The following is a 123751-nucleotide window of genomic DNA, read 5'->3' as shown; positions in this document are numbered from 1 at the left end:
GAGAGAGAGAGAGAGAGAGAGAGAGAGAGAGAGAGAGAGAGAGAGTGAGTTTAGAGGCCATAACTGGGTTTAACAGGTAGAGAAAATGACACAGAGAGAGAGAGAGAGAATTTGTGTGAGTAGCACAGAGGTAGTTAAACTGTCAGGTTAGTTAATGACCGTCAGGAAGTCTTTGTAGTCTAAATACTTACTTGCACGCAAGTTGATGAGAGAGCACAATCAGCATGCGTTCAGAGAATTCCTCCAATGATCACAATGTAGGTGACTTTTCATTACCCATTGACACAAACATAGTGAATCTCATGACAGTTATGTCCACCGGCTAAAAAGACAGTTTATTTTGCAATGGTGAACATTACAAAAAAAAAATTTTTTCGTACCGTTGGGTTACTCAAGAGATATTAAGAGAAACTGTACCTGTGCGTGTCACACACTAGTTTAGCTTGAGTTGGCTTCCATCTTTGGACTTTTTATAGAAATCAAAAACCCTCTGTAAGATACAATCATAGATTGGAACTGCAGTGTCATAATCCTTCTGCCGGGAGCTACCTATTTGATTTCATTTATATGGTTCCAGACATTTCTGAAGAAGGTTCAGGTTAGGACACGTACCACAAGAAAGTCATTTCACCTTGAGTTATCACTCTTCCAGAGAAGTAGAAGTTTTTGTCAGGCCAGGCATTGACACACATATGGTGCAAAAAACTGGTTTATGTCGGTGAAGGCTCTCACTCCCCCTTAAATGCGTTTCTGTGGTCAACTGGACTGTTTCAGTTTGCTCAACAAGTTGACTATAACACAACACTGAAGTTTTTTGGTTCATATACTGTACATACATGAGACTGGACACAGACAAAAGATATAAGAAGAGTCAGACTAACATCATATTGATGAAGTTAATGTATCTAATATAGAACCACCCATTAATGCATAAAACAGGCCATTAAATCATATTTAGTCGACCTGACGAAAACCAAGAGTTTTAAGGTGCTGTTTACACTACACTAGGTTTTGCATAAATAAAGCAGCATCATTTTAATATAATACCATATATAAAATGATAGGATTTTTCTTCATTTTTTTTTTAATCTAAGCTAATTGGTGGATTCAAAATCAACGATGAGAGGTAGCCAATGGACCTGAGCAAAAACAGGAGTTCAGACAGATGGAGCCAAGTGAAAGCTTGTATAATCAAAATATAAGAAGCCCTAAAATTGAACTCTGAGGGATCCCGTGTTTTTTTGGGAGCTGAGGTGAACAACACTTACCTGTTCAGGCTTAGAAAGTTCTTTCTCTTAAATAAGAGGTAAACAATGGACCATGAGGACCAACTTTACCTTCCAGGCATTTTAAAGGGAATTTCTAAGAATGCTGGATTTTTTTTCAGTAGAGATCAGTTTTGGACAAACTTGTCCTTCAAGGACTGTGTTTTTGTGGTTTAAAAAAAAAAAAAAAAAAGAGTTCTTTTTCAATGAATCTAACACCCGTGATTCCTGAAAATGTACACTGATACACCGTACATGTCTTGCTACCCTGGACAGAATCAAAGCATCAAACAAATATTATTTTGTGTCGCGGTAAATGCCTTCAATGAGACTCCACGAGGGTAATACAAACTACTGGATGTTTTTTTTACTTAACCTTATAAAATGTACCAAAAGCAAAAACTATTTAAAAAATAAGTCTATATATTGAAGAAATTCACTCAACTGTTGTTGGAGAGCTTCATCAAAACAACTATCTCAGCTCTTCCGTCACGATATAAAGACTTGATGGACCTGTCCTCAAACAATAGATGGCCATATATAGATTCACACTATTTTGCTTGCTTTAACCATTTGGTCTGGTTTATATTTGGGATTAAGAGAACAATTTCCTTCGTGCTATAAATTAAGTGATGGAACAGAAAGTAAAAAAGATTCCTAAGTTTTTCAAAGGATAACTTAAAGCAGTAAATCTACAAAAGTATGTTCCAGTGAGTACATACTGTGTGTACAGACATCGGAATAGTACTTCACAACAGGTTTACAGCCAGTTGTACACCAACAGCCAATAGAAACAATGTATGGGTCAATGCTAACAGATGCAGCTGGTGAAGAGGCATGTTAGCAGAGGTCACACCAACTAGATCACCCGAAATCTAAATAACTGGTCGTGCAACAACGTCATTACAACTTACAGGGCAATATAAACTGATGCCCAGTGCGAGTGAGAAGCTTACCTGCTGGATACACTTCAGACTGCAGTTCTGAGGAGTAATGACAGCGGCTGGGACATCCTCCTGACCCCGGCCTGGGTGACCAAGGACCAACAGGTGGTAAAACACTAGAGCTGCCTTCCACATGCTGCTACAGCCAACGTGACATTGTCCCACAGTGAAGTCTAGACCTCCGTCTTACACATCCACAGAAGACTGAAAGGCTACGAGCAGCTGATACGGCCCGGTGTGAACCAGTGGATGTTTAAGTATACTCGACAGTGACAGAGACAAGCAGGGAGGAGAAAGATGATGAGGGGAGTGGTGTCCTCAGGCTCTGGGTGGAGGTGTACCCAGCAAGCTTGCTGCGCGTGTTTTAACAGTTACATTGCCAGACTACTTCATTTGGTGCAATTTTGGCTTCCAAACACACTTTACTCACACAAACAAGAGCGAAGGAAACCACAGTCAATCAACATAAACACATAGTCAACGTGCATATCTATTATGTACTTAATTTAATGTAGAAGCAGCCAAATGTTAATGCCAAGTGAATCACAGGCCTACTCATTAGTCCAGTAACCAGGTTCATTTTATTCAACACAGATACAACATGTTTGTAAGCTATATGCACGTCAGTGTGAGGTTGTTTTCAAGTGAAACATGATGCGTGGCATTTTCATACAGACAGCTCCTTGAAAAGCTATGTAGAATCATGAATCATGGAATTATCAAATTGCGTTTAAGAATTGAAGAAATATGTTATTATGACAATAAAACAGAATGGAAAATAAAAAAGTTTGTATTGGAGATTTCCAGAGGAACTGTCTCACCGGATCTGAAAAACAAAACAAAACAAAGCCCAAAGTAAGAAATAATGCGAAGCATCTGCATCAAAAGACCAAGCCAATGGAAATTAGTCATTTTTGGTGATACATGATAAAAATAGTATGTGTTTGTCTATCAAAATAGTCTGTTCAACGATATAAATGTGAAAACAGTATTTTAGAACAGTCTGTATAACATCAGAGGAAATTTGTATGACAGTAGTAGAACAGTCTCTATTACGATTGTAAAAGTCTATTAAATTATAGGAACAGTCTGTATAAGATGAGTGGACCAGTCTGTATTCAATTATAGAAGCAGTCTGTATAACACTGGTGAAAAGTCTGTGTTAAATTCTAAAAAAAAGTTGGTTTAAAAAAACTAGAGAACGTCTGTCTTAAATTATGGAAAGTGTCTGGGAAAAACTAGTCAAACACTGTTAAACACAAATGAAACCGTCTGTATCACACAAGTGAATCAGTCTGTGGCAAATTATAGAAACACTCTGTATCAAATTTTACAAACTGTATAACATTCGTAAAAAACTCTGTTATATTCTAAAAAAAAAGCCTGCATAACACTCATGAAACATTCTGTACTGAATCATGGAGGCAATCTGCATGAAACTGGTGGAGGAGTCTTCATTCAATTATAGAACCAGTTTGTATAATACGAGTGGAACACTCTATATTACACTACTGAAACAGTGTGTATAATACTAGTGTAACAGCCTGTATTACACCAGTGTAACAGCCTGTATTACATTAGTGTAACAGCCTGTATAACACTAGTGTAACAGCCTGTATTACGCCAGTGTAACAGCCTGTATTACATTAGTGTAACAGCCTGTATTACATTAGTGTAACAGCCTGTATTACACCAGTGTAACAGCCTGTATTACATTAGTGTAACAGCCTGTATTACACCAGTGTAACAGCCTGTATTACACCAGTGTAACAGCCTGTATTACACCAGTGTTACAGCTTGTATTACATCAGTGTAACAGCCTGTATTACACCAGTGTAACAGCCTGTATTACACCAGTGTAACAGCCTGTATTACACCAGTGTAACAGCTTGTATTACATTAGTGTAACAGCCTGTATTATACTAGTGTAACAAACCATATTAAATCATAGACACAACCTGTATGATACCAGTGGACAGTCTGTATAACACTTGTGGAAACTATTAATTAATAGAAAAGTTCAGTGGTATGTTGTGTGAGAGAGCGTGTCCATGCAAGAAAAAGCTTGCAGGTGCTCCAGATTTGTCTTCACACAACAACTGTATGGCGAGAGTGACAACGTGCTGCATCCTGAGCTCATAACTGCATTTTCCCCCCGCCAATCATTACTCAACTGAGATATTTCTTGTAAAACTTCCAAGCTGTTTTCTACACTGAGGACCTGCATGAATGTCGGTAAGAAGTGGAAAATATGTCCTCGTGGCTGGAATCAGAAGTTATTGAAGTTTGTAAAACATCAGCCATAAGCAGCAGACGATCGGCCAACTTAATATTGTTAAATCATTAATGATCAACACACAGCTCTCCGGTAGCTGCAGCCTATTTGCTCAAACCATCATATGAGTTCCACAATTATTTTAACTTCTTGAATATGCAAATCAACTTAAAAAGTTATTCATTTTGTCAAATTTATTAAATAATTTAAATAGAATCTCTTGTAAAGCTTCACAAACACTGTCTATAAATGTAAAGTTTAATCCTCACATGAACCGATCCTTCACCTTTTTTCCCTATTCATTTGCTGAATGAGTTTGCTTTTTTTGTAGCAGGTTAAGCTAAAAATGTTGTTCTACACTTTATTATGTAAATTGGTTATATTGTTGTTGCTGTTTCTGAAACACGACCCAAGACCTGTTCTTTGTCTCATCCTTACAGGTGAGGTTACAATGAGGTCAGCATCATACGTCAGAGAAGTTGAATTCCAGAAAACCCAACAAAGCTCTTATTTTTTCAAGAGACCCCCGAGGGGAAATATGGTAATTTGCTTCGTGCAAAAGCTCCTCTCACCGTGTATTTGTCCCATTTCTTCTCAGGGTCATATGGCTCCCAGCGACTTGCGGGGAAGATGTGTTTGTTCTTCTCATACCAGCTTCTCAGCACCACTTTACCTGCGTGAGACTTCAGGCAAAAAGAGAATGGGGTTGTTTCTGATAGGACCATTAGATACAACACTTCCGTGAATGTGCCATGCCTTTGAGGAACACTTTCATGATCGTATCCTCTGAAAAGTCTGTTTGCACAGGAAAATGAAACAGAAATACGTGTGAAAAATGTACCGGATGGATGTGGATATTTGACAATCATGAACGACAATTAATAAACAGAACCACATGTTTTCTGATCTGAGAAGCAAATTTTGAAGCCTTTTCCAGAGTTTTCTGGTTTTATCTATTTTTCAATGGCTTTTCCAAGCTGGATAACTTCCATTTTGAAAATTCCATTCCTTCTTTTTCCAGGCTTTTTCACGAGTGTATGAACTGAACTTATTCACTCCAAGTGGGAAGAATTAAACAACATGCCATTTTATTTACGTGTTATCTAAACCACCACCTGATATGCAGGACCACATCACTGCCATTTAAGGGTTACACTTTGATAATTACACGCACCTCCCTGTTCTGACGGGGAGGAAATACAAGAACTTAGTTTCCTGTGCTTTAATTAACCACAAAGCCAATCATAAAAGTAGAAAAAAAAAAAACCACACCAAAGCGCGCTTCTCAGAAAAATAAAGTGGCTTCAACTGTGTGACATTTTTTGGATCAGTTCCTTAAATGAAACTTGATCAAGTGGTTGATGTTTGGGTATTTTCTGTCTGGCTTTTATGCAGTTAATTAAAAGTTGTCACGAAAGGAACATAATTGCTTAATAAAATGTAATTTGAGTACTGAATGGTATACGGACAAAGAAATGTGATCTAAGTAAAACGTTTCAGGGCCATTATTCATAATTTAAATGAAGCAGCTGCTTACACGATAAGGGTATGATTATTCCTGAGATCTGTATCAAACAAAGCCATTTTTAAATTTTTTTTTTTAAAGCGTAAAGCACCATTTGCATGCTGGGATATCTGGTATATAGTACGCTGACACACAGTGCCACACAAATCCAATAGGAAGAGTAAGTTCATACTAGGGCCCGACTGATTTATCGGCCGGCCGGCCAATTAAATCTGCCGATTATAGCTGATTTTTTTCAGAAATACAATGCAGGGAATAAGACATGGTTTCACTTTGAAAGGAGAGGGCTTGTGAATATTTTAATTTTGTTCTTCCTCTAATTTACATCTTTGTAGAAGTCTGAAAGGCTCAAAAGCAGCCATTTGTTCTATATGAAAAAATTATTTATATATATATATATATATATATATATATATATATATATATATAAATACATATATATATATAATATATATTTATTACCTAAATCATCACAATTTTAAAATTTAATTTAAAACAACGATTAATCGGTTATCGGAATTTTTTTCCTCCAATTATCTGCATCAGCTTCAAAAAATCCATATCGGTCGGGCCCTAGTTCATATCCTTTCGATACTTTGACCACGACCTTCAGGACCTCATAATGCTTGTAAAATGATCCGTGGATACTGAATCAACAGGATTATTATTTAAAACACATTTTGAGGCTGTTTGAGGGGCTCATTCCAAAGAAAAATATAGAATAAAGAAGCCTTCATTTCCTTGTTTAAAAATTTAGGTCTGAGCTCTGTTGTGATGTTGACAACGTGCCTTACCTCGTCTTTCTCTACAGTGGCGTCGTTCACCAGTCGAATGTCATCGTGGACGTCAAAGCTGAAAAGAGGACCTGTGGGGGGGAAACTAAGACGAATGAAAATGCAGGGAACTGCGGTCTCGTCAACTCAAAATCAACAATGTAAACTCTGAACACAAAAAGACAAAAAATTAGTAGTGGTAAATGAGCCTGCTGACAACAGTTGTGTTAACTTACCAGATTTGCCCCTCGCTTTGGTGACTATGAAGTCATAAAAACTGTGGTGCTGAATGACAAAGAGAAATGCACATAATACACGCCGTCATTGTTAGGAGCTCAAGGTCGGTGCTCAAGTCACGCTATTGTTGTGGTATCGAATGCTGACTAAATCAAACAAAGTGTGACACTAACAAAACTTCTCCGTGATTCATGGTTTGAACACTTCAGGGTTAAGTGAAGCAAATCAAAACAGAGAGAAGCGGTGTTTCAAGTGTGCTTTTTATAAACGTTTCTTACATGTGGGATGATCAGATCCTCTTTGATGTACATGAGCTGCTCCACACCAGCAGACCTGCACAGAGAACAACTTTAACTAGGTGTCAAGATCAATCCGGCTTCAGACGCTACAGTGGAAGAAATGACAATGTGGTTTGTGTTTTCATGTGCAGGCTTTGGATTGGAATATGTCTGACTTGTGTCAACTCACATCTGTTTTCTTATACGGGTTTTATCGAAAAACATGGGAATATGTGGAGAAAAGATTTTTAAAAAAGCAAAACAAAACCGAAGAATGCATTATTTAAAACAGATTCACTCACCAAATATCTCCCTCACTAGTTGGTTGAACCCATTTTTACTAAAAAAAAAACCAACCAAACACTTCTAACAAAGAAGTGTTTGGTTTTTGGTAACTCTTGAAAACAACTCACCTGTAATATACTGTATGTCAAGCAGAAACTGTCAGTTTTAATGTGATCAGAACCAGGAAGTAACTGCTGTCAACTGGCTTCACTGGCTTCAATACAAGGAACCATCCAAACAAATGAGGAAACAGTGAAATAAGTCCTTTGTGTGAATGTACAACAAGCAGAGATTCTGATGGAATCCATCATCGTAGCTCTCATTTTATTCTTGCTGAATGCCAGAAAGCCTCAATTTAGAGGTAAATTAGCGTTGGAGCGCTATGAGTGAATTGTTGAAAGGTGCAGCGGCTTGTTGACATGCTGCTAACACAACCCATATGGCTAGCTGGCTATCAGATCCGCAACTAGCGGTCAGCATTGAGAGCCTATAATGTGTAGAGATGAAATATTTTGGTGGGCAACGTGCAAGTCAGCATTGCCGTGGGTTTTAATGCCAGTTTCCTATTGATTTTTGCATAAAATAACATCTGAGTTAAATAAAGTTGAAGAGCTATGTTTTTTTAGTCTCATTTAGCCACTTGTCAGCAAACGCTATTTGTAAGACTTGTGAACGCTTTGAAATTCCTGGGTGTGCAAAATACTGATGTGTCTCTTCTCTAGCAGGACACTTTAAAATATCTTAATTATTTCAGGTATTTATCACAACAGTGGCCTGATGACTTTGGAGGTCACGAAGGGAGAACCTGGCTTAAAGTCGACCGAGTCTAAGTGTCACCTGAGCTCACTGAAGTCCTTCCTGAGGACTTCCAGGGCCCTCTGCAGGAAGTTCTGGATGGTATTGCCCTTTTTCATCTGCGGGGGAAATAAACACAACGACAAAGCCGTAAAGAGAGCATCCAATGTGGTGAATTTTGTATTCTCCATAGGATCCGTGCTTCACCTTAACAGTCTTACGATGTCCAGATCCATCCCAGTAGCTGAATGTAATCTCTATCTCCTCACCTAAGGACAACAATACAAACCATTTGTTTGGAATGACCCCCATGAAAAGATCAAAAAAGAGGAGGATTATCCTTCAAACGGACAGTTTTTTGCTAAATGTCAAGAATGGAAATGCTCCTCAATTAGTTTTTAAGAGGAAGTGTTTGTGTGTCTGTATGTGTGTGTGTGTGTGTGTGTACGCAAGTAATGCTGACACTCACTCTTAATCTTCTCCTGCTTGAGCTCCCACTCCTGCCTGAGCTCCTCTCTGAGACGATTCTCCTCCTCCTGTAGACAAGAAGCCCGCAGAGAATGTCAGAATGGAGAGAAACCTGCATTAGAAGTGGCTGATGCTAGCTAACGGTCCGATGTCTGGTGGGAATCTGGAGCTCCATGATGCACCGGAGAAGACAGAAGCGTATCTATCTGTTTATCTGGACCCTAAAAAAGATGGGCGATAAGTGTATTCCCAAAAAAGTTGCATGTTCCTTTAACAGGGTGAAAGATTGGCTGTAAAATTAAAGTGCTTCTTCTGTAAGCGCTATGGATGGGAATCCAGAACCAGTTCTTGTTGAGAATTGGTTCCCCGTGTTTCAATTCCTTGGAATCTTTAGCCAATTTTGCAAACGATTCCCTTATTGATGATGTCATCACACACGTTGCTTTGGAGAATGTTGGAGAAGCGGCACAAATGTTCGAAAGTTTGGTTACATTTCACGAGAAAGGATGGCAACAGGACAACTTGCAAAACTTGCAAAGTGGCTATTTCATCAAAGGGAGGAAATACGACCAATGTGCAGAAACATTTGCACATTCAGAATGCGACAACTTTGAATGAATGTGGCGTTTTCGGTCTGCTCCGGAGTGAATCTCAACCCAGCAGCAGCAGCACATCCCCTGTTGTTAATACTGCAGCGAACTAACCAACAGAATGAGAATCGACAAGAGAATCAATAAAGAACTGAATCGTTAAGCAGAATTGAAAATGGAATAGTAAAAATATTATCAACTCCCATCCCTAGTAAGTGCTAATACTGTTTGAATTGAGCAAATCTATAGTCGTGTGATACTGATGGCATTATTACTATTATTATTACTATCATTGTTTAAGGTGAAACCTCTAATCCTGGGGGGTCAAGGTGTTTGAGCTCACCTCTCGGTCTCGATCAGGAAGGAAACTTGTGTCCACATCTGGATTTTTTCCCAGTTTCTTTTTTTTAACAGGAGCATCTGTAAGACACAGCGACACATTTGCTTTAAGAACTTTATATCAGTTAGATTAAAAAAAATGATTCAAACAGAACCGCAACAATGAAATCATAAAAAGGTACACCAGGAAGTACACAGTACCACAAGAGAACGTTCAAAAAATGCACCACTCTACAAGACTTGATGATTAATTCATTGTAACTTCTGTAGTCGTTCTGGCTGGAACCAAATCAGGAGCGAGCAGATCAATATCAAGCATAGTGGCGCCCAACATTCCAAATATTCCCTCACAATCTTGCTCCTCTTCTTCATTTTCCTCTTCATCTTCTTCATCTTCGGGATTAAACGATAAACTGGCAATTTTCCTCTTCTGCTCCTCCTTTCTCTTCTTCTCTTTCTGCTTCTCGAGCTTGCTGCAAAGAGATAAAACACGAGGAGCAACATGAACGCGTGAATATGTTCTTACATTTATGTATCGATACTAAGGACCGAAATATTGATACATATCCTAGAAAAAGAGATAGCGATATACTGTACTTCTGAATTGATTTTTACTGAGTTTTTAAACAGATTTCAAATGATCTGTCAACAAACAGCACACATCGACTGTGTAGGTCACGTTCAAGCAGTTGCAGCTGTGTTATAAGCAACCAAACTGAATGAAGGCCCAGACACACAAGATTTTTGGGTTTTATTGTTGTTGACCTGCCAACATCAGACAGCTGTCTTGGCTCTGTTCTGAGCAGTGTGACGAGTCAGGCTGCCTGGATTCCATCCAGACTTGTCAGTCGTATTTCAATTTGATGATCAATTCTTTGGAAAAACAATCCATGTAACATGAGACTTGTCTCCCTTCGGCTTGGAGGCAATGCAGCTCAAACTTGTGTTTCCAGAGTCAAAATAAAGGCTGGGCAATCGCTGCAGCCTCACAGTCACAGCTCACAATGAGAGCAATCCTATCGTGCCCAATCATACGTACGGGGAAGTGATCTGATCTTTTTTTGTGGTCTTTCCCCATTCCTGCCTGTTACATTCTTGGAATATCTTCTATCAGCTTCACAAACTGTGAGCCTTTTGCAAATCAAGAGCTAATAACACTGTCAGTAAAGTCTGAGGTAGCGCCCAATGTCCACTGTCAGAAATTCCAGCGACTGATAAATACACACAAACAACCATTTTTTTGCTCTCTTCCACTAAATATGGTTCAAACCCTTGTGACAAAGATCCCTTTGTGTTTAAAAATAAACCGCTGTCCAAAATAACGATAGCGCATTAAAAATAATGATAACAATAATAATAATACATTTTCCTAGTATAGCATATAGTATAGTATAGCATAGTGTTTCCAAAAAAAAAAAAATTGCAGCTCAAAGATCATGATGACAGCAAAGTGAAAAATCACTACTGAAGCACAGCACATTCCACCGGACAAACGGTATAAAACATTTGTTGCCTGCACAAAAGTTAAAAAAAAACAAAAAACAAAAACCAAGTGAACATCAGCGAACGTCGGTTGATCTATTCAGTAAGGGCCTAGCTGATACGATTGGTCTGAGATAACTAATAATGGTCGGTTAGAAGTAGTCTGAGGCAATTTAAAGTAAAAATGGAAGAAGAGTCTCACAAAATACTACACTGCATCAATGTCTTCTGTTTTGAACCCGTTTTATAAACTATCATAAGACTGCGAGAACTCAACAGTCTAAATTCTCCCTTTACATGGCTAAATGTCTGTCTTAAGTTAGATTTAGTGGTGTAAATGTGCTACTACAACATCCTCCTCTCCTCTGGACCAGCTTCCCACAACATGTTGGAACCTGGCAGCAGGGATTTGCTCCCACTAAGCCACAAGAGTGCACACAAGTGACATCAGGGATTAATGGTGAAGAGGCCTGGCTCACAGCTGGCATTCCTGCCACATCTGGCACCGTCTGGGCTTAAGTCAGGGCTCTGTATAGTCATGTTGAAAGACAGAGGTGTCCAACATCATCATCATCTGCTGTGGAGGAGGACCTTTTACAACCCTAAAAATCTTATCTTTGCTGCCCCCTACTGCTTTAAATTGGTGGTTACAAATAAAACATGCCTCTAAAGTGCAGCCACCTGTGGAGTTATTGATTTATCCAAACTATAAAACCAGCTAATGACCATAGTCGTCCAGAAACTTTGAGGCATACAGAGCATCCATGCAGGAGGAGGAGTCCTCTTTTGAGACTTGTGAATGTTCATGAGTTTGTTTTTTGTGATTTAAAAAAGAAAAAAAGAAAAATCAAATTAAACAGGGGCTGGGTTACTTTTCTGAAGTCGAATTCACTCACATTTTGATTCATCCTGACGATTTGTGTGACGTGTAACACTGTGTCTCACATCCAGAGTTAGATATTGGCAAAGAGCTCACGATACGATACGTACAGTATCACGAATCAATTTTGTCACAATATAATACAATACGATAAATATTAGGGTCCTTTACATATTTACAGCAAAAAGTTAAGTGAAGCTGCCCAACTTGCCATATGCCACCTGCACAGATCAGTCACATATGTGCAAACCACACTGGCTGACAGAGTCAGGACAGACAGTTATGTGGCACCAACACTGAAAAACGGCATTGACAGCATTGAAAAAGCAGAAGAGAAGCCTCCACTCACAGCTGGAGCTCCTTGGACTGCTCCTTCTTGGCCAGCTGCTTCTCTCTCTCCTTCACCAGCGCCTCCTGCTTGGCCTTCATATCATTCAGGGTGACCAGACCTGATAATGACATTCAGAGACACCGAATATCTCCTCACATTACACGTTAAATTGTCTACAAAGAAAAAAAAACAACAACAAAAAAACACATGCATGTTGCATCTGCATCATCATCATTCCAGCCGTCTGTTCTGAGTCACATACAGAACTTTTAGGGTCCAGACATTAGCAACGGGCCTCCAGGAGGGATCCTTACCGACTGTGCTGGACTTCAGCTCTGCCTCCACAGCATCATAGTGAGCTGAAAATTTCTTATCGATGTTGGACTTGACCATGTTGTCCTGTGAGAAACCAGACAAACAGCACAGTAAGATGTGGTCAATTCTCAGGAGGGTTCTGAGTGATGTGGTGTTACTAGAAGTTTCTCTGTAGTTTTCACAAACAGGCGAACATTCTAATATTATTTCTTACATTTATATTTGATTTAACTTGATCTTGAATAACAATATTGCACTGTTATATTGTTTGTCCGGTTTGTCTTGGCATGTTTTTATTCAACTGAATGTATTACATTTGATTGAATTTAATGTATACAGTACCCAGGACGGAGAAGTGTCTCTGTTTCATTTTGCTCTTTCTATACTTAGCTACCTTTCTTATATCTCATTGTAAACAGTACAGATGACTTAGTGCCTCTACAATGCTCTTACATTATAAATATATTATATTTTCTTGCATATAGTACAGTGGACTAATTCATTATGTGTCAATGTATAAAGATCAGAGGACTGAAAAGGGCCACTGTTTAATCTTCCTCTTTCTCCACTTAAATGTATATTTTAATGTATATGGTGGAGAGAACTGAGAAGAAACTGTTTTACTGTACTCTTATTAAATGTATGAATTTATTAGTATATGGTTCAGAGGACTGATATGAGTCTGATTCTTCTTACTCGCACTTCATAAATGAGTTATATTTTATTGCACGTTACAGACGCATGACTTGTTATATTTCATTGTGTATGGGACAGAGAGGTGCCAGGTTTTCTGTTACACTGAGCAGGCTGACGGCACTAGAATTTCTCTGAGAATAAATGCAGATGTGCCTATATTTCTGAACTTTATCTGTAAATCCTAACAGTACAGGTTGATTACGTCCGTACACCCGAACTATCACCGTCACTCATTCGACCGAGACAAGGCGGTTACACTTGCTCTGCTTGTGTCGGCTGGCTAATTAACCAGCCGTACTTTAGGTTGACAAGTTCCAAACCTCTGCAATCTTCTGCTTGAGTTGTTCGAGTTGTTCTCTCTCTTTCTCTCGCTTCTTCATCAGCTGCATGGCTCGTCCAGCCTCGCTGGCAGCTCCCTTGTACTGCGCCATGTCGCCTCTCTTTCGCTTTTACTCGCTTACAACAGCTTTAGCACCTCAATTATCGAGAAGAAACGGTTATAGAAGGGGGAAAAAACAGCAGTTTTGACCCTCTGACAGGGGAGAGCTCACCGTTAGGGACACAACACAACAAGAAAAATGGCGACGGCGCACAGCATGCTGGGTAGAGTGGGAACGTCATGTTGCCTTCGGGTACTTCATGAAAGTTCGGGATCTCATATTTAGGCAAGCACTCTTAAAAAAAGTTGAAAGAAATTAATTTCTGAGAAGCTGAGCAGATATATCATTTAAGAAGGTGATAATAAGGATCATGAAACACTTCAAAGTTTTTGTGGTAACATTTAGATATATTCACAAAAGTAATATCTGATCGATAGGAGGCCATAGGTTTTGGGCTGCAATTATTGTTTAAAATATGTTTTACTTATTGATGCACTAAAACATATGCCTTTCATTCTTTTCTTTCTTTCTTTCTTTCTTTCTTTCTTTCTTTCTTTCTTTCTTCCTTTCTTTCTTTTTTTCTTTCTTCTTCTTCAACAAATAAATTCTACAGTGATGGGAAAAAAAATTGTTTTGTGGTCAATAAATGACGTATAGAGAAGTATATTTGCTTATATCATCATACAGATAGGTATTTAAGACATAATTTATCAGTTCATCACATAATAATAAGTTATCAATTCAATGTTAGGTTGATTTGATGAATGTTGTAAGAAAAAACGTGATTGAAAACTGTTTATTTTATTGAAATCTTTTTATTAATACACAAAAAAGAATTCTCAGACTTGCGTAAATGTAAAATATCAGAAACAGTTCATAACATGTTACAATAACAATAAATTTTTTTAGCTTTAAATGTAGAAAACATATCAACATTGCAGGTTGCAGAACCCTTCGCCCACTCACTCACTCACTCACTCACTCACTCAATAACTCAATCACTCATACGACATCTTTGTCTCTCATTTGATGCCATTCCTTCCTGGACAGTGAAATAGCAATCTGGCTGCAGCAGAGAGCAACAGACGTGCAGAAGGGAGAGATGAAACTATTCACTGCACACACACACGAGGAGCGCAGGCATGGAAGGAAGGTGCTGCTCAGCTGGATGCATGGTACCACAAACCTATAGATAGATAGAAAGAGAGAGAGAGAGAGAGAGATTTCAGTATGGAGCAGAAGCTTGTGCGTACAAGTTTGGTAGGTAGGTCACATGCCTGTTAACTTGGTAATGCCTTTTAGCATCACAAAAACCCTTGGGGCTATCTTACACATATTTGTGTCCTCTGGAATGTGACTGGTGATATAATTATATGATTAGTTTTTTCAGAACTGAGCAGAATGAGAATTTGATCATGTTACTGTTATCCATAAAAAAGTTAGTTGAATCCACATGCATTTATCCATGAAAAAAACTGTTATATTCTAAATTGTTTTTTTTTTTTAACAGTATAATTACTCCTCTGTCACGATGAAAGAAGCAGTTTTATCAATCATATTCGATAATTATAAAGTATTAGCTTACAGGAACAGAGCCAGAGATGACATCAGCTTCATTTGTCCATTCCTTTACCCTGCCAGGACCTGGCATATACGTTACCCATGATGCAATTCGACTCACTAATCAAAGCCATATTTCATACAAAATGTGTCATGTGCCTTTCAAGTACTCACAAATAGGTGGCTTGAGCTCATGAAGATGTTTTGCTTCCCTTTCCTCTTCTATGACACTCCAGAATGCAGAAAAAGCCAGCCATGTAGTTAGCTTTAAGCTAATAACTGAGAGCTAGCAACAGCGACAGCAACACAAACCTGCCCAAAACATCCATTTACAAACTCTCAAGTGCATATACAGCTTTATCCAGCTGTGACCTTACAGGGTTATATTTAGTTTGTTTTAGCTTAAATCAAAGTCTTTGTGGATAGCAGAATTTACAGCTGGATAGAGGATGGAGTTTAACGGCAGTTTTGTAGTCATTAGCTATCAGTCTCCATTAGCTTCAAGCAAAAAATACATGGCTACCCAGAAAGCAGTTGTATTTGGGCCACCTTTAGCACTGCTGCGTCTGATGTGGGCCAAATTTGGGCCAAACATTGTTATCTGGGTAGTGAGTTCTGTTTGAGTCATGAAGAAGTGGTGCAGTAGGGGGAAAAAAACCCTCCCTGTGAGCTCAATACAGCCGCGTGGTGGTGCAGTGGTTAGCACTGTCGCCTCACAGTAAGAAGGTTCAGGGTTCAAGTCCTAGCTCGGGCACAGGTGTAGAGTCTGCATGTTCTCCCCACAGTCCAAAGACATCAACAGGGGACTAGGCTGATTGATACTCTAAACTGACTGTAGGTGTGAGTGTGAATGGTTGTCTTTCTATATATGATGGACTATTGACCCATCCAGGGTGAACCCACCTCTCACCCAAAGGAAATAGGTTCCAGCTCCCTGTGACCCTCAATTAGGAAGAAAATGGATGGATGGAGCTCCATACATGGGGTGAATTATTGCTCAAATGGGTATTCCTGTCCACCTAACCACCACAATCATTAAGATTGGTATTTTGTTCAATGAGGTTTCCGATGAAAGGTGGCTAAAGCTCAATATCAGGTCTAGAATATCTTGCGACTGTGTTGTCAGTTGTGTTTCAAGCATCTTAATTTTGACATCAACCTGTTTTCTGTTGTCTGTTGAAAACACCTGTGTTATATGGAGTCTTTTAGACATTAAAGTGATGATTCGTGCCAGCTGGGTACGTCAGGCAGCTCTTCATACCAGACATGTAGACAGGCGAGAGTTGCCAGTAAAATGCCACAGAGGAGAGCCAAGGGCACAGCAAATAGCAAGGAGAGGCAGCGGTATGTCCAGACACGAGTCCTCTCAAAGCCAGTGACACTGTACAGCCACACTCGGTCTATGCTGCGAGGAGTGGTGGGCTCCGCCAACACGTCACTGACCTCCACCTACGGGCAGGAAGAGCCAATTTAGATAGAACACAGGACCCAAGAGGACAGACAGAACCAAAACATTTTAGAAAGCCAAAAGTGCCAAGCTGAAGCTCACGATGGAAATGAAGGTGAAAAGTCATTGCTGATCTGATCTCAACATTTTTACCAACCCTAATGGCGCTCACCAGAAACCAGAAGACTTCTAGTGAGCCCGGGAAAGTTTCAGGGGAACATAGAATAGTTTCTAGTGAGCACCAGATAGTTCTTAGTGAGGACCAGATAGTTTATGGTGAGCTTGAGGATGTTTCTATTGAGAAACTGGCAGTTTTTGGTGAGCACTGGATAGTTTGGAGTCAGCGTGAGAACGTTTCTGGTAAGCATAAAATAGTTCCTGTTCCAAACTGAATAGTTTCTAGTGAGTACCAACTAGTTTTTGGTGAGTACCTGATCATTCCAGAATCAGCTGTTCTTCCAACTGATACAATCTAGCACAAAGTCACCTGGAATGGGGTATAAGGGGTTCTCAAAGACTCATGAGTTAAAAAGACCACTACGACTATTTGTGGTCAATGTCGATTCAGAAGGAATGGGAAAAGGACCTTGAGGTGCTGGTTGATACCATAAGGGTCCCTGTTGACAGGCGGGGTAGGGGTCGGCGTGGGCGTTGGCGTTGGCGTAGGTGGGGCCAGGGTCGCGGGAGGGGTTGGAGGTTTGGGTGACGGAGTCGAGTCTTTCGATGCAAACTCAGGAGGAGGTGGAGGAGTGTTTATCTCTTCTTCTCCTCCATTTTCTTCATCACTATCATCGATAGGACACTCCACCAGGCTGTCATCGCTCACCATCATCATCCTCACTGCAGGTGTGAAGGGACGCATGTAGACCGCCAAATATCAGCTTAGTCTGATCTCGTCTGATCTCTCTGTCTTTCACGTGTGAACACACACACACACACACACACACACACACACACACACATCCTTGTACTTATATCTTTGTGAGTCTTTTCATTGATATAAAGCATTCCCTAGCCCCTGAAGATGTGAGGACTGGCTAAAATGTCCTCACTTTCCAAAAATGTTCTCACTCTGTTAGTTAATTACATATTCTAGTCCTCAATATGTAGCAAGTACAAGAACACACACACACACACACACACACACACACACACACACACACACACACACACACACACACACACACACACACTCTCTATACACTTCCGGGCCATTGCAGACATGTTGAATGTAACTGGCATTACCACCTGTTCTTTAGGCCTGAAAAAAGAAGCCACACCAAAATCTGTAAATAGCCACTGGTAATTTTAAAATGACACTTAACCATAAAAGCACTGAGTTACTCTGCTTCAAAACGTCTCTGATTTTCTCTTTGTGTGTGTTTTTTCTGAAATAAAAACATCATTTTAATCAGATATTTAATTGATCTGATTTGGAGATTTGATAAATGCAGTCTAGGGTGAAGTAGCACTGATTAGCCCTTTGGGTGCATCTGATTGATTGGTCATTTTTTCAATTCTATAAGCATTGCAAGCCTTGGCAGTTTACTGCTAATTTGGACTTTGAATCACTGTAATTGGGGAAAAAATGCATTTGGATGATTAATCGGCATAATTCTCAGCATCTTTCATTTACATTTGGTGCTCTGCATAGAAATGTGTTGCAATGGCACTTTGATCATGTCACACAAACGCCAGGTCAGGGTTGCCCTTATTTTCTGTCATGGTGTATTGACCAGGGATGGCTCAAGGAATGTTTTTCCAGCTCAGGTAATCGCATGAATTACTCAAGGGACGATTGATTCCTCTGAAATCTATTTCCAGAACACAGGGATTTACAATAATTGTCTAATTCAAGTTTACAATCGAAACTGTCACTTTGCCACTGCAACAATAAAACAAAAGTTAGTAAGGGAAACCTTCTTATTCGTAAGTTTTCGCCAGTCATTTCGTGTAAATATGCAACACAGACCACAAATGAGAAAGTGATGTCAGCTTAGCTACTGACAATGAGCTACCAACAAAAAACACTCGACTTTCTGTCAGAATTTTCCAGAATAAAGTTTTAAAAGCCAACTCATAATATAAGGAAGGAGGGGGGGCGCATTGCTGCTTTTATTTTGAAAGCAAAAATCACTCTTTTGGGAGAAATTTTTGGGCGATCAAATGATCCTGGCTCTTACTTTACAAAGACAAAAATATATAAGACCTAATTCCTGCATAACCCCTTGAATTTCTTCATAACGGCGAGTAATTGACTTGACTTCTCTGAAGAAGCCCGGGCCACCCCATCTGTGAATATAAATCTCTAGTGCCGCCTACTTTGGAGTTTTGAAAAAAAAAAAAGAAAAAAAAAACCCAGAGTAAAAGACTATTTAATCAACTTGCATGTGTAAGGTGTATATTAATATTAATGCACTTGAGAAATGATTAGAACAGATCCTCAAGACAGACAACAGCGAGAGGAGCGATAACTCATGCCTGACTTACCTCACTTAAAGTGGTATCCTAATCCTTTTTATCAGTGTAATTATCTAAGAGAGACGGGCCGGAGAAGCCCTGCAGAGTGTTAATCTAAAATGTCAACGAGATCAGGTCAACCGCTTAATCACAATGTCCCTCCAAGCTTATTTGGTACATGAGAACCCAGATAGAGACACACACACACACCCACACACATACACATACACACACACAAGAGGGGCAGAAGTGCTAATGTAGTACAGTTCCTCTTATTCCTGGTGTGTGTGTGGGGGGTTATTTTAGGAGGAGTGGAAGGGTCTAAAAGATCTCATTACAGCATGGGGGGTTTTGACGGACCAGCTGAGACAAAGAAACACACACTTGAGTTGAGAAGGGTTGATAACTTTTTTGAGACAGGCAGCTGAGAACTTGCATCAGATGTGTGTATATGAGCACTGGTGTGGGGTTGTGATGGTAGGAGGTGGGTTTTCCTTCGATAATAGTCACACCTTTTCTTGATAACAACGATACCTATGTTACTGTCCTGGGATGTATATGAACAGGGATCAATATACAGGAATAGGTTTATCTTTCTCCTCATCACTTCCTGTTTCTGTCCCCTCTCATTCTGTCTCCTCTGTTCCTTCTCCCCCTCCTTTTTCCCAATCTCTTCCCCCTGTGAGGGCGCACCCCAGCTGATTGATTGTACCACATTCAAGTGCGTTTTTCCTCCAAAATCCAGTTCTTTTAACAAATGAAATCACTCCATACCACAACTAGGCACAGTAAACGAGCAATATTTGACCAATCGAGCACATAAACTGTGAAGAAGCAAGAGCAAGTTGGTTCAACTGAATGCTCCAGCTGGTCATGTCCAGCATCACCATGACGTAAAGCACTGAAAACCGAGGTTTATGGTCATTTTCTTTTGTAGTTTAAAGTGTTTGCGGATTACTGAGCGTAAAGGGTGACTAAAAAAAGTGGAATGTATTGAAGGATGCCTTTGAGAGTTTGCAAAGTCACATTTTTGGTCAGTTTTTCTGTTGCTTTGTTCGTGGAGCTGGTTTTAGTTTAGGCCATCGTAGCCTATAAGCTTCAAGCTGTTGATACAGTCTGGCTCGTTCTACATTCTGGACTCACAAAGACGTAAAGCGGGAGGGGGAAAAAAAAAACATCTTTTTGAGCTCAAGACACCTATTTGTGAGTATTTGAAAGGCAAAATATACTTTATGGGTAAAGTATCGCTTTAAAGGCACAATACAATAAAGCCATTAAAAGCCAGATGCCAGAGGGGATTTGTCCAGTGTGTAAGGGATATAAACAGTCTGATTCAAATCCCTTTTAGTGATGACATAAAATATAACTCAACTCAACTTTTGGCTATTTTAATGAGCATGCTCTCATGATTGAATCCAGTTCAAAAGACTGCAGACTAACTAGGATAGAATTGCACTGTGAAAGTTTTCCATTGCTCTGCATACTTTAGAGACAACATGGGGATTGGATTATTTTACAAGTTTAAGAGCTGAGAGGCCAGGAGGGCAAGTTCCATGATCCCCTCTGTAGGTCCAACCCTGGTTTACAACTATTGAATGCACTTGGAATACACAGGCAACCTTGTTATCATTCATCACTTTATTGTATTCACACATCGTTGTTGTTGTTGTTGTTGTTTTTTTTAAACCACATATAGAATTTGACACAGTAAATTGAGTGACATCATCAAACAGTGATCCAGAATAACAGGGTGTTTTACTCATAGAAGCAAAATTTTAAAAAAGAAAACGGGGAAAAAAAAGACACAGTTCTACTTCTATGTTTCCAGTACTGAAATTACGACAGAAAGGAGATGCCATACATGTAAAAACATTCAAAGTAATTAACATTGTACGCCTCGCTGCATAAATCTTGAAAAACACATTTTAGCGGGACCTGTGGATAGTTCTTGATGTCGTCAAGGGGGATATGTATCTGGATGTATGAGATAAGGTTGTGGCTCAAAAACATCGCTGCTGCTTTCACAGTTTAAACCAGACGAAGGGGGTCTTCTCTGGCACAGGGGGCCGCTCTGGCTCTTGAGGCTCTGGCACCGTCTCCAAATGAACAGTAAGTAAACCAAAGCCCTGAGTGAAACTTCTTCCTTTTGAAGCCGAATCTGAACCGTCCTCCAACTCTCCAAAAGCCCTGAGTTCTGGCCTGTGCATCAGGCCATGTATCACATATGAAGGGGAATGTGTTGAGTGTGTGCTGCTAGAAAATACGGACCTTACTTTTTTTCCCGCTAACATTGTCCTGTATCACAATAATCACACACTATGCAGGTTTTTTTTTTTTCAAGTGAATTAAGTATGAAGAGTAAACAATGTGAAGGCACGCCTAGACACAGGCCCCAGATCAGTCTTATTGTTTAAAATAAACACTGCTAGAGGTGAGCTGATCTCAGACCTGCCACTAGGGGGCAGCTTAAGTCTTGTGTAGCTTTTGATGTAGGTTTAATGGCAAGACTTAAAAAAAAAAAGTCCATCCATTGACATCGCTGAAGATGTCACATCCCTGATTCTCCATAAATTTGCAAAAGCCTGAAGAACAAAAAAAGAGACTAGAACTTGGAAATAAAACAAAACATTGGAGAACAAACACCAGACATACTGTAATACTGCACAGAGACTAGTGGCACTATGAGATGGCAGAGATGTAAATATTATACGTATCATAAAAATAAATCAACATTTTCACCAAATGCAAGATCAGAAAAATCTTCATCCTCAAACAATAAATCAATCATTTCACTCATCCATTCCTCCTATGTTAGTCCACCGGTCTGAAAAGGGCTCGTCCTCTGATGCCGAACCCCACTTTTTTGGCAGCAGGGGCCGCCTGAGGGAGAGAGGAAGAGGAGGAAGAAGAGGGAGCAACAGGGGCAGCAGCGGTCGCTGTGGTGGGGGCGAGGGAGGACGGTTGCATGGGAGGCTGGCGAGACAGGAGCTCCCTGAAGACAGAGTTCATCTGTCGACTGATCATCTCCTAACAAAGTGAGAGGGTGAGAGTGAAAACAGAGATGACGAAGCATCAAAATTAACAGTGAATGCAAATTCTTCCATCTGATTGTTATTAATGATAAAGCCGTACTTCACTCATGAAAATGTATTTTGCATTTAAAGGATTCGCAACCTTCGTGAACTAACAGAGATGTTTTTCTTCCACTGCTGTTTCACTTTTCCGGAACGCAGAAAGTGCCAGCCACGTATATTTTGTCTGAAGGTGAAGCGTCATAGCAACAAACACAAATAACTGCAACATTGTCAAAAAACATAACTTTACAAACTTTCAAGCACATAGTCAAAACAAACCAGCGCCACCACTACAGAGACCAATCATCTGGTTTGACTGGCTGTGCCAGCTTAGCACTCAGGGCTAACATAAATCACTGCTAAACTCACAAACAGTTTTGCTGTGGTTAGCCATCAGTCGCCATTAGCTTCAATCTAAATACACCTTGCTAGTTCTTTCTACATTCTGGGGTCTGGAAAAGTGATACAGGAGGGTAAAATATCCTTGTGAGCTCAAGACAGCAATTTGTGAGTAAATAAAATGAAACATAAACATGAAACTTTTTAGGTGAAGCATGGCTTTAAGAATTCCTCGCCAAGAGTTGTTGCTGACAGCAAAGCAATACACGGGAACAGACTATTGCTGGGCTGACATGTTTTGGAATGCCACACTGACGCTGCGTCCGAATTGCCAAGTAGGTCGGATCGTAGGTCACAAGTCGGTCGTAGGCTGTCCGAAACCACAACTGGCGCGAGTAGCGACCTACTTCGCAACCTAAATTCCAGCCTAAACACGCCCACATTGTAGGTCGGTTCAGGTGCATCCTACGGAGCAACCTATGGCCCACAATGCACCGCGGACTTCTTCTTCGTCCCCTAAAAACTTGTGGACGCGCAAGCCAAGTTTGCACCACCAACAGTCTCCCATTCTTATGCAACACAAACGTTTATAGTCATTGTTGATGACTAAAGGTGCGTTCACACCAAACAGGACACGGTGTGTACACACCTTTACAGGTGCGTTAATGTGCTTCATAATAGAGAATGATTGAAAGGTGCGTTCAGAGTGGAGTGCAGAACGACAGTCAGGCCAGCAGGTGGGGCTTTCGTTGGTGCTGTCTACCTATTTGCAGTATCTGTGCTCTGCCAGCAGAGGTCGTGCTTCACCACCAATCTTCTAGGGTGTCCAAATGGTACCGTGTTTAGGTTGTAGAAGTAGGCTGTAGCGGTAGGTCGTAGCAGTAGGACGTAGGTTGCCACTTGGCAATTCGGACGCAGCCTGAGAAGCTGGCATTTCCTTGTGTCTCACGATAAAAGTGGAAACCTTGGCTTTTGGTAATATGTTGCCCTCTATTGGTCTGAGGTGGGAAATATTAAGCATAAGCTTGTTTGGATCAGCCAAAAATAGTGAAAAACACATCTTTATAATTATGAATGATGTGTTTGACTTGTTCTGCCTTGTTTCCTCCAATTAGTTTGAATTCTGGTGCACTATCCTTGTTGGTGTGGGCCTTCGGAACAGGTGCGAAACCAGAAATCACACTCAGGTATGGAGCTTATAAACAGGACTGAGATAGAGGTGATCTCAGCCCGTTTGTGGAGGAACTGTTTTCCCACTGCACATACCCATGAGCATGCAGGTTTTTCAAATCTGGATAAACCCTCCAGAAAGCTGATTGAGTCCTTTCTCATCGCATGTGGACGAGTCGTCTGTCTGATTTATTTTTTCCTTACAGAGTGTCACGTTCAATGTCACAAACGCGTAGGAAAACAGAGGAAACAAACAGTACTGTAGAAGGTAACATGGAGACAGTGTCTGTGTGTGTATGCGTGTGTGTTGATATTTCAAATATTCTGCTCGAGCCAGCTTTTCAGACCCAACGTAGACTGAACAATGTTTGAAGGCTGTTTTAACACAGAGGGGTTGAGTTTGTAGTTCAACTTTTTTTAAGAAAAGAGTCTGTGAGAGTCATAGGTATCCAGTGCCTACGACAGCGTTGACAAATTTGACTGAGTATTGATTGATTGCTTGATTCTAAATAAGTCGGCCTTGATATGACGTGCTAATCGCATCAACCACCAACCTTATCAATTGCTGCTCTTTCAGGCTGACCAAAGGGAGGTCTGTCTGTGGGTCTGAAGCCACCCTGTCTCACAGTATCCAAAGTGTGTCTTCGCTCCTGAGCCCTTAAAGAGAAGTAAAAGTCAACAAAATGAAGATGAACCAGCCAGCAAGGATTTCACTTCAAGTTTCACAAACTGTCATGGTACCACCACGTGAATTGATGTGGCAAATGTTTGCAAACGTGGCCTTACTTACACATCCATCAGATGCGGTGAAAGTGTTCAAATTTAAATAATCATTAATATGCGGTTGTTTTTCTATCAGCCTAATGAACGTCCGATATTTATTCTCTTCTAGCTCAACTATGTCTCCTGAAGGAAATTTTCTGTTTATTTGCTAAATGCTATATTATACTGTATGCGCTTTTTGGATGAAGTATCGCTTTAGTGTTTGTGCTAGTTGCTAACAGGTCATACAGAGGGCTCATAGAAGTTATAGTTGCATCTGAAAACAATGCAGATGGGAAGCGACTCAAAACAGTGACGTTTCAGACTTTCTAAACCAAAACAATAAACTGAAAGAGGCTTAAATTAAGATGAACTACAGAAACTACAACCAACCCTTTTCACACACACACACACACGATTTGTACCTGTACACTGTTTGCACAGAAATAGTGATCATGGCCAGTTTAATGAATTTTGATGTTGCGTTATCTATTATGTCCCTCCAGTTATACCGAATGTCATATCATGACAAGAGGCTATAAATCTCTCTGAAGGTGACTCAAAGGTGTTTCATACTATTTCCAACACATGGATGTGTCTCAGTCTTACACTGGCAGGTGGCGTGTGGCTGGAGAAGTTGGCGGCTTTCGACTGGGGCTCCCTTCACTTCCTCTTTGTCTCCCTGGCAATGAAGCACTGTCGCTATTCACCCGCATCCTGTCGAGACGTACCCAGAAACTTTAGGACTTTGTGTTCCGTGTAGTCACGTCTGTGTATTTTGCTGTCTATGTCCATTACCAGAATGTGAATGTGTTCATGTACTGCAGCGTGTAACTACCGAGTTGTGTTCTCCGTCTGTGAATCTTCTGCTGTCAGATTTCCAGTGCTGCCTCCTCCTCCTCCTCCTCCTTCTTCTCTTTTCCCTCGCTCTGACCTGAGGGAGGAGAAGATGGAGAGATATATTAAGCATTACATTTCACAACAGAAAGATGAACCAGTACACGTTTAAATAAGGGATTACAGATTACAGGGGCAGGAGCAGAGGCAAAGGGAAATTAAATGTGACTATTTTGTTTACATGAAATCTTTTTCAAAACCCTATCAAATAAGGCAAAAATAATAGGACACCTAAATTACGATGCAGTTACAATGCAATTAACCAACCGGCATTACACTGGTGACATTCATCATAGTGACAGCACCCGACTATAGGTGTTACTTTTCTTTGGTTCCCAATTTTTTTTGCCGTAAAGGTGCAAATTACTACCAACCCCCATTATTGCAGGAGGTTGAAGCATACAAAGATGCAGTATTTGGATTCTACATCCAAATCCATCAAAGGACAAATTGATCTCAACTCAAAATACTCTATATTTTATGTAACAATTGTGGCCAAAATGAGATATTTCTGATCTGTTTCCTACTTGATCTGATTAGCGCTCTGTCACCATTAGCTTCAAGCTAAAACTATGTCGCTGGCTCTTCCTGCATTGTGGAGTCACAAAAATGCGATGGGTTGGGGGGGGGGGGCATCTTTGCGAACTCAAGACACCTATTTGTGAGTACTTGAAAGGCATTTTAAAGGGTTAGCCAGGATAGTTATTGTAATGTAAACACTAGAAGCTCGGGGAAACGGCTAACATTTGTCTGTCCAAAGGTTAAAAGAAAATCTCCTCCCAGCCCTTCTTAAGATCCCTAATCAAAACATATTGAACGAGCTTCAGAGGAGTTGGTTGCTATCTTTTCAGCAGAGACGGTCCTGCTGCTTCTAGTCTCAGCTCTAACCCTGCTGCAGCAGACAGATATGAGGGCGATACAGATCTTTGCAGCTAACTTTCTTGTAATACATCCAATAAAAGCACAAATCGTGAGACTGTATTCTGTATTTGTTTTTTTTGGGGTTTTCCCCTTTCTTTGTCGGTGCTAGAGCTTTTTGGTGTATGTAAAATTCTGCATGGTTACAGAAAACACTGCTGGTGAAATGCTGCCTTTGTAAATATTTTATAACTGCCCCCCCCCCCCCTGAAAAAAAATCCTCTTCAATGCTAAATTGTAATCAATTTGAAATTTTCACTCACCCTTCCAGCACACTGATGTATTTATGAGGGATGAGACCTTTAACTCCACCCATTTCACCTCTCCACCAATCACAGGACGCCTTGCTGTGGAGGATGAGAAGCTCTCCCTGCTTAAATGACAGCTCTGCCGGAGATCTCGCCACGTAGTCAAACATTGCCACTGCCTCCCACTCTGTAAAGACACATCAGAGTAACAGAGTAGAATTCAATGAATCCAAAATTCTTATGTCGTGTCTGAGTGCGAGCCCTGTACTCACCGTCCTCGCTGGGCAGATGTTCAGTCTCTCCATCTCCCTCCTCTGTGATTGGTTCACTGCAAAAAAAACAAAACAAAGTAAATGAAGGCAGCTCCTCAACATATGGTCGTCTTTCACATCACAGACTGTCATCATGTGATGCTTCACTTTGCAAAGACAATTTAAATTAATACAGCTGCCAGTTCCTCAAATGAACTTTAAACTGCAATGTGTTCTACAGACAACAGGAGCCTAAATAACAACAACACTCATTAAATTGTCAAATAAATAGATGTTATGTCAGTTTTATGTAGATGTTGTCAGTTTTATTAAATTCCTCAAGAGTTGACTTGTGGATCTTGGAGGTTGCCATGGACACGGTTGATCGGCTTGGGGCTTGTGTTCAATTTTAGTAAGCAATCAGCTTAATAGTATTAAGCGGTCTCTGCACAAAGCATCGCAAGCTGCACAGAAATGTCTTTGGCATTGCATCAAATTCAGTTTCAAGAGGATAAGCCATGGGAAAAAAAAAAAAGGAAGCTGCTCCGCAAACTTGGAACCATCTCAGATTTGGTCTGAAATTCTGACATTACAAGCAAATCTCAGGAGCAAAGTGAAGCTGTTGCGAGTCATTCCTTCACTACAAGTCATCTGAGCACAGTTGTTAAGAAGAAAGACAAAGTGTTTTAATGTGAACAAAAGAAGAGTAGAGTATGGAGCCCTAAAAGGGACAGAATGTAGTAGAGCAGTGAAGTTCTTGACGTGGGAAAATAATGACACTACTCCCCCTTGTTCAAATATTCTTCATCGGCAAATCAAATTTTTACCCTTCCCCTGCTGAAAGTTGAGATAAGAAAATGATAATCACAAAATAAATGTGAATATTCAAGGGGACAAAATGTATCTATCTGACAAATTTACAATAGAGAATATTATCAAATTTGATACATCACATTAATAAATATACCTAAAGTATGATTCAAATTGTATTTTGTATGTGTGTGTGTATAATGTGTTGGTCTGGCTTCAAAATTTTAAAAAAGGATACAAAATTGAGTATGAGCTGGTAGCAGCAAGCTAATGGTAGCGTCGCTCTTACTCGTAACATCTACAACCTTGTTCGTGTGTATTAGAATTTTGCTAACTATGAATTATGGCAGTAAAACTTTAAGACTAACATAACTTTAAAAGAAAATAATGTAGGAATAAGTTTACATATGATTTACTAAGTAAAGGGGGTTATTTTAATAATTTGTTTGGCTTAGGAAGGTTTCTAACACTGTGGTAGCAGCAAGCTAATGCTAGTGCTAATTTAGCTCTTTTGTGAATAGCTCAGTGCATATAGTTTACATGTGACGCACTCAGCATGAGAGGGTGAGTTTGAATAGTTTGTTTTGCTCAGCAAGGTTAGTAACAGAGAGAAATGCAGTAAATGCAGTTCAGATTCTTTAAATGACTGAAGCTTCAATGCATCCTGCATTAGCTCCTTTAGTAAAGGAAACACTGGATCCAACTTTTGACTGTTCATTAAAACACGCAATTTAATTTTGCATTTTTTGTGTCTCTCACCAGTATTCCTGCTCAAGAGTCATGTGTTTCTCATAGACCGGGCCGGGCAATTCTGATTGGCCGGGGAAGATGATGTCATGTTGGAGGATCATGGTTTTGACAAGGTCGTTGACCTGTGGCTGCCTAGCAACGGCATCATCTGAGTCAATTCCCCTCAGTAGGCTCGGACCGAAGCAAACAGCAAGGTTGTAGGGCTGCATCATATTCTCATCGCTGTACTGAGACACACTGAGAACAGACAAAGTGAAATTATGATATTCTTTTATAACATGGATATGATATTCAATAAAAATGGCAGATAATTCAGTGATATGAATCCTACAGTAGCTTACTGATTGAGGAAGGCGAAAAGGTAACGCATCACAATGAGAAGAGGCCGCGGGAAGGTGGAGACAATTGCTTTAATCTGGGCAGCTTTCTCTGTCACCCCCTCAATTTCTGATCACAAGGGAAAAGAAAATGAACCAAGATGAAACCATCCAACCATCCATTTTCTACCGCTTATCCTGTTAAGGGTCGTGGGGGGGGGGCTGGAGCCTATCCCAGCAGCTTTCGGGGGAGAGGCGGGGTTCACCCTGGACAGGTCACCAGTCCATCACAGGGCCAACACATAGAGACAGACAACCATTCACACTCACAGTCACACCTACGGTCAATTTAGAGTATCAATCAGCCTCGTCCTCTCTTGATGTCTTTGGACTGTGGGAAGAAGCTGGAGTACCAGAGAGAACCCACACAGGAACAGGGAGAACATGGAGACTCACACAGAGAGACCCTGAGCTGGAGCCGGGGCTTCAACCCAGAACCTTCTGGCTGTGAGGCGACAGTGCTGACCACTGCATCAGATGAAACCTCACAAGATAAACATTAAAATGATATTTCAACCAAAAGGCTTTTTTTTTAACTTTTCAAGTACTTATAAATGTTTCTTGAGGTCAAAAATACTTCTTTTTCCTTTTTTTTTTTTTATATCTTAGCAGGCATGGTGGTGCAGTGGTTAGCACAGCAAGAAGTCCCGGCTCCAGCACAGGATCTTTCTGTGTGAGTCTCCATGTTCTCCCTGTTCCTGTGTGGGTACTCTCTGGTACTCCAGCTTCCTCCCACAGTCCAAAGACATCAAGAGGGGACGAGGCTGATTAATACTCTAAATTGACCGTAGGTGTGACTGTGAGTGTGAATGGTTGTCTGTCTCCGTGTGTTGGCCCTGTGATGGACTGGTGACCTGTCCAGGGTGAACCTCACCTCTCATCCACAGCTGCTGGGATAGGCTCCAGCCCCCCACAACCCTTAACAGGAGTAAGTGGAAGAAAATGGATGGATGGACATCTTTGCAATAGCAGAATGCGAAAATGTGTATTTAGCCTGAAGCTAATGGCGACTGACAGCTAACAGCTACAGCACCAGAACAACACTGTACGTCCACATTTGAGTCCACCTTCTAATATTTTTTTTAAGCTCAAATTCCTATTTAGATCAAGTTAGAAAACAGTCAGATTGACATTTTTGTGTGTGTACATTTTGTTGCTGTAGCATCCAGTCACCATTAGCTTCAAGCTAAACAGCAGCTGAGCATTTCTGAGTCACAAAGAAGTGATGCAGGAAGGAAATTGAGTCTTTGTTCGCTCAAGACAACTGTTTGTAAATATTTGAAAGACAAAAAATACTTTTTGGGTGAAGTATTGCTTTAACATAAACCCAAATTTGTGCAAAAGAATATTTCATAAATGAGACCCACAGAGTACAGTATACACCTCCACCAAGACGACTTTTTCCAAACCCAAAGTACATGATGTAATTTGATGCTCCGTGAAATGCATCTACCCCAAAATGTAATGGATTCTTCCATGATATACAGAACCTCCATCCTATATTCTACTGATGTAATGTCTCACAAAATCAGGCTGCTAACAAATGAAGTGTCTAATTTGATTTATTAGCCCTCTGGGGTACACATTTATAGGTATTTATGGGGAGTCACCAAGGCTCCTGATCTAAGAGAGCAGTGCAGATTATGAGTTTCAGTTTTAGAAAAAAGAAAAAAAAGAACAGTGTATATTGCAACTAGCATAAGGAATACACCGTGTACTGTTGTTGCACCACCTTGCAACAACAGTACAGTAAATATTTGAAGAGGAGGATCTTCTAAACAAGTGACTCTCCGGAGCATAAGGGAAGTGGTAATACAGCCAGCATGTGTACGACTGCAGCCGTGCTGGATCAAGCGGCTAAACACTAAACAAAATGTACATAAAAACTGAAGGCGGACTTGTAAACCCAAGTGAAACCGATGCACAAACAATATTTAAAAAACAGACGCACTCAAAACACCACGGAGGTTATATAACGGGGTCTTACGGACACACTCCAGCAGCTGTGAGTAGCTGTCGTATGGGAAGAGAGGAGGCTCAAGGCCCCTGAAGTAAAGCTTCAGCACACCAGCCACAGAGTCCAGATCACACTCACTGTCTGACAGAGGATCATCTCCTGTGGGAAAACAGATGTGTGAGGTTGAATGCTTATGTACAAGTCTGGGGTCCAAAAAAACCCCAACTCAAATATGAGTACACAGATATAAAAGTAGATATATAAAGACAGACAGAACTAAAATGCAATCTCTGAACCCATCAGCTACGTCTGACCACTTTGCCCCGAGAAACAAGGCCAGTATTTTGTGGGTTCCGGTGTAGCCAGCAGATAACCGGTCGAAGACTTCCTTGCTCTGTTTGCCGTTCATTGTTTACATTCTGTGTACAACTTGAAATGTTTGCATTGTTTTGTAACTCAATGGATGCGAGCGGGTTGTTTCAAAAATAGTCAGTTTACGCTTAGCTAACAGTTTAAAACCACTACAATGTTTTTGTTAAAACGTAAGACAGCCATTTTTCCGACCTTAAATTTTGGCCTATTTGCGCCGTCTCTGACTGTTTATGTGGATGCAACTGAGGCCCGCTCAAACGTGATCGGTCAAAGCTACTCAAACAGAAACCATTCCTAAACCATCCTGACATTTTCCCAGTTTCCTCTAGATTGTGTATTTAAATGGAGAATTGGTTTATGGGGATTAGTTTGAGGCTAATAGTGACTGAAGTCTAACAACAGCTACAGCAACAAAATAACAGTAAATGTGTCCAGAAATGTCTATTTACAAACCCCTGCAATGATTGAAGATGATGGATTATACCAGATAATGTACTTGATTTTGTAAACTGACATTTTTGGACAGTTTTGCTGTTGTTAGCCATTATTCGCAATTAGCTGCCAGCTAATATTTGTGGTTAGCCTTTGCAGTCACATGGGAAAAAAAGTCTTTGTGAGCTCAAGAGACCCATTTGACAGTATTCTAAAGGGAAAAAAGCTCTCTCTGGGTGAAGTATAGCTTTCAGATTATGTCCTTACACTCCATGATAATTTGGGCAGTTAATCTGATCAGATCAGGATGACTTCTGTCATTATTGAGATGAGTGAATTGGACCCAAATCACCATAGTTAACCTCTTGAGAGCCATCACGTGTTTTAGGTAAAAAGATGTTGAAATTACATATCCATATTTTGTAAAAAGGGACTATTCCAACACTTTGTTCTGGAAACTGGGCCATGTTAAAAACTTTGTCATAATTTGATTTACATAATCCACTTTGTTTATTTCAATCCTCACTGTAAGAGGAAAATATGATGCAAGCTCAGTGAGCCGGGCTCATCTACCGGAGACATCCCGGTCTATTCTAAGACGAGGTAAAGGCCTACCTCTCTCAAATGCATCTTTGATCAGGTTAACCTCCCTTTGTGACCCTGGGACTCTGAATATTCCCTCATGGTGGAGCCCTGAGAGAAAAAGAGAGATACACACTCATTTTTATTTTACTCATCATGGCTGATGTTCCACACACGACCGCATGCGCACAGATAATTACTTCCACCAAGTCATTCTGGCTGAAAGCTCTCTCAGCGTGGTTTATGGCTATATCATAAAAACTGTCTCACCGTGAAGGTTTATGAAACGGATGCAGCTTTCAACCACCACAGGAATCTGCTGGCCAGAGCTCTGGAGAACAAAGATGATTAGAAAATAAAGACACACTCTCAAACAGACGGGGGAAAGAATAATACAGAAGCCGAAAATGGAAGGAGAAAACATGCAAATCGAGGTAAAATTAGAGGAAAACAGAGCTACGGAATAACGGAATAACCTTCAGTCAGTAACACAGTGACATAATTCTTTGTTTGGCTCGATGCAATTTGCAGGTAAAACATCCATCAAGGTCTCAGCTTGAGCTGGAGCTGTCACAGCTCCTGAATGGACCGTAAATGATTCACAATTCTCTCGTCACTTCCTGCTTTATTTAGAAATTCTGGCCTCCTCTGTTACCTTGTATTAACTCCACTTTCTCTCTTTTTTTCATTGTCCTGCTGTTTTTTTAATTACATGCCACATACCATTATGTTCTTCATCTGTGTCTTGTTACTGATTAACCCTTCGTGTACTCATAGCCTAATTTTTGTAACCTTTCCAGTTGCTGAATTATTGGGCTTCTTTTTTTTATTCGTATTGGTTGCAATTGATTTCTCGTTTTTTCCTTTTGCCTTGTCAGATTTGTTAATCTGACACCTATTCCTGATACACGAATCAAATCCCTAGAGACCAAAAAACAGTTTCAAAAATGTTTCTTTTTGCATTTATTTATTGATAAAGAAAACTTTTTAAAAAAAATTTACTGTAATATTGGGTTTCTTCATGTAGATTTCATTAATTATCATTGGTCATGAACACAATAAAATAAATTGTGACTAAAATGTGAAAGTTTCCCAGGGGGTTACCTGTATTTTCCTTTTTTCTCGAAAACTTTCAACCAAATAGGAATATTTGAAGTCAAGTCTTGTCATCATAAGGTGAAAAACAAAGTGAAACTTAGACTCAAGAGAAAAAAATACTCATGATTTGACTAAATCCTCCTGGAGCCTGTCCTACAAGGAACAACAAACACAGATGGACACACTGATCCAACTGTAGAGTTGGTTGAGTGTTTGTCCGGGAGTGTGTAGCCACCTTAATAGAATATTTCAGGAAATATATTCCCTTTCTTGCCAAGGGTTAGAAAATCTACTGACTATTTCAGTTGGCGTTCTCTGCCTCATCTGCTTTTTATGTGCTGCCATTTTCAAAGTCCCCCTGGATATGTGAAACAACAACAAACTCCAAGCTAGCTAGCTAGTGACGACCCTCTGAAAACCAGAGGGATCGTAAATTTAGACAGACTGTTGGGGTATTTAAATAAATAGTAAATATATACAGTAATAGATATATAAGTGCTCTGCCACTAGATCCTGAGTTAAGCACCGCCCACTGCCGTTATGATTGGCTTAAAGAACTACAGTACAGAAGAATGATGACGGGTGACATGACACTAAGCAAAGACACATTAATTTGGCACTTAAGTTGTGTTTTATAGAGAGATATCCAATTGTCAATTTAAGCTACAGAAAGTGGACTTGGGGTCTAAATCCACCAAATCTTGGCTTTAAATCAAAATCAGGTTTACATTAAAATCCAGTGTTGGTCTGATGTCAATAACCAGCAATTATCAATTTCAAAAGATACTAGAATTTCATGTTGCCAGGATGTAAACATTATTTTGTTGAGAACAGCCACATAAAATCTAAGATATATGGATAAAATGATGGTATATAATAATATTAGAAGCCAAAATTAAAACAATATATCAATATCAGAAGATGTCAGTATTCTAGATCAACTTGTCATTTCCATCACATGCTGTTCTGACCCGGACCTCACCTGGCATAATATCCTACAGCCATTCAACCTATGGAACGTCCAGCTGAAATAACTTAGCTATCTATGCCACAGGCCAGACCAAAAGTATGCTAAGCTAAGCAAACTGTATACAGGTTGAGGTGTCATGTTTATTGTCCACACCATCTCATATGATTCCCTATTTCCGAATATCAAACGACTTGTTTACGTTTTTAATTTTTCAATATTAACAACTTTTGAGGGCGCTAAAGCTCCAGAACTCCCGGAGGTCATGAACTCAGCATGCTCATTGTAAAATAAGCTGCCACAGATGGGGTTTGGTACCTGTGTCCGAGACATTCTGCGTCTTCTTCTGCAGCGAGCCAAGCACAGTAGAGTAGAGACAGAGAATAGGAAGCGATAAGAAAAGAGGGAGTGAGAAATAAGGAGGATAAGGATTTAGAAGCAGTGGGGCGAAGCATACATAAGCACACACACACACGCACACGCACACGCACACACACACACACACTCGGTAGAGGAGTGGAGAGAGGAGCCAGCAAAGAGGCCAGCGCATTTTAATCCCTTTCACAAGAGAGGAAGAGATAAAAGGGGGAAATGGATTGAAAGGACAGAGAGCCATTAATAAGCCATAAGCATGACCATACACATGAAGGCAGAAGTAACTCTACGAGGCGGGGGCTGTAAGTGAGTGCATGCGCTGCAACTATCCTCCCAATTCTTCTGGCTCAATGTCGCTGGACTTTCCAAATAATTTCCCCTGGTGGGTTGAACAGCAGTGCGGAGTGGCGCAGCAAGCAAAGAAAGAGGATGTGGAAAACAGGGGTGTGCGTTTTCAAAAAACAACTTACGTGAGTTTAGAATTATTACCTGAATATAGGACAGAATGTCAGTGGTGAAGAGTGTGTGGCAGAATTGGGAAACAGGTCTGGACTTCCGAACTCGAACTGAGCGAGCACATTGCATTCTGGGAAATACATAAAATGCATGTGCTGTTGTGCATGTGGGTATTAACACTCAAGGTTCTTCAAAAATCAGCTTGCTATGTAATAGAAAATCGCTCTGATTGGCATCGTTCTCTTCTCTCCTCTCTCCATTTCTCTATGCCTCTTACAGTCATACTCCCTTATTGTCTGGCGTGTAGGCACTGTTTACCTAGAAGGGTCAGTGTTGACAGCCTCAGCTGAAAGAAAGACAGAAAACTTTTGTGAAACCGGACATCTTTTTCACAGATTTGAACTGAGGGCCTTCGAATAACACACAAGTACCTTTCTGTATGGCATCTTGTAGAAGGTCATGTTTGGCTTGAAGTTTAGAAGTCAGAGAACTGCTGGTTAGGAACTCCTTCACTTTCTAAAAGAAATAGACCAAAATTAATGTAGATTTTTATTCTGGGAAAAAGGTTTAAACAATACTCAAAGTCGTGCTAGTGGTTTCCTCTTGATCTAGTGTTTATGCTAAGCTAAGCTAGGCTAAGCGAAGCTAAACGAAGTGTATGAAAAATTTTATTCAACAAAAATGCGATCGTTTTTGTTTATTTAGCAGGGAAATATTGCCAATAACAATTTATCCGCCATATTACAACAGCAAAAGTACCTAGGCTGTGTGGGCTAATGGGCTGACGAGCCTCAGCAACACCTAATGCAATGTAATATCCAAAGAGTGATCATCCACAGCAGGAACTCACTGTAAAATAGTAGGTCTCTGTCTCCTGCTGATTGGCTCGACGCTTAGCGAGGGTAAGTTTTGGGGCGGTGCTTCCTCCAGGAGGCTCGTGCGATAGGCTGCTGGGCCCGTCAGAGGAGGGGTTAAAGTCGCTGTCACACATACTATCCAGCAGGGCCGTGAGTGTCGCTTTGAGCGTTTTACTGACCTGAAAAAGTGGAAGAATTGATTATCATCCATTAATTTTAGTTTAGGTAATCAACCACGGAACAACCAGGGCAGGATTCGTTAATTCATATAAACGGACAGACGGATGATCTAACCTCCTCAGTCTCTAGTGTAACGGCAGCTAGACGAGACTGAAGCTGCTGGAATCTGGTCTCCAGCTCGTACCTCACCTGGCTCTCCGCACTCACCTCACACACCTGAAATACAAATAAAAACCCAGCAAGGCGTAAGATATCACTGCAAGAGCCTGTCACGTTTGAAATGCTGTCAATGATAATAATGCTGAAGGTACTGGAACTTTTAGTCCAGAAGTTAGCATCGGCATGGATTCTCAACCAAAATGCCAATGGGATTCTTACACTGGATTTTGATGACTGCAGAAAAACAAAGGTCAGTGGGGTACATAAGTTTATGAGATTTAAACTTTTTAAAGCTTTTGGAATTTTTTGAAGCGTAAATACAATAACAAGGAACACACCAATGTTTTGGGAAATAAGCTTATTTCCCAAAGAGATATTGTTATGTTAGCGTCGGATACATATTTAGAACCACTTAAAAATTTTAGATAAGACAACAAAGACTGCTGCTACTAATTATGGCTGACTTTGTACAAGCGGATGAGGAGGATTATTTCTGGACAGACCAAGATCCTGATCCTGATCTATTTGAACCAGAATATAAACAAGAGGAACTGCAGGCTTTGGAGGCTGTGAGAGCAAAAAAGGACCGGAGGCTGAGGCAGTCAGAGTAGTCCTGGGTATCCATCCATCCATCCATCCATTTTCTACACCGCTTAACCGTTAAGGGTCATGGGGAGGTGGGGTAGAGGTTGGGGGGGAAGCGGGGTTCACCCTGGAATGATCGCCAATCCATCGCAGGGCCAACACATATAGACAGACGACAACCATTCACATTCACACCCACACCTACGGTCAATCGAGAGTCACTGATTAACCTAACTTGAACGTCTTTGGACTGTGGGAGGAAGCCGAAGTACCCAGAGAGAACCCATGCAGGCACAGGGAGAACATGCAGACTCCACACAGAAAAGCCCCAGGTTTGGGCCGGGCCTCAAACCCGGAACCTTGTGGGGGGACAGTGCTAAGCACTGCACCAATGTAACACCAATGTAACACCCAGATCTGGGTATGCATTTGATAAAATAACAGAATTAGTGAATCATTTGTCTGACTTTGAAAATGATGGATTGCCTCAAAATGTGAAGTGTTGCATTAAGCTTTATCTCTCTTCATACATCTCTTGCAAAAGTGCGGTAACTTCACCTGGTCTCCCTCATGCGGGTGGTAGTTGAATCGGAACGGAAGGCAGAAGGCGGAGTCATGCTGCTGCAACAATGCATCTCTGTCTCCACCCTGGTCCAGTGATGTCACAGCAGCCTCCAGCTGTTTCAACCCTGCTTCTTCTGTCTTCTGGATGCGCCACCTACTGGTCAGGAAGCACTTCATCACCCTCTCTACAGACAGATGGAAACCGAGGTCGCAGCACTGGAGAGAGGCAGAGAAAACTGGATAAGGTGGATCGACAGAGGGGGGGCAAAGACCAGGCAGCAGCAAAAACTAACAGGCGGTCTGCTATACACGCAAAACACACAATCGCGTGACAAAAACAGTCTGTTCTTACATCAATGAGAGTGCTGACATCCTGCAGGTAGTACTTGTTCATGGCTGCATTGGCTGCTGCTAGATTCAGCAGATAGTCATTGCGGGCCTTGGTACACTTCAGCTGGGTCTCCTGCACTCTACCATGCCGCTGCAAACACACACACACACGCACACACACACATGCACACACACATTTGAGTGTCAGGAGACAATAAAAAAAACATAGAGAATGTGTATTTAGACAAAGACTCTACAGACAGGAAATGGTGTGACTTCCTGCCACTCTCTTTGTTCTCTTTCTGATACACACGCAAACACACACCATGACACACATTCACCTTCTCCATTAATCTCTCCATCTTCTTGACAGAACTCCGCCTCTGTCCTCCTGATTGGCCAAGGCCCAGCTCAGCTGATTTGCCGGTGTGTCTCTCCTCCAACCGCTCAGCTTCCTTCAGTTTGCCCTCAGCGATCAGGCAGTCTGTGTGGTACTGATTATACGTCTTCAGAGCCTTCAAACGACACACATTCCACATCAGCACCATGACTTTCTGTGAACATTAGTTTTCATTTGTTACATTTATGACAACTGTACCACTTGCTCACCGTCTGCAGTTCAGTGGTGACTTTTAGCAACTCATCCTGCATCTGGATTCCAACTTCTTTGCTCTTGAATGTAAAAAGGAAGATCAGACAAAGTCATTGGACACATTTGCCTCTTTGTATGCCACCAAACAGGCATCAGCCACTGGCTGTGCTCTGGTTGTCCATCCGTACATCCTATTCTTGTTCATGCAAATCTAGCACAAACATCCTCTTAGCCTGTAAGATGATTTTGGTTGGTCAAAGGTCAAGGACACCTCACACGTATGCGATATCTGACCCATTTTTTTTCTTCGTTTAAGTGATATTCTGGGAAAAGCTCGAGGGAATTTCTTCAGATTTGGCTCAAATGTCCACTGGGACTGAATGAAGAACTATTTTGGAGATCAAAAGTTAACTCGCACTGATGCTGGAGAATTCCTTGCAAGGTGCCCACCTACTCGTCAGCAATTGAGGATTCTGATCAAGGTCACTTTGACACGGTCACTGAAGGATACAAGATTCAAACCAGCAACCCTTCTATTAGTACAAGTAGTCACTCTTCCTCCTAGCCATGTTGCCCCAGGTTTTCGCATATCTATTCACGAATATTTTTAGTCCTATTAATTAAAAAAAAAAATTTAGAAGCTTCACCAAGAGGCTGCAGTTTCAGGTACATGCTCAGGTCAAAGGTCAAGGTCCCTGTGACTTCTCCAAAGAAAGATTTTTTTCTGGAATTCATACACTAATTGCTGGAAAATATCACATAAATATCTAAGAGAATATAAAAATGAAGGAATGACATTTTCTATCCAGGTCAGCAGGCAGTATCGGATGAAGCAGAAGTTCAAACAGCCCTGTTGGCACTGCCCCTTACATCACCTCTTACAACGCTTATTCATATTTTGCTCACTTATTTTAACTACGAGAAGGTAAAAGGAAGGAGTCTGACGGCCAGTTATTCTGGCAAAATGAGTCTGCGTACTTTTTATTAAAATGAAAAGGATGACAGATGCCACTGCGGTAACCAAGTAGGAAAATAATCCATAAAACAGGCTTTATGAACAGACTTTCATTGTGTTCACTTTTGTGCCAGTGTATGAGGGGTTTTGTTTTTTTTGGCGAGTTTGTTCACATTTCAAGCCTGGCAACCAGAGCCGGTTGAGTGTGTGGTTCTACAAACATTAATCGGACACATTTTTCAAACACGGAAAAAATATAGAAATGAATAAATATACGTGCCCCTGGGCTGTTAAAAGCTTCAATAAAAACTTTTTAAGACAGAAAAGGTTGTAGACCACAACAGGAATATTTTGCCTTTCAAATACTCACAAATAGGTGTCTTGAGCTAACAAAGATGTTTTTTTTCATCTCCTGCATCACTTCTATGTGACTCCAGAATGCAGAAAGAACCAGCCACATATATTTAGCTTGAAGCTAATGGCGACCCATGGCCGCCAACTACAGAAAAAAACAGCAAAACTATTTGAAAATCATTGTCTTCTTTATCTAGATGTATGCTGAATGACCCACAAACACTATGATTCATGAACTAAAAACAAACTGTAACTCTTCTGGATGAGTGTGATGTGTGAATGAGATGGTTCAGTTAAAAGCTGCTGGTGGTGCTACAGTGATTAAGCTCCAAACCACACATGTTGTAATTAAAGCCAAAGTGTTTGTGGCTTACTGACCATACGGCTGAATAAAGAAGACATGGATTACACCAGATGATACAGGTTATGTGTCGTTTTGGAGATGTTAGCTGTCAGGCATTAGCTTCAAGCTAAATATATGTGACTGGCTCTTTCGAGTTGTTGAGTCACGAAGAAGTGATACCAGAAGGGAAAACGTTGTTCGGTCAAGACATTTCCACACACTGGAGGGAGATCTTTTACAGTAGGAACAACAGGACTGTTGTTTTTCCACCAACTTAAAAAATGTTGAATCTCTTCCAGCTTTTACCCACTTTCGCCAATGGCAGATAAAACTGGTGATCCGTCCTTCGACAAGGGGAAGAACAATATTTGAGAGCCACCAGGACTCCAGCCAGATGCGTCTGTGTAAGTCTTATATGTGTCTAGCGTGTCCTAACATGACCCCTCACCCACTCACCCGCTTGTGCAGGCGGTGTGTGTCCTCTGTACTGTGTGCCAGACGCTGTGTGAGTGTGTTACAGCAGGTGTCACCCAGCGCTGCATGCTCACGACTCTCCAGACGGGTCTGAGTCAGCAAAACAGACCAGACCTGACACACAGACTGACCCCACTGCTCCTTCCTGAAAAGGAGAGAAGGTGAGAGAGATGGGAGTCACTGTGCAACCACCAATATACATATATATATATATATATAATATATTGTGTGTAATGAGGAGCATCACGCTTACTTCTTAGTCTTGTGAGTGAACCTCTCTGTGAGTTTGTCCAGGGCACGTGCATATTCAGCTTCAATGTCACCTCTACGGCGAAGGAACTCAGAGAGATCTGAGAGCTGTTGCTGCTTCACCTCCACCTGAGAGTCTAAGATCTTGATCTGGTCAGTCAGCTGAGCCCGCAGGTCTGAGACCCAGAGGGAGAGAGAGAGAGTCAGAGAGAGAGACAGACAGAGCGAGAGAAGACAATTAAGACAAGTTTCTAAGCCTGGGTAGGGCACAAACACACACACACACACACACACACACACACACACACACACACACACACACACACACACACAACATGTGTGACAGCACATGAATGGTGATCACATGAGCCTGACCCTATAAATAGACACAGACTAACACGCACGCCCCAGATCATATGCTGATTTTGTTTGAAAGAGGTCATTTCAGTGAGATTTTAAAATACCATGTTTGGATTTTTCTTCATTTACAACTAAAATTCTTTGCCCAATAGGGGAACTACTCCTCTACCCTATTTCAAAATCTACCACTTAAAAAAGATAAATAAAATTCAATATGTTCTCATTGAGTAGGACATTTATGTCCGTCTGGCTTTTCCAGTGACTCTCAGCAGGATTATATCAAAACTATGATGCTGATTTTCACCAAATTAGGCAGAGGGGTGAAGAATGATTAACGAACAGCTCAATAAATTTTGGGGCAGATCCGTTTAACAGCAAGAGAAAGTTTGTTTTACGTTTGGCTTAACTGACTGGGTTAGAATTAGATGAGATCTTCATTTGCTATACTCGTGTATTCTTTATTTTATATTTCTTTCTTTTAATTTATTATTATCAGTGTTATCATTACACACTGTTTATTGACCTGTATGGACAGATATCATTGGAGGTTTCTTTCCCTCTTTATGTTGCCGTCAGTGACATGATGTGACGTGAGTGAGAAGCATGTGAAATGAAATGAGTCTTTATTTATACCTTTGAAAAGCATAAAATCAAAAAGAACGACAACTGAAAAGCAAAGTTAACCTGTATGAAAGGGAATTAGAAGTCTTAAATTATTCAACCCTACTCCTTCTCCACTACACCTTAACTGCTAATCATGATTAACTTCCATGCTGAATACTACTATATAACACTCAATTATTATTTCATGTACGTATACATACATATATAGCCATAAATACACAAATACGCGTGGCTTTTTGTATAGAAACCCTTGAAAAATTGATCACAAAAACACGAGCGGTCCCTAAAATAGGACACACCCCTGCTAAGGAAATATGATGTCATCAGTTCAAGATCTGTTTCTGGATCAATTCCGAAATGCAATCAATAATATCAGGCTTTGGACCCCAGACCCTTAAATCCTTCTCTGCAGATCTCAGATGCATCGAGTTTGATGTCACGAATGGTTGATGACATAAAGGAGTCACAGACAAACAAAGATTTCTTGCATTCGCAGTTGGAGTGTAGCCCCTCCCCCTGTGGTTTGAGGGGCGGGGCCGGGATCTATCCAACTCCTCAGATTTCATACTAAACATAGTTGCTGGCATTTAAAGAGTGTGAAATCTACTTTGCGGTGTTGATATAATACAGCTCGACAATGCCAAGTCAGTCTCTATGTCATGGTATGTCTAATCATGTGGGTTGATCCTAACGCTCCAAAATGACAGTTTTCTGCTTAATTACACTGTTCAAATACAAGAGTATTAGCAAAAAGGAAAAGTCTTTTATATGATAGACATTATGGGATGCTTGAATGCTAGGATATCATTTATTTAGAACAAGGGGAAGCCCTGAAAACATACAACAAAGACAGAACATGTTGGTCTGAAATAGTAAAAAAAAAAAAGAAGGTAATATTGCATTAAAGATCCCTGTCATCACAATTTATATCCATTTAATCACAATCCTGATTTGTTCAGTGATTAAAAGTTAATATTACTAATTTCTCTCCCCAAACAAACCCATTGTAGTAAAATTCCGTAGGTTCCTGCAGTGAATAATTTGGAGGGTGACTGATGGTATTTTGCAGTCATTTGACAAATAGCTATTTTATAAGCCTCGAAAACATCATTATATATTTTACATACACAAGATAAACCGCGGTTAAACAGATAGCAGCGCGTCCCAACGCTGGTTTGAAAAGGCTAATGAAGACATCATTCTAGTTTCACCTCTCTCAGGCTTTACCCGGCTCCCCCCTTCCCTTCTTCCCTCTTTTCCTCTGTCTCCGTGTGAGTACACAGCCCAGGGCTGACTGGATATGAGGAGACAGCATCACCAATACTGGCTATAAATACACCCTTGTAGTACAGTACAAAGCCAGCCAGCTATGGTATGCACCCTCCAAAACACAGCACAGCATGATACACACACACACACACACACACACACACACATACAAACATACCTTTCATCTGTGATTCGTACTCGGCCAGACTCCCCTTCTCCCTCCTCAGTTTTCCATGTGATGTCATCATCTTTGGCCTCCCCTGTGCCTCGTCTGTCACTGAGACTCTCCTTCCCGAACCCCGACTCTCCTCTTGGCCTCGTAGTCTCCTGTCCTCTAACCTTTTGACCTCACTGCCTGCTCAGCTTCTGCAGTCAATGACCTTTCGCCCCGACCCCTTGGCCTCGCTGATCTACAGCTGCACGCAACGCATCGGGTGTGGATCGACTGGGCTCAGTCAGGTCGATGTGTCCATGGATTTCCTGGTTCTCTGGCGGGAACGCTGATCCATAGGTGACACGGCCTGAGCAGCAGACAGAAAGATGAGAGGATCATGTTAAGTGGGGAGAGAGGGAGACGAGATGGAGAGATGAGCGAGGACAGCATGGAGCAGGAGAGGGAGATTTATCGCCCGCAGAATGAGAAAAGAGTTGGAAGATGAGGACAAATGAGGCCACGGCGACAAGACAGAAAGGGACAGTGACACCGTGGAAGAGAGACTTTAATAGGAGGGACAGTGTGATGGGGGCACAGCGCAGAATGGACAGTGAGAGGGCAGAGTGATGGGGAGGTGTCAGAGGAGGAGTGAAGCAAGTGGGGGGAGGGGAAAAAGTGATGAGTAACAGCAATAATGAAGGACATTCAATAGCTCAAGGGCAGAGGTCGGGGATGTCCGTGAGGGTAACACGCCCACTACACATATTTATCCACGAAAGTACACAGGATTCCTATAAGAAATTCACAGTTCACTTGGAACTGATCTGGGAACTGTTTTCTGATTATTTGTGGACACAGGACAACGTTACAATAAATGTACCGTTGTGTACGTGTTTGTGTAGTTACCATAAAATTCATTTTACAGCGCTGTACTGAAGGTCACAATCGTAATGACTAAAAAAAATGTCTTTTCAAGGGTTAAAATAAAAAAAATGCAATCATATTTTGATATTTTTGATCAGGACTGAAAAAAAAGCTGGTCTTTCTAAAGTCAGACTGCACACTGATATATCTCTACGGCGCTTCTTTCAATCCACTCTTTAATGTGTTTTGTGTATTTGATTCTTTTCCATGTTTTATTGCAATGGGGTATTCGTTTCCATCTCATGAAATGAATATCAATTTTCTCAATTTCTTAATATTCTTTTAACTTGTTTTTAATGTTCTCTATTTGTTGTCAAGCACTTTTAGCCGCAATGTTTGTATGAAAGTGCTATCCTAATAAAGTATATAAATATTTGTTAGGATCAAGAATCCAGTACTAGAATACCTGAAGATCGATGGATAGAACAGTCTGAGAGACTGGAACGTGAGCCCAGCGGGTTGACAATTTTTCCACTTTGCACATTTTAGTGTGTGTCACGGAAAAAGAAAAGCAGCGTAGGGAACTATTGTCGCCTCACTCAGGTGAAAGAAATCTCTATGTGTTTATCCTTTGCTTTTCTCGACAACCACGGTGGCTCTGGAGGTAGAAGGACAGGGATTCAAAGGTTGCTGGTTCCATCACCAGCTATTCCAGAGGTTTACCTTGAGCAAGACACTGAACTCCCAGTGACTCCTGATACCTACACCAACACTTTTTGAATTGTTGGAAAAACAATATATAAATGCAGTTCGATCCAACTTGTTTGGATGAGCCGCTCATTTATTATAAACGTTCTGTTATTTTACTGAAAAGTATAACAGAGATTCAGATTCGGCGCTGATGAAAGTGAATTGAAATCAAGTTGTCTAGTGTTTTGTTTTTTTTTATTATTAACCATCAGCCGTTCCACTTCTTCATCTGTGGCAGATATGAGCCGACAACTGTAAAAGTCAAGTTTTCATTTGATTGTTAAGCAATGGCTGGCTTAATATCAGCTGCAAATAGCAATCGGCGCACTCTGAATGCATGCTAATAATAATAATAATAATAATACATTTTATTTAAGGCGCCTTTCAGGACACTCAAGGTCGCCGTACAAGGTTAAAAACAGGGCAAACGGTGCAAAACAAAGCAAAACAGTGCAAAGCATACAAGCAAAATGAAAAAAGCAACAATCATTTTGGAGCAGAGCAAACTACACAGATTCATAGGCCTGTCTGAAGAGGTGGGTTTTGAGGTGTGATTTAAAAGAGTATGGATTCAGAGTTTCTGAGGTCAGGGGGGAGTGAGTTCCAGAGGTGGGGGGCCGAGCGGCTGAAGGCTCGTGCCCCCATGGTGGAGAGACGGGCTGCAGGAACGGTTAGGCTGAGGGAAGAGGCAGACCTAAGAGACCGGGTTGGGATATTGATGTAGAGAAGATCAGACAGGTATGGAGGGGCGAGGTTGTGGATGGACTTGAAGGTGTGGAGGAGGATTTTATAGTCAATGCGGAATTTGATGGGGAGCCAGTGGAGTTTGTGTAGAACAGGGGTGATGTGACAGATGGCAGGGGTTTTTGTAACTATGCGGGCGGCAGCGTTCTGGACCAGTTGCCATGCTGCACTCATTTAGTGATGTCATCAGGGTTTGGAGTAGGAAATCCTTTGGTTCCATTTGTTCCCTATTCAGAAAAGTTCTTTCAAATTTGTCAATGCAGACACAAGGGAGGGTATCAGATAATCTTATGATTTACAGGACATACCAACCAGTTTTACTCATGAATTAGTTCAATTTAGTTTCAGAAAAGTTATATCTAGCAGCCATTTTAGCACAAAGGGCTAAATACTGCAAAACCCATGAAGCTAGACCATCATGAGCACACCTGTAAAAACAATGGAAGTGAAACCAAAAGGGATCGTCACGGCTCCACAGCTTCTAAATTCCACTTTAAACCCTAAATGGAAGACTGTTAGCTGCTTGCATTTTTTCAATATAACATAATCTTTAGCTTCTTTGATAGGATTAAATGTCTTCTACCTTGCGTGTTAACATCTCATTACATTTTAAAGCACAGAGGGTTTTTTTTTTCTCATCAGAAAATCACCAGATTAAAAGCTGTCATTCTTGAAGATTTAACAGACTTTCATAGCACAGCAGGAGAGCTCCAGTGTGACTCGCCTACAATGTCAAGCGGCAAAATGAATGAAAGTCGTGAAAAGAGGCGATGAAGGGTACGCGCATCGACAGGTGAAGAGCGGAACGTGGGTATCCGTCCTTTTGTTTGATTTGAAATTTTTTCCTCACAACTTTTAACTTTTACTTTCTACGTTTAAACACGGATATCTGTGTTTTTCACTCTGACCAAAACAACACAAGAGAAACAGAGAGAGTTTGAAGGGGGCAGACGACACTCTCAAATACAAGCGGAGAAAGGTACGTAAACGCTGGTCGGCACTTGCCAAAAGGAGACACCTCCCATAGTGACTTGTTAAAGGAGGAACGTCCATGAGTCAGGAGAGGAGTTGTAGCATCCACATGGGTGACAACCTTGTATCATTTTTTTAGTAAATTTAAGGGCCAATTCCTCTTGTCGTTATCTTAGTAACATTACTTGTACAAGAGAAAAGAATGCGTAGACTTCTGGCATTTCTGGTTGCGTTATGAGGAGTGATGGATCCTACATTTGGAACCAAAAATAAACTCCAAACCAAGGTTCAGTCATTCTTTATGAAAGACAGATAAAAGCAATCATAAACAAAATAAACTCGTGCTTTTTAAAATTAGTGAAGTTAGACACTTTCCACAAAATGTTCTCAAGTAAACTGCCCAATTAAAAAAAAAACGATACTCAAAAAAACTCCACATACACACACAAAAAAAAAATGAATAAACTGCAATGTGTTTAGTACTTTCCTGCTTCCAGTGAATTGGATGTGGTTTACAAGGATGTTTATCAGTCAGTACCAACGTTTTTGACTGTCACTTGGGCAGGTACGCAAGGCAAGAACATACCCACATCCTGTGTCAATGTGTCAACATGGTTTCCGATCTCTGCAATGAGCACCAAAGTTTACCAGTGTCTCTGGAAACACTGATCCTCAACTATCCTCCTGTAAATATATGCTTTGGTTAAAACTGAACCGAAACCTTCAATGTTGTTTATTATAAGCCAGCACTGATTTAGTAGTGTGTGTGTGTGTGTTTGTGCGTGTGTGTTTGTGTGTGTGTGTGTGTGTGTGTGCGCGCGAATGCATTCTCTAGAAATATTCTCTTTTCAAGAAGATCAAAGAAGAGAGGCTTTGATATGTTGCAGATCATAGCGGCGTTGCGATAACTACTTGCTCAGGACTCAAGTATTCTTAAAGCTCCTTTTTCATTTCCTTGTTGGTGTCAGTTACATCCTCAACTAGGAGGTAAATGCAGAACAGCAAACAAATAGTGATATGAGAAGTGAGGGCCCTGGGACCTTGGAGGCTCCGGAGGCCTTCATCAGCGTGCGACCTTAATCTGAACGGAACAAAGCGAATGTAAATGATCTGAGTGAGAAGGAGAGGGTTGAGAGGGATTTGGCTGCAAAAACGGAGGGTGAAAGGGGGTTATCAAGGAACAGTCAAGGTTATTGAAAGGAGGTCATGTGGTGAATATCAAGCAGATTGAATGAGAGAGTGCATGTGGTACAGTTAAATGGATCCGTATTCCTATCCAGGGGATTTTTTTTTTTTTTAATTTCATCTGAAGTAGAAAAACATGCGAAGAACTTGTCAGATGTAACGCAGGATACAAGTGGGATATTGTGTTTGAGGTCATGGTCAATTCTGAGTGGGGATTTCCTGAAATTGTTAAAAGCTAATCACACTGTGGTGTCACATACATCTTATTACTAAATAGAAGCTTATCTTCTATCACTCCTCTCACAGATGTGTGTGCAACCCTGGGGTAGAGAGCTTGTTTTCTCCATTTAATCATATTGAGGCCATCGGATATTAACTGATTTCTGAAATTGTTGTTAATTTGGAGCCACAAGATGTAGTTTGTTCCCTCACAGTAGTTATTCTGAGGTCACAAGGTATTTGTGGACACAAATTAAATGGAGTGATTATATTTTCCATGATCAAGTTTCCAATAGCTGCAATGTCTCCTATTCACCATATTACCAATGTATAGAAGTTGATAGAACAGCTATGAAAAATTATGGAAGTACTCAAGTGTTTACATAGTTGAAAGGTTGGATGCGTGCTGTTATACAGAGAGGGAGAGTTCTTTTTTTTTGAAGGCAGATTCGAGTCCTCGCTAGTCAAAAAGCGCTAACCATTTGGCGCGGGTGTTGCTGAGCAACCAGGGATCAGTGGAGTGCTCCTCCTCATTGGGAAAGGGGGTGCAAGTTGTATGTACCTAGCTAGCTGGTTAGCTACACATCAACGATCTGCCGCTGGTTGCTTCATAATGTTAGCTGTAAACAACGATCTACCCAATCAACCAGAGTGACATAAATTGAGGACGACGCTCAAGAGGCTCCGGATATAAAAACTATTTCCTCCTCCACCATTTACTGAATTCTTTTACGGAGAAAGCTGCTGAGTAAAGGATGATGCTAGTAAACAACGGTAGTTCCGCTCTGAAACGGAATTTAAATGACAAAATAACACAATATGGTGGCGCCCAAGTTCAGGCAAAAAAATAGGCCATAGCAAAATTAAATTTAATGTATATATACACACACACACACACACACACACGCTCAGAGATGTCAATGTGACCCTCAGTCAAATGATCTGACTTCCGGTAAAGTTATTTTGTGTGCTTCTACAGAACAGTCCCAACAGGCACAATTTATCTTTATCAACGCAACATCATAGATACGCACCCAAACGTTACAAGAATTCACGAGCGTGTCAAACGTGATCTTCTACTCATTTGTGTAGAGAGATGAGCCACAGCAGCGCGCTGGCCGCTGTGAGTCAGGTGGCGTCAGGTGTGACGCTCGTCCGTTTGACGGACTGATTAGAGAGGCTCTTACATGCAGATATGATTGAGGGACGATGGCTCGAAGCAATTTAAGCTGCATGAGCAAGCAGACAATCAATGGTTGGTTAAAGCAGAACAGACACTATTGTAAAATTCTATTCAGATTTATTCTGAATACTTAGTCAAATGAGCAGTCGAAATAAAAGCATTAGAAAATGATTCATACTGTATGTACATGTTACTTTGTGGAAAAAGGTACAGCGTTGCAATGGAGTGGAATCAGTCCAAGTGTTCAATGACAGATTGGACCTGCGCTGCCAATTTACAGCTTACAGCACCTTTTGTGTTACTGACTTCATTATAATGTTTTTCAGGAGGTGATTAAATTAAAAAATGTGCAATATTTATTTGGTTGAATGTTCTGTGTCTGGCTATGACAGACTCCGCTTATTAACAGTCTAAATTTAAAGGTGCTAATTCACTTTTTTCTGAGTTCATGCTGAGAATCATGTCTGTAGACTTAACGTAGGTTCTATGCTTTAACTTCAGTTTCTATTAATAAGGTCCAGTCCTCTGAGGTGATTGCAATTGGATCCAGCACTCACAGACTTCCTGCCCTCCGCTTATCTGGGTCTGGGTCGCGGGGGCAGCCCAGACTGCCCTCTCCCCAGCCATGTCCACCAGCTCTTCCGGGGGAATCCCGGGGCGTTCCCAGGCCAGCCGAGAGATATCATCCCTCCAGCGTGTCCTGGGTCAGCCCTGAGGCCTCCTCCCGTTTGGACATGCCTGGAAGACCTCCCAAGGAACGCGTCCAGGAGGCGTCCTCACCAGATGCCCGAACCACCTCAACTGGCTCCTCTCGACATGGAGGAGCAGCGGCTCTACTCTGGGTCCCTCCTGAATGACTGAGCTTCTCACCCTGTCTCTCAGGGAGAGCCCAGCCACCCTGGAGGAAACTCATTTCGTCGCTTGTATTCGCAATCTTGTTCTTTCGGTCATTACCCAAAGCTCACGACCATCGGTGAGGGTTGGAACAATTAATAGTATTTCAATTACATTTTGAGTAGATTGTAGATTGAGTAGAACTGTAGATATGATGCATAAAAAAGAAAAGAAAATACACATTAGGTATGTTTCCATCAGCTGGTCTTGACCGAACAAAATAGGCTACATCAGGGCTGGCCAATTCATTTCTACAGGGGGCCACGTGAAAAATCGGAACTGTGTTCAGAGCCAAACCAACAATAATTTGAATTTAATTCTGCTCAATATCAATTTTCTCCCGTTGTAAAAAAGCAGTAGCTGCTACTGGTAATCAGAAGCACAAGAATATGCTGTAAATATTTATGTAATTTTATGAATTGTGGTGTAGGTCAAAGAGGAAAATAATCCTATAAAAGTAAAAAAAACAAACAAACAAAACAGTTTTAAACTAAAACAATCATTACATCATTGTTTCATTTTATTCTTATCTTGTTCATCTTCACAAATACTGAAAAGGGTGATTTAGAGTATGTTGAAGATAAGCAAATGGTCAACTTCATCCAAAAAGCAAAAAGCGCTTTTGATGTTTTCAGTTCAGTTTACTTGTTCAATGAGAAAAATCCAGTCTGTGGTGTAGTTGTGATTCAGATTGTAATCCCTAAACACAGCGACTTGTGGACCACAAACTAAGAGCAGGGCTTTACCTTTGACTTCTGGAAAGAAATTTTTAGCAGTCCCTGTCTTGTTGAAAACACAGCATTCGGAATCAACTTGTCTTTTCATAACGTGAGCCAACATTTTTAGGGCGCCAGGGGGTAGCTGACTAGCAGACAGGCAGACAGAAGCAGATACCTAGGTCCATACGAAAATAATAAAAATGCTGGTCTTTTCAAAATAAAAGGAACACAGTTGTATTGCATGCACAGCATAAATACTTGTTCATTTGTGTTTATGACTGACATACCGCGGGCCGGATTTAGCCCAAGGGCCGTAAAATGCCCAGGTTTGGGTTCCATGATGGTGCTAGAAGCTAGTAACGTAGACAATTTTACGCATGGCAACAGAGTTTAAGAATAAGAAGAACAGCCATCTGTCAGTGGAAAGTGGAGAGAGGTGTGGAGGAATCACCTTCCACTAATTACAATTGTTGTTGAGTAGCAGCTAGTATTGGACATGTTATATGCTGCTACTGTACTTCTAATTTTTTTTTGTACAACTTCCGATTTAATGCTGTGTAACCCGTCTATACCTGCGCAACTCTCATAAAACGCGACATGTTTCATCTGCACTGTCAGTGTTGACTTTTGCAGTGCTAGCACTACAACTGGCTAGGCTAGCACTGCTAATAACGGCGATGACAGCCCCAGTAGAGATGGTTTTGACAGTTGGGACTCTCTCTTCAGATATTGTACTGCATCTACTGTTGCTTCCATGATCGCAGGGCAAGATTTTTGCAACAATTCATCCATATTTGAGCTATTTAGGCAACAAATTAGGTGCTGAAGGCCTTTTTTATTTCTAGCGAAACTGAACATTTTGGGAGCACATCCCAGAAAACCTGCTTGTGGCCCTACTCTGCCTCTGATTTCTAGCACTTAGGCATATGGAGTGTGAACCAATCAGAAGAGCGGGTCTTAGCTACGATTTTCACAAGATGCGGAGTAGTTTGAGAGGATACCACTAATACCCCTATAAAACTGCACACCCCTGGTGGTACAAATACCCCATTTTGGGCATCATGGCACTAGAGGGATAAAGGGGGAGAAAGGGTGGAGTCTACACCACCACATCTGGTAACACAACCACAAACGTGCATTCCATACTGAGCCACTGCATCTTGTGTTGACGCACATCACTGAGCCCCATAGAAGCCATGGTGGCATCACACTCAAGCATTTGAATGAAGATGAAAGCTGAGCACAGATTCAACAATGAAGAAGATGGGGAGAATCAGCTCTTTCAATCTCTGAGGAAAAATACCCCTAATTCATAAACCTGCTATGACTGAGATTGGGCCCGCAGTGAGAGTAGGAGTAAACTTTCTGTCAGTCACATGAGCATTGACATTTGGGCCACCCTAACAGGGTGAAGCCCACACAAATTACAACATAAACTTCAGCAAACACAGAAATAGCTTTAGAACCAGTTAAATAAACTAGTACTTCTTGGCAGATTTTGTTAATCAGTGCTTCTTTTTGACTACAGAATGCAGAAAGAGCCAACTACGTATATTGAACTTGAAGCCAATCGTGCCAAATGGCTATCAATGATAAACGACTGCAAAACTGTCCAAAAATGTCTGTTCATAGAAACTCTCAGACCCATCTTGGGGTGTCATCCATATCTTCTTGCTCTAGCCATGTGCTAAGTAATCCATAAACACTGATTTTAGCTCAGAACAAACTATTCCAATTGCTTGTTCTTAGTAGTACTTAGCAAGACCAGCTGGCGCATTCAGTTGAAGCAACTTATTCACACATATTGTTGTAAGTAGCGTGGAAACAAATTGTTTTAAGGTCAAAATCAGAGTGTCTGTGGATTACTGAGTATATGGCTGGATAAAGAAGATGTGGATTATACCAGACGATGCCCTTCGGAGTTTGTAAAGGGACATTTTTGGACAGTTATCCTGTTGTTTGTAGTTGGTAGCCGTGGGGTTCCGTTTGCTTCAAGCTAAATCTACATTGCTTGCGCTTTTGCAATCTTAAGTCACAACGATGTGAAACAAGATGGAAAAAACCTCTTTGTGAGGTCAAGACACCTCATTGTCAGTACCTGAAAGGTATATATTGCTTTAAAATGGAACGATAGTTAGCTAGACTTTAGTCTTTGGATGAAGCTAAGCTAACCACCTGCTATAATCTACCATCAAAGTCAGTTCATAGACATACATATGGTATCAATCTGGACAAACAAGTATACTTCCAAAAATACTGAACAGCTTCTCAAGGATAAAATCTACAGGGCCAATCAAATCTGAGCCAGTAATTTCCCACAAACCTTCTTTCAGCAGAACACTGAAGCTGATCTCCTCTGAGCCACTGGAAGCTAACTGACACGTCAGCTCTTCCCTTCCTGATGTAAACTCCAATGCATAGCTGAGAGCATCCAGGAAACAGGGCCGCACTACAACAGGTAGAGCTCCGTCACACTGGCTCCAGACCCCGCTTTCAATTTGAACGTGTCATAAGATTTAGGAAGATACCAGATTAGCTATGCAAAAGGGGGGGGGTGCAAATTCATCTAAACACAGGCAAAGTTTGTTCTTGACAGACCGCCTACACTTTCAGGAGGCTTGCTGCCGCACTGAACAGGAAACCATTTCATAGTATGCTACCACAGGTTTGTACCCATGCACCATCTGTCACTGTACCTTCTAAGTTTTCAGTTGATCACAGACACCCCTCTCAACACACACGTGCACACACAGCCAATAGGCTTTCGTTATAAATTGCCTTTTAGATTCTGGCACTCATTGCAACTGAGTGTAAATTTGCAACTTCAAACCAAAGGCCACAAAAAAATTTCCACTGCTATCTACATGTTTTTGGGGGGGGGGGGGGGGGGGGGGCTGCCACTGGTTGAGTTTTATGTGGAGGATCATTTACAGGATTAATGTTTGTTGAAGGCATACTTGTAGGCTCTGGCTGAGGGCAATGTGAAGTGAAAAAGTGAAATGAAAACAGATACAGACAGTTGGGCACTGTGAGGGGCGAGAGGCTGGCCACATCCATTCCTCGTGCCCTGCAGAGAGCAGGACCTCTCTGCCAAATATTTCTCTTTGACAGGGCTAATTAGAAGTATTAGCATTTCATCAAAATCATTGCTAATATTACTTCAAATTCGGGTGAATAGTGGCACGATATTTAGCTGTAAGATAATGAGGATTGATGGCTAACAGCCGGAGCAAAAAAAAACAAACAACAACAAAATTGACAAAGTATGTAAACGCATGAACACTCAGGTGCATTGTCCAGCGTAACTCATGACTTCTTCACCCCACCGTATGCCCAGTAATCCACAAACACTTGGATTTAAGATAAAAACAAACAAGCTATTGTGTGCTCGTCTGTGTTTGTTCACAGGCGCGCCAAACTATAGTTATTAGCTCAATTAGCATTGCTGAGCATGCGGATCATTGATTGAACTGGAAAATGCCCTTTAGAGTTTATTAAATTGTCATTCTTGTGTTTTTTTGTTGCTGTAGCTGGTGTTAGCAATCAGTTGACATGAGCTTCAAACTAAATTAACGTGACTGGCTCTTTCTGCATCGTGTAGTCACAAATTACTGATAACGGAAGGAGAAAAAAATGTCTTTGTGAGCTCAAAACACCTATTTGTGTATTTGAATACCAAAAGAGAAAAAAAAAACAAGTTTTGGTTGAAGTATGGCTTTAAATAGCAGAATAAAGTGGGTATTGTATGTGTATTTCAAACCCTGCTAAAGTAGCAAATCTGATTCTGCATCTCCTTTATGTGTGACGAAACTCCAACATAAAATGAGATATTTCATCAGCATGTGCACTTTTTTTTTTTTTTTTTAGAGCATTTGATGCTATAATTGTATCACAGGCTGCTCCATTCCATTACCATCATCCCAATCTTTGTTGTAGCTCTGCAAAGCAACAGCACAAAGGGAATCCTACATGTTTATTTTTTTTATTTTTATCTTATAATAAGAGAATGTGATTCAGCTGAGTGTAGGTGATAAGCGCGGGGGGGGGGGGGATTTAAGGTTCGACTGCTCTGACAGCACAGGAGTGTTGAGTTATATTTACAATGGTTGTTAATCACCCCATATGACCAAGACACTGGAGCAGTGCTGCACACAATGGCCACATAGACACCTAAGCATAATCACATGAGCACATAAACACACGTGCAGCATCAACACTAAAATGGTGCACACATATTACATAATTGATACCCTTAACAGTGAGTACCCTACATGCATTTGTCACTTACACACCCCCAGAGTGTAAAGGGTTGCTTTTAAAACTATATATAAACACACTTTAGTCACGCATGTACACACGCATGCACACACACACAAACTGTAAATACATACACAGGTTGTTCGTGGATTCATGAGCAACAGAAGCATGACAGCTGTACATACCTCACTTTGTGGTCCTCTGCTGTCTCTTTCTATCTGTTTCTTAGCTCCCGTCCTCTCTTCTCATCCCTCGTTCTCTTTATCACACGCGCACACACATGCACACACATACACACAAACACACACACACACACACAGAAAGAGAGAGAGCAGTGTGTTTGAATCTGACAGATTTCTCTCAGCTCAGTGCCCTTCTCCCTCCCTCCATCTCTCTCTCTCTCTCATTTCTCAGGCACAAACTCAAAAACAGCCCTCCCTCTCTTCTTTCTTTCTTCCCTCTCCTGCCAAATAGCCTCCCCTCTCTCTCTCTCTCTCTCTCTCACACACACACACACACACACACACACACACACAAGAGATGCCTCTCTCCTCCCCTTCCCTCCCTCTCTGCCTCGTGAAGCAGCTCGGAAGCCACAACCCAAGCCACGCCTCCACTCTCTCCTCTCCTCTGGGTGGCTATAAATACCGCTGCTTCTATGAATATACTGTCTTTCTCCCTCAGCATCCCTCGCTCCTGCTCTCTCTTTTCTCTCTCCACCTCCTCCATCTATCCATCGCCTGCACTGCCCTCCCCTCGTCCCTTTCTCCCGCGAAATGTTTTTCTGATGACCTTGTATTATTCGCCCTCACATGACAGCATCCTTTCTCTTCACACACTCGAGTGCAAAATGTAATAAGACACAGACACACGCAGGCTTCCCAAGCAGCCTCGCACACACACACACGTACCCACACACACACACAAACCAATCGGTTCACATAAACAACCACAGACGACGATGTTTGTACTACCCCCATCTCTTATGCTTCCCGTCTGCTGCAGTGGATAGTGTATTTTTCCCTTGAACACTCACACACACATCACATTAACACACCTTTAGAAAAGAATTCACCTGGTTAAAGAACACCTGTGCTTCAATGATGTAATCACATTTTTAAAATAACTGACAGATGAGGGCATGCACCATTCATCATTTTACTCCATTTCCATTCTGTGATCAAATTCTTGCTCGAGTGCTGCAACACAAACATAACTGCTACATAATGAATGAGATAAAGAGCATTTTCTGAATATGCAATGGTACACTTCACCTGCAAAACGCAGCGGCCACGTAGTAGATTTGGTAATGTACAGTATCGTGTCCCTGCTCTTGCTCACTGCCAGCAATATTGTCTGGGAATGAGGTTACCAACATCTGGTGAAGGCGTCTTATGTGCACCAAGGGTACACTCAAACAGAATCAAATCTTCGGCTGCGGGCTATATAGTATGTCACGGACATAATTAATCCTTGGATTGCACCAGCAACGTGCTCTAACTTCCTAAACAACAACACTAAAAATCTAAGCTGCACAAAGACAGATGATTGGAAATAGAGTGTTTTCCTGCCGGCGGTTATAGACGACCAGAGGGAACCATATAAGGCAATAGAACCCAGCGTGATCTCCTATAAATTTCTGTTCTCTTTTTTATTGTGTTGTAATTAGCTTGCAAGATGCTGACTTGATATGTTTTGAACAAATGCATTCATGTCGTATATATTTCTAACCCCCTGTTTTGCATTAACAAGCAGTATATATTCATTAATGCTTTATAATAGTGCTGGTCAACCTTTTCTTTGTCACGGTATGGGTGGGTGGGTTGAAAAGTGAAAAGTCTGTAATACACAGTGGACACTACATTTTTAACATTTGCACTGTTAAGCGCAAAAATGTGCAATTTAAACTCATTTAAACTGCAATTTCTGATTTTAATTATTTCTGGGTGTCACTTCTGGGCATCTACCTTTAAATTTGTAGATTTTAGGGGTATTGCATGCCTGCTGTCATACTGGCTGGTATGATTGTCAAGAGTTTGGTGCATGAGTGAGTTTTGAAAAATGGATTTGGTCCTTCCTCACTTCCCCTTGTAGCATCATGACAAAACCTTTAAAACCTTAAAATTCTGAAATTGAATGAATATTTGATATTTTTCATCAAGCTTAGAATTTCATCCATCCACTGCTTATCCATAAAGGGTGTTGGGGGGGGGGGGTCGGGAATTGAAATTGCTATTCTTAGTGGGTTGGAATGGACAAACAAAATCAAAATAACATTTGATGATTTATAAATAACACCCAACTACAGCCATGGCTCTGAGGTAGAGTGGCTGTCTAGCAACCAAAGGTTCGCTGGTTTCACTTCTCCTAGTGACTGTGTTGAAGTATCCTTGAGCAAGATACTGAGCCCCAATGGCTCCCAATAGTCCTGCTACGGACCAGTGACCCGTCCAGGGTGAACCCCACCTCTCGCCCACTGTCAGCTGGGAAAGGCTCCGCCCCCTATGACCCTTAACAGATAGGCGGTATAGAAAATGGATGCATGGACCCAACTATATTGTTATACGTTACATTTTTATGGCTGGATTTCCAAAAGCACATCTTTTACATGGAATAGCATGAATGTGAGTAACTTATACATGGACACAGAGGGTTAAAAAAAAATGACGAATCTGGTTTGTCAATTTCACCCCAAACTCATGATTTATTTGAAAACAATTATACAGATTGAGGCCCTGGAGTTAAAATAATACACTTAAAACAATGAGGTTCTTAAAGATAATCTGAATTAGCACTTAAAGAGCTTTCTAACTACTCTCTACATTACCGGCCTAATATTAATGCTAGCTTGCCACACCATGCGTCTCAAATTGAGGACATTGTTTGAGGTTACATTTTTAGTTCTAATAATTAATTGAAATTAACTTTGTATAGGTTGAACATATACATTACATCATACATTTAGGTAAATATTCTACCTTAGTAAAAGAAATTCTCATGCATAAAGGTAGTTTCCCTTTAAATCATTTTGCAGCTTACTAGAAGGTGCTCATGGCTCACCCATGGGCCCAAACCCATTGGTTGAGAAACACTTATTTACAACAGCACATAATGCCAATGTTAACAGTTATTTGGGACATTTTCAAATGTATTAACATTCAAAGCATGTAAAACTCCAGTGACATATTTTATAATTGTACTTTGTTTCAGAGATTAGGCCTTGAGTCTAACTGAAGTCACACTCACATGACTGGAGACTTGATTGAATTTGGGCAACAAAACCATATAAAACCTTTAAAAAAAAAAACAAAAAAAAAAACGTTACAGACAAAAATGTAAAAAAACAACAACCAAAAACCTGCTACTACTACTTTAAAATCTGCCAGTCAAGAGTAAGGTTAGTAGACGTGCTCAACGTTAGCTTGGATACGTTAGCTAAATGTTAGCTTGCTGCTTACGTTGTGGACCATTAGCATGATTTATCCAGATTGGCGTTCACTGAACATTTTTGGAAAAAATGAGTGGTTTATTGTACTGGCATCATCCTAAGAGTGATAATTCATCCACATTCCGAAGAAATTAATTACTGTTGGAATTAGAACAATTACTAAATTTAGAAAAAGGGAGAGGAAAAAGGGGCCAAAGAGTTGAAACTTGAATTGTACTTGCAAGAACAGCCTCTTCTTTGTTCTGATATTGTCACTCATTATCTGCCTGTCCTTGGTGCCCATAGGGGTATTGTTGATGACTAATACATGAATAAACACTTATTTCTGCTTCCAACTCAATACTAATGTGTTATTTGCTCTTAAATCAAAAACATGATGAGTCACATGATGGATTTTATTTCCATGATTAGTGTGTGTCTAAACTGTTTAATGTACAACAGTTAATTATGAGATCAGAATCTATATGACATTGAGACTGCACAAAGTTGTGTAGACCAGAAATTTGTGCACGGAGGGTTGTGTTGAAGTAGTGGTAGTGTATCAATGTGTGTGTGTGTTGATGTGCACATGCAGGTGAGTGTTTCAAAACTCCTTCCTTTTGGTCAGAGAGAGGGCTGCTGTTTGCAGGTCCTTTGCAGTTTGTGTGTGTGCCTTGACCGAGTGTGTTAGGGCTCTGTGTAATTCTTCAGGGGCGACCAACTTGAGGCGCAGCAGAGCGTCAACCAGCTGGGAGCGAGCGTTGCCAATGAAGGAGTGCGACAAGAATGACGAGAGGCCTCCTCCGCCTTTTGTGGTGTACAGTGGGACTCGAACCATTCCCAGGACCTTGACACAGGGGTGATGAGGACCAGATCAGGCAAAGGGTTCTAGTCTGGCACACACATAAACCATGAACACACACACACCTCCTGTCCATGATCTGCTGCAGTGGATGCAGCTGCTCTCTCCACCTCCCTTATCTGCTCCTCCTCCATCTTCTTCACATAGAAGTGAGTGATAAGCCGGGGGGCTGAGGGGGAGGAGTTGGGGGCATGACGAGACTCAACATGATCATCCACCGATATGGGAATAACCACACCCAGCTCCTCGAACAGTTCCCTGCTGAGCCCCGCCTCAAGGGTCTCCTTTGATTGGTTAACAAACCTAAAAGATACGGGGAGGGGGGTCAGAGGTCAGAATACGATATGAAAGTACATCAAACGTGTCAGGTCTATTACTCTCTCGTGACCCTTTGGGACAGAAGTAAATAAATCAATGTGACTGTAAAGCTGAGTGAGTTCAACCTCCTGAAGCTAAATGCTAATGTGAGCTGTGTTGTGTAGTCATGCATCATCCCACACTGGACCCAAACTCAACCATGACACAGGGGCAGGTGGAGGTAGCAAGGACTACTGTTACCTACCATTGCTCATGATAACAAAGAAAATGTGACCAAGCTTTAGGTTAGCAGGCTTGATACAAGTTCCCCATCTTGGGATAGCATATTAGCGTAAAAAAAAATTTACTATAAAAAAATTGAATAAATTCACAAAGTTTAATTAGCAGCAGGTTTCAAAGTCACATTTTGATTGATTAATTTCCTGTTAGAACAGAAATTAATGTTGACCCCAACCTCCACCCTTTTGTTAAGGGCAGCGGTTCCCAAACTTTTTTGGCCACGCACCCCCTTCTTTAACCCCACCTGGCTGACACACCCCCAATTCCCTACAAGCTCGGGGAAAAAAAAATGCAACAATGCCACATACAGTGTGTCGAAGATAACATCCTCTACACTTCATCTTAAGATGAGGCGCATTTTGAATAATTAATTAATATGTCTCAAAAATATGTCTTCAAATTTTACAAAGGAAATATTTATTTACATGTCTTTATTGTGAGGGAAAATCCCACTTAAAACGCACTCCAAACCGCCATCACATTTTTATCTCCCACACCCCTTAGTGGCAGTTCCACACATTGGGAATCCAAAAGGTCAGAATCACTTGACAAACATCAATTTTTAAAAGTTATTTTGCACTTATAAATGTTCAGAGATATTTGTTATTGCTTTTTGCTGAGTGCAAATCTTATGTTTGTTTACCAGTTCTTTGATTATAAAAAATATATATATTTTCAAATCAAGAAATGAACACTAAGTAAGAATGATATTTACAGAAAATTATTTTGTAAAACAAAATTTTTTAAAGGAATTTTTTTCCCCCCAGACCAGGGAACCAGGTACTGGCCAATTATCATGGAAACAAAAATATATTTTTCAATTAATAAAAATACACCTACATTTTTAAAGTTAATGTCATTATCTGTAGCTGTGCCTCTGCTTGACTGTTAAAAATTTTGAGCAAATTGTTAAGAATACTGTGTAAAAAAAAAAAAAAAAAAAGAAGGAATGCACATCAGATGTCCATCCATCCATCCATTTTCTACTGCTTATCCTGGCTGCGTCCGAATTGCCAAGTGGCAACCTACGTCCTACTGCTACGACCTACCGCTACAGCCTACTTCTACAACCTAAACACGGTACCATTTGGACACCCTAGAAGATTGGTGGTGAAGCACGACCTCTGCTGGCAGAGCACAGATACCGCAAATAGGTAGACAGCACCAACGAAAGCCCCACCTGCTGGCCTGACTGTTGTACTGCACTCCACTCTGAACGCACCTTTCAATCATTCTCTATTATTAAGCACATTAACGCACCTGTAAAGGTGTGTTCACACCGCGTCGCGTTTGGTTTAGTCATCAACAATGACTATAAATGTTTGTGTTGCATAAGAATGGGAGACTGTTGGTGGCGCAAACTTGGCTTGCGGGTCCACAAGTTTTTAGGGGACGAAGAAGAAGTCCGCGGTGCATTGTGGGCCATAGGTTGCTCCGTAGGATGCACCTGAACCGACCTACAATGTGGGCGTGTTTAGGCTGGAATTTAGGTTGCGAAGTAGGTCGCTACTTGCGCCAGCTGTGGTTTCGGACAGCCTACGACCTACTCTGAGACCTCCGATCCGACCTACTTGGCAGTTCAGACGCAGCGCCTGTTAGGGTCGCGGGAGGGGCTGGAGCCTATCCCAGCAGCCTTCAGGTGAGAGGCGGGGTTCACCCTGGACGGGTCGCCAGTCCATCACAGGGCCAACACATAGAGACAGACAACCGTTCAGAAACAGCTGGTCAGTCATGAGATTTGAGAACAACCTCAAATAAGTAGAATACCCCCCCCACACACACACACATACACATACTAACACAACCCATTTGACCATTTTCATGCACCTTTTCTAATGCTATAACTCACAATCCAACTTGTGTCACAGCAGACAGCCGACCACCTCAAAACCACTCAAGGCCCCTCAGTGGGGTCCCCTGACCCACGTTTGAGAAACCCTGACGTATGGAACTTGAGTGTTTCCTTTATTTTGCATATATCATCATGATTTTGCACTTTTCATCTTATCATGTTACATAATGTCGCTGTGTTGGAGATTGATGCTTTTGGACAACTGCTCGACGCAAAGGCACATGTGATTCCTATTATCTCTCCTATCATCCTGAGGATGAACTAAGCAGTGAGACTACTAGCGTTCAAATGAGGCTTTGAGCATATTTGATCGTTTTCTTTGTCTTCGGGTTGAGACTGTGGCATCATGTGATCGTTTATTCTGAGCTGTGATGGTTTATATCATTTGACAAGGCTGGTCTGTGAAAAAAGGAAACTTGCCTACCTGTGCACATGAAAGGATGAAAGAAAAGCAGTAGCAGGAAAGACTCACCCGCCAGGGAAACCCAGCAGACCGTCAAAGCGCATTTGCATCTGTGGGATGTGACATAGACTGTTATACACACACACACACACACACCCACGAGGAGTGTGTTGTATTCCAACAGGCAGAAATATTCCCACACCACTCTTGCACCTAAAAGTACATGCTGTTCCTCACCAATATGATATGTCTGATGGGAATTCTCCCAAACAGCTGAGCTAATGTGTCACAATAGAGCATCACGTGACACGCATGCCTGCAGCCTGAGCACGCCAACGCCTCCATCCTGGACAGCTGTCCACTCGCCATCTACAAATATAAAAACAAGCACAGAAGAACATTGTTGAGTCACAGTCACCTCTGACCTCTAGATGGCTGCTTCCTTGCCCTCATCATTTACACACACACGCACACTTTCCTTCTGTTACCACCCGAGTTTCTCACACACTTGACCTGAATACACACCATCAGCGTGAGAGACTGTGTGCCTGGAAGCAAGTCAGCTCATGGAAGGCCTTGAAAAACCAGACTGTGAAGAAGGAGCTCTGAAATGTCAAACGCTTTATCTCCCTCTGCTGGTGTGGAGTAACATTACAACTACCCCTGCAGATTGAAATTCCATGCTTTATGTCACCCACTGCAATTTTTTTTTTAAATGATTCACATACTTTTTAGTGCATATTAAGTTTTGGGTTTATTTTCCTCTTGAAGACATAATGTTATTCACAGGTAAGTGTAGGAGGAGCTTGTGAGGCTGCGCAAACCTGACAAACCTGTGGCTGTAGAGGGGAGGGGCCCATACTTTTCTCCTTGGAAGGTTTAAACTCCAGCAGAACGGTGGCCACAGCAAACACATAGTGTGTCGTTATTGCCTTTTATCTGCATACCAATGCAGCGTTGTCTTCCTTGTTTTCTTCACGCCATATTGACATCCTTCATAAAGGATCACTCAGCCTGTTTAAATTATTACAAAATTATTCTTATTTTTAAATGTTTATTATCAGGCCTATTATTGTTGCCTTTTTTTTGTTACGTCTACTGGGCGAAACCAAAGCTCACGGCCAGCCAGATTTGGCCCTCGAGCCCCACTTTCCGAACAGGCAAACCAGGAATAAAAGTTGCTAAAATGACTATGCTTGGATCAATAGAAAGATAAAGACAAATCATTTGCCAACAAAAGCATGGGATCAGAAATTCTGAGCAGTCTTTAACACTAAAAAAACAACAGCAAACAAACAAAAACCTTAATACTGTATCTTTAAGAGCAAATTTCTTCTCTACAGTTTAAGTAAAGGCCCACCACCCATGGGAAAAGAAACAGTGTATTATCGACTATTCTTTTAGACAAGCTCTAAACCTTTGGTGTGTCTTTTTAGCGCTTTTTCATGTCACCTGCTGGACCCTTCAGGGGCGGGCTGATCGATCCCCTAAAAGTAATTGGGTTAAAATAATATGAAAAAAGAAACAATAAAACTGAAAACCTTTTGTTCTGTAAAAACCTCTCATATGCATGCATTTCTTAGTGGTCGCAAATTCACGAGTCACAAAATAGCATTTCTTCTTAGTTTAAAAAATTATCTGAAACCATGAAGTTAAGATAAATTTCCAAGCTGGGGAAGTGCAGCAGTTCTCCCCCCCCCCCGGTGACGTTCGGTGCACTGATTGGCCTAAATTATCACGTGGTTGCATCTAGCCAATGGTAGATCCCTTAAATCAAACACTGTCAGCTGATGAAAAGTCTTCCTTTCAATGTTGCTTCACTGAGTCAAACTTGGTACCGTAGCTCAGGGCAGCGGGTCCTATCTTACCGGTACGAAGAATATACGCGCAGCCAAGGTACGATTTATTTTAATGTTTCGTATGACACGTAGTATAACTCGAACAGGATATCACAAACTTGTTCTATACAAGCTAACGAGTGGCTGTAACGCTAGCCGCATGCAGCATTCCTGGTTTGTATCGGTCACAATAACACATGAACTGTATAATTACATTGCATTATCTTTCCTTGAACCTGCCCAGCTTTATATGGCAATTTTTTTTAAACAATTTATAATTTCATCTTTGTATAGCTATTGTAGTGTGGGAATACTATATTGTTTCGTTGTGCCAGTGACAGGTAACCTCACAGGCAATATGAATACGCCTCATGGTAATGTCAGGGGTCATTGTTGCCGGCGAATGTACAGTTTCTTTTTCATTCGTTTTATGTTTCATATCTGCTCAGTGCTGTATGACTTGTCCTGCAGTGATGATGTCCCTCATGTTGTAATTATACCTTGAATGTTTGTCTTACTTCAGGTCAGTCACAATGGCCCAGGGGATCCCAGCAGAGGTTTTAATGAATACTACTCTTGTAAAAGACTTGGCAGATGTGGCAAAAGATACAGCACTTCTGCAGGGAGTCCTGATGAGGATCCAAGAAGCTCCTAACTCATCAGAGGTGAGAAGTTCGCTTTGTTTGAGAACTTGCAGTTTCTGCGATTTTGGGACGTGCGCAATTAATCAGACTTAAAAGCAATATGGCCTGCTCCAATTTTCTAGTCTTTGGAATACTGTGGAGCTGCATCATCTACTTAAGACTTGTTTGGTACAGATCACCAGAAAAATCACACCATTTTCACTTCAATGTTTTTTTTTCTCAATGAAAATATGATTAATATCACATATCACAATATCAGTCCGAATAATTACTATTGGACTTTTTTTTTAGAATCATATAGCTTGGAGTTTTGTCATCTGTTTTTAGATTTACGTTTCATTGCAGTCCTGCAATCAGAAGTCTTTTACATGGTTTATTCGTGAAAAACCAGAAAAGTGCCACAAAAGGTGTTTTAAATCTATTGGTATTACAAAGCAATGAGTGTGAACTCTGACGTGATGGTTGACTTCATCCTGTTTTAGTTTGACAAGGACTCTGGACATGTCTTTTCATAGTCTAAGAAGACAATAAACAGTTTAATGTGTTACTCAAGAAAGCCAAATATAATCATTTTAGTCAAACTTCAACAAAAAAGGAAAAAACTAAAAAGGAATGTGAGATGACTTCTCATCTCAAGCAAAACCTCCAGACATGAAACCTGTTCTTAGGTGCATGTATGTATACTAGCATGATTAAAAAAAAAAAAAAATCATACCATATAACCAGAAATAGATAACTAAAACGACTGGAATTTGACAGGCCTTGCTAGTATTAGTGGTTGTTATACATGTGTCCAAGCTCTTTTGTAAAGACACAAGAGTTGTAGCAACAATATTAGAGTCGTAGCTACGGCTCAATATAGTTTAAAATGATACTTCAGCCAAAAAGTGTATTTTTGCCTTTCATAAATTGTTGTCTTTAGCTCTCTTCATTTCAGCTCCTGAATTTAGAAAGAGCCAGCCACGTCTATGTCGCTTGACGCTAATGGCAACTGACCGCTAACAACAACAACAACAACAGAAACAAAATAACAGCAAAACTACACAAAAATGCCTGGTTACAAATTCTTCAGCTCATCAGGTGGATCGTTCGGCTTAATCCACGTTTTCTTAATTCAATTGATCCGTTATTTATGACGCCAAGGTGTCTACAAATACTTGAACTAAAAACAAACTACAACACTCATGGTCATGGTTGCACCAAGAGAGACCAGCTGGCGCATTCAGTTGAAACTCATTTGCACTCTTCCTTGCTCTGTTATGATGGTGCAGGACCCAAAGTGTAGGAAGTTCATTCGTTTTTACCTCAGGTCACATTGTTTGTGGTTTACCGAGCATACAGCTTAATAAAGAAGACATGGATTGTACCGGATGATGCACTTGAGAGATTGTGAATGGACATTTTTGCTGTGGTTAGTCACCATTAGCTTGCAGTTGAATATACATGGCTGGCTCTTTCTGCCTTCTGGAGACACAAAGAAGTGATGCAGTTGTTTAAAAAAAAAAAAAAAAAATCCTTGTGAGCAGACACCTATTTGCGAGAAGTCAAGCCCAAAATACAACGTCCCGTAACTCGACTTCATTTTATTTTTTAATCCTTTTGGAGGTTTTAAATAGATTAAATATATAGCCTGTACGGGCTTATTAAAAAATAAACCCGTCCCAACAATCAAATATTTAGCAATTCAGTCATGCATGGTTAAGCATAAACAGAATAATTTAAGACTCAAAATGAAATAAAGTTGCCTCGAGCAACAACTTGTCTAGCTGAGGCTAAAACCCTCATGCAACAAAGCCCCTCTGTTGTGAGATGCTACTTAATGCTTTTACCACTGCCTTTAGGAACTTGCCTCATATAAACTTAAAAAAAAAAAAAAGCAATATGATGTTATTTAACATGTTAATTTTACCCCAGTTCTCTGTTCAGTGCCTTGCAGTTGCCTCTGACCAAATGTGATCCTGTTTCGCGAGCCAAGCCCCATGGATGCTTTCGCTCGTCCTACAGCCATGAGGTGCAAAGCTGGGTCAGGTTTTAGCTGCTGGTGTGCAAAATTATCAGGAGGATAATTGGGGCGCAGGAAGAGAAAAGGAACAGCGTAGCCATCCAGTGACAGAGGATTTAAACATTTGAAAGGAATGTTTTTGTCGCCCCTTATTTTGGATCAACGTGGCAAAACCTGGTAGAGACCAAGATAAGATCTTTTAAGCAAAGAGAGGGGAATTACCCTTAAACCAGCCTCGGGCTCTTCCAGTTCAGTACTGAGGCGCTGTTGGAACAAGTAGGTTGAGTGCAGAATCACGCTCGGACTGTGTTCCACTGCGGGAGAGGATTTGGTACATTCCTCCTCAAGTCCATGTTTGCAACTACATTTTCTGTCAAGTGCTTTGTAAAAAATTGATGTTAATTTCATTGTGATTTTTTTCTTTTTTCTAGCTGGTTTCTTACGCTCCCTTCACACTCTTCCCCACGCCTGTACCCAAGGCTGTGTTCCACCAGGCCCTGGCGGTGCAAACTCACTACAACACACTGGTGGATAAGATCAGCCAGGATTCTGACTTTCTCACAGAGGCTCTCATTAGGTAGGATATTTGCTAGATGACATCCTCTCCCATAGTTGACGTTGTCTGAGGGGATCTGTCTTCATTTAACAATAAAAAGAACCAAGACCTTTTGGTGATTTGATTGAACTGAGTTTTAAAGTGGAGGGCGGCATGGCTCAGAGGTAGCTTGGGCAGTCTAGCAACTGAAGGGTTGCTGGTTGGATCCTCACTTCCCCTTGTGACCATGTCCAAGTATCCTTGAGCAAGATACTGAACCCTTAATTGCTCTCCTGATGGCCCTGCAATGGACTGGTGACCCATCCAGGGTGAACCCTGCCTCTCCCCCAATGTCAGCTGGGATAGGCTCCAGCTCCAGCCCCCCCCCCCCCCCAACCCTTACTGGATAAGCGGTATAGAAATGGATGGATGTTCTTTTTTAAGGAATCGATAACCACGATACTCTGATTTCTAGCACCATCGCCGTGGATGATTTCACTGCGAGGTTGTTCAGGATCCACCAACAGATCCTGAAAGAAGGAAAGTCTCAGGTAGGTAAGGGCTGTTTTAGAGCTCGTCTGAAATGAGATTCCTGCAGAATAAATTGGCATTTTAGGAATTCTGTTGACCACGATGAGCCTTGAAGAAATCAAGATATGCTTGAGCTGTTAACTACTACCCCTGAGCCTTAATCATCACCTATTATTGTCACTGGGTCACAGTGCTGTTGGTTAATGAGCACTCACCCCTAAACCTGATCATTGTTCTTTTTATGAGCCAATCCTCCCTTACTTCGATAGTGGGGGAAAAAAATTACTTAATTAAAAAAATCAGGGCTTCCTCTCTCCAAATTTACAATTTCTTTGTTTCTACTGTGGACTTTGGTGGGAAGCCGAAAAATACATGACTCTCTGCTTTCCTCCCAGTCTATCGTGCTGGGTCTGAATCGGTCTGACTACATGCTGGACCAGAAGGACGAGGGCTCCTTGTCTCTGAAACAGATCGAGATCAACACGTTTGCTGCTAGTTTCGGAGGGCTCTCGTCTCGAACGCCGGATGTACACCGGTAAGATGGCTATCGGCTAATCACCAATACATTGTTTAGTGTAATAAAGCTTTATTTACGCTTGAAAGGGAAGGGCCTCTCCCCATAAACCAGACACTTGACTTCACTCAGTCCTTTTAGCTCATTTTCTCTTGCTCAGGTGAAAAAACTTTGAGAAAAGTGAAACCAATTGGCAGTTATGGTTATCAAGCTCTAAAAAACTAAAGACTAACAAAGCTAAATATAAGAACCTAAAGCAAAAAAAAAAGAAAAAGAAATGCGCTCATGTCTTTAACCAACACAAATGAAAGCGAATACATCTTGAGTTTTACTGAACAAACTTATATTGATAAGTTATCTTAATAATAAGAAACAAGCAATTTTACCAGGGCATCCTTTCAGTGGGTACTTTAACGAACATATTTGAACAGCGCATTTCACAAATCATATAAACACTAATGACTCTTGGACCACAGGTTAGCGTTAATTAGTCAGACCGTACACTCATGACTAAATGAAATGAAAACAGACGACCCAGAAAATAGCCAGCAAATTCAGACCTCACCTGCCTGTTCTTTCGGGTCCGTTTCCTTGCACGCTGCTTTCTTCCTTTGTACTTTGCAAAATGTTTTGTTCTCAGTCTGCTCTGCACAACAGCTCCCACACAAACCACTCCAATTGAAATCACCGCTCCTCATCCTGCTCTGACTATGATTTAATTGCACCAATGTGATGCACCTGTGAGGCTCGCTCACAGTGGACGAGCGATTGCCATTGTTGGTATGCATGCGTGCAACCCCGCTGCGACCGCAGGTGTCCATTAGGCTGGAGGAGTAAGAGCTGGGCGCTTGGGGCTACGTCACACTTGCCGCAACAATCATAGAGGAACTTGTAGCTTAGCTCCCCACGATGTCCAAGTAGCTGTCCATCAGCGGATAGGGCTTGTTAGGGGTTGTTCCCCTTGTCGGGGGAATGTGCTGTATTTAATGAGGTAAAGATGACTGACATGTCGTCATTACAACTGACAGTAAAGTGAAGCGTGGCTAGAAAGAAGTTTGAAATGTATATTAAATATGCTTAAGACTGACAGCAGCATCTTCACCTTCTCACCCAGGCACGTCCTTAATGTGGCTGGTCGACTGGAGGAAAGCCAGCGCATCCTGGACAACAACCCCGCAGAGGGTCTGGCCAGGGCCATAGCCAAGGCCTGGGAGCTCTACGGATCACCGGGGTACATCCTCTAGAACCGAATGGAACTCAAGATAGAATATTAAACCGTCTGCTGAATGGCTCGATGACTCATTTTGGTTGATTATAGTGTTTAGAGGTAGTAGCAGTAGTGTTTCTTTACAGGAGCAACTCTTGTTATTACAGAGCAGTGGTCATGTTTGTGGTGGAGGAGAGCCAACGGAACATCTTTGATCAGCGGTGCATTGAGAATGAACTGTGGAAGAGGTAAGGCTGGAGGAATTCCCAGAAGCATTGGCAAACATTTACTAAAAGACGTCCACATCTTATTTGAAAAATGACATGGTGGATGTACTCTGATTGTTGCGTTTCAGGAAAATCCCCACGGCAAGAAGGCGGTTTGACGATGTCTGCAGAACAGGATCCATCGATCAGGAGAAGAGGCTGTTTGTGTAAGTCTGTCTGGTTTATTAATTCAAAATGTTAATTAGTGCTAATGGATGATTCTCATCAGTTGTACTTAATTATTGTTTCAGTCAGGGCCAGGAGGTTGCAGTGGTGTACTTCAGGAACGGCTACATGCCTCAGAACTACACTTCTGAACAGGTACACAATTCCGTCATCGTGTTTTGATGCAGAAGTATTTTAGAAAAGGTTGATGGAAACGGTAAAATAAAAAAAATTTTAAAAAACGTAATTCAGCAAAACAGCTTTTACACTGCCTGATGGGATTTTTGCCATTTAAAAAAAAAAACCCCAAAAAACATAAAAAGAATAAAAAGGGAGATGGAAACTTCAAATTCGAATAAGCTCTTCTGTTGCAGTCAACTTCTCAGATATTCCCAAATGTGGACTCTGGACAGCAGCAGCAGCAGCATGTCCAACATTAGCTGCTACGTAAGAACAATTTGTCCAACTAAGTTAATTCCTCCAAGATCTTTCTCCATTTTTCCCTGATAAATGTTTACCCACGTTGAAGTCACAGCCATATGTAATGTTGCCTCTACTGCCATTATTTCGCTCAAAAATCGGTAACAGAAACACACTTAATGCGCATTTCCTGGTTTGAAGCATTTCCACAGGTCGATTAAAATCTGCTTCACAATTAAATGGACATATTATTATAAACAATTAAATAAATGTATTTATTTATTTCACTCCAGTTCTACTCTCAGGTCCAAACCATGTTGAGATGGGGCTCCGCCATCGCTACCATTAGTTTATAACGCTATGGTGCGTACAATGCCATCAGTAATATCTTTCAGTCGGTTCACAGGCACATAGCAACACTACTACGTGGCTATTGGACAGCACACATCACATGTTAATCACTCAGGTGAATCATCACACTGTTGGAAGAAGATGAGGAGGGGTTGAGATTTGGTCAGTTTCCTAGAAGAAAAACCAAAGTGTTTTTCAGTATTTTTAAACATGATCGGGGTTTTGGAACATAGAAGTTGTGTATCAAAATAAGTTTAGTAACTGTGAACAAAGCAAGTTCCCTGTCAGTGAGACAGGCCTATTAGGAAATAGGAGCGAAAACTACAGTCGTCATCAATCCTAAACTGGCAAGTTATCACGACTGGGAGTAGAAGGGTTTTTTTTCATATTCCTGGAGTCTGGGACAACAGCCCCGTGATAAATCACTCCTTTCTGAGGATCATAGTGTTCAATTTCTATTGAATCTGTTTGAGAACAAATGCAAATGAATGTAAAAGTCATTTTGAAGGCTGTAAATTTGTGGTCTCAAACGACTTCTTCTTGCCTGGATGAGTAAATGTGTTGTTGGATTTAGTTTTCCATCGTGTCCAGCAGCTTTCTAAATCCACCATGCCAGTGCCCGCTAACAATGCCACTTCATTCCTCTCTCACCGTTACCAGCTCAGGAGGTCACATGCTCCCCACCCCCCAGTTAAAGTAAAACAAACTTCTTCATGCTCCGCTGCCCAATATGCCCCCTGTTTTGTCAAGAATTTCAACCATCCAAGAGCAAATATAGGCCTCTAATACCCTAAAAGCTGTTTGGACCCACATTTAAGCTCATGTTTGAACTGTATTGTACCAGGTGACATCCCGCTGCACTGCATCACTATGCTGTTGTGATAACTTGTTATATAAAACCTGCCCAGCATCCAACTGCAGCTAACTGGTGGAGGTAGTGGACCTATCGTCCCAGAAATGATAGCCATAAATGATGTTGGATTTTAAAAAAAACCAAATATTTAATGACCCTTATACAATAGTAATGAAAGTACACACTTTCAACGAGCGCTTTGTTTCTTCAGATTATTCAGGACAAGACTTTAGAATGTGTTAAAAAAAAAATGCAGGTGACATTTTTGAGTGAACAAATATGCAAAGTAATTGAATTCATGTGTTTATTCTGATATAATGGTTGGTGTGACAGGCCTTGATGGGAGCCAAAAAACAGAGCAAAATAGTTTGTGTGGGGCTCGACTTGTTTCTGCTGCCCCCAAATGGCCAAAAGTTCAGTCAAGGCAATCTGCCGTGTCCGAATCCTGTTTGTGTTTTTGGACATCGCAGACGTGGGAGGCTCGTCTTCTGATGGAACGCTCTTTCGCTGTGAAATGTCCGGATATCAGCACTCACCTGGCCGGAACCAAGAAGGTCCAGCAGGTTCTGGCAAAACCTGGAGCTCTTGAGAGGTTCTTCCCCGACCAGCCTCAAGTCGTGGAGCAAATCAGAGCAACATTTGCTGGCCTCTACACCCTAGATATGGTAAGCAAATGACACATAGGGGTTATTTTAGCAAGAAACATGAAGTAATATAGCAACAACTACTCATGTTAATACTCTCAAATGCAAATATTCTCATGCGGTCGCAACTGGAGCACCAACGCGTGGCTTTGGGACATAACAGCAGATGACAGGGTGTCCTCTGCTCCGTCAAAGAGGTTGTGTCCGCAGTGAAAAATGCTTCCTCTGTGTCACTGCAGCGATGGTGAGGGTAGAGGAGGGGACTGCCTCTGGCACACGCCCAAACAAGTCAGTGTAAATGTTTGCCTTGTGATGTCTTTTCTTTTCTTTTCTTTTTTTTAGGGACCAGAGGGTGACAAAACGGTAGAAATGGCTTTGGCAGCGCCAGACCAGTTTGTCCTGAAGCCTCAGCGAGAGGGAGGAGGTACACTCAGAGAAATATCTTAACATCAGGCTCCCAAAGTAACACTTTTAGCTCATCGGCTCAAAAAACAAAACGAAACGAAGCCGTTGCATATTTCTTGAAAAATCTACAATGTATTCAGCGTTTTTGTGTCGCATGATAACCCATTTTGATGGTGAATAAGAACAGTGAACAATAATTTTTTTTCTATTTATAAAAATGAGCATAAAATAATACAACAGCACCTGACAATAACAAATTGATTAGTTTTTTTGGCATCTTGAAGAATACTTTTGCTTTGCTATATTAAATGTTGTAGTGAAGGAAGTAAGAAAGTGATTAAAAATGCGTATTTCAACAACAACAAAAAGTCTTCTTGTTTTAAACTACCCCGCTGGCCTTTAGAATAGATGTCTGAATTTACAAGGTGCTGCTGAATGCACCATCAAATTTTGCATGCTGTAAGCTATGCAGCTTGGATTTTTTCGCAGTGCACCTGAATGTGCCAGGAAGGTCGCTCATTTAGTTGTTTATGGCATACGATACACTACCATACATTTAACACCCCCACCTTGCTTCCTGGTTTCCACGAGCACTCCTGATGGTGAAATATGGTCGCGTTCTCATTTTACTGATGCACCACGAAATATGAAGTCAGATTTAGGGCATTTATATCAGTTAGAAACTGCGTTATGTAGCGCTTCAGCCCCGCCAGTACAGAATACTTAAGACTATATCAACTCGGCTTCTTCATTTGTTTCATTCCGCTATTTTCTCAGGTAACAACATCTACGGGTCGGAGATCTCCCAGGTACTGGAGAGGGTGAGGGGGAGCACGGAGAGGACAGCTTATATTCTGATGGATAAAATCCAGCCTGTGCCAGTGCAGAACTACCTGCTGAGACGAGACGCTCCCCTCCACATCTCCAGCTGCCTCAGTGAACTGGGAGCCTTCGGGGTGTACGTCAGGTAGGTCCTCATTATCGCACCGATGGAGCGTGGATGCTGTGTGTAGTTTTTGTGTATTCCAGCTGCAGCAGACGCCACCATGACACATTCAACCACAATTCGGTGAACACAAGTCTACCTTCTCGCCGTTTCCTCTTCAGGAAGGGTAACGACATGGTGATGAACGAGTGTGTTGGACATCTGCTGAGGACCAAGAGTTCCGAACACGCTGATGGAGGTGTAGCAGCGGGAGTGGCCGTGCTGGATAATCCTCTCCTGTTCTGACAACACCTGCTGGGCTGACAAGAACATCACATGGACAACCTGTGGAAAGCAGAACTTTGGACTCATACTGTCATGGAGGTTGGCTGCTAGCTCGTACAAACACCCTCTGCTGGGCAGATCTGGGTTCCCCCTGGGAATCCTGCAAGGAAGTTTGTCCAGAGCTCAGATGACGCTCACATCCTAGGGGGTCAGGATCCCTGTTGTACACCTATACTCTTCGACCAATTGGTGGTTCCAAAACGGTTCATGTGAATCATGTCAGTTTTTTAGTTTTTGTCATGATGAATTATGACGGGTGCTTTAACACATTAAGTTTCATGTGGAACCTCTTTGCCTGTTTTGCTGAAACTTATTTCAACCGTTCAACAACACCATCATTCCAAACTCTCCCCCCGTTAATGAGTCAACGGTCTAGTTCAAAACTGGTGAGCAGGTAGAACCTGTTTGGTTGATAGAACCTTCTTGCATCATTTTCAAGAACCTGCACCAGCCGCTGGTTCCTCAGCCAGACTGAGCTCCCTCTGGTGGGCTGCTAAATGTTTTCAAGTTCAATTTTTGTCAAGTAAATGATGTTTCTTTGTAAAAAAGTGAAGTAGAGAATATCAATCTAAAAATGCAAAGGAAATTATGTAGTTAAAATCATCTCGTATAAAGCTTTTAAAATATTTTAAAAGATAATAAATAATTAGGTCTGTAAAAAACTTCACTCATGTATTTGAGATGTTGATATCAGGCCATAAATGTGGTGATAAGATGGGTAAAAAGGGTCCTGAAGCTACAATAAACAGTAATCCATTTATTTTGTGGGAGAAAAGAAATTAAATTTAAGCCTGGAGATGATTGGGATGACTGTGAATATGTTTTTTTGTCAATGGAGATGATGACACCATCTTGGCACGATACCATAAATAAACAATGAATAATAATAAATAATTTATTTTTTTTAAAGTTTTTATCCATGTAAAAAAACTCATTATTGCCTTATTCATTGGTTATCTACACAGTTCAGTAATAATACGGAAATATTGCACCACTTAGCAACGAATATCAGTAATCATAAAGATGGATTAACTTCAAGATGATGAACTGCGAGGCTTTAAAGATACAAATATAATTCGTGAAAAAAAGTGCATCATTTAATTCTTTCACACAAGCCAACCAGGCATCGAGGGGTTAACGGGTGGAACCACAGTGATGAAGAGTGACCCGGTGTTGCTGTCCTCCCTCGTCTCTCCTGCTAGCACAAAAGATGCTTCAGCTGCTCATAATTGGCCTGAAAGACATGATTGATTTTTAAAAAATAAAAAAAAAAACTTTAAAAAATGTTTTTGTTGTTGTTGTAACTGCTTTTTAGATGAGGACTCAAATGTACAACCAAAATGAGCCACCGTGCTGTTAACTGCTCGATATGATGGGAAAAAAACAAGAATCCCCACAAGTGGTCCAAGCTGAAGGTAGTGTTGTGCTTCACCTGGGAAAAATGAAATTAGCTGATTTAGCCGAGTTTGTTTTATTTTCAAATTTGTGACCTATATCTAGTAAAAAAAAAAAAAAAAAATCTGCCCTGTTTTTAGGAATCAATTTGACACATTTTCATAATTAAAATGTGTCAGTTTTCCAGAGTAAAAGCCTTAATGCATTCTTTACTTATTTAATTGATTTATTTTTAAGTCTTCATTAATGGGCTTCCAGTGAGAAGCTCTCATTGTGGAGGACGATCAACATGGCTGCTTAGCTGGTCAATTATGTCACCATTAAGGTAGCAAAGGTAGTAGTTACATGTAAATTACTGGTATGTCAGCTACCTGTTAGCTTGATAACTTATGTCATTCATTCATTCATTAAAACAGGGCAGAAATTATTTATTTCATTAAAAAAAATTACAAACAGAATATTGTTTATCTCTGTGAAATGCAATACAATTCATGGTATGTAGCTCAAAGCAATGCAAAAGGAAGCAGCCTGCAGTTTTGATGAGTCGCCACCAGGTGGTGATACAACCAAATGTATTTTCTACACCGCCATTAAACACAAGCTAGTAGGGTTCATTTCAGGTGAAGAAGGCAACGCAGTTCATGTGAGCATGAAACGCTCTGATATTGTCTGATTGGTTTTCCTCATTAAAATTTAATTACTCCCTCATTCCCTTCACCGCAGCCCAACCCCACCCATACATGAATTATGATGGCGCAGCAACGCTAAACATGACCAAAAGCCTTGTGAGAAGGAGCACATGAGCGGACACATTAGGATTTCACAGTGTAAAAAAAAAAAAAAAACCATGTAGAAAGAGATTCTCATGACTCATTAACACATCACTTAATTAGTAACACAAACACATTAAGGACCTGCTCCAGCAGGTTTCTTTGGCAACAACACAGATAACTCAGGGATTCCAACATGCAAAGTACATCTTTGGTGTAAAACAAAAGGTTATGTAACTATGGAGGCCAATTAAACCTGACAGAAAAGATTATTACCTTTTAAAGAGATACCGTGTGTTCTTTCTTCTTTGTGCATCTCTTAAAAGCTTAACAACTTTGACACCAAATGGCATCATTAAGTGAATTGAATTACTTGACCATTAAAACTGCACAACATTGTATACTGTGCTGCAGCACCATCTGACTGTTAACAGTGTTTTGCATGGCGGCAGCAACAGTGGAATATAATGTGTTTGAATTATATGCCAGCACCACAGGAACAATGCCTATGTAAATTTGATTGCTTTAAACCCACCTCGTCTATTTGGAGTATATTGGGGTGGTGCATCGTACCAAAAACAAAACAAAACATTGGACTTTGCAGCATCAAAGATGAGTTTTTGAGTCCTGTTCCTGTTTTATAGCAGTGTATTTTACATCAACTGACAACATTTTTTTTTTTATGTCTAAACCTAACCACACCTTACTGATACGTCACCCCAAAAGGTGTGTTTTGCCTTTCTGATACTCAAAAATAGGTGTCTTATGGAGAAATTTTTGTCCCTCCTTTTTCACTTCTTTGTGACTCCAGAATGCAGAAAGAGCCAGCCAAGTGTATTTAGCCTGAAGCTAACGGTGAATTACGGCTAACAACAGCTTAAAACAGGTTTTAGTTTGTTTTTTTCTCACATCAATGTTTTTAAGGATTACTGGGACATGGCCGACGTTATTGTCGTTAGTCATCAGTCTCCACGTTAGCTAAGAGCTAACTATACGTTAGCTCTTTCTGCATTCTGGAGTCATTATTTATATAAACTATTTTTTGGCACTTGAAAGTTCAGAAACACACCTTTGGGGAGAAGTATGACATTAAAGGAGTTCACCAACTTTTTTGGGAAATATGCTTATTTGCCAAGCTAACATTTTCCCCTGACTACCATTCATTGTGCTAAGATAACTTGCACCCACCTGTTATCCATCTTCTTGTTTGGCTTTAGGGACGATGGTAAACAATCTTAGTTTCCCAAAAATGCAAACACATCAAAAACAATGAATTCTAACAGTAAATTTTATTTGAAGATGAAGTGTCAGACAATGTAACATGTAATACGGTGTTAGGAGTTGGTTATTTTCTCTGGCAATCTAAGTATTGAGTTCGGACCTCAGCTAATGCAGAAAACTTTTTTAAAAAAATTAAAAAATAACCCCCTTGATAGAAACAATAACAGCTACACAGACACAACACAACCTCAAAAAACATCGACCAAGACAACTTCCTGTTAATTTCCTGTTATTTTGTTTTTCTTTATTCATTGGAATCTATGACTCGCTGCTGACTTGCAAGTGAGACCAATTCCGGCATGCGTCCGGGGGTCATCGAACAGAGACAAGGGTCACTGCCAGGGTTGCCCACAGGAAACCCTCCAGCATTCATTTGCTGGAAAGTGACATCCGCATGGCAAAAGAGGAAAACAAAAACAAAAAGCTTTTGTGTGGATTATCTCAATCTAGGTGGTGATTATTATCGGAAGTAAGATCATTCGTCACTGGAGCTCCCAGATGAAATTCTTTTTCCCATTTGATTATTTACAGTGTGATCACATGAGAAGTGGCCAATGTCAAACCAGGACACTGCAGCTGGAATGTAGCAGTCGGCTGATGGATTCGATTAAGACCTTCCTGATTTCATTTAAACGTTTGATCAGCTTCACATGCTCGTCTTTGGCAGCGACGCGTCTCTGTGAAGTCTTCTCTTGAAACACAGCTCCCACTCCTAAGCTTCAGACCAAATATTTGCCTCGTAATAAGCCAGTTACACAAGTGTTGGCCCAGTTAGCCAGTGACCTCTCTCTCTCTTAAAGTTTGTGTGTGGATTAGAGCGTGAGACTAACAGAGGCAGAAGACAGGGGAAGAGAGTGAGGATGTGGGTCATGACAGGATGGAAGTGGGTCAGAGTCACCCTGCTCTCTTTTGCTTTGTTGAAGGAAGGTGTTTGTGTGTGTGTGTGTGTGTGTGTGTGTGTGTGTGTGTGTGTGTGTGTGTGTGTTGAAGAGAGAGAGAGGGACAGAGATGGGGTTTAACCAGCTACAGCCTTGAGAAATGGTGTGCTTGTCCCACAAGCATGCCACCCAGGTTCATTCTGAAATCTTTCTCAACTTGAATAGCAGGAAATAAGAACATCTCTGTCAATGACTAGAACACTTACACTTCATCATGTCCTCATCTCAGATGCCAGTGTTCTACTGTGGTGTCAGTGTTGGCTTGTGTCCGAATGCCAGAGAACATTATTGAGGTAAGCAACCAGCTGACGTCAGCACACCGTCTGTTACCTTCTGCCCAGGAAAATGTGGAATTAGCATCCCACTCATAACCGTGCTAAATATGTCCCTTTAGAACACACACTCTGCCACCGTTTAAATGACTCTCCTTGCATAATGAACTAAAGCAAGAAAATCCTGTACAAAAATGAAAAGCATGTTTATTTTTAGGTTGTCACAGACTTTAGCGTTGGATCCCGATTTAGAATGATTACTTCACTCAAAAACTGTATTATGCCTTTAAAACACACACAAATAGGAGTTTTGATGACAATGATTTAATTTTTCCCCCCTCATGCATCACTTCTTTTTGACTCCAGAATGCATAAAGAACTACCTAAGTATATTTAGCTTGAAGCTAACAGTGACTGACAGCTAACAACTGCAACAATGCCCTAAAACCTCGGTTAACAGTTCCCAAGTGCATCATCCAGGATCATTCAAATCTGCTTTATCCAGCCATATGCCCGGTAATCCACAAACACGTTGATTTGAGCCAAAAACAAATTTTAACAGCCCTGGTTCAAGGCAAACTTGCTAGCAATGAAGCTGTTATATTTGTGAGAGTAGTAGCAGTTTATTTGTTTCTGGCCAAAATCAGAAGAATTTGTAGATTACTGAGCATACAGCTTGATAAAGAAGTCGAGGATGATACCAGTCGAAACACTCCCAAGTTTGTAAGTGAACATTTTTCAGGCAGTTTCGCTGTTGTTTCTAGCTGTCAGTCACCATTAGCTCTAGCTAAATACAGTGGTTAGCACTGTCTGCATTCTGGAGTCACAAAGAAGTGATACATGGTTGTAAACGTTTATTTATGAGCACGTGACACCTATTTGTGACGACTTGAAAGGTAAAATATACATTTTGAGTTGAGACACTTGAAACATGATAGTAAGCACGTACTTGCAACTTGTTAGCTCAGTGCTAAATGAAGTAACAGAACTTGAATCAGGCTCATGAGGACACTTCGCCGTCACCAGATCAAACCTGCCTTGCCATGATACCATGGTGACTGAGGTTCTTTACAGACATGACCGATAGCGGTGAAAGTGGTGGCAATGATGTCAGCAGCATTTATTTGATTTAGCAGAGCCACATGCTAAGAATTAGTAAGAATAAATGCGATAATATAATAATAAGTATTGTTCTCTACGTAAAATATATCGTACGATTTTGGACGACAGTTTTATTCAAATGGAATTTGGATTTTCTTTCATTGCACACAAACTCACATTGATTGTGAAGTAAAGATAAACAGTTATGTCTCTCTTCACGAAGGCAAACAGCAGCATAAAACCCCGTGGGTTCTCTGTATTTCATACAGTATTTCCTGACCTGATGTGTGACCCTGATGGGACAAAAGATTACACAAGTTTCTAAATTCACCTTTGCACTTACTTTGTAACTGCCTTTTGTTTTCTTTGTGTGCGCTGACAGATTACACTGTTGTGCTCAAGATCTGAAAGCAGACGCTGGCGAGAGCTGATAATACTGTTGTCACAACTTCCTATCAGGATAAAAAAAAAAAAAGTTTTTGTGTCTGTTCTTCATTATCTTTGCCTTTGTGTACCATAAGTTTGTCGCCATTCACTGTTTTGCCAGCGTCTGACGGAACAGTGTGTGTGTGTGTGTGTGCTCACTGTATATTGTAGTGTTAATATCATATGTGTGAGTAATTGTCGCCCGCCACTCTGTCACCAGTATGTGATGATAATATCCTGTCTACTGTTTTGAATGGAGGCAGTAACAGTTCAGACTGTGACAGACAATTTCAACCATAGGAACTCCCTTAACTCCCCTTGACATTACACACACACACACACACACACACACACACACACAGCCTTTTCCACCTGAATTGGCTCAGAGGAAACACAACCGTACAACTACTACTACACAAACACATTTCAAGAAGAATCAAGGTCATTTCCTGTTTTTGAACCTTACCAAATTCCTCATTACTATAAACTGCTCACCACATAATCCCCAGTTTCCTCTGCCATTAATGACTGATTAACAAACAGCCTGCTGGATAGTTCAGAGACAAAAGTCACGGGAACTTTATATAACTGATGGTGAGCAGGGAATGACAGACTCTCCCTACTCAGCAGTTACCATCAGTCTGGCTGGAGCCAGGAAGCCAGCCGGCCTGCCACTGCAAATTCATGGCATTATTTTATTCACTGTTGTAAAAAAGAGTCGTTTTATGTTTCAAATGTGCCTATTTACGATCTCTGGAGTGCTTTATTATTGAGAAATTGCATGCAGTTTGAATGTGTATCAAATACGAAGCATGTGAAAGTCATTTCAGGGATTTTATTATAAATGTTGAGAATTTTATAGGATGAGACTGTGTTAAAGGCAACGTGTTGGTTCTTCACTTCCATTCTAAATCAATGTTGAGCCATAAATTCTGCATAGCTGCAGCGTATGCACCTGCCACCTTGACCTCCACATTACTTCAGTTCACCCTAGAGTCCCCATAGGTTTTTGTACTCTGAGAAATTAACTCAAAGCGTTCCATATGCATTATTTTCATGTGAGGTGTGAGAGTGACTTTTGATATCTGACCATCAACATTTTTTTCGGTTCACCTGTGAATGTTTTAAAAAGACACAACCATCCACAAATCTTCTCAAGGTCTTATTTAAACCCGACCCAAGGTTTTAATTAGCTCGGATGCCAGAACAACAACGACGACACTGGCAGAGTTTCTAGAAACTGCCATCAAAACTTCATTCTCAAGTTCCAGTAGACACTTTGGCAAAATTTGGTGAAATTCCCTCAAGCTGTTGAGGCAACAATAACCTTCACTTTTGTTCGATGACGACAACAATCATTTTAATTTATTCATGGGAACCAGTGAAGTTTTGGGCCACATTTAGAAGAAATACCTTCAAAACATTCCAGAGAATCACAGTAGCTGTGGACTGGTTGTCTGATCCGCTCTGGTTAGAGGTGCAAAGGACAACATTCACACCTCCTGGTCAGTGGGTGTCGCTCACACTCTTGCTGCACTAATCTATTCTACTGGTTGCCAAGGTGACACAACTAACAGCATATTGTCAGAGTTTGAGTGGATAATGTGACATAATAAGACAGACAGCATGTCAAGCAAGGGATATTTTATAATGTTCACGCAAACAATATCAACATGAACCTGTCACCCGAGGCTAAAATTGGTGACATGCAACTGCTATTCTCCGTTAGCAAACGTTAGCTTACCTGAACCCTTACATTTCTCTGGATAATCCAACACCTGGCGACTCCTGTGCTCTTGTGGTCAGTGACATGATATCAACATGTTTATGCTATTAGTTCAGATCCTCTGGAAAGGGGCAAAAACCTGCAGTCAGGGTTGAAAGATCACGGTCTGGATTCAAATGAGCTTTTCTGTAAAGCATTGAAAATGCTTTTAAAAAAACTAATTTAACTTGTGATTAAAAATGAACGCTGATGCTAATCACCGACTGACCATGTTTTTCATTGTTGTTGTCTCATCTATTACCTCATCCTCAGAAAACAGAATCCCCTTTATTGGTTGAGTTTGTGTCCACACATACAAAGTATTCGACTTACTATTAATTATGTGGCAAGGGGTAAATACACAATATTTACACCTGCTAATTCTGGACAATACTGCCATTGATTTGGAAAAATATGGACTTGTTAACGATAAATATGCCCCTAATAATAATAATAATAATAATAATAATAATTAAAGCTGCAAGCAGCGTTGTTAGGGCCTGAGCCTCCGTGTGCCCGCGGCCGGGTGCCAAATGCCGGCCCGAATCCAACGATGTAATTGGCAAATCCCTTGGCCTTGTAGTTTAGGAGATAGAAGCCTGAGTCTGATCAGAGAGAGAGAGCAGAGCTGAGAGCAGAGCTGAGAGCTGGCCCTTTAAGAACCCCTCCCCCACTGCTCTGTCTCTGATCTGTGCTAGAGTGAGAGCTGAGCTAAGAGCTGGCCCTTTAAGAACCCCTCCCCCACTGCTCTGTCTTTGATCTGTGCTAGAGTGAGAGCAGAGCTGAGAGCTGGCCCTTTAAGAACCCCTCCCCCACTGCTCTCTGCTGTCTGTGTCAGAGTGGAGAGCAGAGGAGGACATTTGTAGTGGGTCAAAATCAAATAGCTCTGCATGTGTTGGTCAAATGTGGAAAATAATACCATATTTTAGTAGGGATTTTTATCAGGAATACAGTGGTGTGTATTTTGAAGCTATTGGAGTTTTAGTTTACATGTGAGAAGCGAGTGTTTGAGAGTATGTACCATGAGAGCAGACAGGTGGCCCACTGGTTTCCATTGTGAGGTGAAAAGTGTAAAAAGTGTCTCCCCCACTTTGAGGGCTTATAAAATCCAAACCGTTTACGCTATATAAAAACTTTTAACAAATTTAATCAGCAGAGTTTGGAGAGTCATGTATTAAGCTTTGGAAGCGATACCGTGAACGCCCTAGGAGGACATAGCGTTTGGTCGGGGTGCAAAATTGTCCCAAATTGCACATTCGTGTCCAAATTGTGGACATCCTGTTAGAGTTAGGGCAGGGGTGTGAGTGTATGATTTGTCCGTCTTTATGAGACGAATAAAACAGTGTTGGTCCCATGTCTGTAGGACATTCCTACAGGCCGTGGCATTTTTTTTTGTGTGTATCTAGGTGGCGCTATTAAATAGTGTGTTGTTTTTTTTTTTTAAATATCAAATTTTGTGTGTGTCCCAAATTTGGTGAGTTTTTTAGCATGTTTAGTGGGTCAAAGTAAGTGTTGAAGTGGCGAGTGTGTCGAGCAAACATAATAGGGTCTTCGCCCTGGAGTACCTTCAGGCTCAGGCCCTAAAAATAATGTTATTAATGATGATAATAATAAAGAAATGGCCAGTTTATAGTCTGTTTATAATGTGTAGGTGCAGTGTGCGCGCTTCCTTACATGTTTAATTTGTGATGCTACTTCATATTGATTACAGCTAATTACAGTTTATTACTTTAATAGTAATATCTACCATATCAATACCCCCCCCCCCCACACACACACACGCAAACACACAGTTGTATCTCAATAAACTGCTTCCTCCCAAGCAGCATTGTTAAATCATAAATCTTCGATGGGTGAGTGACAACAAGCTTGAGAAATGCAGCGTATCAACATTGCTGCCAAGCATCTCATTTCCACACACACACACACACACCCACACACACTGCCAGTACCAGCAAGCAGAAGCTCGAGGGTTGCCACATCACTGTTCTTTATTGGTTTTTCAGGAATGAGGAAGTGTGTGAGGCAGCATCTTTACGGGAAGCCAGCAAGTGTGTGAGGGAGGGGCTAATGGGAATGCACGTGGGTGGTGGGAGGTGATGACAAATATTTGTTGAGACATACAGGAAGAGAGGCAAAGTTCAAAGGTGGGGAAACTTTAATTACATTCAACCGGAGTAATCACATTTCTCATCTCCAGGCGTTCACTACTCTCACTCATGAAAGGAAATTGTGTTGTTTGTCAGACTGAATAATTATTTAAGGAGGGAATTATTGGAGCTTTGGGAAATGATACACTGTCACGAGTAAGTAGAGAAGCTTCCATTTGCGGGAAAAGTAAAGGGACACCAAACACTGTAAGAGTATAACACACACATGACTCCCAGGTCAGTGACATCCACGTGTTCATGTTACTGATCTGAGTGCAAAGCCTCTGAGTGTGTGTGTGTGTATGTGTTAGTGTGTTTTCTTTAACCACACAGATGGAATCAGTTCGCAGCAGTCTTCACTTGGCACTGACCGTGATTCCGAGTCTGTTTGTTTCTCTGACACAGAGCCAGAGCACGCTGACCTTTTCCCTTAAAGGAGGTGGTGGCGGCAGCCTGCACAATGTGTAAGGCAGTGACTCAGCGAATTGGAATGCGGCACTCCCCTGACATCTCTTGGAAGCCCCGTGCATGTTTTCTTAGACAGATGGAGAGTCTGATGGGGGAGTTCTTTGAGGGATGACCCTCTAACTGTTGTTGCCAAGCCACAATTCGCATCTTAAGTACAATAGCCGTGAATGAAAGATGGAATAAGGTGCGTTTTAGCCGGAGCTAGCAGGCTACTTACTTTCTGAACCAGCTCCACCCAGATTCTCCAATGCAGATGAGAACCAGGTCAACCTGGTCACAAACCTGTTTGTTTAGCCCTTCAACTTATTGCTAGGTCTTTTGCCTCAAGGCTCATCTGAAATACCAATGGCACTTTTGCTGATGCACATCAATAGAGCTCAGCAAGAGAGCACAAAGTGACAGGTGCAGTGGTTCGCACTCTTGCCTCACAGCTAGAAGGTTCTGGGTTCAGGCTCGAACATGGGATCTTTCTGTGTGAGTCTCCATGTTCTCCCTGTTCCTGTGTGGGTTCTCTCTGGTACTCCAGCTTCCTCCCACAGTCCAAAGACATCAAGAGGGGACGAGGCTGATTGATACTCTAAATTGACCGTAGGTGTGACTGTGAGTGTGAATGGTTGTCTGTCTCTATGTGTTGGCCCTGTGATGGACTGGTGACCTGTCCAGGGTGAACCCCGCCCCTCACCTGAAGGCAGCTGGGATAGGCTCCAGCCCCCCCACGACCCTTAACAGGATAAGCAGTAGAAAATGGATGGATGTTAAGGCCAAACTTACTGTGCTGCAAAAAAAGAAACTCTTTTGGGAGTCTACAAAAAACCACTGTTGAGAAAATTAGCAGTAAAAAGGTGTGTACAGGTGTGTATTTTAGCAACTGACCTTTGAAAGAACCATGACCTTTAATGTTTGTAGGCATTAAAGCGACACCATTTTCACACGAGTGAAGGTTTTTCTGCCTAAATCCTGCTTAACCAGTTCAGTTCCAAAATAAACACTTGAGTGACAAACCTCAAATTAAAAAACGAAGCAAACGTTCATGGCAAATTTGAAGGAATTCCCTTAAATTTTTTTACCCTCCACAAAATCGGTGTCATTTATAGGAGGTGACAGTGACATTCATAATTCAAAAAAATTATTGAAATTAACAAGTTTATTCACATTCTCTAGTTCAGATGGGCTGCATGTATAGAATGCTTGTTCGCTAAAATTTGTTCTTACGCACACTCTGTTTTCGGGCGTCAGTTTAGCCTCATTCTAGATTTAAACTCAAGCTTTTGTTTTGTCTCTCCAGGAGTGTCCAAGCTGCTCCTGAGCTTCCTCTGCCTTAAGGCTGTCCTCTTCTTAGTGTTCACCACACGGATGTTGCGGACACAGATCCGCTGCATCTTTAGTGACGTGACAGTAAGTAGACGCAGATGATTGAGTGGATCAAGTTGGAGGAGCCCACATGGGAGCGTCGCCTCAGATGGGACGGCTTCAGGGGGGTGTTTGGAGGTCCGCCGTCTCTGCAGTGGTTAAACCCACCTGCAGGATTGCGTCTCCGGCATTGGATGTTGCTGATCCATGGTCACAGCAGCAGGTCAGAAGTACCCCTCTGAGAGTGGCGTGGATCCCTTATCTGGCCTCATTGGACGGGGGTCAGATGCCCAGTGTCCTGGTCCCTGGGGCAGTCAACTATGTGTGAACCACAGAGGGACAAGCTGCTCTGGTGGGAACCCAGCAACATTCCCACTCACATGACGGCCCTCTCCTCTCTCGTTGTGGACTGTAGCAACTCATTCAGGGAATAATGATGTTTCTTCCTATCTTCAAAGAATGTGTCCTCAAGTCCCATCATTTTATCATTCAAAGTACCTTTTCCTACATTTTGTCGCTTTATTCTGGATAATACTAAGTGTTGTGAGTTCCCCTCTGACGTAACATGCTGATGATGTGAATCAGGCTCCTGCTGTGTGTTTTGTCCCGCTGGCCGTCGTAGTTTTTTACGTGCAGGGTCATAAACAAAGGTGAGGCTTCTGGTGGTGGCTATGGACTGGGCTACCAAGGTCTGCTGGTGTGGCATGTGTTGCCGCTGACCCAGCTTCATGACCACCAACAGATTTTGATTTTTTTTCCCCCTCTTCATAGGACACAAAAACACGCAGCAGCACCACCCAGGTGATGTGGAGAACCTACAGTAGAAGCCTAGATGCGTCATCCAGACGTGCCCAAAGTGCTCCAGTGTCAAGCCTGTGAGGACCTGCAGGTCAGTCTTGCTGCTGACCTGATGTAGATGTCTGTCTTGATCTCTGTCTACACTCTGGGCCTCAGTGCTGTGCACATCCTCTCTGGTGCTGAGAGATGTTAGCATCCAATGCTTGTGACATTTAACATCTCTGTTATTTGCTTAATATAAACTCAAGCTTTTGTTTTGTCTCTCCAGGAGTGTCCAAGCTGCTCCTGAGCTTCCTCTGGCTGCAGGCCGTCCTCTTCTTAGTGTTCACCACACTGATGTTTTGCACAAAGATCCGCTGCATCTTTAGTGATGAGAGGGTAAGTGTTCACAGCAACTCTCCATGTCTGCTCCTTTTTAGTGTATAGGACAAGGATGAGGAATGAGGAAGTTTACACTTACAGATCATTTTAAATGTATTGCAGATGATCAAGGCAATCAAGAAGGAGGAGCCCTCATGGGAGCGTTGCCTCAGATGGGACGGCATCAGGGGAGTGTTTAGAGGTCCGCCATCTTTGCAGTGGTTAAACCCACTTGCAGGATTGTGTCTCCAGCACTGGATGTTTCTGATCCATGGTTGCCACAGCAGGCCAGAGTTACCCATCTGAAAGCATACCGATATCAGCCAACTTTACTGTGTAACGTTATAGGTAATTCTTTAGCCTGCTGTTTAACTTGTAACTGACAATTGTTTTATGGTCTACGCGGAAGATGTCAGGAGCAAGACATGAGAAACAACCATCTTGCTTCATGTCTGTAACACAAAATTGAAGTCAACTGAGGAAGTCTTCATTAGTTTGAAGGCTCATGGCATGTGGCGTGATTCTAAAGTCATGAAACCATGTTGTAAAAACAATGTAAGCAGCGAGCATAGCGCTTCTCCTCTAAAACTTCTACAGACTCCAAATGAATAAATTATGCACTTGTTTAATCTTCAAAAACATCGGTGTAACTGGCAGCTGTTAACACTAAGAACTTCTCATAAAGAAATGTGTAGTGACGCCCTAACCTGCTGTTTCCCTGGCAAATTCAGGGTGACGACAAGACTATTTACCGTCTAGCCGAAATATAATACATCCGAGGATATTGGAGTTGTTGGTGGGTGTGTTTTTGGACTTTTAAGAAGCTAAGCTAGCTGTTTCCAGTCTTATGCTATGGTAAAATAAGCTAATTTGCCTCAGACTCCAACTTCATAGTTAAAGTGATACTTCACCCCCCCAAAAATTGTCATTCTAGTACTCATTAATGAGTGTCCTAACTTCTCTAAGTTCTTTTTTTCCCCTGCATCACGTTTTTGTGGCCTCAGAACGGGGAAAGAGCAAGTCACGTACCGTAAATTCTGGACTATGAGCCGCGACTTTTTTTCGACGCTCCATGCCCCGCGGCTTATACTCCGGTGCGTCTTATACAAGGATTTTACCTTCACCCTGGGGTGTGGCGGGCAGCGGCAGCGGGCAGTAATTCCCTATTGTTCCTGATGGTAGCTCCAAGTATCGCACTTAGGGAAATTCCTGGCCAAATGTTATGGTAATTTCTCTAAGTACCGTCCAGTCCATGCCGCGGTGCAGTGTAAAAAGAGCATCACACGATATTTTCAGTCATTTGTACTCACCCTCAAGATGGAGAGCAGAAGAAGGAATGCTTATGATGCAGCTTTCAAGTTAAAGGCAATCAATCTGGCGGTTAAAGATGGAAATAGAGCTGCAGCACGTAAGTTTGGCATAAACGAATCCATGGTGAGACGCTGGAGGCGGCAACATGACGAACTGACCCAATGCAAAAAGACGACAAAAGCTTTCAGAGGTCATAATAGCAGATGGCCCGGACTTGAAAATGCTCTGGAAGACTGGGTCAACACGCAGAGAACGGGCGGCCGAGGTGTTTCCACCGTGCACCGCGGCTTATTTACCGGTGCAGCTTATACGTGTACAAAGTTGATTTTTTCCCTAAAATAAGCATCTGCGGCTTACATAACAGTGCGCTCTATCGTCCGGAATTTACGGTATATTTAGCTTAAAGTTAATGGTGAATTATACTAACAACTGCAACAAAACAACAGCAAATCTGCCCAAAAAAGTCAGTTTGAAAACTCTCAAGCACATTTCTGGCTCAGTAATCCACAAATAATTTGATTTGAGTTTAAAAACTCAGCAGCATCTGGTCGCACTCAAAATGTATCGGTTTTGTTGCTTCCAGTTCAAAGTGTTTATGGATTATTGATTTTATAGCTGAAAAGAAAGGACATGGATTATACTGGACAATGAGTTTGAGAGTTTGCAAACAGATTTTAGCATTAGCTCTGTGCTAACTTGCTGGTTCCTTCTGCATTCTGAAATAAACAAAGATGCAGGGGGGAAGGAGGGAAGGGGGGGGACAATATCTTTGAGCTCAGGACACCTATTTGTGATTACTTGAGAGGCAAAATGCACTTCTTTGGGCGAGTTATATCCATCCTATCCTTATATACATTGATTTTACTGTGTGAATCTATCTGCGTTGGACTGGCGACCCATCCAGGGTGAACCCCGCCTCTCACTCAGTGTCAGCTGAGATAGGGTCCAGCCCCCCCCCCCCGACCCTTAACGGATAAGCAGTATAGAAAATGAATGGATGGAATACAATCTATTTAAATCTCTGAAAACAAGCGAAGATGTGTATTTCTGTCTCCTTCAGGGTGACAGTGTGCAATAATGGGACATTTATTGTGACACGAAGAGACAAACATGGTACAGGTCATGGTCATGAATGCAGAGCAGAACCCTTTTTTGCGATTAAGTCCAAATCCATTCTTCCGGGCTTCCTCTACAGCCTCCCCTTCCCATAACCTTTCAGATTCAAGAGTCCGCCGCCTCCCCATCCCGGAGCCTATCAGCTGCTCAGGGAATTAGCCAAAGAGAGAGTCATGGGTCGCCCCAGCTGGCTCACACAAGTTACTCCCACTACCTTGGAAACCCCGAAAGGCATCCTGGAGACAAACAGAGCCACCACAGTCAGTTCCTGGACTCCCACAGACCCCAGCCAGGCCTGGGAAAAATACCCATTGAAACTAGACAAATAAAAGAGAAGTTCAAGAGTTTTCTGGTGAGAATATCCGAACAGCCTAGCTTTCCTTCCCTGGACTGTACTCTGTTGTTTAGGTCATTGTTGGAACGATTACCGGAGCAATAAATCATACTTTAATCCAACTAAATCTCTTATATGATGAGCTCCTGGTCAATATGTTTTCATGAGCAAATATCAATGCTTATTTTCTATCCTGTTACAAAAATATGAATGAAATCGAAAGAAAAACAAAAACAAAACAGGAACATGTCTTGTGAATAAAAGTCAGACTTGGCAACTCTCGTTATTATACAAAAATAGCTTCCACTAGCAAAAAGGACGAGATTTTTTCACCAATACATAGAAAAGAGCATAAAGGAGCTTTTTCTTGTCAAATTTTGTTGTCCTGGTTGTTGTGCCGACTCGTGACACCACCAGCTGTTTTATTCCCCCGACCATGAGGAGTTTCACCAGAGGACATAGCGTGCGGGACGATCATGCTATTTCACCCCCAATATTTCAACTAGACTGATACCTCGGCACCTAAAAGTAGCACTTCCTTGAAGATCTTCTCAAAATTTGTGGTTCTCTCATTTTGAAATATGACCGCAAAGTAAGTCGGCAGCAATACACCGCCAAAATCTGTGAGAATATTCTCAAATATAACAGTCGCACAGCAAGAGGATTCCAGTTATGAGCCTGGCTCCAGCACAGGATCTTTCTGTGTGGAGTCTCCATGTTCTCCCTGTTCCTGTGTGGGTTCTCTCTGGTACTCCAGCTTCCTCCCACAGTCCAAAGACATCAAGAGGGGACGAGGCTGATTGATAGGTGAGGAAATTGGCACTGTTATGGCAGCAGAAATGGAGAAGTAGCAGCAGAAAAAGTATTATAATTAACTACAATAAAACTATAATAAACACCAATCAACTACAATAAATACATAAATATGATTTACATGAATGAAGATTCTTTCAGGTTTTAGTTGAAGTTATGTGATTTATTGTTGTTGTTTATTTACAACTGCACATTGCACGGCCATACCGTTATCTTGTTGCTGTCACGGTACCACTGCTGGGCACCTGCAGAACTTTACACCCGAAGGAAACTGTGAAAGCAGAGTTAAGAGTTTGGAGAACAACTTCACCAATGCCCAAGGAGAATAAAATGGTCATAAAGTCTCAAGCAACATTTGTGGTGTTTATGAAGAAGCGACTGATAGGGCTGTAATCTCCCAGTCGACTGGTCGATTTATTAGTCAATACGGTCTGGCTCGACCAAAATTCTGATTGGTTGATTTTTTTGCCACATTAATTTCATCAGGAGGAAAGTACTGAAAGCACCCGTTTCACAAATAACGATCTATCTTTGAACACCCCCTTGTTTTTGCTATTTTGGACTAGCCCGACCCGCTAGAGACCGACAGACTGAAGAATACGAGGCCAATATCTGGTGGTTTGATGAAGGTATATTTAATTTTGACGGTTTCATTTAAAGCCAGTCCTCGTCCACCATGTCAAAGACATCTGCTGTGTGGCAGCATTTCATGAAAATAGATGATGGAAAAAAAGTCGAATGCAAAGTTTGCAAACAACAGTTTTCATGTCACAGCTCCACGACGGCATATCACCTAGAAACAGTAAGCTAACCACCTGAGGTTACCCCGTCAGTTTTGAGTATATGAACATATCAGAATTGATATTTCAATGTTTTAGTCTACTAATTGTTTTGTTTTGATAGTAAAAAATCTTACAATGGACTTACCCTTTTGTGTTTAAGAGTAAAGTTTTAAGTTAAGTCTGTTTGTGTCTCAGCCACGATGCCGAGCTCCTCTGTTCAGTCTCGCTCTGTGCGCAGGACAAATGATAGTGTCGGTCAATTATGATAACGTGACAAATACAACTGTCTAAATATTCCTCAGCAGGTTTTGTGCTGATAGTTGACACAGTATATTTTTCATATATAAAATTAGTCAATTTTTAGTCGAAATTTGAGGGCTTCAGTCGACCAAGAAATTCTTTGGTTGATTACAGCCCTAGCGACTGACACGTTTTAAGTTGTAGCCTCATCAGGGTCATCATAAAAGCTGCAAGCCGAAACTCGTCAGTCTAATAAAATTCTTCAATAAACTACAAGCGTTGCTGGAGGCTTTTTGAACTTTTTGCCTGATGACAACTGTCAATTAAGATTTGTGGAGAGGCCCAATTAACTCGTTTTGTGGTTTGAAGAAAAAGAATATGTTGTTCATGCTGCTGCTGCCAACGGTAACTCTGAAGCTTGGGAAAGGTCTCATAGCGACGGCCGTACAATAATTCTGAACGGGGCTGAGACTCAGCCGGATGTGAGACGGCTGGTCGGGAGCAGCTGACTGGGCTGTGATCGGTTCTCGTTCCTCCTGTGCACTTCGCTGCAAATGACGCCCGTTAAAGCGGAATTATGGCTGACTTCCTGCGGCTAATGAGCAGGCCAGAAACAGGCTCAAATCATACGGTGTATACAAAGTCAAAACTGGCTAAACCATGTACATTTTAAAATCTATTCTTTAAAGATAAGTGGGACATAGCTTCCAGATTTTGTTTTTTTGGGGTGGGGGGTGCACATCAAGGCGTAAAATAATGTATTTAAAATATACTAACAACTCATGCCTTTAGTTTGATTCTTTCTCCAGGAGACTCATTGCAGTAAAGGATCTTCTTATTTTATTGCCTAGTGAATCCAGGCTGACTGTTTTCTTGTAAATGCAAAACTAGCAGCTGTGTCCTCTTTGAAGTTTTTTTTTTTCTCTCCTTCCAGATATATTGAAGTAGTCAGTGTGGAATGAGAACAAAATCCTGTGAGAATTGCATTTCTGCAAGTGATTTCGTTGTTTTTCAAATATTCCTTTGGATCAATTTTGGTTTTAACAACGGAATTTGCAAAATCTCATGACCGCTAGAAATGTGGCGAATAAAAAAAGAGCGCGCTTAACGTCACAAAGTCAGTTGAGATTATATTGAAACAATATGGCAGTAACTGTTTTTGAAGCCAAGCCTTCTCATTCCTTCATGGTAGCCCTCCTCATTGCTTCCGTGTTCAGGCATGTTAGTTGCAGAGGTGTGACCCTGCTGGGGATGGCGAAGCTGTTGAGAGAGCGCTGAGGAGAGGCAGAGAGCTGTCCGCCCTCCTTGTCTCCCACTCTCATTATTAAGCCTGACTCATTCACAAAAATGTATGAAGAAAGTCAACAACATAACTACGTTCATGTGACTACAAGTCGACGGAGAGAATGACTCCCAGCTGTCCTCTGGAGCAGATAAACTGTAGAGAAGTTTATACATTCTTTCTTAATGAGGCAATAAATGATGCACCGCTTCAGTTGGTGAACGAATGCTGAGCTGCTGTTTGCTTTAATCAGCTTCGTCTGCTGTTTTCTATTTGCAACAAATCTACAGAAAATAGAATTATCATCATTAGCGCTAGGAGAATACTGCTGAGAATCATTGTCTGTGAAATGGATTAAATACTAACGAAATTAAATATCAGCCATAGTCACATCTAAACAAAACTGATGGAGCGGTCGAGACGGTTTGATCAGATGCAGGTTGTCTCTTGGCTCCTCCCCCTCCCATAAAAGACACACCTCTGTCATGACTCATCCCGCCACACCGAACCCTGAGAACAATTTCTACCTAAAAAGTTACTCAACCGTTTGTAAATCACCAACAACAACCTTAAACCAGAGACTTCATGATGCTTTCATGTGCATCTCGTAAAACAGAAATCTTTTGAAAGTATATAGATGGTACTATATACTGTATATATACACAGTACAGTGTATATGTATATATATATATATATATATATATATATATATGTATATATATGTATGTATGTATATATATGTATGTATGCATATGTATGTATGTATGTGTGTGTGTGTATATATATATATATATATATATATATATATATATATATATATATATATATATATATATATAATATTGCTCATTTGCTTGTAGCAGATGAACAACTGACATGCTGAGAGAGACACTTTATCGGCCTGTCTGGCATTCCAATTAAATATATTAGACTGGCTGAAAGACAACTTCCTGAAACTGTTTATCATAAACAGACAAGGAGGGTTTTTTTTTTTTTTTAATCAAATCACGGGTAACATGTTCTGGTACTCGCACGTGTGTATTTTAAAGGATAATTCCTTTATTTCCTTTAATGTTTTGGGACAAAGTATTTGCTCAAGATCATACTTTTTGCAAAAAGGCTGCAAATAGCATGAGCCACTGCTCTCATCAAAGTCTGTCCACTAAGAGGCTGTTTTTGCTACTAAAAGTCTCATAGTATTCTCATCAGTGTCTGACATCATCACTGAAAGGCTCCTGCAGAAACGGACGTGTGTCACATGTAACTAAAGTCTCAATGATGGGAAGTTCCCCGTGTGTCCCTCTGGACTCAGATGTCTCATCTAGTTTATTTTGGGAACATGGAAAAAAAAATATCTCCAGCACAGTGATGTTGATCAGAGAGGGGATTTAACTGTAAACTAAACTGTATTTAAATAAAATATATGAAATCTGACTTAAGCATTTAATATTTATAATTTTCAGAAAATTGGTTGGAGTTACTCATGGCATTTTTCACCATGCGTCTGAAAGAAATCAAGTTTTGTGCAGTAAAGTATGACACACAAATTAGCAAAGAATTGCTAATTGTAGCAAAATAGCTCAACATTTAATGGTCCCTATCAAACAAAAATCCTTTTAAATAAGCATTCGCAGTTACTGGGCGTCTACTTGGGGTTCGGGACACAGACAGGTTTGGAAACCAGTGCAGTTCAACTGTTGCTTAATCTAGAAACTAACCTAAGTTTATTGCTGTCTCCAGCCTCAACTCAGACTCTCACGCTCAGCAGTGAAGACATAGGTGAATTTCCCAAAAAGTCCAAATAATAAACTCTGTCTCTCTCTGTCTCTCTTCATCTGTCTCAATCAGCTGGTGCTTTCCCACTAGAGGAAGTTTTCCATTGTTCTAAAAACAGGTTGAGGAAGTACCTCTTGTCTTTTTTTGTCCACCTACTCACTGCAGTAATGAAGAGAGGTCACAGTTCTTAGAGCTACGTTTTGAGGAACCATGTTTCAAACAGCATTAAAACATTGCTGTGCACATGGCTAAAAGCGTTAGCCTCTGAAAATGGAAAAAACATGGACAGTGGAATCAGATGCTGTTCATTTTGTTGTTTGAGATTTGATCTTGTTACTGGATCAGTCACTGTAGAAAGAAAAAACTCTATTTATGGATCATAGTTCTTGAAGAACCTCACCAGTCGAGTCGTTCTCGCTCGTAACGTTAGCATAAATTGTTAGCTGCATTTTTTGCTAACACGGTACCTCTGGAACACCTTGAAGGACTTTCTTCACATTTGCCACAAACACCCACTGGGAGTCAAGAATGAACTGAATTTTTTTTTTTTTTAGCGGGTCAAAGGTGAAAGGTCAAGATTCTTGTGACAGGCGTATTTGGTTGTTGCATAGTTTTGCTTGATCCACTGTTGCTCTGGTTGTACTGGTTCATCATTTTGACAAAAGCTTCTTCTGTCATCAGCTCAGCTTTACTGGTTCCTCACTCTCACTATATGTAAAGCAATAAATACAAATTTTTGAGAGACAGAGGCTGTATCAGCAACTGGTGGCCATGACTACACTACATCCCTGTGCGTGATTCATTCCACCGTGAAGAGATGGAAACAGTGATCCAGATCTGTGGAAAGTATCGAATCTGGAAACAAAATATTCCAAATAAAACAAATGTTCCCCCACAGTCTGGATCAGCTGACAGATGATCGTCTGGAAGACTGTTATTCTATGGGGGAGGACGAGGAGGAAGATGATCCCGACCTTTACTAGAGAAGCGTATCATCAGTTCTGCTGGAAGAAATGACACAGACACTGGCTGGCTACCACCCATTACTCACTTAATGTCTATGTGAGAGTGTGTCTGCCTCAAAGAGGGCAAAGTGACCTCATGACAACGGAGGAGATGAAGGCAGTGAGGGCATGTTACCGCTTCGATGAAAAGAAGTTCACCAGTAAACAGAAACACAACACCGTCTGTCCTCAAGGCTCGGTCATTTATCATCCAGTGAAAGTAGTTTACCAATTGACATTATGGGAAATGTATGATCCAGCATTTTTTTGAGCTTGCAGCTTGGCCCTGTTTTAGAGACTTGGAAAAACATGCCAACCATTTAGGAAATATTGTCCTTAAACCCAAGAGCCAGACAAGAAGATAGATGTGAAGGGAGCAGAGACCCACATAGAGCGGCTCACTGCTAGTTAGCTTAGCACCTTGAGATTTATTCCCTCAGCTCCCAAAACCTGTTGTTCATTTTCTTTGTGTATTCTGGTTCACATAAATCAGGATCAGCTAGTGTTTCCAGAAAAATATATTTGATAACTTTTGACACAGGTTTGTAACAATTCCCATTCAACACCATTCATTGTGCTAAGCTAACTAACAGTCATCCTGTGGCTGCCTGTGGGTCGCAGCTCCCTAATGCAGCAAAGAGAAGAAGGGGTATCTATCTTCTTGTTTGGCTCTGTGGTGAATGGAAAAAAGTATATTTCCTGAAAAAGTTAAGATGTATGGTATCAGATGGAAATCTTATATTGGGTAATTCACTTTTGGCGTTTCTGAGATATAGAGTTAACAGAAATGGGACAAAAACCAAAACAACAATGCTTCTAGCCAACAAGAACAAACTCAAAATGAGGAATGAGACGCCGTCAAAACAGAAATGTTTTGATTTAAAAGCTTTCAAGCAACTTTTGATTTGTAACACTGCACTTTTGAGGATTCACAGTAATACCCAAACCCTGATGGCTGCAGTTGTTATAGTTTATTTACTCAAGTTACTCGCTGAATTCATGCTGCTTTGAACATCTGCTACATTTCATTGTGGAAATATTTTACAGATTATTTTTGACTATCAAATAGACAAATATTTTGCACAAATTAATACTGCACAGATACATTTCTCACCCCCGGACACAACCCTTTACCTTAGTTCCTGAGACTAAATCCATGCAAAATCTATTAACTGCCCTCCAAATAGGACAAGATGTGATTCAAGACTTCAAAACAGTAGTGCAGTAGTGCAGACGAAAGCCATTGTTTTAAACGTCTGTTTCATTTACCTGTGGAGAATTAGGTGCTGAATTTCCATTTTCTAAAGTTTGTTTGTTTTTGCGACTGTACCTATAATCTGTTTATGTGTTTCGCATCTATAAATATAGTTTGGTATGTAGGCTAATAGATTTTGCATGCACTCGATCTCGGGAGACAAGGGTTCATCTTTATCACGTGTTTCGAGGGTGAAATATGTGCAGCGATGAATGGGAACAAAAAACATGCAACAAGTGGGAGATTAAAACATCTTTTAAGACCTCAAATGTGTTTTAAAGCTACAGTTCAGTAGAAGATGAGTATTTAGCGCTACGGAGACCTGGAGAGGCCAGGGAGAGGGAGAAAAAAGACAGAGGCTACAAGGATATAACTTGTTCCCTCAATTTAGTTATTTTGAGGCTACAACATTTAACTTGTTTCCTCAATTAAATGGAAATCAAGACTGGTCCCTTTAAGTTAGTTTAATTTAGTTATTTTGAGGCTAAGCTATATAACATGTTCCCACATTTTCCCCCTAAATTTAGTCATTTTGAGGCCACAAGATATAACTTGTCCCTCAAATGAGTTATTTTGAGGTCATGATATATAACTTGTTTATTCAATTAAGCTAACTTGTCCCTTAAATTTTGACTAATTTTGTTTTTGTTTTTAAGATCTCAAGACATAACTTGTTCCCTCAATTTACTAATTGGTCACAAGATACTGTATAACTAGTTCTCTCAGTTTGGTTATTTTGAGGCCACAAGATATAACCTGTTCCTTCAAATTAGTCCTGTTAAGGCCACGTCATATACCCTGTTCCTTAATTTGACTTTAATTTAGTTATTTTCAGGTTACAGGACATAACATGTGCCTTCATTTGCTCTGACAAATTAGTTATCATGACACCATAACATAGAACCTGTTCTTAGAGCTGTTATTTTGAGGCAATGAGATATAACTTGTTCCTTAAATTTAGCTTCATTTTCTTATTTGAGGCCACACGATATAATTTATTCCTTCAATTTGTTTAATTTGAAGCAACAACATATACCTTGTTCCTTAAATTAGGCTTAATTTCATTATTTTTGGGCCTAAAATATAACGTTTCTTCTCTATTTAGTTGTTTTATGCCTCTTTACAGGTTATATCTTGTGGCCTCAAAAAAACTACATTGAGGGGACAAATTATATGCTGTGGCCTACGAGAAGTAAAATTTAGAGCGCAAATTATATCTTCTGCTCTGCCAAGTAGCCTGATTGAGGGAACAAGTTGTATTTTGCGACCTGGACACCAGGACTTTTTAGTCTTAAGGTTTAAATTAAATCCTCTCAGGCGTAGTGCTGCTAATCTGAAGAAGCTTGAACCGGAAGACATTTTTTTTCTGTAATAATGATTTTGATTTATGATCGCATATGAGCTAGCCAACTTGCACATAGCTTAGCATCGGTCAATGTAACACTTTTAAGGCTTATTACCAGTAGATTTCCCACCCATCTATTAGCACTTGTGTTTGAGTGTGAATGTGTGAGAAATGAGAGACCACAAAGAGAACAAACAGAGAGATGGTGAGATAAAGGTGTGTGTGTGTGTGTGTGCGGGGGGGGGGGGTTCTGAGAATGAGAGGGAGAGAGAAAGAGAGGTGTCTGACAGCATTACCCAACAGTCAGAACAGAAGGGGGGGGAGGTGATTATGCAACAGTCTCTGTTTCTGAAGAGGGTGCAGCACTACATGACTTACGGGAACAAGACAAACATGAGCCAATCAGATGGTTTGCTGACACCCTCTCTGGCCGATACCCCCCCCCCCCCCCCCACCACCACCACCACCACCCTGAGGATGAGAACAAGAACATATTGCAGCTCTGCAATAAAATCACACTCAATGACACATTGATTGACTAACACACACACACACACACACACACACACACACACACACACACACACACACACACACTCTCTAGGATCTAATGCATCTTTTCTGAAGCCCAAACAGTGTCTACAATGTCATGTCCCATGTCTGTGTTGACTAAGTGTTAGTCAAATGAAGTCGGTGTCCAGGGTTCACATATGACTCATTCTTTCTCTACAGACCGTTTGGATGATTAGTTCAATTTACATGCAAAGGAAAAACTTGTGTGCAGATAACCCTACAGTTACAGTGATATTTAAAAGCTTCATTATTTCATACGCTAGCGACCTGTAACACATTTCGAAAAAGCCTGCGCTGCAATTTTTTTCTTTTTATAATGTCGTTCACCGTGACAGCAGTGGTGCCGCAGTTTGACTTGGTTCTCAGAATCAGAGGGGAAATGAAAGTCTGATTCGTGGAAGCAACCTGTGGTCTTTGGGGAAAATTGTGTGACTATTTGAAGAGGAAAGTCTGAATCAGATCAAAGCCCCACTGACGGACAGAAATGTAGATTTCCGATTCATGCTGTTAAGGGCTTGTTTCCCCACTTCTTTTTTTGTAGATGCTTTGCTTTGATGATGTCTTTCTGTTATTATCCGATATACAAAAAGACTTTGAGTCGATGCATTTGTAACTTCAAAGGTGGCTGAAGCATGAAGCTTTACAGCAGATATGTGCAATGAACTGAGGGTTACATGCGTGACGGTTTGCTCGTGGGCATAAAAATGCCCCTAAATTAGGACTAATATCTGCATGTGGGGCATGTCTCAATTTGAAAATGCTACGTGCTTTATTTATTCAGGGGGAACTCTCTGAGAGGGCAGGAGTGCCCAGGAGTGCACATATGGAAGCTGCCAAGTACAGTGAGCGGCTCCACTGGAGTAATCAGGGTGAAGGACTTCCCCAAGGGCACTGCAGCGGTAGAGGATTGAACCAGCAACCCTCTACTCTCAAGTTTGCTTCTTGAACCTTGAAGCCGGCGCTACGCAAATCTAGAAATGCTTTTATGAAAATCTGAATTTTGTCAGTCTTCATAATATTGGAATTTGAGTGTGCATGTGGCTCCTTCACTGGAGCCTCTTATTTCTAGATGAGAACTAAATAGCTTCATTGTGTCTCAGCGCTTGTTTTGCATTGCAGAATTCCTCTGGATGGACTGAGTCATATTACACTTTCCTTTTGATGTTGAGGGAGCTGCAAAGTGACTCAGATAATGAATGCTAACAAACAACATCCTTCATGTGGCCTTTAGACTTGAAGGGGTAGTTTCTTTAACAAAGCTGAAACTGTGATATGAATCATTTGAGTTCTTAGAATGAGTGTGTGTGTGTGTGTGTTCCTCTAATGCTGCATGCTTCTCACATCCAAGAAAGTGTTTGCAGGCCTGATTTGGAGGTCAAATGCATCTCCTTGCATAAATATTAGTAGAGGTTAGCTTAAAGAACGTCGTATCTGGAGTTCCTTCATACACATCAACCCCCACCCCCCCTTTTCTCCTGCCATCTGTTTTCTCTCGTCTCTTCATCCGTTGCCACATCTGCCGCTTCTCGAAGGTGTCAAACAGGGGTACACAAGGAAATTGCACACCAAAAACACAGTGGAATATGTATGTTGGTTATTTAAAAGTTCAATATTCAATACTGCAATGTTTTCTGCGCATCGGTATATTTAAATATACAGTATACTTGTTTATATAGTAAGTTCCTAGCGGTGTGAGGTGTGTGTGTGTGTGCGCCGGTAATGCAAAAAAACTCAGGCATTATAGTTAAAAAAATATTTATTGAAGTTGTATAAAAATAGCTTCTAACATAATTTCCATTTCTAATTTGAATGGATGAAAAACAACAATTCAATCTGCATTGCAGAAAATTACAAGATGCAATCACAAACATTCTCTTTCTCTCTCACACACACACACACACACAGCAGACAATAGAGTAACTAAACCAGTTACTATCAGTAGACGTTCAGTGTTCTGATACATTAAGATGGAAGTGCTTTTTTTTTTTTTAGAGGGACTATTTACATCTTATTTACATTACATACACAAACATACAAACAAGTGTCTGCTTTTTCAAACAATTTCAAGCCATAAATATGGTCAAAAAACATCTTTTTTATTTTTTTTTTAAATAATCTGTGGGCCCTTCAGTGACTGTGGAATGAATACAGCCGAAATTCTCTTGTAGGTAAATAAATAAATAAAGCCTGTGACGAAAAAAATAAGCTCGTTGACTGTCACAGCAACAATAATAAATATAATATAAATAATAAATATTTACAATTCATATCCCCACTGATTTTTAAGACCTTTGTGAGGCACTGTTTTTAGATTGAAATCAAAGAGCAGAGGATGTTGTATTTCGGTGTGTGTGTGTGTGTGTGAAGGGGGTTGCATTGTGGTGCAAGCGGAAGTGTTTACAGTAACACACCAGAAGAGGAGGAGGCTGCTGTAGCAGAGAGGCGGACGTTGAAGTAAAGAGGTAAGTCCTGTGTTTTGTTATGGTTTGTTTGCACAGGTTGCCGTCACGGCTATGAGGTTGTCTGGTTGCTAATGACATTGGAGGAGTAAGAGGAAGTGATAGTAGTGGTTGTAATGGCATAGGCTTTACTGATCTAGGCCCATGAGTGGATAGCAAGAAACAATATAACCCTGGTATAGAGTAAGGAACTAAAAGACCGCCGAGAGAAAATTAAGCTTTTCTATAAATTCAAGTATTTCCAGGGTCCCTCCCAACAATCTCACACAAGGCACTTTTTTGGGGGGAAACTCCTCATCTGCATGTCTGCTGTTCAGACAATCACAGGGGGAGGGAGGGAGGAGAGTACAGCGTAGCCAGAGGTTACATAACTCAGACTGTCCGCCTGTAGCTACACGACCAGCACATGTACTGTACTCGATGGTGGCTGTGTGTATACAGAACACGCCCTCCTGCAGACTGACAAACACACCCTCGTCCAGCCGAGATGTTCTGACATCAGGGTTATGAGGGGTGGTCTGGCCGGGTGATGCTTTTCTCTTGCTCTGCAAGTAGCCCGATTGCATACAGACTGCGGGCCGGCCACCCGTCTGCTCTGTCCCTTTATGACTCGTATCTGTAAAGTCCAGTTCAATGTCCTCATCATCGAGCCACAGCCACGGGAGCGGGTGTGAAGGCTGAGGTCTCGTGTGCGATGCTGTGCAGTCTGATCTCTGTGGCCGTCTTGTCCGTTTGCACTGTGGATGGGATGAGGGAAGAGGATGTGCCCTGCATCCAGGAGTGGTTGATGATGTCTTCGAAAGAAGGGCGATCAGCCGGGCGTAGAGACAGACACCATTTAATCAGCTGCTGACACTCTGGTGGAGGAGGGGGAAGATTAGTAACTGGTTATGTAACAAACATGTGATTAGAGGCTGCGCATCACAGTATGAATCTACCTGTGGAGATTCTCCTCCGAAAGAGGACCTGCGCTCTTAGGATCTCCTCGTCATGTTCAAACGGGATGTCCCCACACACCATGTCATACAGCAGGACCCCCAGAGACCACACAGTGGCAGAGCGCCCGTGATAGCGGTGGTACTTTATCCACTCTGGAGGGCTGTACACTCTTGTGCCTGAAATGAAAAAATAAAATTTTAAGATATGCAACATTTTCTTCCAAAGTCTTTCCTAATACAATGTTAGTATTAGTCCAAAAAAAAGCCTCTCGCATGGTTAAATGATTAACTAAGTGCAGCTTTATCAGCACCATCTGTTTCTGGGGTTGTTATCTGGGCTCAGGTGCCATGAGAGAGAGAGCGAGAGAGAGGAGTGTGTGTGGGTGGGGGAGCAGACATGTGACTTTGTTTACAAACTTTGAGTTGTAAAAATACCACTTCCGTCCAACGGGGGGCGCCAAAACGCAAGCCGTACATGGTTTGTATGTACTGTATATACATGTATGGCAGGCTGCTGCGGGGGTGTCTATGTGTTAGGAACTAAGGGGGGTTGATATTAAATAATCAACTGGCCCACTCAAGTGTTAATGACCTAATCAAACAACAACAACACAGTCATGATGACTCACCATCAAAGTCTGTGTAAATGGTGTCCTTCAGGAGGGCTCCGGAACCGAAGTCGATAAGCTTCATCTCTCCGGTGCGGAGGTCAATGAGGATGTTCTCGTCCTTGATATCCCGATGCACCACACCGCAGTTATGGCAGTGGCGTACGGCCTCCAGCACCTGCCGGAAAAAACTCCGGGCCAGCTCCTCCGGTAAGGCACCTTTCTCCGTGATGAAGTCAAACAGATCCTTCACGTTCTCGGGTCTTTCCATGACAATGATGAAGCTGTCCGGTCGCTCGAACCACTCCAGCATCTTGATGACGCCGCGGAAGCCGGTCCCGACCTTCTTAAGAAGCACGATCTCCATAGGAACCCTCGTGGCGTTGGGCTAAGGACAGCGACACAGTCAATATTTACTACGCGAAAATGTGAAAGAAATAGTTCCTCGTACAAAACAATGTATTACGTTGAAATGTGAAAACATAATAAATAAATAAACAATATCATGTAAATAGAGCAGCTTCTTACCAGTTCTCCCCATTCGGAGACCCTGTCCTTGGCTACATGTTTGACAGCAACCTAGCAAAGCAAAGAGAAGACAGCGTCAAACCTCCGCATTGAAAAAAAAAAGTCTGGTTGTTAAAATGAAAAGCAGTTCGGTAAGACAACAGAGAAGTCTACTAACCGGTGCTCCGTCGGATATCCTCGTACCGGAGTAGACGGTACCGAAGCCGCCGCTGCCTAACACGGCGCCGACCTGATAGAGCTTCTCGAAGGGCTCCCTCTCCTTCACTGCAAAACATAAACACAGCCGGTTAATACCAGTGGAGAGGTAACGTTATCCCGCTGGAGTCAGCGATACACATATAGAGGTACTATCTATAAATCCAAACAGTAATATTAGTCGATAAGTTAAAGGAGCTGCTGTCCTTGAGCGGAGGGGCGAAGGCTGCCGGCCATGACCGCAGCCTCCACGACAACACGGACCAGAAAGGGCGTCTAACCTTGATGAACCTGGAGCTGGATTTTTGCCGGCATGTCTACGGTGGAGATGTGGGCCAGAGAATTGAGCGTGGATCGCAGCATTCCTGTCGGGATATCCGCCTCAGTTTACCGACGAGTGTATCTTGGTCGTTGTTTGAAGCGTTTTTATTCCAACAGTAGGGCTCCCCAGTCTCTCGCACACGGTCTTAGCTCCACGTTGCAGGAACAAAACCGCGATAGGAATCCTCTCATCCAAATAGAAGATTCGTGGAAAAAGAAAAATGCCGCTTTTGAACCAGGAATATACGGCCAAAAACGGTGTCCGGTATCGACAGGATGAAAGACCTCACGTTCAAAACTAACGCGAAACCACGGCGTTGTTTTGTAAACAGTTGAGTAAAATTCACAAGGCAGTCGGGTAACTGAGAACTAGGTCCAGCGTCTCCCTCAGACACCGGCTTCGGAAGGAACAGTTGCTTTTAAACGTCGTCCTTCCCTCTCCCCGCCCCCTTCCGCTCTCTGCACCAATAGGAAGGCAGATAGCGTTACAAACTCACGTCAATCACAGGATGAAAATCAAGTGAACCCCGTAACCCACCAGACCAGACACAGACGTGGCGGGAATCAAAACGCGCCAAAAAGAGGGAGGAGACTTTAAATAATAGTTATGAACTCACTTTGGAGGGAAATGCACATTCAATGCCAAGTGTCCTCCGCCTCCTCCCTTCGCGGGAAACAGACACAGGGAATACTAGAGAGGAATAGAGCACAGGGAGTCATGTGTAAATACTAAACTGCCGGTCTAGGATTGAGAGTTCGGCTCTCACAATTTCAGCCAGATACACAAAAACAACGAAAGCTCACACTAACGTTTACATGCGTTGCCTCTGCCTTGCTGCACTTCAGGCGACCACATGGCACAATCAAGACATTTTCCATCGGGAGACAACACAACTTAAAGAGCAGTTCATCAATTGCATTCCAGCTATTCTAACCCCCTGTCGTTTACCTGATTATATCCACATTAAACACAGAGGTTTACTGGCTAAGTGAAGTCCAGGACTGAGCTCGGTCTTTATTTGAGTTGCCTGACAATGCCTCTCAACTGGCTGCGCATCAAAGCGCCAGGGAGAATAGGCGCATTCCTCTCATTCTTTCAAATTGGGTGGCCGCGTTTGCAGCCCTTCACAGGATGTGGGAAACTAGAGATAAAAAGCTTTCCATTTACCCCCCCCCCCACACACACACACATCCACCCCCTATTCCTCCTCCTCCTCCTCCTCTCCCCTCGTCCTCGTTTTCCCGCGCGCACATGTTATTGTCTGAATGACATGCTCTCCCCGCCCCACCCACTGCCCCGCTTCAAGAAGTTAGGTTTTGTTTTACTTTAAAATCGAAGGCTAGGTATTGGAGCAGCATGCGGTTATGGGCTGCTACCATCGCCATGTCAACCTTTCACACTGAAGCAGTTATTAATGATTTGATGCAGGTTTATTTGTTCATTCATTTATATCAAATCATTTTTAAACTCACTACTACTGCCTTTTTTTCTTTCTTTTTTTGTGCTTGAATGCACATGCAATCCTGCACCATCTTGGTCTTAAAACCATAATACACACAAAAAGTGTGTTTGGTCTTCAAGTATTCACTAATAGGTGTCTTGAGCTCACAAAGACACTCCCCCCGCCTGCATCACTTCATTATGTGTAAACCGCAATTATTTTGCTTGGAGCTCGTAAAGTCCGACTCATAAGAGAAGAAAAACTGTAGAAAAATGTCTGTTTAGAAACTTTGAAATGTACGGCGTGGTATGATCCATGTTTTCTTGATCCAGCTGTATGCTCAGTAATCCACAAACACTTTGATTTGAGCTAAAAACAAAGAGATTATAGAAGATTAAACATTTCCAGTTAGCATCACCATTAGCTTCAAGCTTAATATGTGTTTGGCTCCTTCTGGAGGGGGGAGGGGGGGCCTACCGGTGAAAATGTCAAATCCAAAATGCAACTATTCAGTGACATGTAGATTAAAAAGCAAAAAAGGTTGATCTTAGGAACTATCTGTCGTACTGTTTGCAAGCCGTCCTGGCTGACTGGAATTTTCATACTTGCCCCGGGCAAATTCCCTTAATGCCTTTGAAATGACGGAGGCCAACAAACACAGGTGCTGCTGCTACTCTCGCTGACTGTTATCATCAGCTTTAAAATGATGATTTAGAGTCAGCTTGTAAAAGCTTAACGGACACTTTTCAAAGTTTTTTTTTCTTATTGCTTTGTTTGAATCGACAGCGCGTTGTGATACCTGTTTATAACGGTGCCAGCGGGAGCACTGCAGTGAAAGTCTGAGTGGTGTTACAGCGTCCTGAAAGGTCCGGAGAGGACTGTGTGAGTTCATGCTCAGTCAGGGGCATTGGAGAGGTGTGTGAAAACAGAGAAGTCCAAAGCAATGAGTGTGACAGTGACCGCAGGCCCATGAAATGCCATCAGTGAGCGCATCTCGGCAGGGCTGCAGATATCCCTGCCTGCATGATCAGCACGGCTCAAATGACAGCCATCTAACCCCGTGTGTCAGACGGATGGATTATTAGTTGCACCGCTCGCTTTGGGACCAGCTGCTCTCTCCGATCTGTGGAGGGGTCAGTTTCCCCAGAGGAGATGGCAACAGGTTCTTACTGTAAGGCAGGAGATTACAGGTTTTTGACCGGTGCAGCCTCACATCTGAGGAGCTTTTGGCTACCTTTTTGCTGACATACTGCTGCTCGCCGTAGCATTATAGAGGAAAATAGCACAGTGGCAATTTTTGGCTTACATAACATTTCTATGAATTGCTTCCTCTTTCAAGTTAAAGAGAAACCCAACTCACAGGAAGGTTTCAAAACAATGCAATTACACTTCTCCATTTGCATTGTGCAAGTGTAACCAATATGACCAAAATCTACTGAATATATTCATTCTTAAATGTAAGGAAGACGTTTCGTTTTTTTTGGCCAATTTGTTTATGAGGTATGGAAATTGAGTTTTCCTAAAACTTACACTAAATTGGTTTACAAAGATAAATTTGGATTCAGTGGCTCCCACTTCACATGCAATGGAAACATGTCAAAAATCTCTTAAAACTGGCAGTTCTTCTTCCCCGCATTGGGGGATGCCCTAAATGTCTTCTTCTTCTTCTTTTTTCTTCTTCTTAAAGGTAAATTATAATTGACATGCCAACAAATAAATCTGTTTGATTATAATCGGTAAAAAAAAAAAAAAAAAAAATCAACCAATGAATCACGTATAAATTAATTGCTTCTTGTTTGGTGATTGTGTCTTACTGACATTTGAAACTTAAGATTGGGACCTTTTCTGTCGTTATTGACAGGAATCTGCACCTCCTCCACCTGCAGTTTCCTTTTGATGAATTTCGTTTCATGTTGGAGTTGCTTACCGTAAACCCTGTTATCAGTTGGACCCTCACCCTTGACATGGAACTCCACCTCATCCCTTCATCGCAAACTTCAATGACTTTTGCGACATATTAACCAAGCACGCATTCTTATACGCTCTGTCACCACTGCAAGAAGTTGACTCTTACTCACTAGGGCTGTACATGAATTTGGTTGTCAAAGTTTAAATATCCATCCATTTTCTATACCGCTTATTATACTCGCTCCTAGCTGATATGGGGCGAGAGGCGGGGTTCACCCTGGACGGGTCGCCAGTCCATCGCAGGGAAATTGGAATATTCGAGAAGGATTTTTTTGTGTGTGTGTGTAGTATCTCATGTATAAAGATGTTTTGCCAATGTACGGCTGTTTTTGACCACAGTTAGCATGCTTGGTGACTTAGGTGCTAGCTGTGCCTCACCGCTTAATGGGTGGCCAGTTGTAAATATAAATAACCACAGTTCTTCTTCTTCACCTTTTTTTTCCCACTTCAGCATCGTCTGTCACGTTCTTTTACTCCATTCACTTTCTGGACATCATGAAAACAAAAAGGGCTCGACGACTTATCTGTACTTTCACCACTTGTTTGTCCATCACTCATGATGACCAGCCAATCACCTCTCCAGCTGTCCATGGTCCCACCTGCTGCCACTCTGTAAGTGACAGGAAAAACAATTATGGAGGCGGAAAACACCCCTGTAGGGTTGCACAGGGGAGGGGTAGAGGGTTTAATGGCTCAGATGGATTTAACAACATGGAGGTCACGCCAAGGTTCAAATAGCAATATTTACATTCACCTAAATACAAGATAACATAAATATGAGCTATGTTTCTTTTACAAATGTATAGATAACCGTGTAAAGGGTCACAGGGATGATGCGTTGGCTAACTCCGAAGTTAGTTGATGCAGACTTTAGAGGTGAAAAGCTAACAATATCCTATGAATAGCACGTAGCTTCGCGTTTCTCTGGAGTTCAGCTTGTTGTCATCTAACGTCTGTGACACACTCTCTAATTTTATTTAGCCACTTGTTGAAAACTGCCTTTTAGAAGATAAATTAAAGGTTAAAAAGTAATATGTGTATTTACTGGTGTATTTTATTGTTGTAGAATAAAGCATTAAAAATATATTAAACTTGTATTTAACATTCATGAGATTTTACAATCTAATCAGCTTTTGATTTTTATTGTGTTTTGTCTCGAACATGTTTGTCCCCTTAGCATCCCTTCCTATTATGCCTAAAAGGATGTTGAATTGCCAATTGTTTGAATGTGCTACACAAATAGCAATAACGCCGCCTTTCATGGCAGTAATGAGACCCCATACGTTCATCGGATGTATGTAACAACACAGATTTTAAATAGAACTGACCAAGCAAATAGGACACTCGTCATAATAAAGCTATTATGTGAGAAGGCTTTCTCTCTGGCAGGCCTAATAAAGGTAACCATTAAGCCATCTTCCTCTGAACCGCTTATGTTAAATCACTCAAAGCACCTTAAAAATCATTTGTATGCTCTTAAGTGACGGTCCGTCCTCCAGGAGATGTGATGGGCAGCGCGGCCTGCAGAAAATGGAATGGGGCCAGGTGTCTCATGGTGTTTTGTGTGTGTGTGTTTTGACAGTGATTGACAAAGATTACCCTGTAATTAGAGGAGGGTCGGAGTATTGCCCTGCAGCTCAGCAGGAGGAGCAGCCTCACTCCTCGCAGACAAACAAAGCCTGCCCATGTCACTTATGTTGATTGGGTTGCCAGACAATGAGGCCTTCAGGGTTTCTTCCTCCTTATATTTGACAGTTAGGGATTCATCAGACGTACGTGCACATGCAGCCATCTTTTTTTTTTTCAAAGCTCGAGAGTCATCCTCTGTTTAAGCTGCCTCATCGATCCTTTCGCCGCGCTGATCTCACGGCAAAGAAATGTCTGAGGGGAGAGTTATGGTTGGCAGCTGCCCACCCTGCCTCAGAGTGAGACTGGAAGTCACTAACCCGACCACCCCACGCTGACGCACTAAAACACACACACACATGTACACAAATAAACACACAAACCCTGAAACTTTATCTGTCAAGCTTCCAAATTGGCTGCCAAGTCTTTTTAACTCTCCCCAAATAAGGATGGCCTGAGCGTGTGTGAAAGTTTGCATGCGTGTGTTGAAGGTGGAGGGAGGGTGGGTGAGGTAAGGGTGAATTATTTTTAGAGGTGTCTTAAAGGAATAGCTGTGCGGTGGGTAACCTCCGGTGTGGCCTGACCTCTCCTCAGGTAGCCTCTTAGCAGCTCCTCCCCTCCCCCTCCCCGCCCTCGTCCTAAGAGGTCTCGACCAGCGGGGCCATGGGAAACGGCTTCAGTGGACATCAAAGGTGGGTCTATGTGGGAAAGCCCGTAGAGGACCCCGAGGGTCACCACGGGTCAACTTTCATGTCAGCACAGGCCTGCTTCAAGGTCAGAGGTTATTGGCGAACCTGTGCAGCGCCACTCAGACTGTTCTTCCAGGAAATTATCCCCACTTGTCTCAATTAGGGGTTCAGCTACTGAAGGGCCTGTGTAAGGTTTGTTTATGACTTTTTATCAGTGTGGCGGTAATCTGTGTGTTAATATGAGCGAAGGCATTAAGGACCTCAGCGTCTACCTTCAGTTCCTGTCGGACAGAGGTGATCACATGGTTCACTATCAACAAATTCCATTCAGTAATCTTCATATTTCAGAGTTACATCCCCCCATTTCTGAGGCAGGTTTACAAAATACGTACATGGAACACTGGAGTGGCTTCAGATCTTTTTTGTAGTAAAAAAAAAAACAACATTTTGAGACCACGAGCAATATAATCCCCCCCCCCGCATTTTAGTTATTTTATGACAAAAATATAACTTTTTTCTCGCTTTAATTAATTTGTGGCCACCAGATTGCAACTAAATTGGGGGAACAAGTTATATCTTGGTGTCATAAGTTATTTTTTTTAATTGTTTAATTTTTTTTAAAGACTTGCTACAGGTGGTTTCTGCCATTTTTGAAATAGAGTAAAGGTTGACAAAGACTAAATGCACAAACCAGAAGGTGGAGAGTAGAAAATCTTGGTTCTGTACGAGCTGGGACAATTACAACTTGTCAGTCGGCTGTAGTTTTAGGGTCTGACGTTGGTTTGCTGTATCTTCAGCCGATCGTACAGAGGCAGAAATAACAGCAATAAGCAACATGCTTTTGTCCGGAATGAAGGAGCTGTTTCAACAATTTCAGATGATTAAATGTGATAATTATCTACTATCTTCTTGGACATGATTTATTTGTTTTTTTTCTGAAATGACTTTTCTGAATCTGCACGCAAAGGTGGTGGAGTAACTCGAGGTCGTGTCCTCCATTGAGGGTAAAGTGGAGCGCAGTTTTTCATTTGCTCTGCGGCTCTGATGAAACGACTGCTGGGCCAGAAGGCAAAGATGGGGATCAATCTCCCACTCAGAAGCTGACTGATGTGGCCAGGGAAAGTCTGGAGTTCCCTGCTAAACCCTTCTACCTCCACCATCTGAGTTGGCATAAGCGGCTGAAGATAAATGGATGGAACTTTTCTTTTTTCAGCCAATTGTTAAAAAGTTTTTTGAAATATTTTGTCTTTCCCCCGCTTCCCTGATTGAGGCCAAGAGATGACGCTTGTGATTCAATCCTTGACTTTGAACCCATCAGGCTTCCAACGGTCAGAGAAAGAAACGGGCTAGATTGGGAATCCATTTGCCTTTGGAATGTTGAGGAAGAGATGCTGAGGAATGTGCTGATCTAGGAAGAACGCTACCCTGTGTCACCTTCCCACGGAGACGAGAGAGGGGTGTGGGCTTGTTGGTGGGCGGGGATCTGTACGCATTTATCCACGTGGGAAACAGACAGTAGTGACATATTAAACTGCCACAACACAAACAACCCAGTGACAATGTTGCCAGTCACTGCTCAAGAATGTTGGGATCATTTCAGATTTCCCACAGGGATAGACGAGGGCGAGTTGGGGGTGGGGAGCTGGGGGGGGGGGGTACTTTGGCCCTTTCCGTGTGTTTGGCAATCAGCTGGTGTATTTGTGTTGAGAGGGAAAGTGGGGTGGGGGGTGGAGGCGGGGTGGAGTGGGGGTGTTCACTTATTCACGTGAGAGACAACTTCAGACAATAAGACTTATTTTTCAGGTCACAGTCTATTTATCTATTTTCATGACCTTTTTCAGCCCTTCACATTTTAAGTGTTAACACATTGTTATAAGTTAGCATTATATAAATTTTTACATGTTCATTTGTTTATCCCCTTATTATCTCAAGTGTATCTTACAATGGATTTAATTTTTTTTCTTTTTAAAAAAACAGCCAATATTATTTCCATTTGTGTGTGTGTGTGTGTGTGTGTGTGTGTGTGTATGTGTGTGTGTGTGTTTCCCATCCATTTCTTCCTCTCCTCTGGCTGAATTAAAACCCTTCTGTGTTGCTGCCGGTGATGTCATGACCCAGAAATGACTAAGAGCTGCTTGCCTGGGAAACCCCATATCAGGAAGTCCAGATGACTTTTTTTCCTCCCTTCGTCCTTGATTGTATTAACAGAGCAGCTTTGAGGAGACTGTGACGCCTGACCTGCGATGCCCACACTTAGATTGGAGCTAATTTAAACTATGACACACTAGTTTTGCGATTCAAGTTTGGATGAGCATGAATGAGTTGGTTGAACCGAATGTGTCAGCTGCTCGCACGCGGCGCTACAGGTTTTTTTTATTTATTTATTTTTGTTAACTCAAATCAAAAATGATTTTGGATTACTGAGCGTACAGCAAAATAAAGAGGACATGGGTTATACCAACTGATGTGCTTCAGAGTTTGTAAATGGCATTTTTTGGACAGTTTAACCCCTTTGTAACACAACCCCCCCCCCCCAAATGAATCAGTCCAAAACCAGAAATTTAAAAAAACAAACAAACACAGGAGAGACAAATGTCAAAAGTACACCAGGTGGTATTTGATGTGCACAGTGGAATGTCTGCAACTCAGTTATCCATGCGTTCAAATGCTAAATGCCAACTGTCTAATAATCATTTATTGATAATGTCATTAATCAATTAAATGTTCGAACTTCAGCTGGTCTTTGATTGATGGCAGCAACCCTGATGTTCATGTAGCATTTTTTCCCCACGACTTCAGGCTGTCACATAAATCTGGTTGGTTCAACTGAACTGGTGACATGACGGGTTCAACCTGCGGGTTGGAGAAGTTCCTCTTCTCAGCTGGATTATGGTTCTCCATGTTATAAACTACAAGGTGAAGCTTCTAAACCCGGAATATATTCAGACAACTGTTAACAGCCCTCATATTTATCCTCACCGGATCATTCCAACACGTAAATCACACGTGAGTCCTGTTGGGCGGTGACTTGGGCTTGGAGCTGTGCTGGTTTCTACATTCGACCGATAAATGTGGGCTACTATGATACTGATGAAGCTCCAGAAACTGAATGGACCTTGACATGTGGATTTTGTCAGTACAGTAACAATTCTCAATCCTCTCACTGATACCCAACCTGAACAAAACCAATAGCAGCCAACCAGCAACCTCCAGCCTGATCGCTGTTATTCATGATTATTCATGGTGTCATCACTGAGAACGCTGAATGGTCTTTCAACTCTTCAGCCACAGCCCAGCTTTGGAAACTCCATTTTACAATGGAAATCGCGCATCTATTGTGTAAGGCTGCATTCACACCGGAGAGGTGAGTTTTCTGGAACTACGGTTTCCGTTTCAGTTCACCCTGATGAGTGGATTAACTCTTGAATGGCTGCGACACAAACAAAAGTCTGTGGGCCCTCCCCACGTGTGGCCAGCACATGCTGCTGAGGGGGCCACCACCTCAATCTGTATGTTTGTGTGTGTGTGTGTGTGTGTGTGTAGTAACCTTGGAGGGGGAGGCAGGAGGAGTTGTCTGGCCATGTTGTCCCTGGAGGGAAGGGCGGGAATGCACTGCAGAAATTCCTTCACTCCTCACCTCTTTCTCTTCTCTTCTCTTCTCTTCTTTTCTATTCCCATCTCTTCTCTTCTTTATGCAAACAGCTCAGGAAAGGAAAGATTTCAATCCAGATGCTCATAAAAGATGGGAATGCTTTTGTCTTTCTTCTCAGAGGGATCTGGCTTTAAAGAATCCTCACAAGGAAATTAACTGGAAAAACTTTAAGCGCAAAATCCAGTTTTCAAACCACATTCGCAAAACCTCAAACCCGTCTTGCACAACCTCACAACAGTGTCATCTGTGCTCAAAAACTGAATCATGTTGTTGGATCGTTCTGCACGCAAAATAAAAATTCTTTTACTTTACACACTACATCATAAAATGTACCACACAATGTTAAGGGCATCTAACTGAAAAAAAAACCCTCCAAAACAAAACAAAAAGTTCTGTTTAAAGAAATGTGTTTTATACTTCAAAAAACAAGTAACATAACTCATGTCCTGTTACATTATGGAAGCAAAAAGGACAATAGAAGGAAATCTTGAATCTCTTGAATATTACATTTATTTTTATATATATATATATATCATTAGTAAAAAGTGATTTTTAGTGTGTGCTGTTTAAACAGAGCTTGAATTGTTTAACTCTGATGCTCAGCAATTCAGAAAACTGTGACGCAAATGACTGTTTATACGTGAAATAACTTTAAAATGTCTGTGGAAGAGATGTGCCAGCTGTCAACTTTGCTCCTCTCCCAAAGATAAATACGTCAGAATGTGCACAGGTCAAACAAACAAACCACCAAAAAAAAGCCATAATAAAACCGTGGAGTTCTGGTGGGGAGTGCCCTGATAACACACACGGATGTGTAACTTTCCTTTCATGCCCCTCACACGCCACAGCGGCCACTTGTGTGCAGGGAAGCCTTCTATAAACACGGGCCATTAATGCCAGGGGAACGTGAGAGAGGCTCGGCTTGGAGTCTCATCTTTGTTTACATTCTCCGGCCCTGACGTCAGCACACAGCGCAGGGCTGGCTGGATCAACAGCAGCCATATACAAGAGTCCTGTTTACTTACCTGGGAGAATTCATGTATACTACATCTTTGGCAAACAGGGGACGGGGAGGGGTGAAGTTGACGCGGGTATGAGGAAACTAAAAGGAGTGAGATAAGTCAGGTGCGTTTAAACAAATACAGGCCGTCAGAGCGAGGCAGGGCCCTGGAAGTTCCATCAGCCCAAGTAAAGCTTGTAACCTGAGATAGCAGCAGACGTCAACAGCTGACAAAGGAGATTTCCATTTCCAAACATCAAGCTCGGTTAATCACCCTTCACTCTTTTTGGTTCTTCCTTGTTTTCAGTCCCTGTCCTCACGATCAATATGTTTAAAATTATTGTGCTGAAACTGGACTTTCAAAATACAAGTACAAGTCCGACTGAAACCGAATTTGGCTGCAGACTCCAGTTTTGCTCCTACTTCAGGTGCTATCGTTAAAGAAATGTTTAGCTGGGGTCAAGCTAGCTGTCGCTTTATTGTCAGAGCTATAAATCACATTCCATACATATGCTTCCACCATTAGTTATGTATTGTTGTGTCAGTGGGTTGAATAGGAATCCTGCACAGGCAGGTGGGGATGGTTGTACTGGCTTGTATACTCTGTTACTCTGCCAATGAGAATCTCCACCCAGTTCGACCTGCTTTCACAGTTTCAGGCCCCTGAGTGGATCATCTGCTAGCTTATGTAACTTCACTCAGGAGAAGCAGAAAAATCTTTGTTCTGACAGCTGATCGATGTGCATGACCCCCTCAAGTCAAAAATAACCGGATAGCTTGATGAATGCAAGCAAATAATATATGGTATAAAAGCGAAGGTTGGATTGGACTCCTTCCCAAACGGGTAGCATGTCACTGAAAGACTGAGGTGTATCAAGGTGGGGAAAAAAGGAAAATGCTAACTTCCTTAGCATTAGCTTTGGCGGAACCTTGTGTTTATTTGTAAATTTTATGTTCCTTGCTTCTCTCCATCACACATCTACAGCTTCTGACTCACTACTGGAAACGTGACGAAGTAACACACCTTATGTTATGTATACATCTGGATATTTTAAAGTATTACAAAAGAAAAAGTTACTGGGACTGGTAAAATGAAAGGCTAAACACAACAAATTTGAACTAATCTTTCCAAACTTTTTCTTCATCTACAAACACCGTGCAACATGGCCGACGTGGAAGAATAATAACTACTGCTGCTTTGCCAGCAAAAAGTAATTTTCCCTGCTGGACCCCCTCTTCTTTTTCTTCTGTGTTTGTTACAGCAATGCTTCACCATTTTTTGATGAAATTCTCACTGCGTAGCCTAATTTAATCTCTCCTTCACCAGTTGACGGATAAGTGCTGTTCAGTTGTTACGTCCGGTTGCATTCGTTTTTAAACTAATATGACTCCTGTGTTTTCCAGGAAAATAACAAATGTTATTTTAAAAATAACTATTTGATATTCATAGTGCCAGATGTTTTATAGTATGAAAACAGACCAACAGTTTTTCAAAGCAGCTTTTGTTGTGACTAGTCCTGTTTGGCAGAACAAGAAGTTCATTTTTTATTTTCAATATTAAGTAAATATTAACAGCAAACATTTGGGAATCCTTATATTTATAACAAAGTTTCATGGACAGATACAAACTGCCACATGAATCCTCCTTACTGAATATTCCTCTGTATGATATGAAACGGTGAGGGAGTAAAGCTTTAACCTTGATGAAAGCTCTCTGCTCTGTCTGTGCTGATACTAGATGTTCTCCATAACAGTGAAAATCTTTTTCCATTGTGCAGGACAGCCAGTGCATTTCTCACCGCCAGAGTAATGAAACAGAGACACATAGTTAGATAAGTGAGAACATGATCCCTGATAGTGGGCACGGTGTTCTGGACAGGCTTTCAGGAGTATATCTTTTAACAGATAAGATGACTTGCAGTATTACAGAGCCAAAATAAACCCGGCTTAAACAGGCAGGCTTTAAAGCGATACTTCACTTTAAAAAGTGCATTTTCTGCCTTTTAAGCACTCGCAAATAAGCTTATGGAGAAACTTTCCCCTCCTGTGTGACTTCTTTGTGATGGAATGCAAATAAAGTCATGTATATTCAGTGGTAAGTTGATAGTGACTGACAGCTAATAACAACAGCAAAACTATCCAAAAAGCATGGTGACGTTCAGCATTACAGCGAGTGTGGAATTAAAGTGTTATATTTTCTTTTTGTTTTTTGGCTCAAGTCAAAGTGTTTGTGGAATACTGAGCATACATCTGGATAAAGATGTGAATTATGCTAGACGATACACTTGAGAGATTGTAAGTGGACGATTTTGGCTATTGGTTGCCATTAGCTTCAAGCTAAATATACATGGCTGGCTCTTTCTGCATTCTGGAGTCACATAAGAGTGTTGCAGGAGGGAAAAACATGTCTTTGTGAGCTTAAGACAACTAGAAGTGAGTAATTAAAAGGCAATATACACTATCAGGGTGAAGTAACGCGAGTATGCTACTCAGGTGCAATGCACAAAAACACAAGAATGTGTTCATCTGACAAAGATACAATTGCAAGCTTAATACTTGCAAGGTTACTATATGTGAAAATAAGAAGCAGAACCTTAAAATACACACAAACAAATTAACGGATCAAATGTTTCTTTTGGTGGAAGACTATCTGGATTTTTCTGGAGATGATCAGCAGCTCACTGCTATAGCCTGCAGCTATTGTTGTCCTCTTATGCTTCATGCTTTACACAAAAACATAAATGGTTCTTTTGGTGGAGTGCATGCCCGTGTCAGCAGGCGAAACAGATAATGAGGCATTCAGGACATTTCCCAGTTTATTCCATTTTCCATAGCAGAATCATTGAAGTTTGAATACTTCATTCATTTATTGATTTATTTATAATTGGGGGGGGGGGGGGGGGGCTTCAGAGTCATACTGTGATGATGACCGCTAACCTGAAATAGTTCTCAGTGACCAAGAATGGAAATTCAGCTGTGTTGAAATTTTGAGTTTCACGTGTGCAGCACAGTGGTGCAGTGGTCAGCACTGTTGCCTCACAGCAAGAAGGTTCCTGGTTTGAGCCCCGGCTCGGGCACAGGATCTTTCTGTGTGAGTCTCCATGTTCTCCCTGTTCCTGTGTGGGTTCTCTCTGGTACTCCAGCTTCCTCCCACAGTCCAAAGACATCAAGAGGGGACGAGGCTGATTGATACTCTAAATTGACTGTAGGTGTGACTGTGAGTGTCAATGGCTGTCTGTCTCTATGTGTTGGCCCTGTGATGGAATGGTGACCTGTCCAGGGTGAACCCCACCTCACGCCTGAAAGCCACTGGGATAGGCTCCAGCTCCCCAACCACCCTTAACAGGATAAGCGGAAGAAAATGGATGGATGGATGGATGGATGGATGGATGGATGGATGGATGTGCAGGGCTGATGAGGAAGTGGGCTGACAAGACACATGCTGCCAATCTTACAGCCTCTATCTTCCCAGAGTGGATCAATCAGTATATCAGTGTCCAGTTCTCCCCCCCCAAAAAATAAAAATAAAAAGTGTCAAATCTTCAAAATGGAATAGGAAAATAATGAGATGACCACTGAAATATTTTCTGGATCCACTAGAGGAAATGCTCCCAGGAGTAGAGGAGTGTTGTTGTGAGCGGACCGTCTCACAATGGTTCACCTGGTTGCTCTTGTTTGGAGACTTTAGTAAGAACCCGCTCCAGTGTCCTTCAATAGACTGTGGGTCCCCTCTATCTCCTGAGCCGACTCTGTCCTCTCCCATGAAGGAGCGTAGGAGAGCAAACGGAGGATCAATAGAATGTCACCAAAAGTAAATGAGAAAGGGGTGTTTCTTCGTTGCGTGGAAGCGTTTCTCTGGGGAAATTCCCTCTGGCTTGCCTCCTGTGGGTCAGAACGCTAAATGGGCTGAGGGCCTATTACTGGTGGATCCCCTCATGGTTGTCAGTCTTAATGAGCATGGGTCCCACGGCAAGAGAGTAACGCTCAGACTTAGGAGGAGAGAGTTGAACGGAGCACTAGGTCATCTATCGGCCTTTATCGGCTTTTGTTCATTTGATTCTTGAAAGTCTGGGAATGTGGTGGCCTAGTACGTGTGATCATTTAATCAATAAAATAGCAGGTAACTCTTGTATTTTGCATTAAAATGTAATTTAAGGCATTTTCTTGAATCTTTGCTGTTGTTCAGATGGGACAAATCTCTTCCCTGGAACAATTTCACTGTTTTTCCAGTACTTTGTCTTTTTTTCCTCCCCTCTCTTCTCGGTCACTGGAGGCCAGCTAGCATTGTAGCACATGAATGGGCCACCCAGCATGCAGCCACAACAGTGTCATCAAGGGCAAGTTCACCCACGTGAAGCTCCAACCAGCTCCCCTATTGACAATGTGGTCACAAAGCAAAGCAAGGCCACACACACACACACACACACACACACACACACACACACACACACACACACACAGCGGCTAGGCACAGACTCACAAACCTTTTGAGCACAACCAGCTCACACCTCTCCATGCTCGCCCAGATACAGTAGCTAGCTGCGGCTGCAGGGCCCAGCAGGACTGGAATGTGATGTATTGTTACGGCAGTCACTCTACAACAATAGAGCATCACAGACAGTTAGCACCACAATGCCTCCATGCTGATCTGCGCAAAAGCCTCCATGCTACTGGCTGCGACATGCTGTAGCAGCACCCTGCTGAGTTCATTTAACCACTTGGGAATCAGGTCGCTTGTACAACTCATCAATTAATGATGCTTTCCCTACAGTGACTTCGATGGCGACGGCACCGGTGAAGCTGGATATGCGTGGACACCTGGTGAGGGTTTGTGACTTCAGCAGAATGCAGACTGAGCAGGATTACATGCAGAGTTGCAGGTGAACTGTTCTTAGTCACCGTTTGTGATTTGATCTCATGCGCAAATGAACAGGTGTCATTGCAATTGTAAAGACCAAAATGTTTATTGTTTTTTTACCTGCAAGGTGGTTCACTGCGCTAGTCTGCTGCGACAATAAAGATTTGGTCGCATTTCAGGCAAGCCAAGATGCCTTCATAAGAAAACAACAAAAAAAACACGTAAATCTTTTTTTTTTTAACAGTAAATTTTGTGCTCTCAAGTTAATAATCCATAATCACAGTATTAGAAACTGATGGGCGGCTGATATGCTGTGATCATTTTCAGCAATGTCTCAGATTAGCAGTCCTCAATGGCATAGCCACTAGCATGGATTGAATCCAGTAACAAAATGATACTAAATATGAATTACACTTCATCAAGTATGATGCTGTTGGTGATTGCATGACTACTCCATCTTATGCTTGGATGCAATTTCAGTCTCTGGTCCTTCACTGTGGTCTCAGACTAACTCCACGTGTGGTCCGAGCGATTATATCTCAAAGCTAGCTTACGTTCACTCGTGTTCTTTGAGCTGTCCACTTGTGATCAGATAATTATCCAGGGAATTTTCATTGAACTGCAGATATGTGGCAGAAGAAAAGAAATGCACAATAAGTCTTTTCCCAAAACGCTTGCAGTACGATCGTGTTTACAGAGGCTAAACACCAAAATTTAAATACTGACATCACCACCTAGCATATATGATGACCTTTGAGGAGATTCCGGAACTCCTGGTAAGGTTTGAGCAAGAGGACAAGGGATAGTGCCATCAAATGCTGGCTCTGTGTCTCTGCGCGCACGAGCTAATTATTGGAGGGAAAATAAACTGCGTATTGCCTTACTATTCCAGTGTACCAGCTCGTAGCAGAGATGCTGCATTCTGTCAGGAGCTGATTATAAATTTGTGAATATTCTTGACAGCCAATCAGTCATGTGAGAAATTTAACTTATTCAGAAAAAGGAGTTTGCATCTGAAGCAAAAACTATCCCAAGCAAGCGTGAGACCCTCTTTAGTCTCCATTAACTTTATCTTATGATTAAAAATGCAGATATGGAAACTAAATTATTGTGGGTTTAAATCATTCAGTGAACTATAGAGCAGTAAGCACAACATTCGAAAACTCTTGTGTGACTAACAGGAAGCTAGTGTAGGGAGCTAATATGCTCTGCGCTGTGGGTCTTGGATGAAACGGCAACATTTTGTATGAACAGCAGCACTTTAATGGTCTTTTTGGGAAAGACCAGTTAAAAGACCATTAGACTGAACCACCCAGCTGGAAAAAAAGCACGAATGAGCTTTGCTTGGTCAATCTAGGACACCAATCCCTTGATACCGACTATATTATTTATAATGATGATGGTAAAATAATTCCGGCAAATGTTTCCATTTCTTCCGTGAAGATTTAAGGTTGTTGTACTTCAGTGCCTGAGTATTTTATTGACACGAAAATCTTTTCTCTTCTTGTAAAAATGAGTACACACTCTGGAGTGTGTACTCATTTTGTGTCCAAAGAGAACGCTTCCTCTGATTTATTATGCGCCTCCCACGTCCGTCATGTGACCCCACTCAGGCTATAAAATAACCTATTGTTTTGATTGTCACACACCCCAGTGAATTTAATTCAATTCACTATCAAAATGTGATCCATTTGGTCTGGTTACAGTAGTTTGTTCCACCGTAATTCACTAACTTCGACCTGTTGAGACCGAAAAACGGTGGATAAGTTCATACGACCAGGCGAAAGGATTGATTGGACCGGCATAAAGTCTGTGGTGCGCGTGCTCTCACATACAGGGAATATTATGCACATTCAGTGAATGCTGATCAAAATCCACAATAAAAGATATCCTCTTTAGCTACAAACTTTACCAGAAAACATCCATATATGAAAACGATAGCATGCTGCTGGTCTTTACATCGAGGATCCTCAAAACCCGAGGTGCCCTCACGATAGGCAGAGAAAACTGTATAAACATTGATTTATATATTTTTTAAAATATATTTTGTATTTCTAAGCCTGTACTATTTTGATTTTTTTCTACAAACCAAGGGGTCGCCGGCTGGTTCGAACACCGGTGACTGTGTCAAAGATACCGAACCCTTGATTTGATGTCAGCCTCCACTGTGTGTGTGTGTGTGTGTGTGTGTGTGTGTTTGCGTGTGAATGCTTTAAAGAGACAATACTGTGAAGCCCTTAGAGTTCTACTCATGTAAAAAGGCGCTATATAAACCCATTTCTGACTCTTACCTTACAGCAGGCTGTACTTTGCCCCACTTTGGGCAGCCCTGCTCAAGAATTTCAAGCAATAATTAAACACAGTAGTTACACAATGACATTATTGTTTTTCAAAGGTGCTCCTAACAGTTTTAAATCATTTTAATCTGCAGTGATTTATTCAATAAAAGCATTGTTAGAGCCTTAGATTAGGGAAAACACATGGGAAAGATGGAGTATTGGTTTCCGCGTGTCACATTTAGAAGGAAGTTGTGGTAACAATGCGAAACAGCTGCCTCCCAGTCAACAGCAGCGCCCTTGCTGGCGTGTACAGAGCCCCGGGTATGAGGAAGTGACTCTAAAATAGTGGGAAGGGAACTGGAAAGCCATCATCAATGGGGATTTCTTTCAACTTAGTTTCCATTTGGTCAACAATGGAGTATCGGCTGCACTGTGAGAAGGAAGTTGGTGTTATGATCAGTTGTGACGCTGATATTGCGGTCAGCGCGGACAAGATAAATGTCGGCCGCTTGTACTTACTTACCATCAAAAGACTTCTTATGTTTCTTCACTTGTGTTTCATAATCTCAAACTGTTCGACTTAATTAGAAACAGCAATGAGAAATAAAACAGGCCTGTGAGAACAAACAGCTCATTGTCAAATATACAGTTTCCAGTCTTCCTGCTGCGATGCAGGTAAATGATGGCTCATGTGGTGAGCAGGAAGATAGACAGAGAGAGAGAGAGAGAGAGAGATAGCGAGAGAACTGTGTGCTTTCATCCGCCTGAATAAAGAGGTAAAATGTGATTTGCATGTGAGATGAAATAAACCAGAAGAGGCCTTTTGATACTGTAAAAAACAGATGCAGATTTGACAACTGGGAAAATGAAGCACCTGCAGAAGGAGAACAGTCCTCTGGAGGGAAACGGGACTGAGAGTTTCCGCCTCATACGACTGAAGAGTAAACAGGAGTGAAGGAAGAGGAGAGAGATAGAGAGATGGACAGAAAAATGGAAACAGAAAAGATGGATTTAAGATTTTTTTTTTTGAGTGAATAGAAAAGTGGATCTGGCTTTAATTTTTTTCAACAGCGAAACTCAACAGTGGGGCCTCTCAAAGATAGCAAAACATACAGGATGTGAGTCACAGTAACGTACAAACAGGAACACACACACATACTGAAACACTCCTTTTTTTAAGTGTGAAAGTAAACCATATGTCACCATGTCAGCCATAGATAACCTAAGCAGCAGTGTGTATTTGTGTGCACGTGGGATGGGTGGGGTGTGAGAAGAGCTGCGGAGAAAAAAGGGTGTGGTGAATTTTTGCCATTTTGGATACACACTTTTGGTTTGCAGACGAATGTTTTGTTTGTGTAAAAACTTAATCGCAGTTCACACGCTGCCGTGAGATCATCCGCCTGCAGCATTAAACTGGAACCTGATGATCTTGAAGTACTCAGAGTGGATTTCTTTTGTGTTCCACTCATGGGGATGCGTTCACACGGTCATACAGGTGAACATGGGCTGGGGCGTGTGTGTGAAATTTGTGTGGGGGAGTGTGTGTGTGTGTGTGTGCATTTGAAAAAGCCAAAATAAATCTTTTGGAGCTTTAGATGATCAAACCCTCTTGTGTCTAAAGTGATGAGATACAATCTTAGGTCTGCATTCATTGCGTGTCTCCTACTATTTCGGAGCATGAAGGTGCGTGAGCTGTAAACGCCAAAGCGAGAGTGAATATCAGAAGGGTGAGGACATTAAAACACACTGACAGCGATCAGATAATCACATGGAACGACTCCTTATTATCCGGATTGGGAACGTCGGGAGTGTTGTCAGCACACAAGACAACAAGGTTTTACAGCCGTGACAAGAAATGATGACAACATTGTTCGCCGTTTGCATTGCAGGAAGTCATGTGACTGATGGTATCAAACCGTTTATCATACTGCAGTGCTATACGATGTGACGCGGCTGTGTTTGCGACCCCATTTTAGAAAGAGAATTCAAATGTTACATGCAGAAAAAAAAGACTGAAAATGAATGGAATCGAATGTTTCTGTGACAAAGGTCAGTTGTCAGTGTCAACTGAACTTTTCCAGAGAACTGAGGACATTTTGCACCAAAGGAGGTGCATTTGCATCAAGGTTTGGAGGGAATAAAATAGCCCAGGTGAACCCAGCAGATGGTGGGGAAACTGGAGAATTTCTGGACAGCTTTGGCTATTTTCATCGACCTGTTCTGCAGCGCTACTTCATATCGTGCATTAAAATACGTTCACGGGAACCCAACTAATGTTCATTGCGTGATGACAGCAAAATAATGTGACTTCGTGAAGCGGCTGATTCCAAAATGTCCCGATAGCATGACACCGCATGTGAAAAACATGTTGTCAGGTTTCCAGTCATACGGAAGTGCGCGAGGACCTTCGGGCATGGTTTTGGTGTACTGCCGTGAGAAGCAACTGCTCGTGACAACCATCTGAAGAAGTCCGTACAGGTTCTGAACCGGAGAGTATTTTT

The 123751-nt window shown here is 41.5% G+C and overlaps 6 protein-coding genes and 1 long non-coding RNA gene across 9 annotated transcripts; 2 read left to right on the top strand and 5 right to left on the bottom strand.

Moving 5' to 3' along the window:
* Positions 1–2757: 2757 nt before the first annotated feature.
* Positions 2758–14053, bottom strand: fam50a (family with sequence similarity 50 member A). Its single transcript, XM_086212719.1, has 13 exons — positions 13799–14053; positions 12782–12866; positions 12486–12585; positions 10126–10247; positions 9779–9855; positions 8847–8913; positions 8585–8646; positions 8420–8496; positions 7298–7352; positions 7019–7067; positions 6804–6874; positions 5057–5167; positions 2758–3035 (listed from the first exon to the last, which is right to left on the bottom strand). The coding sequence occupies exons 1-13, from the start codon at positions 13907–13909 to the stop codon at positions 3027–3029; spliced, it is 996 nt and encodes a 331-aa protein (XP_086068845.1). The 5' UTR covers positions 13910–14053; the 3' UTR covers positions 2758–3026.
* Positions 14054–14860: 807 nt separating this feature from the next.
* On the bottom strand, positions 14861–17694 carry cav4b (caveolin 4b). The gene is made up of 4 exons (XM_086215007.1): positions 17573–17694; positions 17452–17482; positions 16680–16867; positions 14861–15044 (listed from the first exon to the last, which is right to left on the bottom strand). The coding sequence occupies exons 1-4, from the start codon at positions 17692–17694 to the stop codon at positions 14861–14863; spliced, it is 525 nt and encodes a 174-aa protein (XP_086071133.1).
* Positions 17695–20953: 3259 nt separating this feature from the next.
* arhgap4b (Rho GTPase activating protein 4b) lies at positions 20954–55451 on the bottom strand. 2 transcript variants are annotated; one of them, XM_086214056.1, is made up of 24 exons: positions 55182–55451; positions 43234–43576; positions 40807–40978; positions 40536–40698; positions 38445–38507; positions 38177–38350; positions 37858–37986; positions 37500–37721; positions 36312–36413; positions 36011–36196; positions 35592–35676; positions 35479–35506; positions 35194–35290; positions 32535–32595; positions 32298–32375; positions 30909–31037; positions 28886–28991; positions 28554–28781; positions 27006–27061; positions 26749–26920; positions 25509–25604; positions 25280–25387; positions 24463–24565; positions 20954–22352 (listed from the first exon to the last, which is right to left on the bottom strand). In XM_086214056.1, the coding sequence occupies exons 2-24, from the start codon at positions 43301–43303 to the stop codon at positions 22137–22139; spliced, it is 2844 nt and encodes a 947-aa protein (XP_086070182.1). In that variant the 5' UTR covers positions 43304–43576; positions 55182–55451; the 3' UTR covers positions 20954–22136. The 2 variants fall into 2 exon arrangements, with proteins under 2 accessions (XP_086070182.1, XP_086070183.1); XM_086214057.1 differs by lacking the exon at positions 35194–35290 and adding an exon at positions 34648–34675.
* A 2146-nt stretch (positions 55452–57597) lies between these two features.
* LOC147256149 (U8 snoRNA-decapping enzyme) lies at positions 57598–68895 on the bottom strand. Of its 2 annotated transcripts, none has more exons than XM_086214055.1 (5): positions 68767–68895; positions 62375–62506; positions 62207–62247; positions 59351–59588; positions 57598–59270 (listed from the first exon to the last, which is right to left on the bottom strand). In XM_086214055.1, the coding sequence occupies exons 2-5, from the start codon at positions 62504–62506 to the stop codon at positions 59028–59030; spliced, it is 654 nt and encodes a 217-aa protein (XP_086070181.1). In that variant the 5' UTR covers positions 68767–68895; the 3' UTR covers positions 57598–59027. The 2 variants fall into 2 exon arrangements, with proteins under 2 accessions (XP_086070181.1, XP_086070180.1); XM_086214054.1 differs by lacking the exon at positions 68767–68895 and adding an exon at positions 62663–62729.
* Positions 63896–75025, top strand: gss (glutathione synthetase). Its single transcript, XM_086214053.1, has 13 exons — positions 63896–64033; positions 64499–64640; positions 67053–67198; positions 67632–67707; positions 68083–68222; positions 69316–69432; positions 69576–69656; positions 69764–69841; positions 69926–69995; positions 71934–72128; positions 72450–72531; positions 73290–73479; positions 73620–75025. The coding sequence occupies exons 2-13, from the start codon at positions 64509–64511 to the stop codon at positions 73741–73743; spliced, it is 1431 nt and encodes a 476-aa protein (XP_086070179.1). The 5' UTR covers positions 63896–64033; positions 64499–64508; the 3' UTR covers positions 73744–75025.
* A 10458-nt stretch (positions 75026–85483) lies between these two features.
* Positions 85484–87890, top strand: LOC147256147 (uncharacterized). The gene is made up of 3 exons (XR_015117739.1): positions 85484–86587; positions 86765–86874; positions 86980–87890. It is a non-coding gene; the product is annotated as an uncharacterized LOC147256147 (long non-coding RNA).
* Positions 87891–100425: 12535 nt separating this feature from the next.
* Positions 100426–104148, bottom strand: pim1 (Pim-1 proto-oncogene, serine/threonine kinase). Its single transcript, XM_086214051.1, has 6 exons — positions 103697–104148; positions 103378–103484; positions 103221–103271; positions 102714–103080; positions 102085–102261; positions 100426–102003 (listed from the first exon to the last, which is right to left on the bottom strand). Exons 1-6 carry the CDS (start codon positions 103776–103778, stop codon positions 101789–101791), a joined length of 999 nt encoding a protein of 332 aa, XP_086070177.1. The 5' UTR covers positions 103779–104148; the 3' UTR covers positions 100426–101788.
* Between the last annotated feature and the right edge of the window lie 19603 nt (positions 104149–123751).

The sequence above is a fragment of the Aulostomus chinensis genome, chromosome 9 (assembly GCF_037954235.1).
Source record: "Aulostomus chinensis isolate RoL2024-O1b breed Wild chromosome 9, RoL_Achi_v1.0, whole genome shotgun sequence".
Lineage (NCBI taxonomy): Eukaryota > Metazoa > Chordata > Actinopteri > Syngnathiformes > Aulostomidae > Aulostomus > Aulostomus chinensis.
This window is presented reverse-complemented; position numbering and strand designations above follow the sequence as displayed.

Coding starts and splice junctions, on each gene's coding strand:
- fam50a (XM_086212719.1), bottom strand. CDS start 13,909: ATGGCGCAGTACAAGGGAGCTGCCAGCGAGGCTGGACGAGCCATGCAG. Junction 8,914..9,778: donor TTCCTGATCGAGACCGAGAG/GTGAGCTCAAAC, acceptor TCTTGTCTACAG/GAGGAGGAGAATCGTCTCAG. Junction 8,647..8,846: donor CAAGCAGGAGAAGATTAAGA/GTGAGTGTCAGC, acceptor TGTTGTCCTTAG/GTGAGGAGATAGAGATTACA.
- cav4b (XM_086215007.1), bottom strand. CDS start 17,694: ATGGTGAGCGATGACAGCCTGGTGGAGTGTCCTATCGATGATAGTGAT. Junction 17,483..17,572: donor GCATCGAAAGACTCGACTCC/GTCACCCAAACC, acceptor GCCTGTCAACAG/GGACCCTTATGGTATCAACC. Junction 15,045..16,679: donor CTCGCCTGTCTACATGTCTG/GTATGAAGAGCT, acceptor ATCTATCTATAG/GTTTGTGGTACCATGCATCC.
- arhgap4b (XM_086214056.1), bottom strand. CDS start 43,303: ATGATGACATCACATGGAAAACTGAGGAGGGAGAAGGGGAGTCTGGCC. Junction 31,038..32,297: donor CAAAGATGCATTTGAGAGAG/GTAGGCCTTTAC, acceptor GTTTTCCCACAG/GAGATGATCCTCTGTCAGAC. Junction 26,921..27,005: donor ACATCTGCCCAGCGAGGACG/GTGAGTACAGGG, acceptor GTGTCTTTACAG/AGTGGGAGGCAGTGGCAATG.
- LOC147256149 (XM_086214054.1), bottom strand. Junction 62,248..62,374: donor CCATCAGACATATCATATTG/GTGAGGAACAGC, acceptor CACATCCCACAG/ATGCAAATGCGCTTTGACGG. Junction 59,589..62,206: donor CTGCTGGGTTTCCCTGGCGG/GTGAGTCTTTCC, acceptor CGTATCTTTTAG/GTTTGTTAACCAATCAAAGG.
- gss (XM_086214053.1), top strand. CDS start 64,509: ATGGCCCAGGGGATCCCAGCAGAGGTTTTAATGAATACTACTCTTGTA. Junction 67,708..68,082: donor TGAAAGAAGGAAAGTCTCAG/GTAGGTAAGGGC, acceptor CTTTCCTCCCAG/TCTATCGTGCTGGGTCTGAA. Junction 69,433..69,575: donor GAGCTCTACGGATCACCGGG/GTACATCCTCTA, acceptor TTGTTATTACAG/AGCAGTGGTCATGTTTGTGG.
- pim1 (XM_086214051.1), bottom strand. CDS start 103,778: ATGCTGCGATCCACGCTCAATTCTCTGGCCCACATCTCCACCGTAGAC. Junction 103,485..103,696: donor CCAGCTCCAGGTTCATCAAG/GTTAGACGCCCT, acceptor TATGTTTTGCAG/TGAAGGAGAGGGAGCCCTTC. Junction 103,081..103,220: donor TCTCCGAATGGGGAGAACTG/GTAAGAAGCTGC, acceptor CGCTGTCCTTAG/CCCAACGCCACGAGGGTTCC.